The 121896-nt window shown below is 37.1% G+C and overlaps 2 protein-coding genes and 1 non-coding gene across 24 annotated transcripts; 1 reads left to right on the plus strand and 2 right to left on the minus strand.

The window, feature by feature from the left end:
- Nucleotides 1–13027: 13027 nt before the first annotated feature.
- Nucleotides 13028–26091, minus strand: cenpt (centromere protein T). The gene is made up of 13 exons (XM_065243891.2): nt 25822–26091; nt 25417–25516; nt 22661–22799; nt 22187–22274; nt 21961–22103; nt 21258–21348; nt 17702–17850; nt 17040–17627; nt 14661–15563; nt 13820–13913; nt 13603–13749; nt 13396–13500; nt 13028–13310 (listed from the first exon to the last, which is right to left on the minus strand). Exons 1-13 carry the CDS (start codon nt 25908–25910, stop codon nt 13181–13183), a joined length of 2766 nt encoding a protein of 921 aa, XP_065099963.1. The 5' UTR covers nt 25911–26091; the 3' UTR covers nt 13028–13180.
- A 504-nt stretch (nt 26092–26595) lies between these two features.
- LOC135721857 (U6atac minor spliceosomal RNA) lies at nt 26596–26723 on the plus strand. The gene has a single exon (XR_010521611.1). It is a non-coding gene; the product is annotated as a U6atac minor spliceosomal RNA (small nuclear RNA).
- Nucleotides 26724–29139: 2416 nt separating this feature from the next.
- On the minus strand, nt 29140–121324 carry fnbp1b (formin binding protein 1b). Of its 22 annotated transcripts, XM_065243875.2 has the most exons (19): nt 109168–109330; nt 81841–81956; nt 74951–75001; nt 74250–74397; nt 64936–64998; nt 63763–63867; nt 56266–56394; nt 55924–56070; nt 53105–53296; nt 49718–49909; nt 44620–44706; nt 41082–41096; nt 40805–40840; nt 37446–37555; nt 36326–36458; nt 36104–36231; nt 35825–35973; nt 35553–35711; nt 29140–31375 (listed from the first exon to the last, which is right to left on the minus strand). In XM_065243875.2, the coding sequence occupies exons 1-19, from the start codon at nt 109213–109215 to the stop codon at nt 31368–31370; spliced, it is 2016 nt and encodes a 671-aa protein (XP_065099947.1). In that variant the 5' UTR covers nt 109216–109330; the 3' UTR covers nt 29140–31367. The 22 variants fall into 22 exon arrangements, with proteins under 22 accessions (XP_065099947.1, XP_065099946.2, XP_073668698.1 ...); XM_065243874.2 differs by lacking the exons at nt 29140–31375; nt 109168–109330 and adding an exon at nt 121068–121324 and having other exon boundaries at nt 35182–35711; XM_073812597.1 differs by lacking the exon at nt 29140–31375 and having other exon boundaries at nt 35182–35711; nt 109168–109336.
- Nucleotides 121325–121896: the final 572 nt, after the last annotated feature.

The following is a 121896-nucleotide window of genomic DNA, read 5'->3' on the forward strand; positions in this document are numbered from 1 at the left end:
ACATTAAAAGATGAACATGAGACAAAACTACAGAATCTGTCACATTATTATTTTTTAATGGTCACTGAGCTGTTTCTGATTGTTTACACATGAAAAGCATAAAATGTGTAGGATCAGTTTGATTTACTTATGTGCATTTGTGTACAACACACATAAGTCAGCATGTAATGCTGTTGTTCTTTGTTGTTGAAGCATGTGTTTAAACATAAACAAAGGTTAATAAAATCTGACATTCTAAACTTCTGACATACTGATATTTATCTTACCAATTTCTGGTCCCCACAGCAAACAGAAAAATCTTGTCTTTACAGTTCTGATACTTATGGAGGGCACTGTATTGTGTGTGTGTGTGTGTGTGTGTGTGTGTGTGTGTGTGTGTGTGTGTTTGCGCGTGAATATCTAGATTTATTTTTTCATGAGTAACTAGTAACTCGCTACTTGAGTATTATTTTCATTGCATACTTTTTACTTCTACTTGAGTAATTATTTATTTAGTTACTTGTATTTTTACTTGAGTAAAGATTTTGGCTACCCTTTCCACCTCTGTTAAAATCCTCTTGAATCTAGGCAGAGTTTGCCTCGTTTAAGCCTAAATAATCAGACAGATAGCAGCTAGCTATCATAGCTTGCAGACAAGCAGCCTAGGCTACAATTTTTTTGGTAGGCATAAGGCAAACATGTTTGCTGATTTTAATAAAGACCCTGTTATTCTCAGTCCTTCATATAGGCAGTGAGTTTAAAAATTTTTTTAGGAGGGGGGGTGCCCTTTATTTAGGTCAGAGCAACTGCCCCTAAAAATTCCTGTGCACGTCCCTGTGTAAATGCATATATTTAATGTTATATCATGTTGCGGTAATGATAATTTTTGATAATCTAAAAAATGTAAATCATTTTAGAAGAAATATGTTTTAAATCCTTTAAAAATAATGGTTACAGTAAGTTCAGACCTTAATCTTATATGTGTAAAAAAATTGGCTTCAAGGACGTTTTAAAAATTGATACTGGACACTGGATTTCGTGAGAATAACCCACGTGTCTGTGCATTATGTGAACGTACGTGCATCACGCGTCATGTCAAAATACGTGCATCGCGCATCATTTCAAAATACGTGCCTGCTACAAACGCTTCATGGTTTATGATAAAAAAAAAATGCTTACGTTTGCTAGATACTCAGCTAATCTCAGTGATTATCTTGTGAGACATCATGAACCCTTTCGACGTGTATGCAGCAGGCACATTTTTTGAAATGACACACGATGCACATAGGTTCCCATGACTCACTAAACACATATTTTGCTTTTTTGCCTCCTCAGAAGAGGAGGAGCGGCCTCCAATGTTAACATGCAATCTAACTTTCAAATTTTGTTTGAAAATGCTGTTGGAAAAAATGAATGGATATTAAATATTTATTTAAAGTGATTCAAATAAATTGGTTTAGCTTTATCATTAAAAATAAATATTTGATCACAGAAAGATCACGCTTCCAATCAGAAACCGCATCAGAATCAAGAGTAGGCTATTGCTCTCCCAGCTGTGTACAACATTTTGTTTTGACTTCCTTTGTGGCACCCCAAGGAAGTCAAAACAAACTCCACCGTAATTTACACCCTGGTTCTGTCCAATGGCCCACCCTCCTAAGCCCACCATTCCTCTGTCGATTTCTCCCTCCGCAATGGTGATGCAGAAATGCCAAGATCGTTCAAACTCTCCCCCTTCATGCTCTGAAACTTGAGCGCTTCCAGATGCGAGCTGGAACACAGGGGTGATGATGTCATCATGGGCTCTGCTTCCTGCACGTCTCTCCATCCAAAACTGAGATGCAAGAGAGGTGAGGGTGCTGAGAAACACACACATCGGCCAAAAAGTAAAGAGATGGAGGGGAACATTTGCCTTGTGAGTAAGGAGAGAAAGCACAATGAGTAGACAAAGTGATGGATGGTTTTTGAAAATAATGTAAGAGCGTGAAGACATGTTCTCTCCCACGCTCTCGTTCGCATTACGTTTAAAGATAGTGCTCACCTAAAACATGCTATAAATAAAGAATTGCCTGCCATTCCACTCAATCCCTGTTCAGACATTATTTATATAGCAAATAACTTTTTGGCAATATACTCTTAAAGCTTTCTAAAGAACATTAAGCATTAGGATTTAAAACAGATAAGATTTATGAAGGCAACTTTTAAACACGTGTGCATGTTCTCTCTTTAACCCATGAAAGTGTGTCATGTCTATATTTCTTTCATATATTCAAACATTATCCCTGTTTCACACAAACACAGTATATCACTTTCTTTCTCGTTCACTTCAAACCACCACTTGCACCTGGACATCCCAAAGGCATTCCCTTTCCTCAGTCCAGATGTGTTCGTGTGTGATGGGTCTGCAGCATTTATAGGCTACGCTGATAGGGGTGGGAAGTGTTTGGACTGTTACTCAGCAACACGTGTGTAAATAAATGATGTGCATGAATGGCGTGCACTTCTGGAGAAAAGTGTGCAGAGTATGCCACATTTAATTATAGGTCAATATATTAAATTAACTTTAAAATCGTACACTGTTGGTCAAAATACCCAGCTGTCACTGGGCAGTACCTTTTTTATAAGGTCCTATTTACTATTAGTTAGAGATATGTAGACATTATGTACCAATTTGGGGTGTTTTTAGTCCCAAACTAAAATGCATGTTTAAGCTGCCATAAATTAAAAACATCTTCATGTCTTAAGATGCACACCAGTAATGTTTTTTGAAAGGTTTGTTTGTAAAAACTACTTAAATGTCCTAATATAACTAAGGCCTAGTCCTGGATTAAATTAAAATCCCCCTTTAGGTCCAAAGCTGTACTTTTTGATACCGTCCCAGTGACAGCTGGGGTATATACACCCACCTAAAGGATTATAAGGAACACCATACTAATATTTTGTTTGACCCCCTTTCGCATTCATATCTGCCTTAATTCCACGTGGCATTGATTCAACAAGGTGCTGAAAGCATTCTTTAGAAATGTTGGCCCATATTGATAGGATAGCATCTTGCAGTTGATGGAGATTTGTGGGATGCACACCCAGGGCACGAAGCTCCCATTCCATCACATCCCAAAGATGCTCTATTGGGTTGAGATCTGGTGACTGTGGGGGCCATTTTATACAGTAAACTCATTGTCATGTTTAAGAAACCAAGTTTTGCGACATTTTGCATTATCCTGCTGGAAGTAGCCATCAGAGGATGGGTACATGGTGGTCATAAAGGGATGGACATGGTCAGAAACAATGCTCAGGTAGGCCGTGGCATTTAAACGATGCCCAATTGGCACTAAGGGGCCTAAAGTGTGCAAAGAAAACATCCCCCACACCATTACACCACCACAACCAGCCTGCACAGTGGTAACAAGGTATGATGGCTCCATGTTCTCATTCTGTTTATGCCAAATTTTGCCTCTACCATCTCAATGTCTCAACAGAAATCGAGACTCATCAGACCAGGCAACATTTTTCCAGTCTTTAACTGTCCAATTTTGGTGAGCTCATGCAAATTGTAGCCTCTTTTTCCTATTTGTAGTGGAGATAAACGGTACCTGGTGGGGTCTTCTGCTGTTGTGGCCCATCCGCCTCATGGTTGTGCGTGTTGTGGCTTCACAAATGCTTTGCTGCATAACTCGGTTGTAACAAGTGGTTATTTCAGTCAAAGTTGTTCTTCTATCAGCTTGAATCAGTCGGCCCATTCTCCTCTGACCTCTAGAATCAACAAGGCATTTTCGCCCACAGGATTGCCGCATACTGGATGTTTTTCCCTTTTCACACCATTCTTTGTAAACCCTAGAAATGGTTGTGTGTGAAAATCCCAGTAACTGAGCAGATTGTAAAATACTCAGACCGGCCCGTCCGGCACCAAAACTATGAAATGCTCAAAATTGCTTAAATCACCTTTCTTTCCCTTTCTGACATTCAGTTTGTAGTTCAGGAGATTGTCTTGACCAGGACCACACCCCTAAATGCATTGAAGCAACTGCCATGTGATTGGTTGATTTGATAATTGCATTAATGAGAAATTGAACAGGTGTTCCTAATAATCCTTTAGGTGAGTGTATTTGGAGCATTTTCTGACAGTGTAGGATAAGGGTCTCATGTGCCACCCTAAACTTAATTGACAAAATTATAACAAAAATAGGTAAAAATAAAACATACCACGACTATAATTAAAACAGTACCAAGGCTTTTCCATGAAAACAAACAATGTGTTTAAAAATACAATATTATGGAAACTACCATGGTAAAAACGTATCTTGAAAAGTATCTTGAAATATTATAATGAATGAGAGTCAACAAACTATACTTTTGTCACCTTTTTTTGTAAAGGTAATAATAACTGCGGCTATATGTGACTCTGAGCCACAAAACCAGCCATAAGGGTCAATTTTGAAATTGATATTTATACATCATCAAACCAAAATAAATACAAATTCCATTTATGTATGGTTTGTTAGGAGATTACAAAATTTGGCCGAGATACAACTACTTGAAAATCTGAAAGTGCAAAAAATTGCCTTTAAAGGGACACTCCACTTTTTTGAAAATAGGCAAATTTTTGCAGTGATAGGCTGCAGCCATGTTACGGCAGCAAAGTCATTGATATTACACCACAATGAGAAGATAGTTCCTAGACATATCGGCCTAGAAAATCACAACTTTTAATTTTCCGTCGGTCTTAGTACACGATGTAACTACAGAAGAGTCAAGTTTTAAACAGGAAAAATATCCAAACTCTTTGGTTATTTTTGAGCGCGATTTTAATGGTCTAATCAGATTCAATGATTTATGCTAAGCTATGCTAAAAGTGGTAACGCCCGACCCAGAGATCGGCTAAATGGATTCCAAAACGGTAAAAATCAAATGTTTAACTCTAGGGGAGCTGGAAAATGAGCCTAATTTTTTAAAGTGGAGTGTCCCTTTAAAGTTGCCCAAATGAAGTCCTTAGCAACACATATTACTAATAATAAATTCATTTTTGATACATAACTTACAAAATATCTTATTGCCACATATTTACCCTGGTACTTTTGACCTGTTTTGTGGCTCAGGGTCACAAATTGAAAAATACATTTAGTATTTTATAATAAAAACACAAAATACAAGCAGTGTCTAAGTAACCAGTCATGTTTGGCATTCTTTACGATTAAATCACTTCTATTGGTATAATAATGGCAATTAAGTATGATGTAAAGCCATGTGTTTTTTTGAAGCATCACTCCTCAGCTCTTTCCATCTCTGTTAGGCTGTCATACTTAACAGCTTTATAAAACAAGACTCTTGTTTTTAAAGCAAATGTTATTTCAAGAGAACACTCGGAGACCCGAGTCATTTTTTAGTAAGGCATCTGGACCATTACACCCAAAGACATTACTCTGTATTTATTATAGCCGACGGAGGAAAGATTGACAGCTCGGTAGAAAAGTGACCCATCATTCAAGTCCAGAGTCAGAACAAACCGCCAACACTAATAATCACGAAACAATTTCCAGTATATTGCCATGTATCTCTCTACTTTTTGATGATTCTGGGCGATTACTCAATATTTCTCAGCTGGCAGTCTTACTGTAGTTAAAAGTAGCCTGAAGGAGTTGTTGTATGAGAGTGGGGGGCATGCATTTCGATTGTGCAACAAAAATGTATAAAGAAAACTCTGTGAAAACCTTTTAAGGTCTTACCCAATTTGGCTTGGTTTAGTTTCACTGTATTCATTCTGTATTCCAGCAAGAATTTCCAAAGAAGGGTTTTGTGGGCCTCAATAGATTAATAACATCTGCAATCATACATGCATACAATACACGGGACGCTTATGACCGCTATATGAAGAATTCACCGAACCAGGGTCAATTCATTATTGACGTATAAACATACAGGCCTCATTGTTACTCATACTAAGGGTTTAAACAAACTCGAACTCTAAACATGAAACTTTGGCATAACTCATCCAAGCACTGTTTATGCAAAAAGTTTGCATATATTATTGACTTTACATTTTCACCCAGTAAGCAATAAAATAGGTGAAATACAGGGAGCACATAATAGTAGAGCATCAACAAGTTTATCTATTTCAGCAAAAATACCAAAATCTTTTTTCTGATTTACATGGCATGCAATACATTTACACATAAGCTTTAACAATGCTTATAATAATCATTTAAACAGTTGTGCATGATGTGTATTTGGTGAGGTTGGGTGGTTTGGTTTGTATTCACTGTGCCAGGATAAACATCAGTGAAAAATTTCCCACCATGATGGACCAATTAAACAAACCATCAACTAATCAAAGTGAATTAAATCAATGAAAAATTACTGTTGAAGTAAACAAAGAAACGTTCAAACAGGAATTAGGACTCTTTCAGTGGTTAAACACATGTTTGGCACATGTACACACAAACGGACAAAGAGACTAAAATACAAACCTAGAACATAGTTAACATTGAAGAAAAACATTATACAGGTGATGATCAAAAATGTGTGGAAAATGACCAAAGGTTGCAAATGGCACTTGCTTTGTATTTCGTATTCTAATGGCAAAAGACATTTTTGCATTTTATGTGTGGTCTCCAAGTGACAAAAACCCCCACAAATAGATGGATGGAAGGATAAACAACTCAACATGTGTAGCCTTTAATAAAACCTATACAATTATTTTAATCTGATGACAGTCCTAATAAAACAAAGTTTTTGTTTTATTTTAACTTAACAAATTAAGTTAAATAATTTCAACTTGTTTATAATTTATGTCAACTGCTAGTCAAATCTTAAAATAGTTCAATTGACATCCATTTGATTAAACTTGCATGCAGCATATTGTTTACAGAATGGTTGGAAACTATTGACATTTGATACTAAACATGCATGCAGTTCTTAAAATAACTACATGAGAAATCTATTTAGGTGATGGGTGGAATTAATTAATAGTAAAAGAGAGGAAAAAATAATGAAAAAATAAATAAAATGAACATATAAACAAAGAAAGAAAGAAATGGGGCAAGAAACGGAATACAAGATGTGAAAAAAGAGAAAGAGATGGAGAGGAAATTAAACAGATGGGAAAAGTCCACGTGTACATTCAGGACAAGTCTTCAAACAGGAAACAGTATATCTTTCGAGGGAAGGGGGGCATGGAGAGAGTACATTGAGAAAAAGGGGGAAAAAATCTTAATTTTCCATCCATCAACCATTTTTCTGAAAGGAAGGAGGGAAAGGAAGAGAGAGAGAGAGAGAGAGAGAGGGGGAGAATAGGAGAGGATGTGGTCACCGGTTGGAACTTCTGGAGATGGTTTGTCTGACTCCTGGAAGACAAGATGAGTTGCAGCGGTCACACACACACGCACACAAGACCTAGTGATGACTTAAACTTCTTAAAGATAAACCTGATGATGAAAAGTTTGGAGAACGTTCTGGAACTCCATGTGCCTGATGTCAGAATGTTCCCGAACGGCACCTGTGAGAGGGATCTGGACCGTGGTTCTTTATGAGAGAAACACTACCAAGTCCACTTGGTAATAAGAGACCACATTTTGCTCTGGTAAATGTAATTTGCACCCTCACCTACTCCAAAAATGATTGTTTTTGTGGTTTGTAAAGCAGATGTTGGGTTTTTAAATGTCATGTTACATTCTGCCAGAAAAGCGGTCTGTGTGCAATCAAATTCTTATTAAAAATGGCATTAGCTAACAATGCAGGTGGTTATTATAACTAGCCAGACTTTTAAATTGTTTAAACAATATGTGAATAGCTTGCCCATGCAGAAGTCACTGCCATATGATTGGGAACATTTTGAAGATAGTTTACTGGAAAATTAAATTTCTGTCAACATTTATTAACCCTCAAGTTGTTACAAATTTTTTCATTTGAAAAATGTTAATTAATAACCAAACAGGTCTGAGGCACCAATGTCCTCCATTGTGTTATTTTCTCCTACTATGGAAGTCAATGGTGCCCCAGATCTGCTTGCTTAATCGATGTTCAACAGATCAAAGACCTTTTTACAGCTTTGAGTAAATGATGACAGAATTTACATTTTAAAGTAAATGATCCCTTTAAATGCAAGTATTGTTAATCATAACAGTAATGCTTGGCTTAGCAATGACCTGTAATGAAACGCTCATCAGGATATTTTGCGTAACGTCATCCAGAAAGCAAGACGAGTCACTGCGACCTTTAAAAACCTCACCTCTCTTTCTGGTTTTAACATTTACTTCTGGTTTAATCCACAGATGTTGAACGTTTTGTTCTGACTACATACACTAATGTTTGGCCGGGAAAAATCTCTATTTCTCTCACCGAGTTCCCTCAGTGATGAAACCTGTTTGGGTCCGCTGGGTCCAAGTTCTGGCAAGAACGAAGACGAAAAGCACCAAGAAGATGGAAACTTCATCTACAGCCTAAACCGTGGAAAACATTCACACAACCCGGCACAAACAGCAACATGAAAACATCCGCATGGTGGCCAACAACAAGACCCTGTAACTACTGAAACCGCTTCAACCGACATCAAGAATTATGACAGATAGCCGGATGATATGCTTGCAGATGATAAACACTCACTTAAACTATTTTTAATCCATTAAAACTTTGCTAAAAACAAAGCTCAGGGTTCCCTCAACTTAGTTAACTTCAAATTCAAGGATTTTTCAGGTCCAATACCCTCAAATTCAAGGACTAAATGTTACATCGTGTTACCTTTAAAGATACATTGTAACAGTTCCTTTTCTAGGGAACTTGCGCTGCGTCACTGCGGTGACACTTTGGGGACGCCTCCAGGGGTAAGTGCGTCTGAATGTGTATATCAAATTCAACCAATGGTGATGCTTAACGATAGAGACAGGGTGACTCGGGAGCCAGAAAATATATCGCTATCTGAAATATTGCCAAAGACAGCGTTACAGGGACGCAGTAAGTATGGCAAGGGAGACGCAGCGTCTCGTTCCCTCTCAGGGAACAACAGTTACATACATAACCGGAGACGTTTTCATGTGTCAAACACAACTATGCAAAAAAGCATTTTGGTATGAATCAACATTCACATACAGAAGATTTAAGCATTTAAAGCGAACAGTTTAGCACGTGTGCTTAACAAGTCTAGAATTTTTATGATATTATCCTACACTACAAAGGGAAAATTATGGATTTTTTTTCCAGAAAACTTCTTTCAATGACCTGTATCCATGTATGTATATTTTCAAAAACCTCCCAGGGCCTTGAATTTTTATCCCCAGATTCACAAACTTTCAAGGATTTCAAGGATCATCTGTAGGAACCCTGAAAGCTGGTGATGGCCTAAGACATTTGCACAATACCGCAAGAAAGGACAAAACACTTTCGAATTGTGGCTACTTAAGTAAAATCACCAGATCTTTATCTCAGTAAACTTTATATTATCAGACACTCCTGGCTGTAGAAGAAATGAATTATGGGTAACTTCTACAATCCCTTTGGTAACTGTAAACTACTGCTGTTGCGTCATGCTGTCCGAGCCAAAAACAACACACATCCAAATCAAACAAAGAAAACTTGTGCTCTTTCTTTTAGTAAACATGCAAACATACTTTATTATTCTCTGGTTTTCACTTTTACAATCTCTCTTTCACTTAACACCATGTTGTCCATTACTTAAAATCTCATTTTAAGCATCAAGTCGAGTTATTTTGCACACGCGTGTTCGCTCTCACATTGTTGATCGCTTCTCATCGAGTGAGTCACACTACATGACGTGAAGCTTTCTGGCTGCCGGGACGCCGTGTGACCCAAGTTGTGGTTTTGTGAGGGAGACGCAAAACAGATTGGCTTGTCAGGGGGGCTGGTTTTTGAGCGATGTTTGGTTTAAGTGCTCGGCTGTAATGAAACTCAATGTGATAAATGAAGTTAGCTGGTCCCAGTGCGTTGCTGACTCACGTGCTGAAGAATGCGTATGGGTCAATGCAAGCAAGCAGAAGAAGAGGAAGTCAGGGCCCCAGAGGGCCACAGGGACCCAACCACTCTAGATGGACCTGAAGCATCTGTATTCACCAAACAATGAGAACGGTTCGAATGTGAATTGGATCCAGGATTTATACACTAGTCAACATTTGAAGTGGATCAAAACCTTTCCTAAAAGTTGTCTTAAAACCAATACCCAGTACCCGTTCTTGTCTTAGGACAACTTTGATGAATGTTTTTGATCCACTTCAAATGTTGACTACTATATTTAAATCCAGCCTGGTAAAGCGTTTCAAAAAGCAAGAGGTATCAAGCGTCCGTCTGGGGCCACTGATCTCAAAAACAGACGTAGCCTTGTAAAAAAAACGCACGTGTATGTCTGGTTTGCCCATTAGCAAAGTGGAAAAAAGTTGTGGGGAGACAAAACCCAACCTTTATGTCCCCCATTTTCGAAAACAAATATTAAACTCTATAAATCAATGCAAAAATACATTGCTGATTGAGTCACTATTAGTTTTGCTCACAGTCAGGATTAGGAATTTGAACAAACCCTGAACTCTAAAGTATTAAACATTGGTATGAAATTAGCCATTTGTGCAACAGATGTGATTCATTGCTCAAAACGTTCAGCTTGTTGAAAGGCAAGCATTACTTTTACAAGCAAGCTTTTGTCTGGTAGATAATAAGACACATTTTCCTCTTTCAAAGCTAGTACATCACAGAATGGGGGTGGAGTCTTATTTGACTTATTTGCAACCTACCAGAACACCTTAGCAACGGCATAACATTATCAGTATATAATTAGCACTATATACATTATTTCTGGTGTATAACCCAGTAACTATAATTGATAAACTGGCCCTGCACGGAGCATCACTGCCATCTAGTGTTCATAGCACATTAACACACTTTTTATTTATGGTCTCTAATGTGTTTAGCTAGGGCCACAACAATCTCATTTAGATTTTCAAAATGTGAGAGACTAGAAATATGATGAAAAATAATCTACGATTTAACACGTTTGTTCCTATAGTGTGTTAAGTGTCGCTATGTGGTCATGACAGCACACCACGGCACGCAACATCAGATTAACTTTATAAACATTGCAAGAACACATTTAAATCTCACGGAGATCTCACGATGTCTCACACAGCCAAACATGGCGAACAACAGCATAAAGAAATGGCATTGATACAACAGATTGCTTTTTTATCTCTGATGTCCATCTCACTTTGGACTGTGCCCGCTGCGCCATGACTGTAGTTGTATTGGTTTCGTCTTTCACCAGCTCGCTTTCTGATTGGGTATCATTTCGTTCCCACGTGACAATCCCGTGTGTGTTATTCCTTGGGGTTCCCCCCACACAACAGGATCGTTACGATTTGCGATCGGAGCGGCCCCAACGTGTTTCCAAGCAGATTCAGATGCTCTTAACACATCACGCACCAGAGGAAAATCGGTTCAACCACGAAGATGATCGGGACTTGGTCGTAATGCTGGGTACACACCAAAATATTTTTACATCAAATGTGATAGACCACAAACATGAGGATATAAAATCCTAGGTTTAAATGCTCCTATAGTGTGTGGTGTGCCATGATGTGTCAAAGACAGCACACCACACACAAACAGACTTTCAAGAGTCTCGACTGTGAACACAGGAAGTCTCCCAAAATCTTGCGAGACTTCAGATTAAGCATGGCGGACGATATGCAGGAAAAAATTTCAATGATAGTGTTTGGAATGATTTTTACTGAGCCCCTAGAGTTCAGACTGCATGACTTTAGCCCTGATTTTGACTCGCCGACAGGTTTTGAGAAATCGCAGACAAATGCCCGAAATCACAGGCAAATCGATGCTCGTGCACACGAGTGACAATCATGCAGTGTGAATTATCAAAAAGCGATCTGAGAGAATCGACGACACCCGTGAGATATTTGGCATGCTAAATATCTGGACCGGTCGGCGATTCAAAATCATGCCGTGTGAAATATGTTTTGACTGAAAATAACATTGGCGATGACCTACAGCCAATGAGAGAGCACATACAGGGCAACTGGAAGTTCGGGGAGGAGTTATGAAGGTACAGCCCATAATATCAGCAAGCATGGATTTGGTTAAGAAAAGGGCTTCTTTTCTTTCATCTTTGCTACAAATGAGCGCATGCAGTGTGTATTGCAAGCTTCTTGCGAGCTAACACTTTTTAATAATAATAATAATAATAATAATAATAATAATAATAATAATAATAATAATAATAATAATAATAATACACAGTGTCACGTGAGAACTCCGGTCTCACACGCGCAACCTCGCGTTGCTTCCTTGTCACTTCTCGCGTGCGTTTGGATGTGAGGCGTAGTTTGCGGACCGGGACAAAGTTGTCGGCGATTCTTCCTATGTTAAAGTCATGCCGTGTGAAAACCGCTGTCGCCGATCCGTTGTGCAGTGTGAAAACAGCAGTGACATAACGCTACCCCAGATAATCATGCAGTATGAAAAGATCTGTGACCCGACTACTTTGAAAATCGTGCAGTCTGAACTCGGAATAAGGTGACATTGGAGTAAAAAAATCAAAAGTTTAGTTTCATGTGCCCATACGAAACTATCGCGTGCGCACCTGAAACTATCGCATGAGCACGTGAAACTTTCGCGTGAGGACGTAAAACTTTAGCTATATCAGCCTGATTACCTTTTGGTGTGTACCCAGCATAAGGTGGAAAAAAATCGGCCTAAATTCAGCCAGATTATCATCTTTAAATTTGTACTGGGCTTTAATAAAAACAAACAAAAATTTTTTTTACTGGTATCGACAATGTATTTACCTGTATCGTCAATTACCGTAATATAAAATAATATTAAACCATAATTATTAATACTGTGTCAATACCACACACACTCATTCTGTCTCCCAACTTTCGTTTTTTTTGGAGTACAATTCCTTGACAAATACATACAAAAATGTATTTGACAGAATTATTTCCAACGTTTAAATAGCAAAATTGATCTTTTGGCCACGATAACCGTGTAGTGAAAGCCGTAGCGTGTAAAAATAGAAATTTATTGCAAAAGGCAAAAATTAAATGCATCAAGAATTTATTTTTTTAACAGCAGCAATATATTACAAAAATCATCCTTATCTAGAACACAAGACATTTACATTGACAAATAAGAATATATTTAGAAGAATAGATATGCAAAGCTTTATTGGATTAACTTCACATTTGCATGTTCACCTCTTTGGATTTGGGACGACTTTGTTTCCACTGGTCGCCACAGGAATGAGAAGTTTGCGATACTCCAGTGGAAGATATTTCTCTATTAATATATTGACAGGCATGCTGTCAGTCACAAAGCCTTGCCTGAGAAAAAAAAACACAGACCAACACTGCAGCGGAACACTAAGACAGGTGAACGATTCATTAATCTTTATCAGAGTCGTCTTACCTTCTCATAAGGAGCTCAAAATCTTCAATCTCAATTGTTTTACGTTTGGCGTGAGTAGCATAGACTTCCAGATCATCTGCGAGCCGTTTAAAGTATTTCTTGAGACTAAAACAGACAAAAAAATAATCTCAGGGGTTAGTTCAAAATTTTTTGAGTGAACTACTAAGTGAAACTTGAATTGAATATGTCACACAGGTGGTATATTACATTTCATTAATGGCAGGGTAGACGTTACTGGCAACCTTTGTTTTGGCAAAGTGTCTGAAGACGCTCATGACGTAACTCTTGGGCAGAACATCGGAGCCGGTCTGGCGCTTCTGTCTGGGCCGACGTTTGGTAACCTGAGGTGCGGGACTGCGAATAAAGAGCTTTGCATTACACAAAGCACTGGAAATGGAGAAGTGGAATGATGTCTGTTAATTACCCAGAATTCAATTCTTTAAGGACTGTGGCTTGAGCACTAGCATTTGTGATCACTCTCTTTTGTTTCACAAAAGCGGGAGTTTTCATAGACAGCTCTGAAACGAACAAACAAACACTTCATGCAAAAGCAGATCTGATTTGTGAACAAACATTTAGAAACATTAAGTTCAGACAGCAAAATCATTTTAAACAAAATCTGAGATAATTTCTGGGTGGATTGTTTTAGGAATATGTGTAATACAGCTTTTAAAGGACGATAATATTAAAGGACAAGTCTATTACAAAAAGTCTGAGCACCGGACCACAGCGATCAAAACTAAGAAAAAGGTGAAAAATGGTCATGAAAATTTTGTAGTAATAAAAAATAATATAGTATTTAAAGGAAAACACCACCGTTTTTCAATATTTTACTATGTTCTTACCTCAACTAAGATTAATTAATACATACCCATCTTTTTTCAATGTATGCACTTTTAATCCTTGTACAGCGCTTGTGAACGTGTTAGCATTTAGCCTAGCCCCATTCATTCCTATGGCTCCAAACAAAAGTTGTATTTTGTGCCACCATACTTACTCATGTAACTACTCATGTAACGGTCTTTAAATAGGGAAAACATGGAAGTGTTTGGTGGCTTCTAAATTCATCCCTGTTTGGAGCCATAGGAATGAATGTGGCTAGGCTAAATGCTAACACATTCACGAGGCGCTGTACAAAGATTAAGTGCACGCACTGAAAAAAGATAGGTATGTATTAATTCACCTAAGTTGAGGTAAGAACATAGTAAAATATAAAAAAAACAGTGGTGTTTTCCTTTAAAGTCACATGTGGACTGCACAGACACCTGCACTGCGTGCATCATCATCGTCGTCATCTTCCTGTTCACTCGGAGCAGGTGAATGCGGTTCAGGGCTCTGACTGACTGGCTCAGAATCCATCATGTCCTCATCCTCTGATTGGCTCTCCTCCTCTTGGAAATCATCACCTTCAATATCTGGCAGATCTCTTCCGGTCAGGCTGGTCTCATGCCGTGATCCTTGCTCAGATGTGGTGGCTTCTGGCAAATCTTTTCCGCTAAGGCTAGTCTCATGCCGTGATCCCTGCTCAGATGTGGTGGCTTCTGGCAAATCTTTTCCGCTAAGGCTAGTCTCATGCCGTGATCCCTGCTCAGATGTGGTGGCTTCTGGAAAATCTTTTCCGCTAAGGCTAGTCTCATGCCGTGATCCCTGCTCTGATGTGGTAGCTTCTGGCAAATCTTTTCCGGTCAGGCTAGTCTCATGCCGTGATCCTTGCTCAGATGTGGTAGCTTCTGGCAAATCTTTTCCGGTCAGGCTAGTCTCATGCCGTGATCCTTGCTCAGATGTGGTAGCTTCTGGCAAATCTTTTCCGGTCAGGCTAGTCTCATGCCGTGATCCTTGCTCAGATGTGGTGGCTTCTGGCAAATCTTTTCCGGTCAGGCTAGTCTCATACCGTGATCCTTGCTCAGATGTGGTAGCTTCTGGCAAATCTTTTCCGGTCAGGCTAGTCTCATGCCGTGATCCTTGCTCAGATGTGATGGCTTCTGCCCCTTCAACATCTGGCATATCTTCTCCATGCAGACTAGCATCACGTTGCTGTGACCTTTGCTCACTGGTGACCTCTGTCGTGAGGTTAAGTAGAGGGGACAAATGGCTGCCTTGTGGTTCAATCTCTTCATCAGGAACATCCTGAAAGTTCTCTCCTGTCCTGTTAACAAACTCCAGATAATCTGAAACACATTCAAGTCCTTTAAATCATTAAAGTTCCACACCACATGACCAATAGTTTCTAATGACTTTCAACTGGTTGTGATTATAATGTTATTTTCCATATTAGAATACACAGCTATCGATTAATTTTCCTTCACATTTTCAGGGTTTCCACACCTAAGTTAACAAATTCAAGGACCATTCAAAGACTTTCCAGGTCCAATACCCTCAAATACAAGGACTTAGGCCAGGGGCGGCGTTTGCGTATGGCAGGGTATGGCAGTTGCCATACCCTAGCAGTCAGACAAAACACCAGAAATCAACAGGCTATAATGAAGCTCATTAAAAATAATATTAAATATTTTCAGTAGAACATATCTGAACATTGGTACATCACTAATATGGATAATTTACGCGTGTGCTCGACTTCATGCTATAATACAGGAACCGACATGTGGATGACATCAACGTGCCGCGAGAGCGGTTTGAAAGCAAACTCTTCCCATGATTTCTCACCTCACCCTCGCGGTACTTTGATGTCATCAGCCTGTCGTTCTTGCAGCGCAGCTTGAATTGTGCAGGAGGTTTCATGATGACCGCTGTTGTTATAATCTTTATTTTCGCAAGTAAACTCCTTTTTTTGTTTTAACATTCAAACAGACTCCCGGTTCTCCCCCACACTCGCGCAATGCATATTGCATACATTATTCCAGAAGTAATATGATTTGTTCTCTGTGGATAAATAAACATGTTCTTACACTGGGAAATTGTAGCCCAGTCGAAGTGTATTAATTATTTGCGCACGTTTTTGAATACGGCGACTTGTGGAATAAAAACTGCACGACGACAAAAGGTAAGACTTGTTTTTGCATTTAGCCCTGTTTTACTAAGAGTTTTATTTAGTGTTTTAGTCTTTGGTTAGCTGGCTGGGTTAACTACGTGTGCTCTATCACATCATTAAAAGTCTTTATTGTGTTTTTATAAGTGTTTATTGGCGGCTGTTATGACAAGATTTGTGAAGGGATGTTACAGTATGTTTTGATATTATCTTGTTTTAGTTTATCTGTTGCTGGAGTTGCACTTAGTTAAGAATGACAACATTTGAAAAGCATTTTAAACAACCAGGATTTCTATTTTTGTTTTTCATTTGTATTGCTTCCGTATTGTTGTCAGTAAGTGTACATCCGTGCAATTATAATATGATTTTATACAGGTTGGTGGAGTATGTACACATATGGATATAATGGTTTCATAGATTCGTTATTTAAATGGCCTTCTTGTACGAAGAATTTTTGCCATACCCTAGGTTTTCTTGAAACGCCGCCACTGACTTAGGCCCAATCCCAATTCTCTGTCTTACCTCTTCCCCGAATCTATTTATGTATAATTTCAAAAACTTTCCAAGGCCTTGAATTTCCCCCCTCCATATTCAAAAACTCACAAAGGATTTTAAGTACTCGTGGGAACCCTGCATTTTTAATGTTTGCAAAACAAACCTTTTTCTCTGGGGTTCAGTCCAGCCCCGAAACTCTTTGTGACTCTCTGTCCTGCTGGAATTCTAAGGACCCCACCTCCACCCTCTGATCGGTGAGCTCGGCGTGTTTTTCGCTCCAAACCCGGTGATGTATCCATGTCTTCCTCAGTCTCTGGCTCGTGTGTTTCTGCATCTTGAAATTCAGGTGTAGACTCCGTCATCGCCTGTGTCGGAGCAAGCATGATCTCATCTTCAGGACTCAAAGACACATCACCTGCTGCTTCTTCTTGGGATGAAGGCAGCATCTCGTCCTCATCCTGTAATGCCGATTCCACCTCATGGTCTTGGTATTCTTGGATAATGGATTCTGGAACATCATGAATTTCATCAACATAACTCAGTTTGTTTTCTTGGTATTCTTCGGTCTCTAGGTCATTGCTCTCAGCATCTCTCTCTGGTTCGGCATCTTGTACCGCCGTGTCATCTTTCTTCAGCTCAACAGTAGATCCGGAAGGCTGGGCGTAAAGTTCTGTGACGTCATTTAGGCCAAGCGTGAACTTCTGCCATGAAGAATCTTCGAGAGTTTTTCCATCCTGAAACTGAGAATGATCTAAAGAAACGATAAAGAGTCAGATATGGGGAGACTATGATGAATAATGCGTAACTCAGAGTCTGTGTGCAAACCTTGGTCAGGTGCCTGCTCTAGACATCTCTGGACGGCCTCATCAAACGAATCGACAGAAGGCAGCTTCCGATTGGACACTTTCCGCTGGAGCCCCGCCCTCTCAGTGCGCTTATCCACAAAGGGGGTTTTTAGAGTCAGGTTCAGACCACTGTTAGAAAATAAAACAAAAAACACATTTCAAACATTTTTAAATAGGGGTGTAACGATTAACCGTGCAAATGTGCCAGGGGGCGCTCCCATGCAGAAACTCTCTTTGTGCCACAGAAGAAGTAGCATTACGAATGCTATTCCAGGAAATGTCTACAGGAATATTTATATCACTGTTCTTCCAATTGTTTCAGGTATTTTCATGATAATAAAGAATATTTTAAATGATTTTGTTTAAAGAGGGTTGCTTTTTTAAATGCACGTTATAAATGACGCCGACTCGTTATGATTTTAGATTGATAAGGACTTCCTACTGACCAAATGCCGTAGTACACACACACAAGCTGTGCGTGAAACAAAGAATCGCAACCTTGCGATTCAGAATCGATTTCAGACAGGCATTTTTAATGGGACACACGGTTGAATCGTTACATCCCTATTTTTAAATGTAAAACATAAACTATATTATAACCATTTTAAACTACATATACATTTTCGCTATATATACACCCTACTGTAGTTTATCATCTGCTCCTGTATAGCACTTTAGCACAGTGGTGTAGTCTACGTGATATACGCCGTATACCCACTAGAAATTGTCAAGGATTTCCGTATACCCACTAAAAATAGCGCGAGGATGCGTAACAGCATGGTTTTGTGAAATATTTAAGTTTAGTCATAATATAGATGTGAAGCATTGACCATTAGCATGCTACACTTGCTACTTTAACGGGTTGAAATACATATTAGGCTATATACTTCATGCCGAACTGCGCGATCCGATCGGCGTACGAATTTCTATGAAATCAGATTACTATAGTGACGCGAAAGTAACTGGGGAGCAGACTGGCGAGTGACAGCAAAGTACCGCGAGAGAGACTCCAGTTATCACATGGAGAAATCTGCTTTGACTCGCTCTCGCGGTACTTTGACATCACCAAGAAGTCTGCTTAGCGCCAAATGAAGTCGAACCTGCAGTGTAGCTGCTCACGCGACACTGAAAACAAACAGTCCAGAGAAGTGAACGAGTGCTGCAACAAAAAATCTATAGAGTTTACAACGCACATGTGAGTAAACAACATTTAAATCATCAGTCCAGTTTATTACTTTATCTGGAGGTAAGGCTCCAAATGCAATAAAATAAGCCCGTGATTATATCCTGATGGTTTTTAGCTGCCTTCAGTTCCTCTGCATGTTTGCTTGTGCTTCACAGTGTTAAACTTCTCTTCTCTGTGTTCATTTATATATCTACGTTCAAGATGTATATGATCTTAAACTTCTGTTTGGTTTGGGTGTCTAATATTAGGCTACATGATGGTCTTGTAATAATAATTAAGTATAAGCCTATTTTCATTTTTAGACAATGCTTATATTATATGCAAAAATAAGCTTTTATATCAATGACTATGCAAATTAGAGTTAATTCATGGTCATCTTTAATGTGTATTAATTAAAAACATTTACACCATTAAATGACACATGGTAATGTTATCAATAGTTGTCAGATAATAGCTATTGAAAGAATTGAATATTTTTTTCTCCTTTAATGCATGTGTTAGCCACAGATTGAAGATTTATTTAATTTTAATTAACAGTTAAATAACTTTTGTCCCGGAGTTAGATGTTGATTAACACTAAACCAGTCTAAAAAGCAGTCCAGTTTCCCCTGCTGTAAACCCATTGGCTCTAAAGTCTTTTTTTTCTTAAAAAAAAAGAGAACACATTCAGTTTATGTGTTTATGAGTACACTTTCAGAATGCACATGAATATCTATACTGTATGCATCTGTGAGTGTGGTGCTGCTTATGAGGTGTCACGCTAGGACGAGTAAGCATAAGGGTGAGAGGGAAAAATCACAGTATACTCACTACAAAAATCTAGACTACACCACTGCTTTAGCATCTGTTTTTACAGTGTTTTTACTTTTATAAAAATATCTTTATTTTAGGCCGTTTATATAGCCTTTGATGATAGTAATGGCGCTTTTCCATTGCATAGTACCCCACGGTTTAGTTTAGTTTGGGTCGGGTCAGCTCACCTCACTTTGGCGTGGTTAGCTTTTCCATCGAGTTTAGTATCACTTCGGAGTGGGAGGGATTATAGGCGTGTCGTTATATTTACGCTGCCTACTGCTGTGACATCATACACGTGAGAGCGTTGTTGTACATTCCCATACATTCATTTATTTCTCAGTCTGCCACAAAATTAAAATTGGCCACCACAAATTGATGTTTTCACATCGCGTTTATAACTACCTCTGTCTCACATGACAGTTTCTGTTCAAACACCCGACCCGTGGCGTCAGTCGACGGCGCTCCGCTGAGCCTCATTCAAGTTGCATATAAGCATATATAATGCGGACGTGCACGTCGCGAATGTGCCGCCACAAACTGTAAGTCTGGAAAAAACTGTTATGGTGTCCCGGATTCTCAACCTGTGGATGTTTTTCATCGCTAAAAGGGTGTTTGGAAACTTATAGCAGAACACAGATAACAACATGTTTGCTTGAGACAGCGCAAGCTAGCAGTAAGCTAAAGCTAATATTTACATTATAGCGATGACGTGACGATTCTCTCAGACCAATCAGTGATCTACAGTGTTTTCGCGTCACGTTTGGTATCAGCTCGGGTCGCTTGGAACCCCAACCGAGGTGGTACGAAAAAAAGTATCGGGTACTACGTACTGCACCCAATGGAAAAGCTCCCAAAAGTAAACTGACCCGACCCAAACTAAACTAAACCGTGGGGTACTATGCAATGGAAAAGCGCCATTACTCACAATGGGGGGATAATTTTTGTCCCCATCAGCGATAAAAAAAAAAAAACAATTCGGCAGAGGCATGGCTATAAAGACTGATAAATGTTTATTGTGTAATGAACTGCAAGCCGCTTTGGATAAAAGCATTTTAAAGAAAATAGAGAACAGTCACAGCATCGTCCTAAAACTATGGACTCTTCCTTAAACATTCCTGCAAATTTTACCCCAAAACCTTTAAAGTTTAAATTAAATTGAAATGAAAACTGTCATTTGTTGAATGTTCCCTTATAATCTTAAAATCGCCTCCTCTCCTCTAAACAATTTCTCTTTACTTCCGGTCATTTGGTATTGCAGGTGGACGGGGTCCGGAAAAATTTTGCAGGATAAGCAAATAGCAACATGACCAAACTTCAAACGATCCAATCAGTTCTCGATGGACAAATTCAAGTCCAGTACTACCTTTTTATTTCAGAAGCCGTTTGACTGGGATGTACGTCACCACGGGTAAAATAAGACAATCACGAATTAAATTTCATTGTGACTTTGACTTAAGGATCATGTCCATGTTATTTATCTAAATACTGCATAAATACCGATAGCATGTCTTATCAGTTTTACAATCATAACCAATAACCACCGAGCAGCATTTACCTCTTTGAACCAGCCGATGAATCCAAATCATGAGACACATTGGGTTTCTCCCGAAAGACAGATTTATCAGAAGCCTCCTCCACAGATTTATCTGAAAAATTATGAGACAATAATTAGATGACTTCGATTTCAGGCTGTTTTTTATGGCACTCACTTGAGATCAGTGATTCACCACACTGATTCAGACTCAGGTTCACGACTAGCTTTACTGATAAAGTCACACTTTATATTTAACTACAAAATAATGCATTTCTTATTGTTGCTTGTCTTTGCAGAAACGTCCAGGGTGCAGTTCAAGGGACACAGATACAACTTAACGTATATACAAGCTGAAGTGTTTGCAATGAAAGTGATTCCACATATAAGGGAAAGGCAACTGAAGTATGAAAACTGCCATATGGTTGCTAGAGCCTTTCAAAATAACAAAAAAGCGGACTGCAAAATGGCTCACAGCAAGAAGGTCCCTGGTTTGAGCCTTGGCTGGGTTGGGAGGTATTTCTATGTGCATGTTTTTCATGTGTTAGCGCAAGTTAATCCAGGTACTCCCACAGTCCAAAGACATGCAGGTTAGGTAAATTGGAGATGCCAAATAGATCAACTTTGTATAAATAACTGAATGAATATAGCCATAGACTCTAGAATGGCGTCAATAATAAATAAATAAACAAAAGCAACAGAACTACAGGTGTGAATGGATCAGAACCTGGCAGCTGGTCCAGCTCTCTCTCAAACGCAGAAACACTGAAGACACGCTGGGGTTTTCTGCGACTCAGTTTTCTCACCACATGCGTCAGGGGTTCGGTGTGTAGGGTCAGATCAGAGAGCTCCGCCCCAGACAGACCTTCACTAAGAAAACACACAAAAGAGTCAGTACATCTCCAAAGGTAGGTGAATAAACCAATCACACGACTAATGAAGCTGGTACAAACGTTCTCTCTCCAGCACTGGAGACACTGGACTCTGGATTTGCCTCCTGTGGCGCAGGCTGACCCGACATCAGCAAAGACTCCTCAGGGCCTAAAAAAGACAACTCATTTATTTCCAAAGAGCATTTGCAAAGTAACTTAACAGAAAATCATATTGTGTAGCATCTTAATTATCTTGAGTTTCTGTGAAGCAGATCAGATCAATTGAATTTATGTCAAAGTGTCCTTTATTATCTTTCTTGAAAAGTGAAGTGTGCACATAACAACAAGAGTGCATCTTAAACTGAGACTACAGGTGTGTTATAGTTCACGCGATGCTAAGCAGACCAAATTGCTGCTTGCAGTTTATGGAAAAGTTAAAGATGGAGCAGTCAAAGCGGACACCTAGTGCTTGCCGTAGTGCCGTGTTAGTTTCCTTTCTCTTTAATTGCAAATGAAGTGAATCAGATGGTGAATTTGTCAAAAAAGTCTGCTCACCCATATGAATGATTCCCCTAAGCAGACCCCGAGTCGTGATGTCATCATCGAATAGAGAGGGCGTGGCAGCGGCCGGAGGATTTGTCTTCCCACCCATTGACCTCTGTCGTTTAGGTGGAGGGAGGGGTGACTTGGCATTCTGAAACAGATCAAAAAAAAGTTAAATACTTGGAAAACTTTAATCTACAAAAGTAGACAAACTTTAACTCTCATTCATCTCTCTCCTCTGACCACTCCACCCTGCTGCAAACCAAACAGGCTAATCCATAGATAATCATGTAATAAAACCATCATGCATGAAAATTTTAAAAAACGTCAGAATTCCCAAAAAGATTTATCCACAGAGTATTCCCTTAATAGTGAACATATTTTTAATAAAGTTTGAGAGATGATGTTGGAGTTGAGTGACCGTGGTGTAGTTCACTTAGGCTACGTTCATACTGCAGGGCTTAATGCTCAATTCCGATTTTTTGAAAAAATAAGATTTTTTTGCAAGGCCGTTCACATTTCCAATAAAATGCGACCTTTTGTGATCTCCTGTGTGAACGTGAAATGACCCAGAAGTGACCCGCATGCGCATAAGAGTACTCCACGGTTAAGGACGTCACTTGTAAGCTAACGTTAAACATGGATGTCAACAACGGTGTGGTCAACAGTGGAGCTCTTTTTGCAATATTAAAGTTATTTTCCCAACGGAGCCAGCACAATTACAATCTTCTGTTTTTTTATGTAAAATGTAAGGTAACATTTGTTTAATTATTCCTCATATCATTTTAAAGCCACGATCTACAGAACATCACACAAAAAACATTTTGATAACTACACCTAAAAAAAATAAAGGAGATCCTGCCTTGGAAACTCCGGCTACAATTCAGTGTTTTTATATAATTTGGAGATTTAGCGCGTCAAAGCAGTCATGACAAAAAAAACGACAAATGAGAAATGACAAATAATTTGTGTTTGTTACTGTAAATGATAAAAACTAAGCTTTATATACAATTCATTAAACGTTAATTTATAACAAGAAAAACACTGAAATTAATGATTTTATAGACACTTCGCGTTATTATTTAGCATAGAAATACCTGCTTCCTTGCTTTGACTTTGATCATCTCTGTATTCACTTTAGATACAGAAAGACCTGATGATATTATTTATTTCAGGAATCTCTTTGCTATCATTTGAAAGTGAACACACGAAGACAGTCGTGTTAGGCATAAATATAGGTTTGGTGCAGATATTTTCCGTTTCAGCACCGAAATTTAAAGAAACGGCTTACCTGTTTTGTAGTTTAACTTTTGACAAAATAACCAGTTTGTTTTAAATACATTTTAAAAACTTATACCCGTCGAAAAACATCCGTTTTTTAATGTTTAGTTTGATGAACTCCTAAATATGAGACGAAGAGCACCTAGCACGTTCGGCTAAATTGCATGCGCAAGCATGGCCAGCACGCAATAGCGCAACATCGATACAACGAAAAGCAATCCAAAATTTACAGACTTAAATTAGATCAGAATTTACGTTTATTATAAATACAATTTTTTTTATAAAATAAGGTTAGAAGTAACAAAGTGCAGAACAAATGTGCAAAATGCCTCAAGTGCACGGAAACAAAACACAAGCCAAATAGATAAATCAGATAACCCAGAGTGATTTATAAATAAAATGAAGAAATTATTAAAAGAACGAAAGTATAGCCAGAATTGCCAGCTTTGTCTTTTAAATGTAGAAACAAAGAGGCAATGGTTTATAAACATACCTCTTATGGACGTGTCGACCGGTCACAGGGGTTGTTGGATTTATAAACGCATTTTAAAAATATTTATTGAAAGCTGCTTCACATATTATTCGCAGCATTATAATAATATGCTATATATTAATATATTTGGAGAACACTGTTATATGTGAAATCATATAACGTGTGCACCCATACGGCCAAAATTTAATGATGTGGAGCAGTGTTAGCAACGTCGCCCATGGTTGTTGTTTATCTTATCGTTCTTGCCTACTTCAATGCAGAATTATGACGTTTGTAGCGTATCAGTGACGTACGGGTCGGATCCATGTGGCCTGGCCGTTCAGACGAAGGTCGCATTTCAAAAGATCGGATACGTATCGGATTCAGGACCACATACCCAAGTGGCCTGGGTCACATTTGAAAAGATCGGATCTGTGTCGTTCAGACTGTCATGAAAAGATCAGATACAGGTCGCGTAGGGGCAAAAAAATCGGAATTGGGTCGTTTCAGACTGCAGTATGAACGTAGCCTTATAGCATAAGGTTACCTTTTTAGGTGTAGTAGGTGCATTTAGATTTTTAATATTCATGAACGTTGTGTAAATTTGTGAAGATTTATATTGATGGACAAACATATAATCATCCATAACCTTTTGTTGATCACAGAGCTTATTTTTTTAGCTTATTATGAAAAAATCCCATTGACTTTTTACTGAGAGAACCTATGTGAAGCTAACTTTCGGGTTGGCCTACAAAAATACATCCTTCCATTTACAATATTGACTTACCTAGTTGACATTAAGCTTTATGTAAAAGTTAGCAATTTAAAAGCAGAATTTATTCACATAATGAAGCCGTAAAATAACATTCAGGCCTAAAAACTAATTAAGATCTATCAACAGTATGACCCCACAAAATTGTGTCAGATAAGTGATGGAAAAACTAAATTTAGAAATCATTTATTCAAGATAACTTCAGATAATGTGTGAAAGTAGCATATAAAGAAGAAATGATACCTGATGAAGTTTTTTCTTGAGTTTGTGGCGCAAGGCGACTCCAGGGCTTTCCAGTCCAGGTGTGTTTATCAGTCGCACACTCCGGCGTGCACGGGTCGCACTAAAACACACAACACAAAACACCTAAAACAACCAGTTCTACATATATGAACAAGTAGACAGTAATACTTGCAAAGGCATTAACTCACTATAGATTATTTTGGAATAATTCACCAGTTTACATAAACAATAGTAGTAGGTCATGTCATTATGGATATGCAAATGCGGCATTTATATGATCTTCATTGTATTCAAAATACCTCGATTAACACTTTGCCCAACCTTGTTAAACACAATAAACCGTATAACATTGTGTAAAAGAGACCGTTAAATGAAGTTAAAATGATATTATGTAGATTGTTTCACCTTCTGGTAACTGGAGATTGAGGTAACGCTGTATGCAGGACTTTCTGCAACAAAACCCGAGGAGATAAATCCTCGTCCACCGAATCCATCTCTTCTTGTTTTTCTTCTAAACAAAATAACTATGAAAAATCTAACTTTACACCGCGGTTAATCTGAAGTAAACAACGTAGAAGACATCGACCAGCCGTACGTTTAGGAACCTCAATCGCAACTCCCGCCCGTTCGTTCTTCTTCTTCTTCTAGGGTTTTATGGCGATTGGCAAACCAACTTAAAAGGTGCATTCCCGCCACGCCCGTTCGTTCAAACAAATCTCGCGAGATTTATTATTGCGTGTCACAACAATGACGTACACGCGCAGTGCAGTGTAAATGCATTGGTTTGCTAACTTTTCTAATTTTACGGTTACAGATGATTTAATTTATTAGACCGTAATATTTTTGTATTTTATGCCCCCACATTGTTCTCAACAAAGGAATCATACAGGAAGAGTATGTGACGTGTATGCTAGTCGCCCCATGATTGGTCTAAACGCTTCCTATGCAAATGTACAAGCGTGTAAGTTAATGTATCTAACGATTTACAAAACCCGGCTCCAAGAAACATAAATACAGAAATATGAGCGTTCGATATGCTTTATAAGCACGTATACTGCTAGAAAATGCAATATATAATATAAAAAGCTGTTTGGTTGATACTGCATTAAATTGTCACCGTCGATGAATCTGGTAGGTATTCTCTGTCCCTTATATACTGTGATACCCACCTACAAACACGTGTTGTATGAAAGGAGAGAAGGTTAGCACTCCCCTTGACAAGGATGGAAGAGGTCCTAGTGGCCTTCAACACACATACGGTTAAGGCATTGCCACCTACTTCGTGGCATCTCTAACCAAGTTTTTTTTAATAGTTTATCTTACAGTAAACATGCCGAGAACTTAACCATTACAACAGCTCCAGCTTAATCCATTGGTTAAGCACTGCTTCACGAGGCTTCAAAACTTTTACGAATCTTTTGTTTCGAATCAATTGGTTCGGAGCGTGTTTCAAACTGGCAAAGTCACGTGATTTTAGCAAACGAGGCTTCATTACGTCATAACTGTTTCGAAAATCCGGTGGTTCACCACTAGGGGAAGTTGATCACAAATGACTAGTGTTTAATATGGTTTGGGGAACTCGGGTCCGTTTAATTATGGAAGTTCATAAAACATGCATCCTTCTGACTAATAACACTATCATTTTGTCTACTTTTTGTTTATAGACAGATTTATTGACAAAACTGTTTATCATTAAAAGGGGAGTTCGTTTTAATGATTTTTTGCCCTAAATAAAACACATTTTAATTATGTTTTAATTAAGTTAACCAATCTTTTAACATATTTTAATAAAAAACTATTATTTTTGTAAAATTTTTGGATAGATCTAGCTGCTTTTACACTATTTTGACCAGCAGGGGTCGTCAGCGTGTGTGGTGTTTCGAAGGCTTCAAAAACTGAATCAAATTTCGAAGCAATTGGTTCAATTGATTCGAAGCTTCGAAAAGCTTCGTTTCTCCCATCACTATAACCAGTTGCAATAAAAAATAAATACAGAAATAAATCAGTATCGCGATGTTAACAGGCATGTTTGTGTGCTCATTCTCTGTGGGAAGGCCAATTGTATGAGCCACACTTGATTGATGTCTTATGGACCAATATTTTTTTGAGAAAGGTGAGAAAAAGTGTACGTGACACGAACGCGTTATCAAGTCATCAAGTTATCATAAAATATGATAACAGTCAAAGTAATCGGAGGTTAAGGTATTAACTACTCAAGTTAAAATAATAATTCAATGAAGTGAACTGATCACAGCAAGGTACTGAGCATTTGTTGTAATTCCTTTCTTTTCTTCACGTTTACAATGCTATAAAATCAGCTGAAGTAGTACTTTTCAAGTATACATTTGATGAGGTAAGAAAAGAAAAATAATTTGACTTACAGAAATTGTTAGATTAATTAAATTAGAAACACTGCAAACATGACTTTCTTAATTGGTAATTTTTTTCTTGAATTCAGTACAAATATCAAAAAATTCTTAGATTACGATGCATTTTCAAGATAATAAATATAATATTTAGACCAAAAATATTAAATTTTAGTAAAACAAAAAATAAAAAATCTGCCAATGGGAAAAAAAATCTTGAAATAAGTTTACACTGCTATAGATTTATTTTCTTGGGTGATTTTCTCATCAAGAAAATTCATCTTGATATAAGAATTTTTAGATATTTGTAATGAAAACAAGAAAAAAAATACTTCGTAAGAAAGTCTTTTTTTTGCAGTGAACCCACAACAATTAAAAGACAAAAACTTTCAAAAAAGGTTTTGTCCCCATTTTTTTTATCATAGATAACAACAAATGAGATTTTAATGATATTTTGACCATTGAACTAAAAAATCTGGTCAATTTATTTTGCCGCAGCCACAGTCTGTAAGTTTCTCCTAGCATTGCATGTGCGCGAATCTATTAAACATGGTAAGGAGCTTCACATTTCCGGCTGATGGTATTCAGGCCAATCACAACGTACAGATTAGCTGGCCAATCAGGGACACAGCGCTTTATATTCTGTGAATGATACTGTAGCAAAATACATGGATGTTGACAACTCTTGCTCATTCTGTGAAATAAATATTTTTCCCTTGTGACAAAAATCAAAATGTTTTTACCAAGCACCTTGATACTTCAAAATCCTTTCAGTTAATTGTTACTGCAGTATGAAGGCACATGTAATATTCCAATTAATTACATAGTAAATTTTTTTATTTTATATGGATTTTTTGGATTCATAAACAAAAAATCTCTAACTCGCAGCCTACCTTTCCACATTTCCTAATTAAAGTTGAAACATTTATCAAATCCCTCAGGTTGGTTAAAACAAGATAATTAAATTTTTTTTTAAATGTTATGATTTTTTGTAATACCACTGATGCATAATGTTTTCCTCTGCATATGTTTATTTAATTTCGTTTTTTTGTATTTATTTATTTTTCTTTTCTCTCCCTTTATTTTATTTGTGAAACTTTACATGGATACTGTACATGCTTCTGTATGTGTAGAGGTTCTATCTGTTCATTCTTTAAAATGTTTGATGCATTAATAATAAAAAGAAACGGCCCTTATTTCCACTAACACTTAAACATTTTCAGATTTTTATTAAGACATGTACTTATATACCAACAAAATAAATGATGTCCTATCTTTGTGTGAATATTTCAATGTAGGCAAAAGCCTCATACATGCATTCCCACAAAGACACAATAATACACAGACACAATAATGATTTGATTTTCCCATCTATTTTTAATTGGCACAGTTAACACATACAAAGTATTCAGTGCTCAAAAACACAAGCATAACAAACAAACAAAAAAGTGCAAAACAAACAGTTGGCAGATCCCATCAAAAAAAGGTTATTTAATTTAGCAAAGCAGAAAAAAGAAGCTGGGACACTTTTATTCATCAAAATTTAAAAATAGACTCTTACCATGGTTTGGTAGTTCACTCTTATTTATAGACATGTACTTATAGATATACACATATATTTATAATTCTCTTATTTGGGAATGGTGTTTTGTAGGCCAAAAGAGCGAATGCGGGACAGGGCAACTGATTTCATGTCATAGAGGCCGAGATATCTTCTCTTACAGAAACAACAGTTTGTATTTTTGCCATAAAGTGACTGAAAACGGCATGTAACCATGGGCTCAAAAAGTGGAAATGCTCGCAATCATTGTGTGATCTCAAATAGAAACTTGTGTTTGGAAGACAAGTCTTATTATTTATTTTTCATAACTTTCTCTTTACTTACACTTCTTCGTATTTACAGTTTCATTAATGGCGAGTCAGTCAGTTATGTTACCCAAATAATTATTTTATGTTGAGGCTGTGCAATTCATTCAACATAAAATAACTAAATCGAAAATAAAAGCTTTCAGCATTATATGTGAAATGTGTATTTTTAAAGCCTAACGGAATTGCAAAAGTAATGTTTTTCGCAACGATTTCCTCAACACTTAACTCTATTGTTTGGACAAACAGACCGCCGCGCCCAAAGTCGCACCGTATGTCGAACAGGACGGGATGCTCAAACAAACAGAGCGGTTTAAGATGTCATAATAGAGTCACATGCAGATGCTTTAGCTAGGTTAGAAAAGCATATTTCAGCACAAGAAAAGATCTTCCTCAACTTTAAATAGCAGTTTCGTGGCATGAGAATAATATTATTAGACTTAGTCATCCTAAAACCTCTCCTGAACCAACTTGGGTGTGACAATTAAACAAATATATATATAAGAAATATAAAAATGATTATGTGCCTCAAGAAGTGACGAGTAGTCATTGAAATAATACAAATCTCTTCATAGACATTACAGGAAAGAAAACTGTCAAACCATAGTAAGTACAATAAAAAAAAATGATTTAATTAAAAACCTCAAATTCAGGTTAAGATATGAAGGCCACGCACCCGCTGCACATCAATCGTCTGGTTAACCTGTACATTTGGCTCAGGATACATTAAAAACCATCATAAGATCCCAGGTAAATGAAACCTGATAAAACAATGATTCTCAACTGGGTACTCCACAGGGTAAAACCATGAACATCACGATAAATACATACCTATTTCAACAGGTCACCATATTCATGTATGTATCTATCATGTGTTAACAGAAAAAAGCCATTTCATCATCCAGCAAATGAAAACAGTGCTTGCTTGAGTTTGCCGAGCAGCGATTGGACGGATAAAGAAATCACTGGATGAAGGAAAATGTAAATCATGTCATGACGAAAGTAAAAGTGGAGTAAGAAATGATGAACGGTTAACAAACAAATAAGGTTTGAGTAAGTGCACTGGAAGGGCGGAGACAGAGGAGGTGCCAGGGCAAGCAGACATGCTGTTGGTCAGCGAAGCCCCGCCTTAAAGAGTATAAAGGGGTGTGGCCTGATAAAGGAGCAGACTTCCAGAATGAGTCAATTTTATGTATAGGATCATACATCCTTACAGGCATTTACAACCCAATTATAATTTGTTTCTTTATACTGTACTTCTCACCGAAGAAAAAACACTTGTTTTGGATGTGGTACTGAGGGTTTATTTCCTTTAACAGGCCACATTTAATGGTTCATTGTGGATTTTAGTTTGGGACAGATCAGGGACACACAAACAAGACAGATACAAACATACACACACACACGCGCGCGCACGAGCCGAAACAAATTTAGCACTGTTCAGCGAAGCTCAGCCGTAAAGCAAAATGATGCGCAGATCAAATTCACCTTATTATAAAATAACAAACAGGTAATAAATCTAATGTCATAATATTTCTCATTCCTCTGATTTGCTGTTCTTTTCTACAGCAGGAGATTTACAAACGCCTTTAGGCCGAGAGACCTTTATAATCTCTCTCTCTCTCTGTGTCACTCTAGGTTGGCCATGAAGTGTTGGCTGTAGTTTTCCCCACATGTGGTTGCTGTTTGCCCTGCACCACTGAGTCCTCCTTCCAAACTTTACGAATCTGCAGTCATACAAACAAATAAACATGAAAAACAAACAAAAAAACACATTAGACTCGGTGAAATGATGGATGCCTCCCATTTAAAACTTTAGACTTTTTACACTTTGTCAGTTTGTGGGTGGAACCCTTTGTAATTCATGAGACGAGGCTCCACCCACAAACAGTGATGTCATACTCAAGCATGTTTATCAGGGGTTAACATGTATTACTGATGCTTTTTTGCTTCTATATTTTATGATCAAATGCTTTCTGTTCATGCATTTGCTGAGGTATGACTAGGACTGTCAAACGATTAATCGCGATTAATCGCATACAAAATATAAGTTGCATAATATATTTGTGTGTATTGTGTGGAATTTATTATGTATATATAGTCTGTATTTATATATACAAAATAATTACACAGTGCACACACATTATACAAAAACAAACATTCATTTTGTATGCGATTAATCGCGATTAATCGTTTGACCGCACTACGTATGACATTTAAAATGTAGGATACTGGTGGGATACAAGAAGTCTACAACCAGTTAGGGTGAGAGATTTTACATTTTCGGCCATAATAAATGTTTTGTAATGGCATAAGTACACTGTTAGACAAAATATGTACCTCAGCTGTTACTGGGGCAGTAGCTACCCTTTAAAAAAAGGTCAGAAAATGTACCATTAGGTACCTTTGAGGTACTAATATAAATTTTTATGTGCAAAGGGTACCGCCCCAGGACCGCTAGGGTAAATATTTGGGTACATTTTCTTCTGACAGTGTAGGGCATGACTCTAAAATATAATTTGTGTTTTTGTGGTTGTTGTTGTTTTTAGGGTGATTTTGGTTAACTTTTTGTTGAGCCACACCCAAAGTTTGCATTACATCCTAATGCAAAAATGTCCAGATTTACAATTTCAAGTGTAAAAAGTCTCCACTAAACACACAGATATGACATTTGATGTACTGTATATGCTCACATAAAGATACACACAACAAAATGGACTGAATAATGAATAATATGAACACAAAGAAAATGTAATTTTTTTAAAAATATGTGGTTGATGTTTTATTTGTAGGAGTTATTTTATTATCTGTGTTGACTATACAACATAACAAATTTAAAGACCATGTGTGCAAACAACCCCCAACAAACTAAATTCAATGCTCCCATAGAAAATCTTTCATGTTATTTTCACTCATCCATATTTTCTGATCCATTTAGTCTCGAATTTAAAGGTGAAGTGAGCAATGTCATGCAATGTTTTTTTACTTTTCAAAATAAAAGTCCCATTTTACTGACTCAAAATCTTCATTCGGACCAAAACACACTCATGCAGTATTAAAACTCCAACCACCGCAACAGATCAAGCTAAAGTCAGCTCACATATAGCTTAGTAAGTCTTCGGTAAGGCAAACACATTATGTAGCATCTCCAAATGGAAGACAAAGGTTAAATTGGTCCGGTACACAGACCAAAACAATAAACACACACACACACAATGCCTACTGTCTCACCCTCAGGAAGATAAATCCTTCTCCAAGAAAAAAGCTCTGCCAGGAAACATCAAGAAAAGTTTCACATATCCTACCTACACTATTCATTTATTTATATAGTTTTATTGTGCTGCTATAAAATAATATGTCATAAAATCAAATAATCTGCAGATGGATGATTATAATCTCAATCTAAAGTATAGTTAAGTTTTTACGCGTTGGATGCATGCAATACCTCGCCTGGCCTACAGGGGTCCCTATAGAGCAGTTAAGTAGGTCTAAAGGGGTAAAACTTGCATCTTTGTACTCTGGTACAGTTTTATAAATGAGGGTACTTCCTGACCGCTTCGCACAATCTTTCATATATGGCCTCTATTGTAGATGTGGCTTGCATCGGCTACAGGGCTGTGATGGTTGTCATAACCACAGCACGCACTTCATGGTGATGCAGCACAAACTACAGGGTTCCCACACCTTAGTTAACTTCAAATTCCCAGTTCAATACCCTTAAATTCAAGGACTAAATGTGGGGACACATTTTAGTTGAGAGCAAGGTTACATTGTGTTACCTTTAAAGATACATTGTTACAGTTCCCTTTCGAGGGAACTCGCGCTGCGTCACTGCTGTGAAACTTTGGGGACGCCTCCAGGGGTAAGTGCCTCTGAATGTGTATATCAAATTCAACCAATGGTGAGGCTTAACGACAAAGGAGCCAGGAAGTATATCGCTATCTGAAATATTGCCAAAGACGGCATTACAGGGACGCAGGAAGTATGGCAAGGGAGACGCAGCGTCTCGTTCCCTTCTCAGGGAACAACAGTTACATACATAACCAGAGACGTAAAAAACTATGCAAAAAAGCATTTTGGTATGAAGCAACATTCACATACAGAAGATAAAAGCATTTAAAGTAAACAGTTTAGCACGTGTGCTTAAAAAGTCTAGAATTTTTATGATATTATCCTACACTACACAGGGAATAATATGGATTTTTTTTTCAGAAAATGTCTTGCATACAATAGATTCAAGCACTTTCAATGACCTGTATCTATGTATGTAAATTTTCAAAAACTTCCCAGGGCCTTGAATTTTTCCCCCCAGATTCACAAACTTTCAAGAATTTCAAGGACCTGTGGGAATATGAAAAATATAAAGTACCATCTCGCCCAGCAAGAACGGTCAGCAGACTTATTTACTTACTTATTTGCAAGGGGGGGCAACAGATATAAGTGAAAACCCGCTGGCTTTAGGGAGAAACAACGAGACAAGATCTCTCTTGGTCACTCAAGGTTGCAAAAAAGTATCAATCTGCACTACCAGTACACCATTAGAACGCGGCTGGAAACATTATAACTCCAAAATGGTTCCTCACTTGAACCGTGTGTCGTTTCACGGATTGAAGTGCTACAATAAACACGCACATAGGTGCAGATCCCGGGGGTGCTGTAGCACCCACCAAAATGGCCAACCACATATGCTCAAATGCTTCACATATTGTATCTAAAACCATGCGGAAAACTAACCGCGCCACGTCCTTCCATTTTAAAGCGCTTGGGCGCTCCAGAGCGTCTGCTGTTGCTAAGTAACCTAAGCATTGCTTCACATTGTGACGAGCAAAGGGAAATAAATTGGCGCTTATGAACATCGACTACCTTGCAAATCTACGCTCCCCAGGGCACAGTTGTTACCTTGTGGATAAACAATTTACTGCAAGAAAAATAAATTGTGCAACTGTGCGTACAAAGTACTATTCTGATAACAAAATCTATGTCATGTGCACTGTACACTGACCCTCGCATACAAATGTATATGCGTAATTAGGCTTAACACTGAATTTTAGGTAGCATGAACAATAAAGTGTGAGTTTTGTCCATGCTGAGCACCGGCCCTCTGCGGTTTTTCCGTGCTTAGCGCTGAAATTGAAAAATGTTCTACTTTGGGGGAAACGCTCAGCTCGTCAATGTCACCTCTCTGCCGTCCAATCACATTAGAGGAGGGGCAAGACAAATATTACAACAACCAACAGGGACATCGTTCAATGAGTTCCTTAAAAACTAAGCGCTCAGCTGAAAAAAGCTGGCAAGCGCCTACAGTCGGCGTCCACATGGCGTTTTTAACCGTGTTGAAATGCTTTGGTGTGTACGCCCCCTCAGTTCATTGTTTTCTAAAGCAGTGACATTTGACGGATAAAATAATGGAAGTTATACTTGTTTATACTTTGGCTCATTACTCTATTAACTAACTATTGAACAGACTTACGTCAATCATGTGTCTTTAGGTACTGTATACACATCATTGACTGTCAAAGCCAATTTTGCACAAAACACAAAACGGTCCCAAAAATTTGCAGATGCGTCTAACATGCATTGCTACACTATACAAGAAGATACTTTTGTGGTTATGCGAAGTGCCATTGAGCCATATTAAACTATGGTGGACTAATAGCTAAAATCATATTGTACAGTATTAGTACATATACAATCACATAGTCATTTTAATAAAGTGTTTCTTTAAAAAAGTCTACCAAAAACAGTCCAACTCTATCTAAAAAAGTCCCTTTCTTTTCTTTGAAGAGAGTCAGGATTATAAACGCACCCTAGACGTTCTTCATCAGTGTCTATACACAAATGCACACTGGGTTATACAGTCCTGTCAGGACCTGAAGCATTCAAATCAAATGTAGGTTATAGCACCTTTGGCGCTGGAGTCCAGAAAGACTTCGACGTAAGATGTGGGGACGTAACCCTCCTCTTCCTCATTTCTCCTAACACGCGTCCATCCGTCACCTTTATCTTCCTCTATAACGTACAGCAGCTCACCCTCTGTCACTGCGATGGTACCTTCATTGTGACCTATAGGACGACAAAATGACAAGAGAGGCAAAGGCAAATAAGTCAATCCCAGAATGCATTGCATCAAGAACATGCACCGGAGCCTATTTATCTGAGCTGTATATATGAAATACCTTCAAACGGATAAATGGCTTTGCAGGTGCCGATGGTCGGTAGCATGTCTTCATCTGCATCATCAAACTCGTCAAACTCCGGTGGTTCTGGTTGGACTTTATTCTGGACCTCAGAACTCTGTTCCTCTGTATAACTGCCATCCGGACTGCTCCATCACACACACGCACACACACACGTACAGAATAACTATAGCAACTGTATGACCACCAATCACATGAGAGTTATTTTATGTGTGTGTGTGTTTGTGTGTGTGTGTGTGTGTGTAATAGAGTGTGTACCTCTCTCGGTCCTGTGCACAGTTGTTGTTAGTGGGTGGTGTACTGTTTTGGGTCTCAAACAGGACACTCGTCCTCTTCGGAGGGTCACTCTTCACTGGCATCCTTCCTTCTACCTCCGCTAACCAGCCCTGAACATACACAAAAACACACACAGTCATCTCATCTATTCTAAACTCAAGTACTCACCGATGTCCTTATATTATTTCTATTCGCTACACGCACCTCAAACTTCTGAGCCTCCATCTGCAGTTTATCAATGTTGTTGGCGATCTCTGCTAACCGGGGATCTACGCTGTTAGGATCCCCCATCTGTGGGTTCTTCACATAAACCTCCTTCATTTTAGTCAAAGCATCTCTGTGGGGAACAAACATGTGACTCTTTAATAAATCCTATCAAATCCAAACAGATGTGTTCAGTGTCTTAATAAGAAATCAATCCACAAAAAGATCCTACTGGATAAATAATACATTTTTTATTCATTGTTTTTTTTTCAGAAATCTACTTGTAATCGTACTGAAATAATGTCATTTAAGCATCATGAAAAAACAATCCTATAAATATACACAGGGTTCCCACACCTTAGTTAACTTCCAATTCAAGGACCTTTCAAGGACTTTCCAGGTCCAATACTCTCAAACTCAAGGACTAAATGTGGGGACACATTTCAAGTGAGAGCAAGGTTACATCGTACTTCCTTTAAAGATACATTGTTACAGTTTCCTTTCAAGGGAACTCACGCTGCGTCACTGCGGTGACACTTTGGGGACGCCTCCAGGGTTAAGTGCGTCTGAATGTGTATATCAAATTCAACCAATGGTGAGGCTTAAAGACAAAGACAGGGTGACGTGAGAGCCAGGAAGTATATCACTATCTAAAATATTGTCAAATACGGCGTTACAGGGACGCAGGAAGTATGGCAAGAGAGACGCAGCGTCTCGTTCCCTTCTCAGGGAACAACAGTTACATACGTAACCCGAGACGTTTTCATGTGTCCAACACAAATATGCAAAAAAGCATTTGGGTATGAATCAACATTCGCATACAGAAGATTTAAGCATTTAAAGCTTATATTTTTAGCATGTGTGCTTAAAATATGGATTTTTTTTCCAGAAAACTTCTTGCATAAAATAGTTTCAAGCACTTTCAATGAGCTGTATCTACGTATGTATATTTTCAAAAACTTCCCAGGGCTTTAATTTTTTTTCCACGGATTCACAAACTTTCTAGGATTTCAAGGACCCGTGGGAACCCTGTATACTTGTTTTATCTTATTAGTATCCTTTATTGCACTATTATAATATATGATCCATATTTTTTGTATGCTTGTATATGTTAATGTACCTTTGATCCATCTCTTTCTGTATGTCTTTATTGATGTCGTCTATCTTAGCCTGAAGTTTCTTTCTTCTCTGTTCTGGAGGCAAATGACTAAAATCCTCAGGAGTTGAACCCTGAGAAAAAGAAAGAGAGAAAGAAATAGAGGGGAAAAAATAAGTATCTGTAAACTATCTAAAGTAAGCAGACATGATATTTATCTCATAACAGAATCATATACAGTATAGAGGGTTTAAATAATGCATGCACCTTTTATGTTTCATTCATTACTGCATACACTACTGTTCAATAGCATTAAAACACCTCACTAAATGTGTCTTGTGATCCTAATCTTATCTTATTTTTTTTTTTACTGACGGTATAAGCTTACAACGTTTGAAAGTACTTCTGTAGACAATAATATAATTTTTGCCAACATATTAATGTCTTTCTTAAAGGAACACGCCGACTTTTTGGGACTTTAGCTTATTCACGCTATCCCCCAGAGTTAGATAAGTTCATACATACCTTTTTTATCTCCTTGCGTGCCGTAACTCTGTCTGACGCACCCACTACTAGCCTAGCTTAGCACAAAGACTGGAAGTAAATGGCTCCAGCTAGCATACTGCTCCCAATAAGTGACAAAATAACTCTGACATTTTCTTATTTATATGTTGTGATTTGTATAGTCACACCGTGTACAAATAACAAGGTCATACTGTATAAGACACAGCCATTTTTTTACCGTATACATACTTGGAACTTTATTCTCAAAAGGCAAAGCACTGCTACTTGGGCGGAGTGATTAGCGCAACACTTGCGCAAACTCTCTGCTCCTCACCACGGGGCTTCTCAGGCGCTGCGAGCAAATCACTCCATATAAATCCCAACATATAAATAGGAAAATGTTGCCGTTATTTTGTCACTTATTGGAAGCAGTATGCTAGCTGGAGCCATTCACTTCCAGTCTTTGAGCTAAGCTAACGGTGGGTGCGTCAGACAGAGTAACGGCACGCATGGAGATAAAAAAGGTATGTATGGACTTATCTAACTCTGGGAGATACGGTGTATAAGCTAAAGTCCCAAAAAGTTATTTATCTATTTGAATTAATGACGGACTGAATAATGAAGAAAAAGCAGCCAATAAGAGCTCAGAATAGATGTTTATAAAGCATCTCAGGGTGAGACATCAAAAAGCATATTATATTTCTTTAAATGTGTTTAGTCCTTATATAATTACAGTAGTTACATGAAGTTATTGCATAGTTTTGATGTGTTTTGTCATTTAAAAAAAAGTGTTTGAAAACTTTTGACTGGTAGTTTACAGTATGTTTCAATCTAAAAAGCATTAACACTTAACATCTAACCCACTTCCTCTGTTTTTAATCTGGTTGCCTAGTTGACTTTGGAAATAAGCCAATCGCTTTTACAGCAAATGTGCAAAATTCTGTAGCTCATCAATTGCAAATTAATTAACTCATGTAAATCTCCATCATCAGAATAGAGGTCTAAACAACAACTATTATCTACTTCATTTTCTTATCAGACATTAGGTTAGGACTCTTATTGTGCTCCTCTATCTCTCTCTCTCATATCCCATATCCTGTCTCCATTAACTGTATTGATCCTCTGAACATTTAAGTACTGTCTTTTTCCACATTCATTCTTCCTGACAGCCAATATTTGCTGTGTTGTGTTGCCCGCTGCCACAAGGAGGTGCTAGTGAGCAATAAGTCTGCAGACCTTTACATCTACAACTTTCATTTAACTTTAAGCTTGAACTAAAGAGGTGGATGAAAAACCCTCCACCTGACCGCACAACACTGTCATGCAACATCAAACAAGCTGATTTGCTGAGCATGCATTTAAATTTGAATAAATTACACCGCAAATTAACTTAATGAAGTTGCACACAAACAAAATATATATATATTAACAGCAGTACACATGCACAACATACAGGCTACACTCGTATACTCACCTTCTTTAAAATAAAATTATAAAATGTTGTGAAATGCCATTTTTATTCGTGTATGATTTAACTATTAAACAAAAAGAAAATATCTGGAAAAAACAATGTTTAACCAAACTAATAATCAATTTAGATTAAAATGCACAAATCAATCTGGATCAAAATTTACCAAGCAATATAATTAATGTTCACAAAACACTAAGATTGGTTGGGGCCCAAACTTTGATTGAAATTGACTATGGACCAAAAAACCAGGGTAATTATTTTGAGATTGATATTTATCATCTGAAAGTTAAATAAATAAGCTTTCTATTGATGTATGGTTTGTTAAGAAATGACAATATTTGGCCAAGTGGATTTTGATGCAACCTCAAAATTAAAGATTTTTTTGTTTTATATACTAGTTTTTTTTCAATGCAATTAAATTAAAATGTGAAAAATAAACAAAAATGTACAGCATGACATTTACGTTGCATCAAAGGTTTCTTTTTATTTTGTTTTTGAAGTGTTTATCATTAAAGCCAATCACAAACGTGACCGATAATCACATCAATGTAATGTTTAAATGAGTTGTCGGTGTAAACGTTTATTTTTTTAAATTAATGTGTAAAATAGCAATTAAATTAACTTCAAAACGCTTCTTAGACTACTGTGTAGTCTATGAGAATATGACATATAAAAAGGTTTAAATGTACTTTATTAATGGACGTTAACAATAAAGATTACAATATGAAGTGTGCACACTGTGCTCCCTAAAAAAAAATTTATGCACGCCCCTGGATAGGTCTTTCAAAAAAAAAAAACAGAATATGAGGGTGCAAATCTAAATCTAAATATTGAGAAAGTTCTCTACATCCCAATTATTTTTGGCATAAAAGAAAAGTCGTTAATTTTGACCCATAAAATGCATTGTTGGCTATTGCTACAAATATACCCGTCCAACGTTTTGTGGTCCAAGGTTACAAATTTGGCACAATTATTAAATTTTTTATTATTACATTTTATAAATGATTTAAGACGCCATAAAATCAACTAGGGACAATTGGAAGTGGAAGTCAAAAATAACTTCAATTGGTAACACCTAAAAAATTGTAAACACCTTAAGTCAGAAAATTTAAGTTAAAATTGGTATTTATTTTTTAGGTGTTACCAATTGAAGTATTTTTTAAAGTTATTCCAACTTCAACTTTTTACAGTGTATGGACTAAACATGTAAACTTTTTAAGTTACACTTCAAGGTTGTTATCCTCACATCCTACAGATTTCTGTGTTCAGCTGAGTATAAAATCACATTTCAGCCCATGCTTTATATCTGGTAAAAAATCAAAATTAAGTTTGAAATGCATATGGACAAAATCAAGATAAAATGGTCATGGATGCACAAATAAAGACGAGGACGTAAGAGGGATTTCACCTCAATAAGGTTCCGCACGTGGGCATTGAGTGAGAGCTACACAGAGGAACATCAGACAGTCACCACAGCAATGAGACAAAACAAAAAACACACATCAACAAAAACATAACATGGTTACGTTCTTAAAATCACACAAAGGTCAAATGACAACAAAAACTTGAAATAACTCATAAGGGTTGAACACAAAAGTACGATGTTAAAGGGCCGTGTGTTACTACGACGACGAACATGCTACGGTCATGCCGCTATACGGGCATGCTACTGAATTCATGCTTACCAGCTTCAGAGACAGCTTCTCACGGACGGAAAGAGAGAAAGAGCGGCAGAAGAACAGAAACAAGAGAGAACAGAGACAGATCAGAAAGGCAACATCAGGACGCTTTATGCATTAACACATGCAGGTGTGTATGGATGTGCTGAAGCTCACTGCATTAACCTAGAAAATCAAATCACAGAGGTTTCAATCTTTCAGATGGTCTATGAGACGGATATCACATACAGAGCATTTGCTTTTATTCAGACACAGGGTTGGGTTTAGTTATATAATACATAATAAGAGATGGTTGTCACCTTTATTCCTTTCAATTACAGTATAATTTGGTTTTGAACTATAATAATGTTTTGGGTATACTGATATTTGTATACAATTAGAAAGGCACCGATATATCAGCCTATAGTCGGAATATAAAAACTAGAGCTGTCAAAAGATTAATCACGATTTATCACTTTCAAAATAAAAGTTGTGTTTGCAGAAAAAAATTGTGAGTGTATTGTGTGTAATTATTATGTATATATAAATACACACATACAGGTATAAATATTTTTATTTATTTATCTATATATTTTTTATTTATTAGATAAATTATATCTAAATAAATAAATTATATATATATATATATATATATATATATATATATATATATATATATATATATATATATATATATATATATATATATATATATATATATATATATATATATATATATATAATTATTATATAATCAATTAGTTAATATATATAATAAATGCTGAAGTATTGTTAGTTCATGTTAGCTAATGAATTAACTAATTGATAACAAATACAACCTTTTTGTAAAGTGTTACCGATATGTTTCTATTAGGGCTGTCAAAAGTTTAATAACGATTAATCGCATACAAAATAAAAGTTTGTTTTTGCATAATAGGCTATATGTGTGTGCACTGTGTGTAATTTTTTTGTATATAAAAATACACACACATGCATTTTGTATTTAAGAAACTTAAACTTAAACTAACGTGTGTATATATATATACACGTTAGTTTAAGTTTAAGTTTCTTAAATACAAAATGCATGTGTGTGTATTTTTATATACAAAAAATTACACACAGTGCACACACATATAGCCTATTATGCAAAAACAAACTTTTATTTTGTATGCGATTAATCGTTATTAAACTTTTGACAGCCCTAATAAAAACATATCGGTAACACTTTACAAAAAGGTTGTATTTGTTATCAATTAATTCATTAGCTAACATGAACTAACAATACTTCAGCATTTATTAATCTTACTTCACATTAATTTCAGTATTTACTAGTACATTTATATAATTAAGCGTTGTAACTGTTAACATTAGGTAATGCACCATAAACTAACATGAATAACTGAACGGACATTAACTAACATTAACAAAATTTAAAACTTGTTGTTCATTATCTGTTCATGTTGGTTAATGCATTTACTACATCCAACCTTATTGTGAAGTGTTACGTATCCTTTTGTCTTTTGTTGTGTTAACAGTCTACTGTTTTATATTATTTTTATTTTGTATCTATAAAGGTGTAATCTTTTTTTTTACAGTTTTTTTTATATTAACAGTGTTTGTTTTATATTATTTTGTTCTGTTTCTATATCAAATTTCCTTACTGTAAAGCGCTTTGAGAAAGTAACTTTTACAGGCGCTATATAAAATTAATTAATAACTATTATTTTTATTATTAATATTTCCCCTACTATCGGACATTGGTGTGTTGTTTAAAAACAGCCGATTATCGTGGCAGATTATATTAGCATTCAAAAAAGGCAAAAAACCCCACATCAGAAATGTGGGATTATTTTGAATTACGTCACAACGGCAACAGAATTGCAGCTCTGCACAAGGAATAAATTACACAATCCTTTGAAACAAAGAGTAAAAAGTAAAATTATCAGTATTTATGTGTATCATATCATTAGATGTCATTCTAAGTAATCAATGTCAGAAATTTTGTATCGGTGCATCCCTATATACAAAAAAAGCTACTTGACAGATGCTACTAAAATGTTCATTACTTGATATTCAAGTTCATATTAAATTGATACAAAAGAGACAAAGAGGCTGTTGGTGATGTGCACATCGCACACGCGTCATAACTTAACATCAAAAGCTAAAAAAGCACGACTGTCTCTTTAAATGTGATATTTCACCAGTGAGGTCTAAAAGCCATTGACCATCTGTCATTGTGATGCAGTGAACTTCAGCAGGTTTCACCAATGAACCAATCAACAGGAAGAATGTGACAGAAAGAGTCATGTGGATGACATCATCAGTATAAAGCAATAGTCAGCCAATAGAGAACAACAGCGATGAAACACAAGGACTGTTTGTGAGAGAAAAATAGTAGAGGAAATTAAAATAAGAGAAAGGGAAACAACATGAAAGGATCCTCAAAAGATTTGCTCGTTTCTGAGCCGGCCGAGACACCAGAGAGAATTCTGGGAAATCCTACCTGTGCCGAGATATCAGATCGATAAAGGTCAAGTTTGTGTTAAACTGTAGGGTAAAAAGTGCTTGAAAAAGCTTATCCGAGGCCAGTTATGGTTGTGTATTTTTTTTCAAATAAAAATATACAAAATGTAAGACATTAAAATATAAATGCAAAAAAGTTATTATTATCTTTCAAATAAAATGCATGTAACAGAGAATCAAACATGCTGAAAAAACGCATGTTTTTTGTTGTTAAGAAAAATAAATAAATAACAGCATATGGCATGAGAACAAACAAATAAGGGTAATTAATTTATAAAATGCAATTTTAAACAATTTCTTTAATGTGGTTGTGACTGGAACTTATATTTTACAAGACAACTTTCTGCTAGATGTAAACGGCTTCATTAAATTCTAGGGTGCTCAAACTATAAGATTAGAAACGGCAAGACATCGATGTTTCGACAGATGCACAAACTCACCAAAATTGGATTTACACTTATAAATGTGCCAACAGGACATATATTTACAGAGATAAAAACAGACTCGATTGTTTATGTAAATGTGATGTACATACACAGAAAACCATCCAGGATATAAAAGCAGCAAAATGACTTTTTGTTTGCAATGCCACCATAAGGGGTAAATTCTGAATGTATCTCTATATATGATAAAGTTTTACGAGCACACGATGGGCCAAAGATACATCTGTTTCGACTACTGATGCGCTCGTGACACTTTAAGAATTAACCCCTCCCACACAAGCTGATTTGCTGCAGGAGCACAGGGGCGGGGCCAAGCTGCTTGGACTGGGTAAGGGAGGTGGGCCAAAAGCCATATTAGCCAATGAGAGAGTCAGCAGATGATGACGTAACTGTTCAATTACAGATGGCTTTTGAAAAGTATTATCAGACGCTAACCTCATTCAAGAGATGAATTTAAAATAATACATTTACATAAACTTTAACTTCATTCAATGTTTATAATATTAACAATATTAAAAATATTTTATATCAGAAAGAAGCACTAAATGAGGTTACGTCTGTAGAAACGTATATACTCATTCCTTGTCTCACACACTTACAACATACTGCCTGGCCTCAAACGCATATGTAGGCCGGCCGAGAGTCCTCTTCATTATCTCTTTATTATAATATAGAGACTGGGCAGACTGCAGCAAAAAATACCCTAATTAACATTAACACACGCGCGCACACACACGCATAAAGGACAGACTTACAAACACACACACACAAATGTCACACAAACCCCACAAATCAACACCTGTACAAACATAAACAAACACCTTAAACCTTTACAAAACACACACACAAAAACATGACTTGTACACAACTACATATACAACAAAACATATATTCAGCATCACACAAACATCTCAAGAGATGACTATTAATTATTGACTAAATTATAAATAAATGTATGACAATCTCTAGTGTGTGCGTGCGTGTGCGATTCCTAACTATTTTCTAAGAACTTTAGCCAACAACAGAGAAACAGTGAACAAATTAACACTGCAACAATGTGTTTCTTAAAGACATAAAGTTTACATCATAATTCTTTACCAATAAAATACATCATAAATCATCAAAGACAAAACATTAATGATAAACAAGTATATAAAAGCCAGGGGCACAAACAAAGAGCATGAAAATGTTAAACATTTTAGCATATTAGTTTGGTCATACTAAATTGCTCTGAAATGCTCCCACCCTCCCTGCAAAAAATTACTTTCTTACTTAGTATTTTTGGCTTGTTTTCAGTAAAAATATCTAAAAATTACGAATTTCAAATGTATATTCTTCAATGCAAAAAATTATTTTCAAGAAAAAAAATTCTTAGTATTTTTAGTCTTGAAGATGCTTTTTCTTGATGAGCAAAACAACCCAAGAAAATAAGTCTAGTTTTTAGACCAAAAATATCAAATTTAAGTGATTTTGTGCATAAAACAAGCAAAAAAATCTGCCAATAGGGTAAGCACATTTTTCTTGGATTTTTCTTGAATTTAGTGTTTAAGAAAAATTTTCAAGATTTTTTGCTTACCCCATTGGCAGATTTTTTTGCTTGTTTTATGCACAAAATCACTTAAATGTGACATTTTTGGTTTAAAAAATAGACTTATTTTTCTTGGGTTATTTTGCTCATCAAGATAAATCATCTAAATTTAAGAACCTTTAGATATTTTTACTGAAAACAAGACAAAAATACTATGAAAATGTTTTCTTGAAAATAATTTTTTGCAGTGTTGATGAGCAAAATGACCTCGGAAAATAAAATTTTAGCGAATTTGTGCTTAAAACAAGCAAAAATATCTTCCAATGGAATGAAATTTTTTTTCTTGAATTAAGTGTTTACGAAAAAGTAAACTTACTTCAAGAAAATATTTCTTATTCCACATGCAGATTTTTTTTGCTTGTTTTAGGCACTAATTAACTTAAAGTTTATATTTTTTGTCTAAAAACTAGACTTATTTTCTTAGGTCATTTTGCTCATCAAGAAAATACATTTTAATTTAAGATTTTTTTGATATTTTTAATGAAAACAAGACAAAAATCCTAAGTAAGAAAGTCGTTTTTTGCAGTGTAGGCAGCCGGTTGTCATCGCAGAAATTTCACGATAACAACCAGCCGCCTGAACATTATATTGCTTATTACACTGCTATTTACCTCATAAGTAAGTCAGGAACATTAATTATTGATTTGATTTGCTCATTTTTAACGAATGCAGACCTTAAGTGAGGAAAAGCTGTTTATTAACGTTTTTAAAATGAGAAATTTCTATATTTGGTTAATTCAATTGTAAATATAATGTCATATATGTTATTAAAAGACATATTTTTGTGTAATATTAAACCTGTCAAGATTATTTGCATCACCTGGGTTATTACTTTTGATCGGTTGTTATGTGAACATAAAAAACCTGCGAATGTTGCCAACTGTGGCCAATCAGTATCAAGCATTCCAACGAGAAGTGCAATAAAGTAACATAGAGCTACTTTCTTTTCTGCAAATAAAGTCTAAAGGGCATTTTAAATGGTTTGTGGCAGTCGTAAGTTTATTTTAAACAGGAGAGATGCGTTAAGCATTTAAATGCGAGCGGTTTCACAGGTGGAGCGGAGGCGCCCAAAAATCCTCCTCATTCTGTGGACAAGGCTATTCCCGGCAGGTACCGCTGAAGATAAAAACTAGGAATGCAACGAATCCAGTTTTTTTGGGTTCGGCCGAATACCGAATCCACTGTTTAAGATTCGTCCGGATCCGAAACCGAATACCGAATCCTACTCGCATCCTTATTCCATTAACACGGTAAAACACATTAATGAAGTATTGTTCATTTTATTTGATTTTAACTGTAAAAAAATGATAGGCAACATTATGCCAGGTGACAATTACCATAAGCCCATGCATAATGAAAGCGATGCGGTGTGATGCGCTCGTTTTTTCCAGGTGCGTCCACAAAATGTGAACCGCCCCTAAGGCACACCGAAAAAAATTCTTATCTCCACGTCAGCACCCGATGTGTCTAATCAATGGCCACGTGACAGCGACCAGCGCAAGCCTGGGGTTCGGTGGAAAAAATCTAAGATTCGTCCGAACCCGAACCCCGTCAAAATGCCCAGTTTTCGATCCGAATCCTGGATTCGGTGCATCCCTAATAAAAACATTTGCACTAAATGTTGCAGAAACGCTTCCACTACACAAGAAAAGCAGTAGGTGTGTGGTGAAATTACAGTGTACCGTGTGAAATGCCTATAACACTTTAAATGACGTACATATCGCCCTACAAACACCTTGAAATTTCCCAGAATTACAAATTTAATCCCAGAAAGTTACATGTAAAAATGTAACGTAGCAAAAATATTATATAATTTTGTGAATAAAAATGTATGAAATACATATGAAATACATAATCATTGTCTCTCCGAAAACCCTTTTAAGAGGAACAAATGTGTGACCCTGTCTTTGAAACTCAGGTTAAAGTCTCATTTAGAGCATCAAAGTTTGATTTCACTCATTGATTTCAATGGGCTTACTTAGTCAATATAAAAGATATGAAGGTTATATGTGCTTTACATAGAAGGTTTTTATGTAGAAAACCATAAATCGCAAAATGGCAGGGTCACATATTGTCATTTTAATGTCTGAACTGTCAGCATGTTTAGAGACCGAACCCAACCTCACACTTCCTGTCTGATGAATGAGAAATGAAAAATCTCTTTTCTCAACATTGATCTATGCATCCGGCAAAAAATATCTGTGTTGACCACAGTTTGAGGAGACAAACAGCTCTTAGATTTACACGGGTACATGAGAAACAGAGCTCTGCTATTTTATCTGTTATGTTTTGTTTCTCTTATCTTTCGAGTCATTCAAAACTTTAAATCTGCGCTTGCACACACGGAAACACGTGGACGCCCTTCCTGAGGGTTAGGTGAATCTATTCTGACTTTTATCAAAAGGTCTGGTGCGCACGACTCAAAGATTGTTTCTGTATGTTTGTGTAAATTCGTTCTGATGTGCGTCTGTGCGTATAATCACACAAAACTAGACAAACCTTTATGTTTGAGCACCCGTTTTTATTTTAAGTTTAGAGCAGGAGTTTTGTCTGTGTTAGGGCCTGGGAGTCACGTCCCCTCACTGGCGCCTCTGTGTTTGTGTGTACAAATTTTTGAAAAGGTGAGAGTGAAACCATGGTAAACGCAAACAACTAAAGGTAGAAGAGAGAGAGAGAGAGACAGATAAACAGTGAGAGAGAAAGAGAAAGAGTGAGAGAGATAGTTTGATTAGCTGCATGAGGTAAAGGGAAAAAGGAGCCGAAGGATATAACACATTATGACCTAATTTCTTCCAGAATCTGAGTCACATTATGACATCATTGCTTCCAGAAACTGAGTCACGTTATGACATCATTGCTTCCAGAATCTGAGTCATGTTATGACATCATCGCTTTTATAACCTGATGCTGCCTTCAAGTCTTCTATGGAAGTCATTATAATTTACAGTGTGATGTCACCTCATAAACCACTGTAGCATAGCTTTATATCTTTCAACAGTACACAAAATGCTGGTAAACTAGCCAAAATTCTCAATTTGCACTTTCTTATAACCACTACCAATTTGTTTCTAAAAACCAACAACCTAAACTTCTGACAATTACATCATTGATGTAAATGAGCATTCATTAATGTGATTATATATTACGTTTTTTTTTTCATTATAAGCTTTCAGTTACATGTATGCCACTGTCTAACCCTTTTATATAAAAGAATATTTTTATCAGTATGTGTGCTCCCTGGGTTTGAACCCATGACCTTTTGCGCTGCTAACACAATGCTCTAGCACTGAGCTTTGTGGTAAATACAAAATGCAGTAAAGACATTTTGAGTAAATTAAGAGAAAACGCTTCACAGCCAATGACGAGTTTTTCCAGCAATCTGTATTTTATCTATTATGCACCAGGTGGCGCTCTTACACAACTTTTAAAACCTGTAAGCAACCCCTTAGGGCAAACAGTAAGAACTCCATGTATGTTTTGAGGATCTCTCTGAATCTGATCTCTATCAAAAGTCCTTCACAAAAATGCAATTATCCCAGCTTTTTGCTGAAAATTTGATTTTTTTTTTTTTTTAAACGCTGGCGGGGAAATAGTTAAAATATATATTTCACAAAAAAGATACAAATGCATACCTTGTTATGCACTGTAAGTCGCTTTGGAAAAAAGCGTCTGCCTCATGCATAAATGTAAATTTAATGTAAACATAGTGATACTAACTGTGAAAATCTCTCTGCAGGTTTGTCTCTATGTTAATCATTTCTACATAGCCTTAAATTTTTCCTGTTTTGACTGAATATGGTTATTTCTATAGCTAATTTGTCATCTTTATATATAAGTTATTATATTATAATTTTTACTTGAAGGCAGCTTTAGGCACATTATGACATCATCCCTTGCACAACCTGAGTGACATTATGACATCATTGATCATTGGGCTGTTTCAAATCTATAGAATGATTCCATAAACACCCAAAAATGGATCATTCAGCTCCTTTTTCTGGCACATGTTCATGTCTGATGACAGGGCAGGCGATGAGACAGGTAAAGAGCGGCGCGCGCACACACACATGTATGAAAGACACAAAAAGCGAGCATGCACTGATACTTACCCCTCGCCGGAGGCTCCTGAGGCAGTGCATTTTGGGCTTGGAGGTCATGAGGTCGTTGAATCGGTGGGACAGGGGCTCCTTGGACTGTTTGGGGGTCTGAGGAGTGGGGCAGGGGTCAGGGGTCACAGCAGAAGGTGAGGGAGGGTCAGGGGGGGCCTGGCGGGGTATGGGGGACGTTAACAGGGACATAAGCTATCGGTAAGACACGTGCCACAGAGCAGCGACCAGTGAGTGAGATTTAAAGAGAGAGCGAGAGAGTTTTAGAGCGAGAGAGAGAGAGGGTGAAGAAAGAAAGAAAGTGGGGACAATATTGACCAAGAAAGAGGTAAAAAAGGAGGGGGAACACAAAACAAGAGAAATAAGGACCGAAAAATGTTACAGAACTAAAACAACGAATTAATCAATTAATTAATTAATACAACAAAACATAATCAAATTAAAATGAAACAAAAAGTAAATGCGAACTGAAAGAAACGCTGCAGCTGTGGAGCTATTAAACCTGTGAGTGAGAGAGTTAGTGTGTTAAATTCGGTTTAGTATACTATACTGTATCAGGGGGTCACATGCAGGGGTTTAACTCACTGCAGAACCATTTAAAGGAACAGTTCACGCAAAAATGAAAATTCCGTCAATATTTATTTTCTCTTCACATCAAACCAGTATGACATCACAATGCAACACAAAGCAGAACTTTTACAATGTTTTCTACAAAATGAAAATGAATAGGGACTGGGGCTGTTGAGTTTTATAAATTGGTTCATGAAGCAATCAGGTTTTTAGAGTTATTAAAGGGACAGTTCATCCAAAAATTTACATTTGTCATCATTTACGCACCCTCACATTGTTCCAAACTTGTATAAATTATTTTGTGCAGCCAAACACAAATGAAGATATTTTGAAAAATGAACTATACACTGCAAAAAATGATTTTCAAGAAAAAAATTCTTAGTATTTTTGTCTTATTTTCAGTACAAATATCTAAAAATTCTTAAATTAAGATGCTTTTTCTTGATGAGCAAAATGACCCAAGAAAATAAGTCTAGTTTTAAGACCAAAAATATCAAATTTAAGTAATTTTGTGCATAAAACAAGCAAAAAAAAATCTGCCAATGGGGTGAAAACATTTTTATTGAATTAAGTTTTTAAGAAAAAAGTTGTGTGGTACTTATTTCGAGATTTTTTTCTCACACCATTTGCAGATTTTTTTGCTTGCTTTAAGCACAAATTAACTTAAATTGTATATTTTATTTAAATCTTTTTTAGATATTTCTACTGAAAACAAAACAAAAACACTAAGTAAGAAAGGCGTTTTTTGCAGTGCACATCCATAGTATTACTTTCTCCTACTATGGAAGTCAATGGTGCCTCTGATCTGCTTAGTTACAAACATTCTTAAAAATATCTTCCTTTGTGTTTATCAAAACAAAGTAATTTTAACAGGTTTATAACAACTTAAGAGTAAGTAAATGATAACAGAAATTAATTTCTGGGTGAACAATCCCTTTAAGAACAAAATTTGAATATATTTTCAGCCATTTTGACCGCCCTAATCTATGGTGCATGAAACAGGTCATACAGGTTTTGAAATGATAGTTATGAGAAAAATTATATTTTTGGGTGAACTATCCATTTAACAAATTCTCACAACATCCACACACACACTCACACATACACACACACACACACACACACACACACACACACACACACACACACACACACACACATCCTCTTAAAGGGACAGTTCACCCAAAAATGAAAATTCTGTCATGATTTACTCGCTCTCATGTTGTTATAAACCTGTATACATCTCTTTGTTCTGATAAACACAAATGAGATATTTTAAGTAATGTTTGTTAACTCAATTTATTGAGCCACATTTACTTCCATAACAGGAAAAAAAATACTATGGAAGTGAATGGGGCTCACAAACGGTTTGGTTACAAACATTCGTGTTCATCAAAACAAAGAAATTTAATGACGACAGCATTTTCATTTTGGGGTGAACTATCCCTTTAAAGTACAGAAATCTCCTTTTAGGTCAACCATTCAACCATGCTCTCTTTTTCTCACGTTTCTTATTAGCATGATTCCCAAAGAAATTCCCATAGAGAAATTAATGAATATGACAGAGCGAACACTTTTGTTCCCAGCAGACTACAAAACCTTGTTAAGCATCTATACAGAGATCCAAATGAAATCCCAATCTTTACACATTAGGCAAAATCTTGATAAAAGGATTAAATGAATAAAAAAATACTCTGATTTTAATACAATTATGTTTACAGTAATGTCGAAAGTTCACATGGCAAAGCAAACAAGAACCAGAATAAAAAAGCTGTTTTACCGCAAAAAATATATGATTTAGACAACACACAGCTCCTATTACACACATTTCTGTATATTGAAATAATATAAGCACTTTAACAAACTACAAGCTTCAGCTTTCAGATGAAAGTAGTTTCCCTGTAGTCCTTGGGATATGTTTGACATTGCACACTAAACATACTATTTCAGCAGTATGTATACTGTATGTTATTTTCAGTATGCATGGATGACCTATACTAAATTCAACAAAAAATACAGTCTACAAAGCACACTGTCTGCAATATCGTATCCCACAACGCCAGGCGTTCAAACCTCTTCTATCAACGTCATGACCCTAAGCGACATCAACAGCGATTTGGTAACGTAACATAATGAGTTCATGCGACAACAATGTAGCATACTACTAGCACATTTAAACTGGCAATACTACACTGTTTCCCAATCCCAACACACACACACACAAACACACCGACACACAACAATAAATGTATATATTATAACGTTAAAGCTTGTATCCCGGTCCTGCGAGGTTAGGTGGGGTGAAGGCGGAGCCATTGACACAAATGTCAAGGGTCAAAACAGCCACAAGATAACGATAAGAAAGAAGAAGACAAGGAAGGAGACTGTTGTTACCATGGGAACAGCAACGATGAGTGGTCGAAGTTTGGGATGAAAGTAAGGGATAAGATTGTGGGGTTACGGTTCTCTGCAATGTCAAAGGTCAAAGTTGAGGCCTCTGTGGGCCGTGCATTAGTACGTTATTACTCAAGTATAAAGGATGAAACGTTTGTTTATCGTGCAGGTGAAAGGGAAAGTGAAAGAAATCGATGGTGGCAAAGGAATAACAGCTTGTGCTAACAGAATAACACAGCTAACTACAAAAACACAAACAACCTACAGCACACACAAATGAAAATAAACTGCACAAAATATAAAAAGCTGTAAGCTGTCTCTTATGAATGATTTTTTGGTTTTAATAAAAAAAAATACTTTTAATTTGATTGGCATGTCGAAAAAACGTAGCTGAACGCAGCAGAATACGATGTTGGTGTGTGTTACCTTGTTTTTCTTGAAAGGCCAGAGAGTTTTAGTCTTGCCCTTGCTGGAGCGATCTACTTTGCTGTCCGAGCGTGAGTTAGTGAGGCTCGTCTCAGACACCGTTCTCTTCATCGCCTGACCGTAGTCTTCAAACTCCACGTCTCCTGGAGGCTCAAAGCCAGATTTATATGATTCTATCACCTGAGATGAGTCCTGCAAGTGTGAAGACAGAAGTACATACAGGTTTATCAAACAGAGATTTATTATTCTGAACAACATTGTTTCTGTCAATAATCCAAACTCGCTTTGTTTGTGTGACCAACATTTCCTATCACTATACACTAGGGGTGCGATGAGATCTCGTAAGATTAACTCATTCCCCTCAAGCTTTTTTTGAAAAGTTGCCCGCCAGCATTTTTTGTGATTTTCACAGAAGTTTCACAAAATGCCTTCCATATAAACATTCAAATATATCAAATGAAAGAACAGCCCTCTGCTTTCAAACAAACAAACAAAACGGGGGAAAAAACTTTCATCCTATCTATATTTTTTCTTTGCTTATAAACTCTTAAAAATTGGTATTTTCCTTAAAAAAATTTTTTTTAGTAAATTGCTGAAATAATTGCATTTTTTGTGAAGGAATTTTTTTAGAGATCAGATTCAGAATGATTATCAAAATATACAGAGTTTAAAATTATTAAATAATTTTTGCTTCAGTTTTTTAATAAATTGGGTAAGTGCGCCATCTAGTGGATTATCACGGTATGATGGATTAACATAAAAACTCATCAGGAACATGTTTTATGCAAATGTTTTCTCAATGGCAGTGAAAGAGTTAAAATGTCACAAGATTTCTCGTGGAGATGAAAGGCTGTCTCGTGATATCAGCATAAAGTTGAGTTTGTGGAAAAACTCAACTTTTACTCTTTCCCTGCCATTGACGAGTTATTCCGGCAATCCGTATTTCCGCTATTTTTCACCAGATGGTGCTCTTACCCAATTTATAAAACACGAAAGTATTTTCTTTAGGGCAAACAGTAAGAACTCCGTGTATGTTTTGATGATCGCTCAGAATTTCATCTCTATAAAAAAATAATTATCACAGCTTTTTGTTCACAATTCGGTATTTTCTAAGACACCTACTCATATTTGAGAGATAATAAAAAGAGAACAAATAAAGATAGGATGAAATGTTTGTTTGAAAGCAAAGGGTCTGTTTTTTCATTTGATATATTGTATGTTTATATTAGGGGTGTCAAAAGATTAATCTTTTGTTTGCAAAATATATGTGTGTGTGTACTGTGTGTATATATTATGTATATATAAATACACACATACATGTATGAATTTAAGAAAAAAATTATTTTGGTATATTTTAATTTATATTTATAATGTAAAATATATATAAATATAGACTACATGTAAGTGATTCTTAAATACAAACATTAATGTGTGTGTATTTATATATATATATATATATATATATATATATATATATATATATATATATATATATATATATATATATATATATATATATATATATATATATATATATATAAAATCATTTCACACAGTGCACACACATAAATTATGCAAAACACTTTTATTTTGTATGAGATTAATCGCAATTAATCTTTTGACAGCCCTAGTTTATATATTTAAAGAAAATATTTTCTGGAAGGCATTAAACTTTTGTGAAAATCATAAAAAATGCTGGCGGGAAAAGAGTGCATGTATTATATTTTGTTTTTTACTGCGTGTGCTTTTTTGGGGGTTCCAATAATGCTCATTTGAGAACTCGTATAAAGCCTGAGTTTACATGATTTAATGTCTTCATGTTCTTGCTCAAAAATGACAGTGGCTGTATTATTTTTATTTATTAAAATAAATATAAGTTCAAATATTGAAGATTTAAATGGATTTAAATGCAAAAGTAAGCATTTTCTCAATCTAAAATGAAAGCAAAAAAATAACAATCGCATGTCTGCAGGCGCCCTCTAGAGGCATTTGTTATAACACATAATGCTGGTTAAGATCAATAGATTATTAGTAGATTATAGTAGTTAAAACATTTCAAAATTATGTGATTTCATTTTCCCATTCACCGATGATTTCTTAAAAAGTGTAAAAATCTCATCTCGTTCTCATCATGAACCCAATCTCCTGCCCTGTCTTGTGGAGTGAGTGTCTCATCACACCCCTACTATACACAAATATACACATATGGTGTCTACCCTGACCAAAATTTTTTATTCCACCCTCCCCTTCCTGCATCGCTCTATTGCAGTTCTGAGATCAGGTGTCAGTTGCTTGCTCATAATCGAATCGTATCAAAGTGCAGAAACAGAAAGTGTTCCTGTGGTTTAAGTGTCTGAGGAGAGAGATTCTGGTAAACTGGTGATTTAAAGGAACAGTTCACCTGAATATGAAAATTGTTTCATTATTTACTAACCCTCATATCCAAGATTTTCACGACTTCCTTTGTTTAGTTGAACAGAAACAAATTATATTTTTTATTAAAATGCTACGAGATGACTAGCTGTCATATGATACTTTGTCCTGAAACATGCAAGAGTCAAATGAGATTTGAGTTACAGACGTATTCACTTGTTACGTCATGCACCACTTTCAATTTCAAATGCCATTGGGAAATAACCAAAAAATCTCACTAATATACACTCGTATCATAATGCAAAACTACCAAAAACACCCAATCCTAATTTTATTTTCCATAACAAAATTCAAGATGACCAAATCCTGACTAAACTTTGGATTTGGATCTTTTGAACTATGGATTTGGCCTGTATAGAAATATGGTGTGTGCCGGTGTTACTAACAGTCTTGGGTTCGATGGATTCGGCCGACTGTGTCATTCCATCCAGACATTTCCCGATGATGGGCAGAATCTGTCGGTCCACCTCCGCGTACGTTTTCAACGATTCGCCGATTCTCTCTATCCTCTTCTCCTCCATCAACTGGATCTTCTGCTCGCAATCCACACACAAGATCAGAGAGTTACACAATTGGTTTAAAAACTTACAGTGCACTTAACACAAAGGCTGTTTGAGAAGTTAGGTGCCTACTGAGAAAACTTATTTTGGCCTTAACTTCTACTTTATGTGAGGATAAAAGAAGGGAGCGAAAGAAAGAGAGAATACATGTGTGGTGTGTGTTTGCACCTGGAAAACACTGGGGATGATGGTGTAATAATGTTCGTTCTGTTCCTGGTTGAATCTTTGCAGGTACGAGGAATATTCATTCTTGCTGTCAGTAGCCATCTGGTGTCTCATCTGTGCTTGTTGACGTGCCTGAGAGAGAGAGAGAGAGAGAGAGAGAGAGAAAGAGAGAGAGAGAGATTAATATAAAATTCCTTCCTAAGACTATAAAGACACATACTGTCTTCTCTCATGCTCAAAATAACACACGATTATAGCAGTATGACTATAATTAAAGCTTTAATCAAATAACTGCGCTCTTAAAATCAATAACTTACCCAAAATACACACAACAATAATAAAAACACACAAGCCACACAAACAATGCACAATATGACTACTCGCTCACATACATGGCTAAAACCTCAGTACAACTTTGTCCTACATAAAGTACATGAACTTATAACAACACCATTTTAAGAGCATTTTTATATAAAATAATTATTGAACTCTGCCTCACAGAGACACTAAAGAGCTCGAGAAATCTCATGCCTGAAAATTTCACAGGAAAACTTTTTGTTTTCTGTTTAAAAACTGCAACGAAAAATATACAAATGCATTTGAGGAGGAAAGCGAGAAAGAGCGAGAGACATACAAAGAGTGCAGGGTTAGCATGTTAGCCACATCCTGATCTGATTCTAGGAACTCAAACCCATTAACCTGAGTGTTGTCATGGATATACAAACTTCATCATCAGACCAGCAACAGTTGAACTGTTTGTATGCAAAACATCCTGAGATGAAAACATTGTTTTCCCCTTAAAGGGACACTCCACTTTTTTCAAAAATAGTCCTCTTGGTAACTTTCAATAGCTGGGGACTATTTTCAGGAGCTGCGTAAAATCACTACACCTGCTGCACCCATGGTACGGCAGCAAATTCCTTGATTATTACGTCAGAATGAGAGTATAGTTCTAGAAAATCACAACTTTTAATTTAATATCGTTCTTAGTACACAATGTAAATACAGAAGAGTCAAGTTTTAAATGGGAAAAATATCAAAACTCTTTGGTCATTTTTGAGGGTGATGCTAATGGTCTAATCAGATTCAATGGATTATGCTAAGCTATGCTAAAAGTGTTACTGAATGGATGGATTGAATGGATTCCAAAAGATGAAACTCTAGATGAGCTGGAAAATGCCTATTTTCAAAAAAGGTGGCATGTCCCTTTATTGCATGGTCTCTCTGTACTGACAATGTGCTTAAAAATACAATATAACTGAGTGAGTGTGTGAGTATATTTTCAAATATAAAGATTATTAAAATCTAAGCTGTTCATACTACATTATAAATGTATGAATTTTGCAGACATTCACGCAAAGCAACTTACAAAAGAGAGTCGCTTTGAATGAAATTGGTGTACATGACAGCTACACGTCCAAAACAGACCACTTAGCAGGGGCGTAGCAAGCTTTTCAAACGTGTGGGGGATGGATATAGCATTTTAAATTTGATATAAACACACCAGAAACACGCTTATGTGCACCTGGGATGGAATTAAGCACCACCCATGACACAAACACATCCTATCTTCTCTCATAGACCTCTTTCTCAAACTGTAACATTCATTTTTCATTGCTCACCTGTGAAACTTTCTGTGCCTCTCTCTCTCTCTCTCTCTCTCTCTCTCTCTCTCTCTCTCTCTCTCTCTCTCTCTCTCTCTCTCTCTCTCTCTCTCTCTCTCTCTCTCTCTCTCTCTCTCTCTCTCTCTCTCTCTCTCTCTCTCTCTCTCTCTTTAAACTGATGCCTCCAGCAACCTCATCTCCTAAACAAGGGTGCAGTGATAAAGGAATAAGGCTGTGGTACTAGCAAACCTTAATGAAACTTAAAAAGTAATATACTAAATTAATCCAAAAATATATAATGGCTACTGTTGTTTAATGTCAACATTTATCAACGTCCAGCTTTCAACTTCACTAACAGGATTTCTCTTGAAAAAGGTGTCAATCTTCTCCTGCCTCTTTCTTTTCTGTATCTTATTTATACTGCGTGACAAAAAGATAATGGTAAGCTTGATAGTGACATACATGGGTCTGACAGGACTGTGACTGCTAAATTTTGCTACTTGTGCCCTGAAAAGCTTTTTCTCTGGTGGCCTAAATAATGTAACAATTTACCGTTTTTACATTAAAATAATATAGGCTACACTTTTCTTTCATTGTTTGCATACCTGTTGAAGAACTATGTCATCATTTCTCATTTTTTCTCCTCAACGAGTACAATCATACACAACAGGTAGTATTAACAAAGTATTCAGCTAATCAACAAACACTGCTCAAAATATCAAATCGATTGCACTAGCAATAAACTCATAAATACACTGCTAAACAATTGCAATCTATCCCTCATCCTCGTCAATTTAGCCAGCTGCTGAACAATAACCCAATTAGTATTAGTCCCAAATACATATCAAGCTTATTGAAAAACCTCAAAAGCATACATAGTATTTAAGTGTTTAATAAAGTTTTTTAAACACTCATTCAAAGTAGCCTACCTGAAAAATGGAGACGTAAATAAACAAAGTTCCCGCCTCCTCAGCGCGAGCTGACGGAGCTGACCGATCAATCTACCCACCAAGAGAGGCGGGACTTAAGGCAGAACAGCCAATCAGCAGCCGGTAATACTCAAAGCTGGCGTCATGTTTGAGAGGGGAGGGGGAGAAAGGCAGCGCAGCGCAGCAGACACAGAGCGGCCAGAGAAACGGAGTAGCGACTTTAATAAGGCGTTCTTGCAAAACTGCATAAAAAGTGTGGGTGTTGAACCCTCTCACCAGGAAAAGTGTGGGTGTTAAAACACCCACATCCCCCACGGGTGCGACGCCCCTGCCACTTAGTAACACACAAAACAAACCCAGATGCATCAAAACCACACAATACTAAATAAACCCACTGTCTGTGTTTGGTGGTATAGCGTACAATTTTACTGCACAGTCTATGCTGCATACTGCCTAACAAATACAATATGAAAAAGCATAAGAAATATTCACTTGAAAAAATATAAAAATATTAAAGCTTTGACGTAGGACGTAGCATATGTGAAAGCGCAGGCAAAAAAAACAACAACAACTCAAATTCCTCTTGTCTATTATCGAATTCCTTAGATATTTTCTTTTTAATTCCCATTTTAAAATTTTCCCATTTTTCCTACATCACATGCTGGAAAAGCACTTGGGCTTCAAATCAAAAGCACCATTTACTTCCAATATAAACCTTGGAACAGCCAGGATTTTCTAATATAACCCCGGTTGTGTTCATCTAAAAAAAAAAAAATCATATATACATCGAGGATAGCTTGAGGGTGAGTACATCATGAGGTAATATTAACTATCCCTTTAACTAACATTAACAAAAAATAGTAAATGCTGAAAAACTCTATTGCTCATTGTTAGTTCATGCTAGCTAAAGCATACAACTGTTAACAAAAAACAACCTTATTGTAAAGTTTTACCGAAATAATATTATTTAAATCCATGATTCTACAATATTCTAACCCTGCGTCCCAATTCGCCTACTATCCGTTCGAAATAATATTCAAAGTAATAATGAATAGGTCCTAAATTGTAGAATGTTAAAATAAGTATCTTTAACTATTTCGCCAATTAAGAAAAACGCTTTCCTGAAAATGACAAGTTTTTACGGCAATCCATATTTCCACTATTATCCACTAGGTGGCGCCCTTACCCAACTTATAAACACTTAAACATCTACTGATCCAAAAGCAGTAAATACTCTGTGTATGTTTTGTTCATCCCTTTGAATCTGATCTCTTACAAAAATTATCTCAGCTTTTTGCACAAAATTTGTATATTTGAAGAAACCTACCCATATTTAAAAAGGTAATAAAAGAGAAAAAATGAAGATAGGATGAAACGTTTTACACACGCTCAAATACATTGAATTATGATGATCTAACAGTTATATATGGGACAGCGCAACCAAAACGTTGACTGTTTATACATTAATATGTTCATGCCTGGAGCGATGTGACTGGTGGGTAGGGCTGTCACTTTTTATTCGATATTCGAATATGCATTCGAACATGACGTGAAATATCCGTATTCGAACTATAAATAAACCATCCGGTTTTTAAAATGCCATGTGTGGCGCATTTTTTACAGTAACACCTCGTAATAGGAAGGAGGCTGAGAGTGAGACCGACGACTGCAACTGTGCGCACAAAAGGGAATCAAATGGGATCAAAATGAACCTCATGTGCATGTCAAGATAGAATTATAGTTTGTATATAAAATGGCATATTGTTTATAGTGTTAAATATTATAGCAGAATAAAAAGCTTGTGTTAATACGTTCGCATTATAAAATTAGCATGAATGAAGATAATTTCATCATTTTTACAATGCAATGTAAACTTTATATTAAACAACAACAGCATTCGTCTTGTAAACGGATTTGAAATGATGATGTGTTGACTGTCGCGCGTCACATAGACGACAGAGTCAAGTGAGATCTGCTTAACTCATCTATAAGTTTAATTTCATCTCAAGTATCAAAGGGTTTGTGCTCTCTATCATTTAAAACGGTCAAGCAAACAGCACGCGCAGAGATAATGCACTTGTCAATGACGGCTCACAAACGCGCGGGTTATAGGCTGTATGTGTGCTTGTTGTCAATGAGATTACTTCTCACAAACACGCTCAAGCGCGGGATATGTGTGCTTGTCAATGACGGGCATTAAATCCGTCGAATTCCGCGGAGTTTTCTGCCAAAATCTGCGGGCGCGAATTCCGTTTGGGTCTGCCTATATACTCCTGCTGCTATTTAAGTTGTCACGTTATAGTTTGTAACTGTTCTGAATCGTTTTTTCTATATATATATAAGTTTGTTATTCATAAGTTGATAACCTGCTGTTTCAAACAATAAGTAAAAAAGTAAATCCAGACAGCCCTGTTTAAGACTGTCACTGTTAATAATTTTGTGATTGAATCTCCATTACGGTGGGGTTTTTTATGCGCACGGGGGGGGGGGGGGGGGTGTTAGATATTCGAATATATTCGGATACATTGCATGATATTCGAAATCCGTTCGATTTTTCTCAAAAGTGACAGCCCTACTGGTGGGGCTACAGCGCAGACAAACTTAAACAAGCCTGTGATTGGTCGGCCTTTCGGCAGGTGTGTCGTGTAGGCACGGCCATGGTTGGACAGAAAGCAACATTGTCCCGACACACAGACATACACAGAGACCTGCCACTGTGCACCTACCTTAAGATAACATCGCTTCAAGGCATGACAAAAAACATGTAAACAAAAGGAGTTAGATTTAAAATGCAAAATGTAAAGGTTAACATGAAGGCTAGAGAACCAAAGCACACAAGACTAAATAAACACACTGGTTATGTTCGATACGGTATACTAGCGTACACAAAAGGAGTTACCGATTTGAAATGCAAAATGTAAACCTGAACATAAAGACTAGACTTCCAAAACACACAAGACTAAATAAACACACTGGCTATGTTTGGTACAGTATACTAGTGTACTATAACATATCCTGCATACTGCCTACTAAGTATAAAGTATTGTGACAAGTATGCTTAATGTTTAATAGCAGCATGCTACAACTGCATTGACTGTTGCAGTGCAATGCATTGTGGGATTGTGTTTTTCAACACACTATTGCATATTGAAAACACAAATAAAACAGACCACCTGTATTTTCAAGGACATAGAAAATATACTGTGCAGTTTACATATTGCATACTTATAGTACATCTGAACGTCCGATGACAAACTGACCCAGCACAGCTGCTGAACCATCATTGACCCTGAACATCTGGATATAAATCAAGAGAAGTGTCCTGAACGTTTGCCTGTGTTGTTCATCTGACTTATTAAACACTTTAAGTGTCACGCAGCCATGATAACACTCACAAATACTACCTGACTTCCTCACTTCCTTAGCTTTCCTTAGCTGACCTTTCTCTCAAGATTCCTACAATGGCAAACTTTTTAATTCTTTCTAAATTCTATCTAAATACTTTGGAAATTTCTGTGTTTTAGAGGTTATCACAAAGACATCTGCTGAGCACACGCTCTGTGGTAATAAGGAAAGATTGAAATGAGTGATGTTTTAAAGGACGTGGGCAATGAGAGCGACTGCTACGGCAGCAGTGATACAGTGAGTGATGTGTTCTGGAAGAATCAAAGTGAAATACAGACACATCTGATCTGTCACTACAGTTATCAATCTCTCTTTGTGTTTATATAAACCGACTCAAAATAAATAATGGTAAAGTGAGATGATTACACAAGTCACATCACCGTCATATCATCATATACACTACATGTTCAAACAGCCAACACATCAACCCATCTGACAATCAACTTTAAATATCATGAAGCAATGCCATTGACAATAACATCAGAAACACTAAAATATAAAATAGAGCATATTTCATAAAACACACATTCATGCATGCTCTCTCACTCACTTGCTCTCTCGCTCACTCACACACGTGGACACAAAAGCACTCAATCTCACTCACTCACTCACTCACTCACTGACTCACACACTCACTGACTCACTTACTCACTGACTGACTGACTGACTCACTCACTTATTCACTCACTCACTCACTCACTCACTCACTCACTCACTCACTCAATCACTCACTCACTTACACACTCACTCACACACTCACTCACTCACTCACTCACTCACTCACTCACTCACTCACTCACTCACTCACTCACTGACTGACTGACTGACTGACTGACTCACTGACTGACTCACTCACTCACTCACTCACTGACTCACTCACTCACTCACTCACTCACTCACTCACTCACTCAATCACTCACTGACTGACTCACACACTCACACACTCACATGCTCACACGCTCGCTCGCTCGCTCACTCACTCACTCACTCACTCACTCACTGACTCACTCACTCACACACTCACTCACTCACTGACTCACACACTCACTGAATCACACACTCACTCACTCACTCACATACTCACTCACTTACTCACTCACTCACTTACACACTCACTCACTGACTGACTCACACACTGACTCACTCACTCACTCACATACTCACTCACTTACTCACTCAATCACTCACTCACTTACACACTCACTCACTGACTGACTCACACACTGACTCACTCACTCACTCACTCACTTACACACTCACTCACTTACACACTCACTCTCACGTGCACACACACACAATTACTCACTCACTCACTCACTCACTCACTCACTGACTCACTGACTGACTGACTCACTCACTGACTGACTGACTCACACACTGACTCACTCACTCACTCACTCAGTCACTGACTGACTCACTCACTCACTCACTCACTCACTCACTGACTGACTCACACACTCACTGACTCACACACACACACACACTCACTCACTGACTGACTGACTGACACACTCACACACACACATACACATAAACATACACATACACAAACCCACTCTTACCTTCTCCACATCTGCTTTTGTCACATTGATATCTGCGTCCAACTTCTCAAAATACTGCTGAGCTCGGTCGGCCTCTTTACACTCCCGCTCAAACTTCCTCTTGCACTGCACACAAACACATTAACACTTAAACACCGACAATGTCACTGGTACACTCACACACATCTTTAAGACTATAAAAGTAAGGATGTATCCCAAAATCAAGCATTGTGACTAACAGCTCACATATAACAGTTTATTAGCGAGGACATTTTGCGCCCCACAAACATATCAAGTGCCCTCACACACAGGCATTTTGCAATACAAATACATGTTCATTATAAGATTCACTCAAATTCGCCCTTCATCTCTTTCATGCATTCGTGTTTAAAGGGACAATCAACATTTGTGTCCCCTATAACCACCCGCTTACACACACACAATGAGATCATTCTTACACACTGACATACACAGTTCTCCTTCTCTTCCTCATACTGTACACACACAGACACTCAACAAATATCAATACTTAAAACAAAACCACAATCCATATAAAACACAGAAACACACACCTAAGAAAGGAATGCAATGCTATATCCTGTCTGTAAAAAAAGGTACCATTTTTTTTATTACAGTCCCATGGTAATACCATGGTATTCTCAAAAGTGCTCTGAAGACCATGTAAATACCATAGTATTTAAAGGGATAGTTCACACAAACTTTTCTGATGAACACAAAAAAAGATATTTTGATAAATGATGGTAAGCACACAGCTGATTGTAACCATTGACTTCCATAGTAGGAAAACAAATATTATTGAAGTATTGTGATAAATGATGAATGAAAATATTTTGATATATGATGGTAAGCACACAGTTGATGGTACCCATTGAATTACAATGTATTTGTTTTTCCTACTATTGAAGTCAGTGGTTACAATCAGCTGTGTGCTTACCATCATTTATCAAAATATCTTAGTTTGTGTTCATCAGAAAAAAATAATTCATACAGGTTTAGCACAACATGAAGATGTGAAAAAGATTTTTGGGTGAACTATCCCTTTAACTATGATAATCATGCAGTATATAATAAACTAACATAGTTTATCATCTGATAGCATCACTGTATATTTTTGCGAAAGATTAATTTATGATAAATGTGAATTATTGATCGGTCATTGATTATATAACTTACAGCCTCCAACTGCTTCCAACTGGATTCAATTTGTTGCTGTGCTTTCCGCCCATCATGGAAATACTGTGAGAGAAAAACAGATGGAGATTATAAAAGAGATCAAGTTTTAAAATGCACAAGTTTTCTCTGACTTATTATTAGTGGCTATCATCTTATGAAATCTGCGCACAATGTTTGACCTCTTTAATAATTTCTTGTAAAACTGAATCTCAAAAATGGAGGTATCTTCAACAGATATATTTCGTTTTTATGACTTTACAAAATTCAATAATTGACTAATCTTAAAAGAAAAAATGTGCTGTCAAGTAGCCATATTGTGAAGTTGTGTGTGTGTTTCTCTAAAAGGCTTCTCTTGGCTCAACAACCCCAGAGAAAGTGTTTAGTTGGCCAACACTCAAAATATCCCCACACACACAGACCACACAATGGGCCTTGTGTGTCCTATAGATAAAGTCCTGGTCTGAGACCAGCAGCTATAGATGCTCAGAATCCAATATTATTAGTAGTCTAATAAACATGTCACTGCAAAAAGAAGATAGGGGGCGGGACTATACAGTTGTCCAACCAATAGCAGATGAGGAGTCTTTGCAGTTCACTGTGGTGCCACTAGTGGTGCAAAAAATAAGTTTTGTAAATGTAATGATTATACAGATCAATCTTGGCTCTTTCAGTCAACAGCTAAACCGTTCAGAAACAGTGTACCAGGATCAGAATAATGTCCTGAACGGACTGAATGAGTGGCAGTGAGAAAATGAATGAAAGAATGAAATACTCTTTAGTATTCACAACCGAGCTTACAGACTGAATTATAAAGAATGCAGGCATGAGCCGTGTGAACAAAACTCTACAGTGCACAAAGCATTATGGGTAAAAAACGGTCACCAAGTAGAAAAGAAGTCTGGTTGTGTCTAGCATAACGATAAAGTGTCTTGTAGCATGCATACACAAACGCAAACATACACACACTTTCTCTCTCCTGAACAAACACATAAAGACATCAGAAACTCTCATAACTAAATCTGTGCACAGACAGTTTTATTTCTTGATTTGTTATGGTGTGTTTATTTCATTTCCTACTATGGCACAGCCTGACAACATGCGCTCGCTTATACAGATTAAAAACCTTGGCACAGGGATAGCTGGAAAAGTGTCAATTATTCTGCTTGCTGCAACCAATTTGAACTTACAAACTAAAAACTAAACTTCTAAAATCAGTGTGTAGTCCGTTTTATTCAGTTAGAGGAAGTCAACCTGGTATCACAGAGGAAGTTGACTTCAACTTTCTTCTAACCGTCTGTTTTAAAAGACCATAAAGCTCGATGGAAAGCCAACTAATGGGAGACTCACACCAGCAACTCTCGGAATACAAGCCGACTTTCTAACCACTAGGCTCCTTGATAAGAGGATTTATTAGTGATAATACTGACAGTCAAAGATTATTTGAAGAACTTTTATTTCCACGAGTATGAAATAATGGACAACGGGTTACCACGGTTACCACGAGTTACCACACCATAAGATATGATCAATATTTATATTTTATATTATCAGGAATAAAGAAAAAAGTATTTTATTTACTGTATTTATTCTCTTCTCTTTTTAATTATTTTATTAATTCTTTTCAATTTCTTTCTTTGGCCACCACACATATATTTAGGCTTATTTGTTAAAATTAAATAAATCTGTTATTTAAGTTCTTTCTTCTTCTTCTTTATTTATTCTTTACACCATTAAACTGGTTTATCCATACACAAATTAATCCACACAAGTTAACCCATTTGTATACTTGGCGTAGTGATATGGAGCTGAAATGCAGTTAGGAGATGTGGAACTACTTCATAGGTGTGCATTGACTGAAAAATAAAGCACACGAAACCCTAATGGTGCATTCACAACAGCCACAGTAGAGGCGACAAAAACGTGCTACTCGCATGTAGCTGGACGCTTGAATATTTGAGTTTACTCGCTTCATTCGCACGTGAAATTCTAATCATTCGAGACATTCACACGGAAATTCGAGTCATAGGAGGGGCTTCTGCGACTTCGCCTATGACTCCGCTCGTTTCCAGTAATCACAATACTATTACAGCAAGGTCCTGACTGGTTAACTTGGCGCGAAAATCTGCCGAAGTTCAGATTTTTTAACTTGCACATTTCCCGCGGCAACACTCAATGCGCGCAGAACGCGCCATCTGCACAGCGCCATACGAGCCATTCACGCCGCAGGATGTCTAATCACGTCTTTGCATTGACTTAACATGTAAATCACTCGCACTTACTGCCTCTACCGCATCTGGTGTGAACCCTGCATTATAGTGTTTGCACACCAAGCATCGCGTATCTCGCTCATGATTAAGCCCAATTTATAGTTATGCGTAGGTTCTACGCCATAGCTATCCGTAGCCTGTGCGTAGCCTGATGCGCACCTAGCAAAATTTTTAACAGCGCGTCAGTTCTACGCGGACCGCAAGTCGCTGTTTATTTACATTCATCATTGCTGGTCTTCTCAAATCATACACAACAAGTTGCTGTTTCTTCTTCGTTTGTGGGTAAACTTGCCAAGCTTCTTCTTCTTTGACAGTCGCGCTGCTACTGTGGTTACACGTGCGGATACTGCCTACCAGCGGTCTGCGCGCGTGTTTGCACGTCAACGTGGACGACGACGCAAAAGTATAAATGAAAACCGACGCGGAACCTTTGCCGTCGCAGCTACGCCGTAGGACCTACGCACGACTATAACGAGTCCTTTACTCGCGGGAATTAACTTTGTGTCATACAAATTTTTCACTCAAAAATTTGAGACATTTGAGGTAAATAATGCAAACCTTTGAATTGGCTTTTGGTGTGTACGCTCCATTAGCACATTTCTCAACCAATTAGAATAAAGCATTTAACAGCCCCGTGGTATAGACACTTTCATTGGACGCAGGAACTTAACTTACGGTCTCTGGAACAAATACCTTGTCAAAAATAACAAATGTTTTTGTTTCCTAAAGACGAGGGGACGGTAATCATGGATCACTGATATGTGAAGGGAGGTTTGGCAGCAGATGCCAAAGTAGTTAACATTGTATACAATGTTATATAACACATAAATTATATAAAACACATTTTACACAGCAACGTTAGCTCAGTGTAGCTTTTGATACGCTCCTGTCTTTGTTTTACTCTTAGGATCATGACAGGCTCATGTTTTGTGTGGTAGCACATGGCCTTTGTTTTGGCTGTGTACTTCCTTGTCTCATCTTCTGACTCCGCCCCCTCGTCTCTTCTTGTTTATCACCATGTTATTGTTTAATTTATGTCACCTGTTCCCCTCTTGATTTGCTCCCTTATTTAATTCCCTTGTGTTTGCTGTCTTGTGTTCGTTCGATTTGTAAAATACCTGCGTCTGGTTAGTCTAGTGATCCTGTTGTGAAGTATTTGTTAAGGTTATTGTTTTATTCTGAGTCAGTTCCTTGTTGTGTGTTTCTAGTTTAATGTCTGTTTTTTGTTTCAGTTTGAATAAAAGTCTGTTGTGTTATAGTAAGCCTGCATTGGGTTTTGTCTCTCTTCACTGGAGAATCCTGACACGCTTTACCTATTATTTGAAATAAGATAATCTACTTGTTATTTATTTTGCTTGTTATAGGAAATAAACTACTCTAAAACAAAGCCGTTTGTTTGTTGTTACCGTTAAAACCAACTATAAACAGAAGAAAGCAAATAAGCAACGGATTCGATCTGAACAATAAAAAAAACTATACTGAAATTGTACCTCGTCCTACTGTTAAATGTAGGGAAATGAAATTAAACAATAAAACGATAAACTCATAGCAATGCAAAACAAAACAAAAAGTATATGTATTATGAAATAAAAATGATCTGTATTTTTGGGGAAATTAAACTATATGTAAGGGATAATGTAGAGGTCGCTTCGCTTCGCGTCGGGTCCTGATCACACTGTCGGGGCTTATTTCCCAATAACTACTGGCTGCCTCTACATTATCCCGCTTATTACACGGCTACTTGCCACATAAGAAAAAAAACTGGACATGAATATGAATTTGAAACATTTTATTGGCATATTTGTTTTAAATTAACATTTTTATCCTTCCGCGAAACTTTGCACAGATGCATAAAATGATCGTAATACCTTATTAAGATCCTCTGCTTCATACTTGTCTGTCTCCATTTTTTTCTCTTTAACCAGTCTTTGAGAATTTTAATGCCCATTCTGTATTTTTTTGTGTGTTGGCTTAGGTGTCATGCTCTATTTTGTCAAGTTCAGTCTCAGTAAGCTGTCTGTGTCTTGTCGTGGTTGTCGAGTGTTTGTCACAAGATGGCGCCAAACAGACAGTAATCTTTATTGATCTTTATTGGCGCGGAGCGATTTTACTCGTGCAAGTAGTCCGGCTATGCGTTATTATTTTGGAGCGGTTATTATTTGAAAAGAACGAACCTGCAAATGTCTCAACTGACCAATCAGAATCAAGCATTCCAGAGAGCCATGTAATAAATTTTTTTATCATCTAAAGTGGCATTTTCACACAATAAAATGTGTGAAAAGAGAAACACACACACAGCATGTAGCTGTTTGGCTAATGTGACTGTTGGCACAGTAAAAGAGATGAAAGACCAGAAAGAAAATTAAGAGAGAGCTGAAAAGAACCAGCGAGAGTGTGATGAAGAGACAGAAAAACAATGTAAACATCTTGATAACTTTTAATAAAATAATCTTAAGCATTAAATTAAAAAAAAGTCACAGTCCCACCATCATGCTACCAACCCACCCCTTTCCTGCGTGTTACACACAATCTCACAAAGTACCAACATTATTATCATTGTTACAATCTCTGTGCTACATTATTTCAAATTGAAATATTTGTAGTTTCACAATTACAGCATTTATGCTGGAGTCCTACAGACACCCTGACAAACTCACGAGTGATATAAACAGATGAGATGCACAAATATTTGGCTGTAATAAAAACACTGACAGAGGAAGTAGCTAGTTGAGTAATTGCTGGTTACATTTGAAAAGCTCAGAAATCAGATAATATATTAAACGTATGCTCTCGTCACTTATTATACATCAAATACTTTCACTTCAAAGCCACTTAATCCCAACAACAGGCCATTTTTTGACACTCCACTTTTTTGAAAATAGTTTTATTTTTACCTTTTTGGAATCCATTCAGCTGATCTTCACGTCTGGTGGTACCACTTTTAGCATAGCTTAGCACAATCCATTGAATCTGATTAGACCATTAGCATCATGCTAAAATATAACCAATTTAAAACTTGACTCTTGTGTAGTTACATTGTGTATTAAAGCAACACTAAAGAGTTATTGCTCTTTGCTCCCCCTACAGGTTAGATGCGTAATTGTTCATTAGCACTGTCGTAAATACTGGAGCATAGCTGGCTCTGATTGGATTGTAGGTCTGCCGTAAAGCAAGTTTTTGTAGTTTTCACTCGAAGTACAGGACCACTACACGATGGTTGGAAACTTCTTTAGTGCGGTTTTGGCCGATAGAGGGCTGCAAAGCGAATGTGAAAGTGCCGTTCACCCTGTTTCGAGTGGATGAACGACTGAAACTTTTTTGGAAACGTTATTTTAAGGTAAAAAAACTTCTTTGGTGTTGCTTTAAGACCGATGAAAAATGTAAAGTTGGGAATTTCTAGGCCGATATGGCTAGGAACTATACTCTCATTCTGGCGTAATAATCAAGGACTTTGCTGCCGTAACATGGCTGTAGCAGGCGCAATGATATTACGCAGCGCCCGAAAAAAGTTCCCTTAATAATTCAATAGCAGGGGACTATTTTCGGGCATATCAGCCGTGTTATGGCAGCAAAGACCTTGAATATTATGCCGGAATGAGAGTATAGTTCCTAGCCATATCTGCCTAGAAAATCACAACTTTAAATTTTCTTAGTACACAATGTAACTACAGAAGAGTCAAGTTTTAAATAGGAAAATATCAAAACTTTGGTTATTTTTTTAGGCATGCTGCTAATGGTCTAATCAGATTCAATGGATTATGCTAAGCTATGCTAAAAGTGGTACCACCAGACCCGGAGATCAGCGGAATGGATTCCAAAACGGTAAAAATTAAATCTTTAACTCTAGTGGAGCTGGAAAATGGGCCTATTTTAAAAAAAAGTGCAGTGTCCCTTTAACAATCTGTTTGTACAGGATCTGATGATAAATATAGATGGCAACATCTTGCTAACATCCTTTAATTTAAATATATGAAGGGGTAGTGTTAAAGACCCGGATCAGACATCGGCTATTGGACATATGGAGGTACGGAAAAGTCTGAGGTCATTTTAGTCTTACATTTTTTCTTGATGTGCGTGTCTTTACCATTTAGATCTAAAAACCTGACCACCTGTCTGTATAAACTGCATTCCAAGAGAGAAATTCAGCTGTACACACACAGACACATCATTTTTAACACAGACTGACAGAAGCAGTGAAATTCAAAACAGATTGATACGAATTTTAATTGTATATTTCCAGAGAAAATATGAATTCAGGAAAGTAACACAGAAGGAAACAATAAAAGTACACGTTTTTATCCAAAGCAAAGCGACTTACATAGCATTCAACCTGTACGTTTTTTTAAATCAGCATTTGTGATAGCCGGGATCGAATCCATGACCTTTTCCTTACTAATGCAACGCTATGTTTCATTAATGATGTGAGAGGGAAACAGAAATAGGGCTTAGGTGAGGTCAATATGATCCAAATCTTAGCCTTAGATGAGTAAACTCCTACTTGACCATCTAATGCCTATCACACATCAGACGGTCTCAGTTTGTGGCTCTTGGCCAGATTAAGCTGTCAGAAATCAGGCTGGTTATTATAATGCAATGATTTGGGGGAAGGTTAATCCTTTCCTAGATAGTGGGTTCATTTGAATCAGTCTGGTGAAATGATTTAGCACATGTCAGGTTCATATTATGCAATAACATACCACCTTTAGAAAAAGAAGGTCTCTCTCTCTCTCTCTCTCTCTCTCTATCACACACACACACACACATACACACACATATTTGAAGGCACTGTAAGGGTTAAGCTGCTTCAACAATGGATTTGAGAGAGAATTACAATAGCAGACCATATGCTGTCTGGATTTAAAGAGGTACAAAACATTGGAGTGCATTGTATTATATAGCTAGAAATATCAGATTTTTCTTACAATTCAAACATATTTTTCTTTAAATACAACTTTTCGTCTTGCACTAGCTGTGTGATGCGCCAGCGCGACCTTATGTAATACATAATCACGTCGGAAAGGTCACGCGTTACATGTGAAATGCACACTTGTGGACCATTTTAAACAATAAACTGACACAAAGACATTAATTAGTATCATTGAATTATTGGATCATATAACTGTGGTATGTAACGTTACGTGTATCTAAGAGCAACCTCACAAGCACAATAGAAATATTACAAAGTTATTGATAAGAGCTTATCAGCCGCAGTTTATAATCTGATGCGCGCTTACTGTGTTGTATACGGTACTTTAGTCACGTCGAGTTTAAATTTTTGTTTCTACTTTACTGTACGTATTGTCATTTATGTGTATCATCTTTAGCACCCAGAATCTTTTGTAGCTCAAACATATATGTGTTCGGCTGCTATTTTCACACATTAATGTTTTTATAACATTTCCCCACATGTAATGATGGGGAATGAAGCCGTCCAATCATAGCAGTGGGTGTTTACGTCCAGGTCTTCAATGCGGCCCGCCCCTTCAAACGAAGCTTTTCTCCAGAGAGCCACTAATCCATGTTACAAAATAGCCTATTACTTATTGTTTTTGATGTTTTTGAATGTAAAAACCACGCGAAACATCATAAGTAGACCTCAGACAACAGTATAAAACAATAAAATCGACAAATTCACCGCCCCTTAAAATATCTGTTTTTTGGCTTGGTTTATTTTCTATATAAGCGCGTATGTATAGTCCAGTGCGACTTATATATGTTTTTCCTCTTTAAAACGCATTTTTGACTGATGCAACTGATGCGACTTATACTCCAAAGCAACTTATAGTCCGGAAAATAGGGTACGTAATATCTAAGGTCGCGCTGGTGCATCACACAGCTAGTGCAAAAGTACAAAAGTACTTTATTGTGTGAAAATGACGATCGTTTCACTAGAAAAGACCCTTATGTCTCGGTAAGGATCATTTAGAGCCCTTTGCACCTGCATTGAAACTTTAAACTGTTGAGGTCCAATAAAGTGGAGAAAAATCCTTGTGTAGTAAATGTACAGCACAACTAAACAACACAAACAAACCAATCAGAAATCAGCATAAGCATGCCTAAAATGGCAAACGTGCCTATGAAAGCGAAATAGAGGAGCAGAGAGAGATGGAGAGAGAGAGAAATTTATTAAAAGGAGAAAAGTTCTGGGAAAAAAGCCAATAAGACACAATGGAGCCCGATTCTGTGTGTGTGTGTTAATGCTGGGAAATAGCTGCTCTATAGGTTGATACGTAATGTAAAGCCTTCATCTTATTTGCTAAATGAAAGAGTGCCCATCTCATTCAGATGCCATCCGTGTGCCCTGTCTTTTAACACTAATAGCCGTGTGTTATATAAATTATATCATGTTCGTCTTGACCTCTCGACAGCTGAAAGCCACGCTGAGATATCTGGTTGTTATTATATAAAACAATTTCTCATCTGTGTGTGTCTGTAAATGGCATAATGTAAATGGCATGTAATACACAAACCAGACACTTTTAATTTAAACACACAACAACTTTTCTATTTATGGAAGAGAAAGAGAGAGCAAGCAAGAGACAAAAGAGTCAATAATTCTGAGAAGTTCGATTCTTTCTGTCATATTTCTATGAATGCCACCCTCTGTGTTTGTGTTTGCATGCTAACTTTTTGGCTTATTTATTTCTAAAACCTTTCATGTCTTGCACAAACAATGACGTGATTTTCGAGTTTAATAGGCTTAACATTCATTACTAAATATCAGTAAAAGTAATAGTGATGCCTGCCTGCCTGCCCTGCACCTCATCTGCCATTGATGAGTCAAACAGGAAGTCCCGCCCCAAACCTGCCAACTTTTCTCTGCTTTCGGTTTATACCACCTGGTCACCAAAACACACATGCACCCAAATACTAATATGCACCTTTAAGATACAATGGTGGCATCTTCTGTACCTTGATTGCTAAGAGTGTACTGTAGGAACTTGTGAATGTCTCTGCATATAAAACCGCGAACGTATTTTAATCAAACAATTTACACTCTTTACCCCTTTAAGAAGGTAAAAGTTTGACCCGAGTCGCCCAACTCACCGCTTTCCTCTCTGATTTGAGTTCCTGCGTGTATCGCGTCAGGTCAGCGATGATTTGTGATGTCATGTTCTCAGCGATGACCTCATGTTGGCCGGCATAATCGTTCATCTCATTCAGCGTCGAATGAAACGACCGACACCACGTGTACCTAAGACAGGAAGTGACATCATTAACATGAGAATTAAACTGGCTGTTGGTTTTATTTGTAGATCATTTGCCCTTAATGGCATTTGGGAGAGTTTTGTTGAACATTGTCGAACACAACAACAAACACAATAATTTATGTGTTGTTTAACAAGTACAATAAATAAATTTTTTGGTACTTAAATCATTTAAAGAGCAGCCCGATTCATAGATGTACTTTTTTTATTTGGCAGATCCTCAGCTCACATGGCCTTGCGCAATAGTAAAATGTCCATAAAATGCACACCCCCAAAAATCTTGCTGAAATAGTAGGTGATCTGGGAATTTTATGAATTTGGCAAACTACTCGCCTCGCCTACTAATTTCTCATGTCTTTACTCTACACACTGACAGCCATCATCTGCTGTCAATCTCTTTTATCCTGCAGTACAGCTAAAGAAACATACTGTAGAAATGGCGTACATGTGTACATTAATATAAGGGTCAGATAATGATATTGACTTTTGTCTTTATGTCATGCATTGCAAATCTGTAACAAACCAGACAATGAAACCTACTTATTTTCATCTTCATCTTTCTTCTTAGGCTGGTATTTCTTGGACAGATTCCTGTACACAAAGACAAAAAAGTTAAAAAGTTTAGTAATAGTCACAGAAAATAGACATGACAAAGTTATTGACAAATATGATTGCCTGTTGTAAACTCTTCCAATATAATTGCAATACCTGGACGACCTTATTTGACCAAACGTGCAGAACTATTGTTTGATTGACAGCCACCACAGAAATGTTTACTTAACGGTCAACCAGCCATTTTTATTTCTAATCCCTTGCTTTCACACCAGATGCGAATCAAGCGTTAAGCACGAGTGATTTACATGTTTAATCAATGCAAAGACCCGACAGATGTGAATGAGGTGGTGCGAATGGCATAATTTGCGCAATTGATGCGGCGAGAAAGGAGAATTTCGGGCGTTTGATTTGCGCAAATTGCGCAAGTTAGGAAAAATCTGAACTTTGTCGGATATTTTGACGTGTTAACCAATCAGGAGTTATCTCTAGTAGTAACGTAATTACGGCGTAGCGAGCAGAGGCAGAAATACGAAACAACAATGGAGGAAAAAATCATACTTGATGTATGTGGACACCCGAAGCTGTACGACACATCTCCGTACTTTTATAGAAACAGGAATTAAAAGGATTTTGCTTGGAAGAAAGTGAGTGAGGAGGTCGGACAATCTGGTAAGTTGTAAAAAATTTATATATATATATATATATATATATATATATTTGTTGTTGATTTCAGACATAGGCCTGCAATTTGTATTGTCTCTCTTAATGTATTTAATATGAAAGGTGTGGCTCAATGACATTGTGTGTGCTCTCAGTGCAGCGGGCATGGAAACTTTGATACAAAGGCCTATCTTTCTTTCTCTGTTGTTTTTCTCATCAGTCTCTCTCTCTCTCACGTTTTCTTTTCTCTCTGTATTCTATTATCACCATCTATAAATACAGTGTGTCTGCTTGCCATCAGTGCCTTCGGGCAGATGTGTGCTCGTGTTGTGTTTTATGCGTGTTAGCGTGTGTCGTATGTTTGTGGGATTATACAACATCATGCTTAAGGCTTGGAACATACAAAAATAAACACACACCTACAGCTAATAGATCTCTTAACATATTACTTTACTATAACTGCAAAATGTTGTATGTATATTGTGAACAGAAATGCATTATTTCTACACACATGTCACACACAGAAATATGCTGTATACAAGCAAGCACACTGCACATGTCTGTCTGACAATCTTTCCATCTCTCTATCCGTATATCCATGATCCATCTGTCTGTATATCTATTTGTCTATTACCTTTTTACCTGTCTGTCTATCCAAGTTTATCCGCCTGTTTGTCTGTCTGTCTTAATCTGTCTGTCTGTCTGCCTGCCTGTCTATCTGTCTTATTCTGTCTGTCTGAGTTTATCCGCCTGTTTGTCTGTCCGTCTTAATCTGTCTGTCTGTCTGTCTGCCTGTCTGTCTATCCGAGTTTATCCGCCTGTTTGTCTGTCTGTCTGTCTGTCTTAATCTCTCTGTCTGTCTGTCTGCCTGCCTGTCTGTCTTAATCTGTCTGTCTGAGTTTATCCGCCTGTTTGTCTGTCCGTCTTAATCTGCCTGTCTGTCTGTCTGTCTGTCTGTCTTTGTCTGTCTGCCTGCCTGCCTGCCTGTCTATCTGTCTTAATCTGTCTTTCTGAGTTTATCCGTCTGTTTGTCTGTCCGTCTTAATCTGTCTGTCTGTCTGCCTGTCTGTCTGAGTTTATCCGCCTGTCTGTCTGTCTTAATCTGTCTGTCCATCGTAATCTGTTTGTCTGTCTGCCTGTCTGTCTATCCGAGTGTATCCGCCTGTTTGTCTGTCTGTCTTAATCTCTCTGTCTGTCTGCCTGCCTGCCTGCCTGTCTGTCTGTCTTAATCTGTCTGTCTGAGTTTATCCGCCTGTTTGCCTGTCCGTCTTAATCTGCCTGTCTGTCTGTCTGTCTGTCTGTCTGTCTGTCTGTCTGTCTGCCTGCCTGCCTGCCTGTCTATCTGTCTTAATCTGTCTTTCTGAGTTTATCCGTCTGTTTGTCTGTCCGTCTTAATCTGTCTGTCTGTCTGCCTGTCTGAGTTTATCCGCCTGTCTGTCTGTCTGTCTGTCTTCATCTGTCTGTCTGAGTTTATCAGCTGTCTGTCTGTCTGTCTGTCTGTCTGTCTATATCTTGCTATCTAAGTTTATCCACCTGTCTGTCTACGTTGTTCCACTTGTCTGACTGTCTCGATCTGTCTGTCTGTCTATCTATATACTTACCTGTATGTCTATGTCTCAATCTGTCTGTCTGTTCAAGTTTATCTGCCTGTCTGTCTACGTTTTTCCACCTGTCTGCCTGTCTTGATCTGTCCGTCTGTCTATCTATATACTTACCTTTCTGTCTATGTCTCAATCTGTCTGTCAAAGTTAATCCGCTTGTCTGTCTGTCTGTCTGTCTGTCTGTCTGTCTGTCTGTCTTTCTATATACCTGTCTGTCTATTTCTCAGTCTGTCTGTTTAAGTTATTCCGCTTGTCAGTCAGTCTCCAATCATCTAAGTTTATCCGCCTGTCTGTCTACGTTTTTCCACTTGTCTGTCTGTCTTGATCTGTCTGTCTGTCTATCTTTATACTTACCTTTCTGTCTATGTCTCAATCTGTCTGTCAAAGCTAATCCGCTTGTCCGTCTGTCTGTCTCGATCTGTCTGTATGTCTGTCTGTCTATCTATATACCTGTCTGTCTATTTCTCAATCTGTCTGTTTAAGTTATTCCGCTTGTCAGTCAGTCTCGATCCATCTAAGTTTATCCGCCTGTCTGTCTACGTTTTTCCACCTGTCTGTCTGTCTTGATCTGTCTGTCTGTCTGTCTATATACTTACCTGTCTGTCTATGTCTCAATCTGTCTGTCAAAGTTAATCCGCTTGTCTGTCTGTCTATGTCTCAATCTGTCTGTCTAAATTAATCCTCTTGTCTGTCTGAATCTGTCTGCCTTTCTGTCTGTCTAACTTTCTCCACCTTTCTGTCTGCCTGTCTCAAACTTTCTGTCTATCTGTCTAAGGTTATCTGCCTGCCTGTCTGTCTTAATCTGTCTGTCTGTCTAAGTTTATCCACCTGTCTGTCTCGATCTGTCTAAGTTTAGCCACCTGTCTGCCTACATTTTTCCGTCTGTCTGTTTGCCTCCTGTCTGTCTGTCTGTAAACGTATCTGTCTGTCTAAGTTTATCCGCCTGTCTGTCTACGTTTTTCCACCTGTCTGTCTGTTTTGATCTGTCTGTCTGTCTGTCTATATACTTACCTTTCTGTCTTTGTCTCAATCTGTCTGTCAAAATTAATCCGCTTGTCTGTCTGTCTGTCTCGATCTGTCTGTATGTCTGTCTGTCTATCTATATACCTGTCTGTCTATTTCTCAATCTGTCTGTTTAAGTTATTCTGCTTGTCAGTCAGTCTCGATCCATCTAAGTTTATCCGCCTGTCTGTCTACGTTTTTCCACCTGTCTGTCTGTTTTGATCTGTCTGTCTGTCTGTCTGTCTATATACTTACCTGTCTGTCTATGTCTCAATCTGTCTGTCTCAATTAATCCTCTTGTCTGTCTGTCTGAATCTGTCTGCCTTTCTGTCTGTCTAACTTTCTCCACCTTTCTGTCTGCCTGTCTCAATCTTTCTGTCTATCTGTCTAAGGTTATCTGCCTGCCTGTCTGTCTTAATCTGTCTGTCTGTCTAAGTTTATCCACCTGTCTGTCTCAATCTGTCTAAGTTTAGCCACCTGTCTGCCTACATTTTTCCGTCTGTCTGTTTGCCTCCTGTCTGTCTGTCTGTAAACGTATCTGTCTGTCTAAGTTTATCTGCCTGTCTGTCTATGTGTCTATCTGTCAGATGTATATGTGTCTATTTGTCTATCTGTCTATTTGTCTGTCTGTCGTCCATCCATTCATCTATCGGTCTATCTACCTATCTGTCTGTCCATCTATGTGTCTATCTGTCAGATATCCACGTTTATCTCTGTCGGATGACGTCTTACCTATCTGTCTGAGTCTACCTGCATGTCTGTCTATGTGTCTATTTATTGGTCTGTATGTGCATCTATGTGTTGATCTGTCTATCTATCTGTCTATGTACATTTTTACCTGTCTGTCCTTCTGTTTGTGTCTATCTATCCTTTGCATTTCTACCCCCCAGTATTGTGTAACTACTTTTGCTTTTGCAACACTCATGTTTCCTAACTTGGGGATAAAAAATGTATTGGCACGAAAGTCTTTATCTTTATAAAGAAGAATATTTTTCACAAAAGCTTGACAAGACCTACCAGAATGTTACCAACTGTGTGTGCATGCATGTTTGTGCGAAATGTTATGTGCAAGTCTATTTAAAGTTTATTCCATACAGTCTGTTGTCCTTACAAAAACTACCATACTATTATCAGAAATACCATGGTAATACCACGTTTATGAACACACATTGATAATGGTTATACCATGGTGTTCTCTAAAGTTATTCCACACACAGACACGGATTGGATTGAGGTTATAAACACAATTCATCACATCCAGTAACCAGCCTGGTATGTGTGTGTGTCTGTGTGTATTGTTTGTGTGTATGCCTGTGTGTGTGTTAGACAGCTAAACCCCCGCTGTGTTTGGGAATTAAAGGGGTTTCCCGCTGCTATCTGGAGGGGGTTGATGATGTACAGTCTGTGTGTATTCTCCGTCAAATCCTATCCCTGGAATGGGGGCGGGGTCACAGCACGTGATTGGACAGCACAAATGTAGGTCACCAACAAGAAACACCATGCAGGCACCTTGTTACTACGGTAACCTGCATTTTCTTCCGAAACACACACACATGTACGCGTGCACACACACAGGGATACACACAAATGCTGCATCCTTCAGCTTTCAACACAGCTGCAAGATCACATTATTAGTCTCTCCCTGTGTGTGTGTGTGTGTGTGTGTGTGTGTGTGTGTGTGTGTGTGTGTGTGTGTGTGTGTGTGTGTGTGTGTGTGCTTTACTTTCACATAAACACATATGAGTATGAACGATTGCACCTGTCTTGATATACAGGGACATGAACACATGCTCTGCAAGGTTTTAAACTGGAATTTTGAAGGTGGGGAATCCAAAAATCTGTTGGTCGTCCTATCAACCGATAAAACATTACCTTTGACCTATTCCCTAAAAATGTTTTTCTCGATGTTGAGGTGTTCTCCAAATAAAAACTTTAAAAAAAGTTTTTTCTCACAAACCTATTTGCAAACATGGCAACTTTGTGGCTAGACTTAGTGACTTTTTACACCCCTTTAGTGACTATTTTACAAAAAAGCACCTAGCAACTTTTTGGATGAGCTGTAGCTTGAGATCTGTATGCATTTCGTGTGCCCTGTACTGCCCCGCGAGCGCGAGGTCTTGCTATCCCCAGGCATGCGGGCATCTCTCTCTGTGCCTGCTCTTTGTAGTGAGCTGGGCAGCAGACAGTTAGATGAGACTGTACGTAGCTAACATGTAAATGAGCTGTGTACTTGCAAAACAGCATTTCTAATCATTTATTTGGGTATTTTTTAAAGGGGACATATCATGAAAATCAGACTTTTTTCATGTTTAAGTGCTATACATTTAAGGGTCCCCAGTGCTTCTATCAACCTTAGAAAATGTAAAAAAGATCAACCCAGTAACTTAGTTTTGGTAAACCATTTTCTCAAGCATGTGAAAAAATAGGTAATTGAAAGTTGGCTCCCCTTGTGATGTCAGAAGGGGATAATACCGCCCCTTAATCTGCACTATCCAACCACGCCATGCCATTTAGAGCAGAGGTTGTCAAATGGGGGGTTATGACATTTTATAAAATACATTAATTTATCTTAAATTCTGTGTAATTAAACCTCAGAAAAAAGCAACAGCACTACATTGAATCATTTAATTTGTTTTGTTCAATTCAAATTCTAAGTTTGAGACTCCGTAATATCATGAATTTACTTTGGGGGGGCACAAAGGAATGCACAAGGGGGGTGCATGCCGAAAAAGATGAAGAACCACTGCTTTAAAGAAATAGTTCACCCCAAAATGAAAATTAGCCCAAATTTTACTAGGATTTCTTTTTTATTTGCCACTGCCGTAACCAAATGTAAATCGTTTTTTAAAGTTTCATTTAAAGTTTGGAGCTTTAAAAAAATGGGGCACTATTCAATGCCATTATACAGCTGAGAAGAACAATGACATTATTTAAAGGACAAGTTCAATATTTTACACTTAAAGCCCTGTTTTCAGATTGTTTATGATGAAATAGACGGTCTCGGGCCAGCATCATATGTCCAAATTTCAGTCAAAACCATTTTATTTTATCATAAACAATCTGAAAACAGGGCTTTAAGTGTAAAATACCGAACTTGTCCTTTAATATTTACATGTTTGGCTGAAAAGAAAAGCCACATACAGGACTCCAGACTAACTTTTTTCACTAGGAGCACAGTGGCCCCCAACTGAAAATTTTAGGGGCGCAACAAGAAAATTTAGGGGCACACACTGTAAATCAACATCCTAACCAAATATTCACATTTCTACTAATTTCCACTGTATTACTAATAAATACTTTAATGATAGATGCAGAAAGGAGCCCTGCATATACACCTTGGATGGCTTGAAGGTGTGTAAAATATGGGCTAATTTCATTTTAGGGTGATCTATTCCTTTAAATGACCGATTTTTGTGATTTTGGAGCTTTGTAATGTTGATCCCCTTTTAAGAAGATAACATGATGGCATTTTATTATAAAATTATTTGCTTGCATTCAACTGAAGAAAGGAAGTCATGTACATCTGGGAGTAGATTATGATAACTTTTATGATTTTCCAGTGAACTATTCCTTCAAGTCAAAAAAAATTACATAGCAGCATAAGGCGCTCACCTGATCTGTCTTGCATAGTTAAGCTCGATCTCTGATCTTTCCTTCACGAATTTGGTGTATTTTTCCACAAAGTCTATTCCCCACTGCGTATGCTTTTCTAGGTTATCAAACTGATCCTGTGAGAGAAAGAAAGAGAGAACATTTGATCATTAAAAAGCAAAAGTGTTTGACCACACGTTCACGGATAAGGAGACAAATATAATGGTGGTGATATTGCCGCTGTTCAGGGTCACCAACAAAGACATCAATCTACTGAGGTCAACAAGAGTTGGAAGCAAGATTTTGGACATATTTTGACGTAAAACTGAGCCTGAAAGGAATGGGGGTCTTTGTTCCCCCCATAAATGTCCAGCATTAAAAATCGTCTGTCATTTTGTAAAGATATAAGTGATTATACATACACAAAACATGAAAGTTAAAGTATGTTTAAAATAATAGTAGACAGGTTGCATATTTTCCATGAATGAGGAAATACCCAAAAGCTCAACTTATAGATGACCTTTTGTCAAACAATGGTGAATATTGAATAAAAAATGTAGTGCTGTGGTATTACAAAAGCACAGAGTAAAGTGCACCAGATCTAAAAACACAAACCAACACAAAAAGCTTGACTCTCAACCATCAACTTCACCACGTTTGAGATGTTCACAGTTTCCTTTCAAAAACCACAGGTGAACCTGATTCTATTAAAACCTGAAATCTGAGACAATCCTGCAGAATGACTCTAGTACATACTGTACTGTTCACCTATAGCTTACAGAAGTCTTATTAAATAAAATACATTCAACTTCCTGGAAAGTTTGTTGAAGCAATAGACGACAAGAGGCTGTGTGACAGGTAAAAGCTGTTTTTAGTGCCATGTCAAGCAAAAAGTGATAACAACGCCTAATAAACTACTACAGGTAAAAGATGGCAAATGCCATTTGCCTCAATTGTTAAGGCAATTGAACAACCCCTAAAAGATGTACAAGCACTGAGAAATAAAAAACAAAATATTATATGTTTAGATCTTATTATGAATGATTATTTATACACCAGTTTGGTCTGAATCGATAAAACACCTGGCTTGAATCTTTAGGTATTGACAAACAAAAATAATTTTTTTAATGTTCCTCTATTCCTCTTCTTCTTTTTACTTTTTCCCAAATTGCTCTGAAAGGTGCCGTAGAATGTAAAACTGTATTTAGCTAGGCATATATGAACAATAAGTTCTGTGCATGGTAATGACATATCGTGAGCCTCAAACAATATTGTTTCCTCCTTCTTATGTAACCTTGTGCATGCAAAAGATGGCTGAAAATAGGCCAATGTCAACATAACATAACATAAACCACAACGTTACTTTTGAGATGTATGCCCCCAAGTTGTGACAGCTGAGTTAGTGCTATATGCTAGTTAAAGTTATATGCTATGCTAACACAAACTTACACTGTAAAAAAAATCCGTAGAAATTGCAGCTGGGTTGCCGGTAATTTACCGTAGATTTACATTTATGTTTTTTACTGGCAATATTTTGTTCAAAGTTAAATGAAAATTAAACATTTACAAGTCTTTATCTATACAGAGTAAAACTAAAAAACAGCATCAAGCAAAACATTCTGGGAAACAAAATCTGGACCAAAAAACAGAAAAAGGTTGATGATGATTTCTGGTTCCCAGAATGCTTTGCATGAGGCTGTTATTGTATAGTTTTATTCTGTAAAGATAAAGACTTGTTAATATTTTAAATTTATTTAACTTTGAACAAACTCTTGCCAGTAAATAACATAAATGTAAATCTACGGTAAATTACCGGCAACCCAGCTGCAATAACATTGAAATTTCTACGGAATTTTTTTACAGTGTACCACTCAGAAATGTCCATTAACAATCTCCAAACAATTGATTATTCCTCAAAATCTGTATTTTTGTCTGATACAGGCTCAAACATAAGGTCTGTTTACACACACACAAAGCTACTGAAGGAGCTGCTCTGTGAAATAGCCAATCAGAGCAGAGTTCAACATTATTATTCATGACCCCTTCAAATAATTTAATAATAGACCATTTAACAATCTCCAAATAACTGACTATTCCTTAAAAATCTGTATTTTTGTCTGATACAGGCTCAAACATAAGGTCTGTTTACACACACACAGAGCTACTGAAGGACCTGCTCTGTGAAACAGCCAATCAGAGCAGAGCTCAACATTATTATTCATGACCCTTTCAAATAAGGTAATAATAGACCATTTCATTCTAAAGGCAAATCCTATGGTTGTAAATGGATATGTAAAAATGTTTTTGGATAATTTTTGCACGTAATAAAGCCATATACCTCCTATCTAGATATCAGAGAATAATTTTAAATATTATTTTAATGCATTCTTTGGCACATTTAAAATGTTGCAATATGTAAAATAACATGATCTGGTGCCACATGAGAATCTCAAAGGTTTTACAAATAACTTTATATTTACGAAAGCATTTGTGTTTTAAATAACACCAAAACCAAAATCCCTGATCTAAAGAATCCACAATGTAATATTTTATGATCTTTAAAGAACCATATAGCAACCCAATACAGCCACAATATCGTTCATAAGAAGTTCTTTACTGGAAGTGTCCAGACAAATACAAAAAGTAGCCTACATGAGAACATCGTGAAACACATTAAACAGAAACCATCACCAACTCATTGTCATGTCTTGAGTCACGTAGACATTTAAGATCACCTTGGTTTGACTGAAGCATCCCCCCATTTTGTCTTCAATCATCTCGACCTGAGGAATCCAGCCAGATCTTTCACTCACGCACTCGATATATCCACATAAACATTAGGCTACGTACACCTGAACACATCACATTCTCCATCCGATAGACACTGTTCCTGTTCAACGTGCTGTTACCTATCAGACAGGATGAGCGTACTGAAACTTGTGCATGTGTATGTGTGTGCGCGTGTGCACACAGGAAGTGGGTATTGATTTGTGTTACTGCACTATGTTACTATTTTTTAAATGTTATTGAAACCCATAAGAAAAAATCAAAGATGACAATTATCTCTCCTAGACATCGATGAAATGGAAACTGGAAAATTTCTCATGACAAATAAGACTGAAACATTTTGGAGTTTTAAAAGACATCTCAGCAATGTCACAAACTGAGCTCAGATTGGCAAAGTTTATCAATAAAGAGTCAATATTATTAAAGATTTCAACATGAACTCAAACATTTCCTATCAAATTTACCTAACCAGTATTTTTACCTGCCTTCCTATGCAATATTACACAACTATTTAACAACTGTCTTATTTGTTTCTAGTTTTATTTCACCTCTCAACGCAGCCTTTAACACATTTTGACCATAAAGAACCACACCGCTACACAAAGAGCTCAAGGTGCAAACTGTGATGTGATGAGAACCTGCATAGGCGGAAATCTTGGGGGGGGATAAGTCCACCCCATCTTCTAAAATATCATTAAAAACACGTGTTTTATAAATAATCTAAAGATTTATACTTTAAATAATTGTGTATGTAAAACAAAACAAATGCAAAGTTTAGAAACATTATGAGTCTCGCCTCCCTTGCCTCACAGTGGTTTGGTCCACTGACTGCTTTCTTCCTTTACCACATTTACTTCTAGATATTTAATATTAAAGGTGGGGTGCATGATCTCTGAAAGCCAATGTTGACATTTGAAATCACCTTCTTTTGATAGACCTGCCCCACACATACGCAACCCAGGCAATGATGACAGTAAGTTCACATGCCCCTTACTGCTGATTGGCTACAATTGTGTTTTGATACTCTGTCTAACTCCCTTTCCCCAAGTGTTTTTCAAAAATCATACACCCCGCATTTTACAAGATGCGTCACCTGTATTAATATGAATGGGGAGATCGCAAAGGTCAGTATGGCCGCTCTAGTCCCGTCTTCCAGAAAAAAGAGCCAATCACAACCGTTAAAGAATAACTTCCTCTTTGCACTTCAGCAGATTATGACCAAGGAGCAACCTTCCAATCACAATCATGAAGCAAACACAGTGACTTAAACTGCAATGCATATACTGGCCACTAGAGGCTCCAAAAGGGAGTCAATCCCAATTTAAGTCATGCCCAACTTAACAGCAGAAAATAATGTTTACAGCAGGGTACAAAAAGTGATTCTGGTCTATATTAGGGATGCACCGAATCCAGTTTTTTTGGGTTTGGCCGAATACCGAATCCACTGTTTAAGATTCAGCCGAATCTGAACCGAATACCGAATCCTACTCGCATCCTTATTCCATTAACACAGTAAAACACATTAATGAAGTAAACAACGTCCAAAGCAGTGTATTTTTCATTTTATTTGATTTTAACTGTAAAAAAAAGGATAGGCAACATTATGCCAGGATGACAAGTGGGAAAAACTATTTTGACAATTACCATAAGCCTAAGCATAATGAAAGCGATGCGGTGTGATGCGCTAGTTTTTTCCAGGTGCGTCCACGAAATGTGAACCGCCCCTAAGGCACACCGAAAAAAAATTTCTTATCTCCACGTCAGCACCCGATGTGTTTAATCAACGGCCACGTGACAGTGACCAGTGTAGCGCCAGCCTAGGGTTCGGTTTGGTGAAAAAAGAATCCAAACCCGAACCCTGTCAAAAAGCCCAGTATTTGGCCGAATCTGAATCCGAATCATGGATTCGGTGCATCCCTAGTCTATATAGCTAATTTTGCCCTTCATGACAACTGTAAGGGGGTGAATTTTTTTGTAACTCATCCGTTTAAATTATATTAAGCTTTGAATTTGTGCATAATTAATGGCGTGCCCACTTGAGTGACGGGTGAACTGCAACTGCTGTCACTAGGGTCGAGCTAGTTAAATCACAAAGTTAAATCCTGCGAGTAATCTAGAGCGAGGAACGCGATGCTTCGTGTGTGGTGTGTACGTCGCATAAGTATGCATATTAATTTATTTACCTGAAGTATTACGGTACATTCACATGGAGTGTAAGCGTTAACAATTCTCATTTACTTTCAATGGGTGACGTCATGCGTTGCCGAATAGAATTGGGGATCCGTCAACATCGCGTCACTGCCATTGCTCGCGGCAGATGTTGAACATTTCTAAACTTTTTAAGCGCCACCGCGTTCGTCAGCCAATTAGATCGCCTGGTTATGCAAATAACCTAGTGCGAGCCAGCCAATTATGTTTATGCAAGACCGAAGCATTTGTTTGGCGACTACTATGATTGGCTTTTGGCCACGCTTCAGACAAGCCTTCCGTAAAGCGTTCATGCTTTTGCCCCGTGTGAATGTACAGCTAATCTTCTTTATCTCTAAAAGTCTCTTTCATTAAAGATGCACACATGTAAAGTAGGTAGGTGGTGTTGTTTTGTGTTATTGTGTGTGTCTGTGTGGATCTGTGGGCAGATTTCCCTTTTGTTAAGGGGTCAAATTTTTTGAAAGCAGCTGAACGTAGGAGATACATTTCCACAGGGGAAATAGCTTCAGAGACTAAATTATATCTTGTTTTATATTTAAAAATACTTTAAAAAATTTTAACAGCAATTGCAACTCCACCTCCAGTATACAAAAAAAATGCGGGGCTATTTTCAACGCAGCGTTGGGACAAAAAGGGTCGAGCTCAGCCGTTGGTTTAAATTAACCCAGAAAATGTTTATATTTGACCCAACAATGGGTTAAAACGACGCAGGATAGGTTAAATTACAAACCAACATGCTCAAAGGTTCATCCCTTTTTGAGTATATTGTAAAACAAAATAGATTAACATAATATAAACAAAAAAATACTATATAAATAAAATCATCTAAATTTTAAAAAAAAATTCTTATTTAAGGATTTAAGGTAAATTTGCTGCATATTTCATAAAAAAATGCTGCATTGGGTCAAAAAGGGACAAACCCAAATGTTGGGTAAAACTAACTACATAAGAAAAGTTTATATTTGACTCCACAAAGGTTAAATTGCAACCCAATAGGTTGAGTTTGTCCCTTTTTGGCATTTTTAGCGTGTGGATATAAGCGACACAAGTCAAAGTCAAATTATATACCAATTACCCTCTGGTCCAGAATCAGTTTAGTCCATATTTCTTTAAATAACGGAGGTACCCCAACATCCATTGCTCCGCTAAAGCTTATGCAAAAGCAACCTCTCCTGGTCTGTCTGACAGTATTGGATGCACCAATAATCCAGCTTTTCCCTGTCTGATATTAAAGGTGGATTATAATCTAGAGATTTCTGCTCCAGTCCCCGCCCACAGCTTAAACCACACCCACTGTCACAAAGATATCATCCACATCTGGAGCAAATCTAATCATCTGTGCTCCAGATTTAACCTAGATCTGCTACTGATGATTTCCAATAGTGATTTATCATCAACAACACCCAGAGATCATCAGATATCTTTAGACGCACACAGTCACTCCCAGCAAACACATTTACATCAAAATATAAATGGAGCCATTAATGACGCTCTTATACAAATAAGAAATGCAACAACACAGGCAATTCACAGCGTTATGTAGCGTTCATCTCATCAGATGTTTTCCAGACACTCCATTGTGGTTTGGGGAAATGTATGATATTTTAAATGACTACAAATGTCCAGTTTGGTTATGTAAACACAGTACATTGAGAACAGACAGCAGAGGTGATTTTAGTAACCATATACATGTTGTAGTCTAACAGTGACAAGGTCTGCAATAATATCCTGCTGTGTACAGAGCTGGTGTGGATTAATGACGGTCACCGTAGGGTCACCCAAAACAGACACCCGACAGATAGCGGAGCACCTGCATCCGCTGTGCACTCGTGTGCTGGACACAAACGAGGGATCAGAGAGAAAGGAAAGGGTTCAGCGAGCACACTCGAGTGTAGGCGTCTGCGCTGCACACGTCTCAAATCAAAGAACTGCCAGATGATGACAGACCAAGTGGAAAAGAAGATGGAGAGAGTGACTCAGAGAGAAAGAGAGAGAGAGAGATAGTTCACCCAAAAATGAAAATACTGCTATCTTTTAAGCACACAGTTTACATAACCATTGACTTCAATAGTTTGTTTGTTGGAAGTCTATTGGTATCATCAATTGTGTGCTTACTATAATTTCTTAAAATATCTTTATTTTGTTTTATAACTCATACAGGTTTAGAACAACATAATGCAGCATGCACACCAAAGCGTTTTACGCCACCAGCTGGCGCATGTTTCCAATCCTGAGCGCTGAGAAGTGAAAACTGTTTAACTTTGGGTGAAATTCTCATTAATGTCACTTCTCACTCGGCCATCCAATCACATTGAAGGAGAGGTCGGACAAATATTACAACAACCAACCGGCGCATCATTCAACGACTGATAAACAAAGCAGAAGTATAGCGCTCAATTGAAAAATGCCAACAAGCGGGCACAGTCGGCGTCTGCCTGGCATTTTCATCAGCGTTTAAACGCTTTGGTGTACACACCCCTTTAGGATGATTAAGGGTGTTTTCACACCTAGTTCGTTTGAGCCCTCCAAATGCTCGCGGAGAAGTTCAGGGTGTATTTATGTGAACAAACCAACCCCCCTAAAAGGACCCAAAAGTGAACCAAACTCAGACCACGTCCGGTTTTGGGTTCTTTTGTGGTTCGATTTCTTTTTGAGATGTGAAATCAATAAGGTCCTGGTCCACTTCGTGTGTCGTTTGCAGATTGCTGCACAGAAATCTGGGGTCTGAGTTCTTATGAAGGGTCTGAGATCACTTAAGTTCTGAAGAGGACCTAAAAAAGGACTGGGTCCTCTTTTGAGTCCACTATATTGTGAACACCAAAAGGACTGAGGTAACATTCGGCTAGTTCCTTTTCTGGTTCACTTTAAGTGAACTGGGTTTGGTTCTTTTAAAATGAACTATATGTGAAAACACCCTAAATTAGGGCTGCAAATAACCATTATTTTTTATGGATTAATCGAGTGATTATTTTTTCAGATTAATCGAATAATCAGATTAAACCCTAAATATTTACTTAATTAGATTTTCACTTATTAAAGCTAAATAAGGCACTAAATTAGGGTACTTGCATGCATAAGTGTACTTTTAAAAGTCCAAAAGTCACTCACTACTGAGGTTTACTAATATAATCTTTTTGATTTTGATATTTTAAGCCTTAAAATAGGAATGCACCGAACATTCGGCCACCGGGTGTCCAAAAATGTGCTGTTTTGTGTATCCTTTAAAATGCAAATGAGTTGATCTCTGTACTTAATGGCAGTGTTGTGGTTGGATAGTGCAGATTGAGGGGCAGTATTCTCCCCCTACTTTTTATGAAAACCCAACAACAATTACAACAAAACAAATACAAACTCACTTTTATTAAAGTATGAAATGCAACCTTTATTAACCAGCGTTCTTTTGCACTTTTGCCAGATCCGCGTAAGAAACCAGCCCAATGGCCATTCAAAATTAGTCCAAAAGCATCCCAATGACTATTCACAGCCCAAATACCAACAACTAATGGACCAAATCCATCTCTAACCAGCAGAAACAAAAACAAAGAAGAAGCCCAAATCAGAACTCAGCCGAAAGGCAGGGGACCTGGCAACACAGGTCTGCTGGTTGCGTGGTGAAAAAAGAAATGCCAAATAAATGTGCAGCTTGCACTGTATGAAGACAAAGTGCAACAACAATTTAATAATTTTTAGGTGAACTATCTCTTTAAATAATATCCTGGCTCTTTACAGCTTTATAATGGCATTGGATAGTGCCCCATTTTAAAAGCTCCAAAAAGCACATCCATCCATCAAAAACTAAGCCATATGGTTATTAAATAACTTTCGAGGTGACGCAATAGGCTTTTGGATGGAAAATTTATATTTTAAACTTTATACTACGACCGTACACCTGTTCAAGAGATGTGAGGTCAGGCAGAAGCATGACAGTGAGTAAATAATGAAGCTTTTATTTTTAGAGGAGCTATCCCTTTTAAACACATGCAAATACACAAACTTGACATGCAGGCATTATGTCATCAGAGATGATGTCATCATTTACTCTGAATCAAGCATGAGGTCATGCTTAGCATTTGCAAACAATTTTCATAATTACTGTGTCAAGCTTAACAAAAGGGTAAAGCAATCGCACAGATGCTAACGCAACGCAAGCATGAGAAGAGCCGCACGGCATCTATTCCAGCGTCCAGAGACGCACGCACAGCTCCGCTCGGACTATAAATATCCACAGTGTGGTCTGATGGGACGCAGAGAGATCCTAGAGTTCAATCTTCTCCCATGATCTCATTACATCCAAAGATACTAAAGACTCGAGCTCTACTGCACTGACACCACCCGAATCTGCAATACTGCCTGTAAATACAGCAGATTATGACAAGCATCTGACAAGAATTATTGCCCACAAGCTTTAAGTATTAAACTTCTGTGTGTAACTCGCCCTGCACCATATGGGCTACAGACCTGAATGATTCTTTAAATCGAGCTGCTTGTTGAAGAGAGCTGTGCTGTTCCTTTAATAATCAAATAACAATGCATTTTACCAAGGCAGACGATAAAACAAGGGTAAAAAGATATATTTATGCAGATATCTAAAGACCAGAATAGCATAGAGTTTTGGGGTGTTCTTGTGACATCGACTAAACCACTTGGAAACCACAGAACACCATAGCAAACAAGTAGCAATGGGTCTGGAAACTACCTAAGATGATTTAGCATGGTGGTAAACCCCTCATACTTTACCTAGAAAATACCTAGTCTAGTTATTACTAGGACACAAAGATATGATTCTGAAAGCGTCTTGTACGGCTGTCACAACGATTAAATAATAATCTCATCGTGATTGTTTAACCTCATCGCAATGATTTCAGATCACCGCAATGATTGCACATCTCTCTAAAAAACACAAGGGGGAGCTGCAGCGCTTGTACAAATGATACAGAATCAGATTACTTTTAATGTGTGTTACGTGCATTAATAATTACTGCCAGGTAAACCTTGCAAAAGATTTAATTTAAATAATCACAACAATATGTGAAAATTATTTCATAAACAAAGAACAAATATTATTACAGTCAATTAATCGGCATAATCGTCAAAGCCCTAAAAAAAAGGCAATTAATCGTCATAATTTAGTAGAAAATTAACCACCAGGGAAATTTCATAACCGTGAAGCCCTAGCGTCTTGTATGGTTTAAAGGAGATCCCATTATGATTCACAGGGGTAGAAATTAATCTTCAACATTTTTCTTAAACATTAAATTCAAGAAAAATGTGCTTACCCCATTGGCAGATTTTTTTTTGCTTGTTTTATGCATAAAATCACTTAAATTAGAAATTTTTGACTTATTAAAAGCATCTTTATTAAAGAAATTTTAGGTATTTTTAATGAAAACAAGACAAAAATACTAATATACTAATATTAATACTTTATACTATTAATACTAATACTTTTTTCTTGAAAAAATTTTTTTGCAGTGCAAAATTACTGCACCAACCAAAGGTTTGGACAAATTACTATTTTTATTGTTTTTGAAAATAATATTAATAATCATATTCTAATATTAATGATTTCTGAAAGATTTTTAATGAGATTAATGAGCGTAAGTATCAGGATTCTTCAAAATTTCTTCAATAAATTCAACCATGTCTGCTTATGACCAAACAAAATGTTTATTTATCGTATTTTCTGGACTATAAGTAACACTTTTTTCATACTTTGGCGTGTCCTGGAACTTCTAGTCTGGTGTGACTTATACGTCAAAATGATTTCATATGAACCAAGAGAAACCATTACCGTCTAAAGCCACAAGAATCCGCTCTATGCTGCTCCTGTATTTGTGTGATTCAATGGATTCAGTGATGCAAAATGACTTCTGGACCTTTTTGAATTTGATTTGGCATGTCATGTTAATTTAGCCTATTTTACCTCCCAGGTTTGTTCTGTATACTATTGTGTATCTTATAACTGTTTATGTTACTTTAACATGTACCAATTTAGCCTGTTGTTCTGTGCTATTGTTTATTTGAAAAACTTGCCTTTACAGATTGTTCTTCGGCTTGGATTTTGTGAAATCATTTTCTAAATAAACGTGAGGTATAGTCCATTGGGACTTAAATATGCATTTTTGACTGATGTGACTTATACTCTGGAGCGACTTATAGTCCAGAAAATATGGTATGTTTGTAAATTCTATAGTTTATATACATTTCCAAAAAATTCCCAGAAATTCCCATTACGTTTCCAATTTGGAATATTTCCAAAAATCCCCAGATAAAGTTCCCATGGAAAGTTTCCGGAAACTTTTCCGCCTCTTTGCAACCCTATATCTGTGACCACAACAAGCAGAATATACTGGATCATGCTTGGAGAATGTGTAAACATTAATGTCTTATGTTTAACTGAACTGGAACCCTGGAAACATATGGAGCCTTATGTGTCTCAGATCTCAGATCAGCTGTCCTCCAGTGAAACACAGCCAATCATAACAAGGAATTTGTTTACATACAGAAATCTTAAAGCTACAGCAGTTGAAATACCGCTGGTGGTCCAAGAAACCTTTAATTTCATAACGTGAACAAACAATAGACTTGCAAAATGTAACAAAATGTAACTTGCAGATTATAACACACAATGCACACACATCAGCTTACCAACAATAGTCTCTACTGAAAAATCCAGCTAAGACCAGATATGCATATACTGGTCTTATCTGGATTTTTCAGTAGGGGTTGTGTGGTGTGTCTTAAATTGATTAAAGTATCTAAACAACACCAGTCATAAATAAGCAGGTCTTTTTATTGCTGTTTGTAAACTGTTTTCCCAGTCAAGCTCTGTGTGTAAACTGGACAAACATGTTTGCAAAGCACTGACTTATATCAATAATAGGACACAATTTTTCAAAGATGATTGCATACAATTACATTCAAAAGAAAATATGGGATTAAGCATAAAAAAGCAATGCCTGCCCTGTCTATATTGAGCTGCAGTTCCACTGCCAACCTCATGGGGCAGTAGAGAGGTGAGTATCAACACAAACAACTGTTACCATTACTGAACTGTCAATCAACACACAGATATGCACACATGCAGACATACACACATGGGCTAAAAGACTTCTTGTATGTTTACGTTAAAGTATTAAATACCACCTTAAAACCTCAAAATGCACATCAAAAAATACAAGTCACTTTTGTGATCAGATAAAGATTAAAGCACCGACCATCTTCAAAGTAGTTAAATTCCCCTCACATCTAAAGTGAATGATTCACACACAACTGACTGTAAATAAATGCAAGATGTAAAGCACAAAAGCATGTTGACCTGTCTATTTAAGTGCATAAAGTGATATGCATATCGCAATAGTTTGCAATAACTGCATAATTTTAATACTTCAAAAGTTACAGTCAGTGTTTAAGTTTGATGAGAGACTGGCGAGACAAAGAGAGTTATGCTTTCATTTCCCATTAAGAATGTGAAACAGGTATGTGGGTGGGTTATATAATTTAATACATTTTAAAGCATTATCATATCGCATTTCTCTTTAATATTGTGCAGCCCTACTGTAAAGCAAGTTTTACGGACCTAGCTAACTTAATTTTTCTCCAATTTTCCCCTCAGTAAAACAACAGAAAGGTTTAAGGTTGGTGGGAACTTATAGACAAAATACACATGACAATGATATTTCCTTTACCTTGAAAAATATTTGTTCAAACATTTGGCACTTATAGCAATTTAAGTCAAGTTGACAAGTTAAAATTGTTTAACTTAAAGGGACACTCCTCATACTCATAGGCTAATTTTTCAGCTCCTCAAGAGTTGAACATTTGAATTTTAACTTTTTGGAAACCATTCAGCTGATCTATGGGTCTGGAAGTACCATTTTTAGCATAGCTTAGCATAATCCATTGAATCTGATTAGACCATTAGCATTGCGCTACAAAAATATTTGTAGTTTTTTTGTAATTTGAGTTTCAATATTTTTCCTATTTAAGACTTGACTCTTCTGTAGTTACATTGTGTACTAAGACCGACAGAAAATGTAAAATTAGCAATTTTCTAGGCAGATATGGCTAGGAACTATACTCTCATTCTGGTGTAATAATCAAGGACTTTGCTGCCGTAACATGGCTGCAGCAGGCGTAGTGATATTACTTTTAATTTTCCATCGGTCTTAGTACATGATGTAACTACAGAAGAGTCAAGTTTTAAATAGGAAAAATATCCAAACGCTTTGGTTATTTTTAGCGCGATGCTAATGGTCTAATCAGATTCAATTGATTATGCTAAGCTATGCTAAAAGTGCTAGCGCCAGACACGGAGATCAGCTGTATGGATTCCAAAACAATAAAAATTAAATGTTTAACTCTAGGGGAGCTGAAAAATGAGCATATTTTCAAAAAAAGTGGAGTGTCCCCCTTTGCTACGTTAACAAAAATATATGTTCATATGATACCATTTCATACAGTGATGTCCATTCATAAAACCTCCAGATGTACTTGTCAGGATGAAATAATACTAAAATACACATTAAATGTGATAAAGCAGTGACGAATTTCTTCTATTTTAGCATTCTGTCTCTCAGGAAAGCTAAAATAACACTTAAATTCTTCTGACCTAAAAACAGCAGAGACAGGAAGTGGCTTTGAGAAGGTGCAGATGTGTATGTGTGTGTAATAATAGCATTACTGTGTAGTGACTGATGGCCTTATTAACACATGGACATAGTGTGAATATCCGTACGTTTGCATTATTGCTCACACAAACGTTCAGGATGTAACTCACTAAATATGAACCTGACTCGTGTTTAGGGTTGGGTATCGGTTGGGTTTTATTCGATACCAGTACCTACTCGGTATTTCTTTAACGGTTCCGGTTCTTATATCGGTAGAAAAAAAGGCACACACGTTGTCAAAAAACCAACTTTTATTTACTGGAACTTTTTTATAATAAATAAATAAATAAATATATATATATATATATATATACTTCACATGCAAAAGCCTCTAAATGCCATCTGAGATGTTCTTCTAAAATGAGCATTTTTATCAAGCTCATATATTTTGGATCAGTAATTTCATTTTAATGACAATTAATATGTAATTTTCATTGACATTAAAGTGAAATGAAAATCTCAGATGGCATTTTAGAGGCTTTTGCATCTGAAGTCTTCATATCGGAACACCAGGTGGCGGTAAAGAAAAGTCAGGAACCGAAATCAGGCACCGAATTTTTCATTCATATTCGGTCTGGTTACTACCGTTTACGTTAGAACCGGTTCCCTATTGGCACCGATTTTCGGTACCCAACCCTACTCGTGTTGTATGTTGAGGAAGTGTTTGGATGATGAAACGCGTAAGAAAAGAGAAGATAAGACTCAGATGAGATTCTTAGAGATGAGCACTTATGCATGGCCTATAAACCACAGCTTGGGAAGTCACACATTTTCTTTAAAAGTCCCAAAATGCACAAACACATTGTGCATTGTGTGCATTCAACATGTGTCGATGGGATTTTTTAATCATCATGAGATGTTTTGAAGTCACTCTCTTTATAGAAAATAAAACTGTCTCTTTCCCATTCAATGGCTTCTGTTCTTTGTCACTGGTGCTTGTAGGCAGTTTGCATTCAGAGAGAAATATTTGTGCGAGATGTCGTCCAGTGTGTGTGTGCGTCTGTGTGTGTGTGAAATGCCAATCCATTTGTCTTTCACACAGGGTCTTTGTGTTGCAGAAAAAGGCAGAACTGAACTACTGTGCTCTTTCAGTCATGATACACAGAGAGGTCTCTCAAACGCACACTTGGATAGTCGTATCACTAATATTTGCCTTTGTGACATGAAAAAGCCAAAGATAAACACACACCATAGTGCTCAGAAACACCCCATCGATTTAAAGAACCCAAGAGAACATCTCTGAAACGTTACCGCAATTGCTAACACCATAAATCTCACATTACTAGAAATCCCTCAACATCCGTTAACACACAATGCCATCAAACTGGTTCAAACTGCTTTATGCTTGGTGTTGGTCAAGTTGGTTGATCAGCAATGCGTAAAACATTCGGTGAGGCTTATTAACCACCTGCATGGCTTTTTTTGATAAAGCTGGTTGACCAAACTCTTCACTAACACTGAGAGAAAGAGAAGTTCATGAAGGTGATTTGCATATTTGCACACTTCCTGAAGTTTGACTAAGCGTGAGTTCTCAAAATAGGAAATGGAACGGTTTGGGGTGGAGTCAAGCCTGTCTGTCATATTTAACACCCATAACAGAAAGCTGGAATTTGAGTCGCTTGATAGAAATGATGACACATTTTTGGTCTTCCTGTGTTATCTAAGCCACACAAACTGAATGGTTGTTCAAAATCTAGAAAAAAATCACACTAATAACTATTCTCGGAGAACCACAATGAAATGTTTTAAAGGATTAGTCCATTTTCTTAAAAAATCCAGATAATTTACTCACCACCATGTCATCCAAAATGTGTATGTCTTTCTTTGTTCAGTCGAGAAGAAGTGATGTTTTTGAGGAAAACATTCCAGGATTTCTCTCATTTTAATGGACTTTAATGGACCCCAACACTTAACAGTTTTAATGCAGTTAAAAATTGCAGTTTCAAAGAACTCTAAACGATTTAAACAAGGCATAAGGGTCTTATCTAGCGAAACGATTGTCATTTTTGGCAAGAAATATAAAAAATATGCATTTTTAAACCACAACTTCTCGTCTTCCTACGGTCCTGTGACGCGCCAGCGCGACCTTCCGTAATTGCGTAAGCATGTCGAAAGGTCACGCGTTACATACATGAAATGCACATTTGCGGAAAATTGTAAACAATAAACTGACACAAAGACATTAATTAGTATCATTCCACAAACAAGGTTGTAGGAACGGTCCTCGTTCTCCACACTGGGGCGTAGTTTTGCATACGTCATCCGTGACTTGAAGTGATGACGTATTGTGTGAGGTCGCGCTGGCGCGTCACAGGACCGGAGGAAAACAATAAGTTGTGGTTTAAAAGTGCATATTTTTAATTTTTCTTGCCAAAAGTGACACTCGTTTCGCTAGATAAGACCCTTATGCCTCGTTTGGGATCGTTTAGAGTCCTTTGAAGCTGCAATTTTAAACTGCATTAAAACTGTTAAGTGTTGGGGTCCATTAAAGTCCATTAAAATGCGAAAAATCCTGGAATGTTTTCTTCAAAAAACACAATTTCTTCTCGACTGAATAGGAAAGACATCAACATTTTAGATGACATGGTGGTGAGTAAATTATCTGGATGTTTTTTTAAATGGACTAAAAATCCAGTTTACGACCTTAAAACCATCGGTCATGTTTTATCAATTTTAGCTTGTGGTCTTTTGAAGCTATCAAAAATTTTGTTATTTTACTTGAACCGATGATCAACTTGCATAAACCAAGTAGCACATCCAGTGCTCTGAGCGACATCACACAAAAGCAAACCAGAACAACCAGCCGAGGGATGCGGTCACTAACTATGACTACTTACATCGCTGACCATCTTCATGTGTAGCATCTTCTGCAAGTACTCCTGCAATGGGGTAAGATGAGGAGGTGAGGTGAGGTCCGGGTCCTCCATGATCCATCGCAATGAACACACCGATCGGCGTCGGTTCAAAAAATCATGAAGCTCATCGTGCATCATCATCAACGACCCTCACGCAAAAACAACCAAATTTCAACCTAAGGCTAAGAATGTGCCACTAAAAACTAAACTCAAAAGCATTGATTTCTGTTTCTAGTGAAAAATATATTCCTATTTCTCCGTTCAAGGAGAGAAAAAAGTTTCTACTGATCTGCTGCAGAATGTGAGTGATTACCCATCATGCACTGGGGGATTTTGTAATGCAATGAACTTTGTTTGTCTGTAACTGCTTATTAAGCAGATTACCAGCTATAATTCGACTCAAGGAAACAGACGCAATTGTTAACTAACAATTTATCCAGACGTAAACATATCACTTCAAAAACACAATCCGCATACACCCATCCTTCATTATATTTAAGCACATTGTTGCACGTCCAACTTTTTTTCTAGTGCCAAATTATTTTGATTTATTCAATTACATAATTTCTGACTTTACCTCCACAGACCTAAAAAAATTAGATTTTCACAAGTCATAAAACTCATAAATGAAATTTTGAGGCCATTAAGCGTTATTAAACCGATATGGTGGGGTATGATGTGGAAAACAGGATTCCCACACCTTAGTTAACTTCAAATTCAAGGACCTTTCAAGGACTTTCCAGGTCCAATACCCTCAAATTCAAAGACTAAATGTGGGGACACATTTCAAGTGAGAGCAAGGTTACATCGTGTTACTTTTAAAGATACATTGTTACAGTTCCCTTTTGCGGTGACACTTTGGGGACGCCTCCAAGGGTAAGTAATCAAATTCAACCAATGGTGAAGCTTAACGACAAAGACAGGGGGACACGGGAGCCATGAAGTATATCGATATCTGAAATATTGCCAAAGACGGCGTTACAGGGACGCACAAAGTATGGCAAGTAAGACGCAGCGTCTCAATCCCTTCTCAGGGAACAACAGTTACATACGTAACCCGAGACGTTTTCATGTGTCAAACACAACTATGCAAAAAAGCATTTTGGTATGAATCAACATTCACATACAGAAGATATAAGCATGTAAAGCAAACAGTTTAGCACGTGTGCTTAAAAAGTCTAGAATTTTTATGATATTATCCTACACTATACTGTACAGGTAATATATGGATTTTTTTCCTGAAAACGTCTTGCATAAAATAGATTCAAGCACTTTCAATGACCTGTATCCATGTATGTATATTTTCAAAAACTTCCCAGGGCCTTGAATTTTTCCCCCAGATTCACAAACTTTCAAGGACCCACGGGAACCCTGGGAAAAGCTTAAAATGTAAGTGTTGTAATATGGAAACAGGATGGTAATGGCACAGGCTGCACATACATACAGTACTGTGCTAAAGACTTTTTTTAGGTGTTTTTCTTCATGTGACAGAATAAACATGTTATGCATGGGTATGCATGCATGTGTGTGTGTGTGTGTGTGTGTTGTTGGATTTGCAGGGATACTATACTGGTATGTGTGGTATGCGTTCCAGTAAAACCTAATATGCATGCACACAATCTAAATATTCAGTCTGCCAATCTGAAGAGGTGAGAGTGAAATGCTAAATTTAGACCCATGCTCTCTCTTTTATACACATGCATGCACACAGTACTCAAATGAACCGCTTAGCAGAAGAAAGCGGGTGAACCCGTTTATCTCAGGTTATAAATCAATTGTAATGAGATTGAATACAATAAGAGATTAGCCGTGCATGCATCCCTTCAACCTAACTTAAAAACTGATACTTATCCAGACCGAACAGAACAAAAATGGATGACTGGGTCAGTATCAGCATATTAAAATCTGTCTTGCAGACACAAAGTCTATATACTTTTACATTACGTAAGACAAGAATTAAAGTAGGAAGAGAAAACTGTACCCTTAATCCTTTCTACCTACACCTCATACAACAAATACATCTGGAATTAATCAGTAAATAGCAAACATCTGGCAACCCTATTAACCATACACACATCACAGCTGTGACTGCGTATAGACTTACAACAAATCAACCATGCTAACCTTGCAATGCTGCCAAATACTACAGTTACCACCGCTATTGTTTTTTTTACTACTATCAAAATAGTTTATGGTTTTAAAGATGTCCTATGAGATCTCCAAAAATTTTTACTTCATGCTATTTAATTTTGTAAACCGTTATGGGTGATATAAATTTACCACAGTTTTATTGTTATAAATAGGCTACCATGGTAAATATTTTTAATGGGTGGTACATTTGTGTTTGTCCTGCGAATCGACGTCAAACTCTATGGCCTCTTGTCTTACAGAACGTTCTCTTAGTAAGATATTGAAATAAGCACTTGTTACTACTTCCTGTTTCTGACTCTTACTTCCTCTTCCCCAACGATACAAAGAGGATCTAAAAAAACACAATCTCTGCCTTGTGTCCTAGAGAGAAGAGAAAACACTTTTAGCCGCAAAACTAACTTTAAAATGTATCATTCATAATACGCCCACTGTAAAGGCCAACCTCAAACTAAAATAAATTAAACGAGAGCTAAAAGCATTTTCAAGAATCATGACATTAGCATACTAGTTTAACTTTGCTATGACATTTGCGCAGTATTCGCTGAAGTACTGTGTGGTATGATGCCATCTTTCAGCGTTACACACAAATACGTTTATTACTAAATTCGCTCAAATTTTGGTTTGGTCTGAGAAATGCCCCATCTGCTGTTGTTTCCATGGTAACAGATCGTTCTGTGATCAGACAGGGAGGACACAAGAAATGAAATCCTAGGTTTAGTGAAAAGGGAAGTTGTTCAGTTGACAACAAAGGATAAACATGGAAGTGAGAAAAATGCATAAGAAAGATGTAACAGTATGCAATACTTTTCAAAAATGATGGGTTCTGCATGTTTTCATCTTAGAAATAAAACCCAATGTTTGTGTCTACTGTTACATTTACTATTTTTAAATACAGCAGGCAGTATACAGTCTAAGTAAGTGTGGTAGTGTACAGTCTAAAATGTGTAGAGTACATTCTAAAGTGTGTACTGTGTAGTAAACATTTAGGGTTGTAGATTGTACATTTAAAAGTGTGAAGTGTACATTCACAAGTGTGTATTGAACATTCAGGGGTGTAGATTTTACATTAAAAAGTGTGCAGTGTACATTCTGAGGTGTGCAGTGTACATTTAGAAGTGTGTAGTGCACATTCAGTGTATATTTTGAACTTTGTAGTGTACATTCACAAGTGTGTAGTGACCATTCATGGTTTGTAGATTGTACATTAAAAAGTGTGCAGTGTACATTAAAAAGTGTGCAGTGTACATTCTGAGGTGTGCAGTGTACATTCAGAAGTGTGTAGTGCACATTCAGCGTATATTTTGAAGTGTGTAGTGTACATTTGAGAACTGTGCAGTTTATGTTCTGAAGTATGTAGTATACATTGTTAAGGGTGTAGTGTACGTTTAACAATGTGGAATCTGGAGTGTGCAGTGTACATTCTGAAGTGTGCAGTGTACAGTATTAAGTGATTAGTGCTGATTTTATAGTGTGCTGTGTACACTTTATAGTGTGCAGTATGAAGTGTGTAGTACACATTCTGAAGTGATTAGTGCCAATTCTATAGAGTGCAGTGTACATTTTGTAGTGTGCAATATGAAGTGTGTAGTGCACATTTTGAAGTGTGCAGTGTACAGTATTAAGTGATTAGTGCTGTTAGCATAGTGTGCCGTGTACATTTTGTAGTGTGCAGTATGAAGTGTGTAGTACACATTCTGAAGTGATTAGTGCCAATTCTATAGTGTCCAGCACACATTTTGTAGTGTGCAGAGTTTGGTATGAAGTGTGTAGTGCACATTCTGAAGTGTGCATTGTACAGTATTAAGTGATTAGTGCTGTTTTCATAGTGTGCCGTGTACATTTTGTAGTGTGCAGTGTGCAGTATGAAGTGTGCAGTACACATTCTGAAGTGATTAGTGGCAATTCTTTAGTGTGCAGTGTACACTTAGTAGTGTGCAGTGTACAGTATTAAGTGATTAGTGCTGATTTTATAGTGTGCCGTGTACATTTGATAGTGTGCAGTATGAAGTGTGCAGTACACATTGTGAAGTGATTAGTGCCAATTCTATAGTGTCCAGTGCACATTTTGTAGTGTGCAGTGTTCGGTATGAAGTGTGTAGTGCACATTCTGAAGTGTGCAGTGTACAGTATTAAGTGATTTGTGCTGATTTTATAGTGTGCCGTGTACATTTTGTAGTGTAAAGTGTGTAGTATGAAGTGTGCAGTACACATTCTGAAGTGATTAGTGCCAATTCTTTAATGTGCAGTGTACACTTTGTAGTGTGCAGTGTACAGTATTAAGTGATTAGTGCTGATTTTATAGTGTGCTGTGTACATTTTGTAGTGTAAAGTGTGCAGTGTACATTTTGTAGTGTAAAGTGTGCAGTACACATTCTGAAGTGATTAGTGCCAATTCTTTAGTGTGCAGTGTACACTTTGTAGTGTGCAGTGTACAGTATTAAGTGATTAGTGCTGATTTTATAGTGTGCCGTGTACATTTTATAGTATGCAGTGTACAGTATGCAGTGTGTAGTACACATTCTAAAGTGATTCGTGCCAATTCTATAGTGTGTAGTGCACATTTTGTAGTATGCAGTGTGCGGTATGAAGTGTGTAGTGCACATTCGAAGTGTGCCAAGTACAGTAGTGATTAGTGTTGTTTTCATAGTGTGCCGTGTACATTTTGTAGGGTGCAGTGTGCAGTATGACGTGTGTAGTGCACATTCTGAAGTGATTAGTGCCAATTCTATAGTGTGCAGTGTATGGTATCAAAATGTGCAGTGTACATTTTGTAGTGTGCAGTACTATGAAGTGTGTAGTGCACATTCTGAAGTGATTAGTGCCAATTCTATAGTGTGCAGTGTATGGTATGAAATGTGCAGTGTACATTTTATAGTGTGTAGTGCACATTCTGTAGTACGCAGTGTACAGTCTGAAGTGTGCATTGTACAGTCTAAAGTGTGTAGTGCAAATGAGAATCAGTCTGGGAGTTGAAGGTGAGTTCACAAGCATAGAGAGAAACCAAAACCTTTATCAGTTTACCAGAGATTCTGCTCACAAAGCTGCTATTCATACAAACTGTTCATGTGTTTCACAGACCTATCAAACTGAGTTAATGCAACACACTACAGATATCTAATCTTACAAAAAGAAAAGTTAAATCATTGGCAATGAAGTCAACTTTCAACAACAAGCCTACAAAGGCGGTGCAATGGTCTATAATAATAAAAACACCATGGTACTGTTGAGGGTGTTGATATCCAGATTCATATATTGTACTACACCAATTTGCATGCCATATCAAAGAACAACATGATACTATTGTGGCAAAACATGGTAGCATGGTACTGAAAACATAGTAATACTGTGTTGTGATTTGCATACATATGTCTGAAACTATTTTCATAATGATTATTGAACACCAGCATGATGTGAAATCTTGCTTTGAGTTACGGTCCTGTCTTGAATTAAAAAAGATTTCCTCATTTGACACAGCGATGCACATTTCTCATCTTTGCGATATATTAGGGGAAACGCTTGCACCGCACAGATATTTATTTAGCTGCCTGGGTGGTCGCTAGGCAACGACAGGGGAAGACGGAAGCGTTACACACGCTGCACACATAGGTGCATCTCACAATCTGATACAAATACACAAACAGCTTGCTTTGAACAACATATAAGTACCATGGTATTGTGATGGTATTTGATACACTATATGGCATTTAGAAGTCTTTGGTTACCATAAAAACCTTGGCTTAAAATCCAAATATTTGGATCGATCTCAATGCAAACTACAAAAATGACAACAATTTAACTAAAGAATGTCATGTATTTCACAGAAGAGAGGCTGAGATTTCATCTTCAGTCCAACAGACACCAAATAAGTGCTGAAAACAACAAGCAGAGAGTCCCAAAATAGAGTATGCGAGCTGCCGATGGGGGTATGCATACTTTTTCATTAAAGACTAAAATAACCTTTATAACCGAGTTTGTGTATTTCTCAGAGGAAAAGTAGCAATATTGTGTGCCCTCTCTAGTGATACACTCCAACCAATATATCTTTAATATAAAAAGCGTGATTGTGTATCGTAATACCAGGTGTAAACAGGGCCTAAGATGCATTTTGGTCGATCGGATCACAATTGGACGACACTAAGTGTAAATGGGTTGTGAAACGTTTTGAGCTTGTCAACTTTCAATCACATTCAGAGGTAGTCGAAAACTCATGTGGGTTATTCTCACGAAATTAGACTTATGAGGTGTCATGAAATATTTTGATACAATTTTCATTACCACAACGTGTCCATGACTGGATTTGGGTTCTTTGACATTAAAATATTCATAATTAAAAAAATCTAAAAAAATAAAAAGCTTCAGTGCATGTTATACTATAAACATTTACAGTAAAGAAACATGTGTGATCATTGGTAAATGTAGAGACAATAATAAGGAATTTAAATGTGTCCAAGACCAATTTTCTCATCCTCCGCAACAATTTTCAATCATTGTTTAAGCCCTCAAGGAACTAACATTTAAAAAAAAAATTTGGAAGGGACATAATTGACTGTGACACCAGGTAAGCAGTTCTTATTTTTTCTCTCCAGATAAAACTTGAAATTTTGTTTGTCATAGTACCTAGAAAGTTTTTTTGTTCTCATTACCGAAACATGAGTTTGTTATACTATAAACATTTACAGTAAAAAAACATGTGGTGTTTGGTGATCATTGGTAAATGTAGAGACAATAATAAGAAAAATAAATGTGTTCAAGACCAATTTTCTCATCCTCCGCAACAATTTTCAATCATTGTTTAAGCCCTCGAGGAACTAACTTTTTTTTTTAAATGTTGGAAGGGACATAATTGACTGTGACACCAGGTAAGCAGTTCTTATTTTTTCTCTCCAGATAAAAGTTGAAATTTTGTTTGTCATAGTACCTAGAAAACTTTTTTGTTCTCATTACCAAAACATGAGTTTGTAAATGCATATATTTAATGTAATATCATGTTGCGGTAATGATACTTTTTTATAATGATAATCTAAAAATTTTTAATTATTCTATAGGAAATATTTTTTAAATCCTCTAAAAATAAAGGTTATAATAAGTTCAGACCTTAATCTTACATGTGCAAAAAAAAATTGGCTTCAAGGGCTTTTTAAAAATTCTGATGCTGGACACCTTCTTAATCTGGATTTCGTGAGAATCACCCATTCGGATTGCTTTTGTGGTGTAGACGCTCATGTGGTCGAATGCATACTAGAGGTCCAAAGAAATGAAATCGCTCGCGACACTTCCTGTAATCACGTCACTACTAGAGCAAGCTCCTGATTGGTTAACGCGGCGTGAATATCCTCCAAAGTTTTCAAATTGTGCGTTTCCTGTGTCCTAATACCAGGTGTAAACAACAGCATGGATTTTTTCCCATGCACATATCTTTTTTTTGTAAAGCAGTATCACTGTGTGCCTATTTCAGACAAAAGTCATAATGACACATGCATTGATGTGTGTTTAGGAGTAAAATGCATATATTCTTTACAGGAGTCACACAGTCGAGGTCTCTTCTCTAATTTGAACACAAAATACAGACATTTAAAAGGTGCCCCTGTAAAGATCATTTCTGCAGGTAACCAGATATTATCCGCGCACTGAAACAAACACAGGGTATAAGAGGAAGTCAACAATTTATAAACTAGACACTGAAGTCGAGAAGACTAAAACAGAAAGATATATGAAACAAAACCGTGTTGACTGAACTGTTTAAGAGTGGATGGGATATTTCAAATCATGTTTAACAGCTGAAACATGAGATCAGATTTCATTTACACTTTAAAGAATAGCGCACCCAAAAATAAAAATTCTGTCACCTTTTACTCTCATGTCATACGTGAAGATATGCCATGACAGGTTTTACATTAACACGATGAACAAACAAGGTCTGACTTTGACTGTAAAAAGCTAAATCTTACACAAGGTCACACACATTGTCTTTCCCTGTGTCCAAAATTGCCTACTTCCATAAAATAAGTTAAAATGATCATGCATATTAAAAAATTCTTTCAGTATGCAAACATAATGTTAGAATACCTGGATGGTCTACTGCATCTGTCGAGATTTCTTAGTAGGAATCAGATGGACAATTTTCAATCCCATGATGCAACAAATATAAAAAAGTTATAAAACTGGAAGCTAGGCATCTCTTTTCAGGTGTAAGTAATAGGCTATACGTACCAAAAATGTTTCTTTGTGGTTAAATTGTAACAACACCTGAATAAATTATATTTGTGGGTGTTATTACGTTGAAAGGTTGACAAACAAAGGCATCACATGACAATGACACCATGACAATGGTGGAGTTAGTTTGTCATGAATGCATGCATACCGTTTTAAAAAAAGTAGATACTTCATCTAATTCACTAGTATGTATGTATGTACTGTCATAGTATGCGATATAGGAACCAAAGTCAAAGTATGTCTCAAATAATGTGACTTAAGGCTGAAGTATGGTCCACTTTTTACGTGAGAATCCGCGTGACATAATTTTTTTCATCTGAAGAGTGCACGTCCGCTTAAATTGTACGCATAGGTCACGCATGCACGTACAAGTGAATGTGACAAAAACGGTTTGGCAAGATGAGAAAAAAAAAAAAAATTTGTTTTAAACGCATGCATCAGGTTAATTTCAATGCACAAAGTTTATTTATGATAATTTTATGCCATAAAAAATTATATTTGCACCATTTTTATGAAAGTTAAGACTGAATGGACCTGAAAATGTCAAGTGGTGTAACCACCAATTGTGCCAAAGAATGAGAAATAATAAATATTTTATCCACTTTGATGGCATAATCATAAAAAACAATCATTTTAAAATATTTTATTAGTTATTTCTAAATGTAAATTTGTATGCGTTTTTGTAATGTTTGTCCTGACATATGCTAAAAACAGCTCAGTTTTCTAAATAATCTTTGATAAAATGATGTAAAAATGTATGTAACAAAATCATACTACACTTAAACTACATGAATATATTTTATTATATTAAGAGTATATATCATATTTTGGTATGAATAAATGTATATTTTAATTTAAAAAATACTAGTTACACAAACTGACACAGACTGGTTACACCACATTTAAATTTTTGTAATTATCTCCAAATATTTTTGCAAAATGAAATAAAACCAGAAATTTTAGACTTGGTCCTCAAAAAAAGAGAATGTATTCAAGTGAAATTTTAACTCTTTAACACTTAATTTAACCATACGGACACAAAATGTCACGTTATTGACCCATGTAGTATGTTTCTCAGGAAATGCATTGCATTTTGTCGCAATGCGAATATGTCCAACTGTGTACACATAAGAGTCAAATAAACTAAGTTTTGCAAGGCTGTGCGTTCAACCAAGCACGTATATACGCATACACGTAAAAAACAAACTATGCTCCAGGCTTTAGTTCAGGTGAACACTTTCCTGTGACCATTCGGCACTTCCGCCGCACCTTTGCATTGCACTATGGGTACATGTTTAATTATTACCCACTTTTGTCATTTCCTTCTGTTTCATCTGAATGAGCTTCTCTTTCAAAACACAAGCATACTGTACACTTCTCTCATCATTACGATACACCGACAGACACAGCAGGAAACATATTGGCTCCGGTTACAGGGTTGAAAATGACCCCAGCAGCAGATCAGTATGTGTGTGAGCACATTTGCTTGTCATACCAGAGGCCAGTAGCCTGGGTTGGGCTCTGGTCTGTGTATGTTTTTATGGAAAGGGAAGACTCGACCCAGTCTTACAGTCTATTTGCAGGTCGTATTTGAAATCGTTTCATCTTTCGGCTTGAGAAACAATCGCCTCGGCTCAGCGGCAACTAAACATCCAGATAATTCAAACGTCCACCATACGGGACAAATTTAACCTCCACATGCATCTGTACGTGCGTGTGTGTGTTATATTAGTTTAAAAGCTGCCTCACAAAACCACATGTGGACACAATTACGCAACTACACCATTAGACTAAATCTTTCTCACTATATCTCACTTTTATGCACCCAAAAGCAAAGATAATACAGATTATGTGTGCCTGCATGCATTGCTGGTTAATACGCTATCCAATTAAGAGCAATACCATAGATTTATATAATTTATAAAGACTAACAATACACTGAGAAAACTGTTTGCATGATTAAAATTAATAGAAAACTATATAAATTTTTATTTACGTGTTGCACGTGATGAAAACTGCTATATGCAATCTTTCTAAATATTACGACACTCGATTACAGTCATGGTTATGAAAAATGTGTTTATATTACGTTAAAATTTATTTAAAAACTAAACATTTTTATCAACCTGAAACTTTACATACCTTTTTAAAGTACTACATTTATTCAGTTTGCAAACCACTGCTATATCCATTTTGTGGTGTGCACATTTTGCAATATTTTTGCTGCTATCGCGATATATTTCGCTGCCTTTATAGATTAAAATTAGCTTACTTTAAACTATACACACACACACAAACACACTTTATCACATACACAAACATAAAATCCGAATCTCAATCTGGCAACAGATTTTGTCTCCTCTGCTTGCATTACCATAAAAGCACTGCAGGTTGATCAGAGACCGGTTGATCTGCCAAGTATTGATCTCAGTAGACAGTTTAATTAGATGTGGATGGGGTCTTACCCTCAACTGCTGGACCTTTAACATCGTCTCCCCTTTAAAAATGTCCATGACTCCCTGAAAACTTCCACCGTGGGTTGTTACCGGGTCGTTTAACGGTACTGTTACAGTAGCCACACCCGAGCCGAACAGCTGAGACCGTCCGATCAGTGTGTATAAATGTTTATTTGTGACTGTGAGAGTTGTGTGTGTGTGAATTTACCTTGCCTTATGCCAAAAATACTAAGCTCTGAATTCAGCCTGACAAATACGCACACACACGAACATCGACACACATAGAAGTGAAATTCATGAAGGTTATTGTAAAGGTTACAGTTTATGCCTCAAAATGGTTTTCATTGTTTTGTTTCCTGTTTCAGAGCAGAACAGAGATTAATGTTGTTCACATAAAGTAGTACAAGTTCACAAGTACCTGGATTCATTACTTTCACATGATCATGACTCATTTAAATTTACATTATATTATATTCGTGCGACTTACAAGGTATATGTGGTTTTTTCCATCAGTGTGTGTTCCCTGGGTTCGAACCCATGACCTTTTAAGATATTAATGCAATGATGTACCACTGAGATATACAGGAGCACAGTTGGGTGATTCTCACGAAATTAGACTTATGAGGTGTCATGAAACATTTTTGATAAAAAAAGGAAATGCAAAGTAAGAGTATCAAAATAAGAAGCATATAAAACATCTCTTCATGTACTATTCTGCACATGATTTCAAATCACATCATACAAACCAATTTGTTGTTTTTTTCACATTTAAGGGGAACATTTTCATTACCGCAATGTGTCCATGACTTTTAGGATGGAAAAATATTTATAATTAAAAAATCTAAAAAATAAAAAGCTTCAGTACATGTTATACTATAAACATTTACAGTAAAGAGACATGTGGTATTTGGTGATCATTGGTAAATGTAGAGACAATAATAAGGAATATAAATGTGTCCAAGACCAATTTTCTCATCCTCCGCAACAATTTTCAATCATTGTTTAAGCCCTCAAGGAACTAACTTTTTTTTTAAATTGTTGGAAGGGACATAATTGACTGTGACACTCAAGATGGCTACCAGGTAAGCAGTTCTTATTTTTTCTCTCCAGATAAGAGTTGAAATTTTGTTTGTCATAGTACCTAGACAACTTTTTAGTTCTCATTACCGAAACATGAGTTTGTAAATGCATATATTTAATGTAATATCATGTTGTGGTACTGATAATTTTTGATAATGATAATCTAAAAAAATTAAATAATTTTATAGGAAATATTTTTAAATCCCTTCAGACCTTAATCTTATATGTGCGAAAAAATGGCTTCAAGGGCTTTTTAAAAAATCTGATGCTGGACACTTTCTAAATCTGGATTTCGTGAAAATCACCCAGTCAGCTGTATAGCTTTGCTATTGAGGCCACATCTGATAAAAAAAATAAAAAAAATAAAAAGACCATGTCCACACGTACACAGGTATTTTCAAAGCCATACCTTTTATATGCAGTTTTGCCATTTGTCCAAATGCAGTATCAGGAAACTGAAATCGAGCTTTTATAAAAACTTCTGCCAGGGTGAACTCCCATTGTCGTGTAGCCGTTTTTGGTGTGTAGCCATTTTTGCCATGCTGAGAGAAAACACTGCAATGGCTTCTGATTGGCCAATATGGCATTGACGTCACTTTAACACGTGAACACGCAGGAAGACGCCCCTGCCCCGAAAGAATGATTGACAAAACATTGAACAAAATGGCTGGGTTTAAAAAGAAAACGGCAGTATAACAAACAATTATCAGCTTAAATTGAATTTAGTTGGCCTTAACAGCGACCCTAACAACTTGCCAAACAACCATTAGTCTGGGGACCTTGGCATAGCCAGACATCTCTTTTCCCGACATATATGTTTGTCCTGCCTAATATTACTAAACGATCGCTACAAATTCTTGTTGAATCTGTTTGCACAGTCGATCACACAACAACTTCCGCCATTTTTCACGCATTTTTCACGCTACATGCTAATGCTGTAGCTCAGACTTTTTGCCACTCAGTGGGCGTAACTACAGCCACTTTCGCCGAAGGTGACGTCACGTGCATACCGTCTATATCGAGATGTGTTGGTTTGGCATGCTCTTAACAGGGTTTTATACTGGGTTTTTGCATATTGGTGTGGACTAACACAGTCTCACCCCATGGCGTCAATATTTGACGACACTTGACCATGCGTCAATATGTTGACGCGGAGGGTATACCTTTCGCGTCATTTTTTGACGAACTGGGGACTTCAATACTATTACGTCCGTTGCATTCTCTTTCCTATTTTCTTACCATTTTCGCGTCGGTTTAGGGTTAGATTACGCAAAATTAAACAGTGTACGCGAAATTAAACAGTTGTCACCTGGCGTTGGGGTTAGAGTTAGGTTTGGGTAGGGATGTCATTATGTAAATCTAACCCTAAACCGACGCGAAAATGGTAAGAAAATAGGAAAGAGAATGCAACGGACTTAATAGTATTGAAGTCCCCAGTTCGTCAAAAAATGACGCGAAAGGTATACCCTCCGCGTCAACATATTGACGCATGGTCAAGTGTCGTCAAATATTGACGCCATGGGGTGAGACTGGGTTGTGTGGACACATATTTTTTTTTTCGAAGGACGGAAAACTTGTGTCCGTGTGCCAATGTGTGAAAATTGTTATGTCATATACTACCAGTTTGGCATGCATAATACAACGGTTTTATCATTTCCCGGATACGTGGGTGAACAGCGGTTTGACAAAGTTGTCATCATTATGTAAGAATTATCTATTTTTAGTACATTGTTGTTGTGTAAACATACATTAAATCTGATAAGAGAAGAAAAATTATTTATACTTAAAAATACGCTCCTGAAAAAAAATCCATAAGGAGACAATACGAAGTCAAAATGAGTAATATTTGCATATATTTGCATGATCATATATCTCATATATATTTCTGTCAATGAAGATCTTTTATCTGACTGCTTACATAATACAGGTTTACATGAGTATGTGGAATTGCCCTTGGCTTTTGAAATCGACATTTTTTGTAATTCATATTTTCGTTACACTGACATACAACAATTCACAAAAGCTGTTTGCACTCATCTGAATAAACTCCTGATTCCTGACCTTAAGCATCACGCTTTGACTGATCCGGCACATTTGTACTACGGACATTACTGACATTTACTGTCAACATTATCTGTGAAAAGAAAAACATCACTGATGGATCTGTTTGCAAAACATATTACAAACATAAGATCAACAAATGAAATGTAGAGATAACTCTCTGTGGATATCAGTGCATATCTACAGGAAGAGACTCAGTGTGGTCAGATGTGTGGCGGTTTATCACGTCTGACTCTGAAAATGTGCTGCATTTATGAAATACACTTCTCTGTGTGTTTCTCTCTCTGAAACAATCACATGTTTTTCCACACTTGTGAATAGATGTATTTGTGAGCCTCCACACACACACAAACTCTTTTCAAAGGCTTAAGTTTTCCTATTCAAAGGCTTTGTCTGAAATAGAAAGCATATTTAGTGGACTTGTATAAGGGATTTGTGTTAATATTGCATCATTAACCCTAAAAAATGCAACACACAAAATAAAAAATGCTTTATATAAAACTCATTAACTAATAAGTCTAAGAAAACTGTGTAGAGATGTGCTTACATGTATTATACAGGGTTAAAGCAAATAATGAACTCAAACTTTTTATTGTGCGCTGTGAAACAAGCTGCTTCCTTTTTTCTCACCTTTAACTTCATTTCTAATACGTAAAAAAACATCCAATTATTATACTATAAAGACAAATGAAGATTGGAGAAAAAAAAAAGATGGGTTCTCACTTCAAGTACTACAATAATATTTGAAGCCCCCCCAACTCACATTTTCTATACCAAGTAAAATATACCAGAGCTTGGGTTAAACTAGATAAATGTATATTTGTTACAAAAACACAATCACTACGAAATATATTTAATTTAGCTGTTTAACCTTCTTTTAGTTATTTTGTCTTATTTTGAGTCATCTTGGGGGTTTGTTGAGCCCCTAGTGGGTCCCGACCCCCCTGGTTGAGAAACACTAGACCATACAATGTAAGAAAAAGATGGACGACGCGGCATCGCTTCCTTCCATTGTAATGAAACGAAGCCAAAAATGTCCGACCATGGGCGCTGCCATATTACGTAAAAACGTCAATTTGGAGGAAATTGTCTGTGGAGCCAGAGGCGGAGCCGCGGTATCAAACTTCCGCCCAAACGCTCGCATGAAATTACAAGCTAAAATAAAACTTTTAAAAAATGAACAATTGAACATATATCAGTGTGCTAACAACTACCTTCAAGGACCAAAACCATCTTTCAGAAAATTTTATTGGAAGTTTTTGATTTAGAGCCGAGTACCATTCGTTTGCATGGAGAGGGCGGGGTTTATGACTTGTACTGCAGCCAGCCACCAGGGGGCGATCAAAGAGCCAGCGGCTTCACTTTTCAAGATTAAAGCCAGATTTATAGTCGTGCGTAAGATCTACGTAGTAGCCTGTGCGTAGCTCTGCGTAGCCTGACGTACACCTCGCAAAAATTTTAACAGCGCGTCAGATCTACGCGGACCGCAAGCGCTGTGATTGGTCCACCAGAACCCCTCCCGTCAGGTAAAAAAAACTGCGTCAAGTTGAGGAGTGATTTAACTCAAGCTGCATTAAAAGTCGTTGTTTATTTACTTCCATCATTGCTGGTCTTCTCAAATTATACACAACAAGTTGCTGTGGGTTAACTTGCTAAGCTTCTTCTTTGACGTTTGTGCTGCTACTGTGGTTACACGCGTGGTTACTGCCTACCAGCGGTCTGCGTGTGTGTTTGCACGTCGATGTGGACGACGACGCAAAAGTATAAAGGAAAACCGACGGGGAACCTATGCCGTCGCGGCATTCAATGAACCCTATATTATCCCGTGCACTATACAATGCTAAGGCTATGAGTCAAAGCGGGATGAATTATGATAATGTCAGTCTTGTCTACATCAACAAGCGCAGGAAGTAAACTGTTGCCTACAATCTGTGTGTTTTTGTAGTCCAAGAAAAGAGATTTACGTTGGAAACTATCCTTTACTTAGGGATTTGCACCTTTGGCATATCATTAACATGTAATAATACACACTTACACACCAAATGAAATGTAAAATCGTGAATCAGACAATAGTTGCTCTTTAACGGTTGATGAGTAGCTACTTCATCTGATTCAGTATAAGGTTTCGGATTCAGCCCCTGTATTGATTGTAATGACTGATGATGATGTCATCAATCGGTGCCCAAGAACTACAAATTGATGTTTACTGTGCCAAAAACTGTCATCATGTGTAATTAGGTTGGATTGTTTGGCATGCCTGAACAGTATGTCTTACACATACAAAAATCTACACACATACACGCAGGCACACACAGTTTGTAAGTTGTTAGTTTTCCTGTGTTGCAAACTTGACTCAGTCAGGGCCTCTTACCACATGACAAGAGAAAAAAGCTGAGGCAGAACTTCATACGTTCAATGCAATGGTATCGCTCATGACATGAGGATGTACGACCTCACTTCCTGTCATGCCATTTCCTTCCGCTAGCACGACAAGAGAGGAGTGCATGGCAAATCTGTGTCTGTGTGTCTTCTTGATTATCACCGGGGCGAAAGCAGATCACACAACAACATACGAATGTGGTCAGACGAATTATACACATCGAGAAATATGTACGAAGTGCCATGAGATTCACCTGTGGTTTACACCTGTGTGAACTTAAGGTGAACTGACTTCATACATCCAATAAAATTACATTATAACCAAATGCGTCCCTGGACATAAACCAGTCATAAGTCGCACGGGTATATTTATAGCCAAAGCTAACAATACGTATGGGTCAAAATTATCGCTTTTTAGTGCCAAAATCATTAGGATATTAAGTAAAGATCATGATATTTTGTACATTCCCTACCGTAAATATATAAAAAATGTATTTATCATTAGTAATATAAATTACTATAGACTTTATTTGGACAACTTTGCAATTTTTTGGCACCCTTAGATTCAAGATTTTCAAATAGTTGTATCTTGGCCAAACCATACATCAATGGAGACCTTATTTATTATTCAAATCTCAATTTCAAAAAATTCATCCCTATGACCGGTTTGTGGTCCAGGGTCACAAATGGTTAAATATAACTGCAAAAATGTCTCAGAAAAGTATTCATATGCAGATGACACCTGGTTTGATATATTGCTCTCTATTGCATTAACGTTCCTGTACTTGTGGCTCGAGTGTTTTGGAGGTCGCTGTATATCATGAAACATACAGCTCATGTCTTTGACACGTCTAACTACTCGCATGCTTTACAGTCCTAAATTAATCTCACATGACCTTATCCGTGATAATTCATTTGGTCTCAGCGTTCAGACGGGAATGAGAGCGGACAGTGTGTGTAATTAGTTACACACGGCAGGAGGAAAGATATGACATCATCGTTAAAACACGTCTGCACCAGCGCTCACCTTCCAGCTACACACACACACACTCGTCTTTACATCCAACATATCTATGTGTCCTTTAAACATGTCTGTCTTTCCTCACATGACAAACTCTTCCCCTTCATAGGATTTAAGCAGATGCTAATCATTATCCATACATTGAAGAGATTGCGGACCCACACAAGATATATCTTACACACATACACCCGGAGGACCCATGGGGATTATAAAGTAGGATGAAGATACAGTAGAACTGGTCTTCATTATAGAGCCACTGCAGCAGGGCACTCAAGGGCGAGTGAGAGAGAGAGAGAGAGAGAAAGAAACAAAGAATGTTAAGTTTAAATATGGCGGCATGTTGAAAATACCAACTCTCATTGGTTCTTGTGACTACTCATATGCATTTCATCACACGTCATGCAAGAACCAATGAGATTCAAGGTTATCTGCATATATATTAATCACTAAATTTGTCAAATAAGTGAGAACAACAAGCAAATGGTTTAGCTTCAGAAGTCATATATAGCGCTTTTCTAAAAACGGTAAAGAGCGGTAAGGTTTCAATTTAAGCTTGGTTCGGCATGCTATGATGGTAAACCGTTTTCGACGTGGACAATTCAGCATGGTTGTCTAATAAAATGTGCATGGATGGGGATGTCACCGGTCAGGATCGGTCACTTGGCAACAAGTTTCTCTATGCAGCTGGAAAAGCGCATTATTTGGACGAAAATAAACACGGATTACGCAAAAAATTGTAAAAAAAATAAAAAAACTGTTTGATATGGTGGTATACAAAAACTTGCAGTGTTGAGGGTCACAGGAACCAAAACAAAAACCCACTAAATAAACATACAATAGTGGGGTTTCCATTCAAATGTGAAGCAAATTTTTTTTCGAAAAAAAAATCGAAAAAAAAGAAATACCCAAAAAATGTGGTGCGGTGCAAATTAGGTGCGCTTCCATCAAGTTGTTCGAGCGAATAACCGTGTTATTGGTAACATAGTAACAAACAGTAAATAAATTAAAATAAATCATTTTTATTAAGTAAAGTAATTAAGTAATTATTAAGTAAAATAAATCATTTAATTATGATTGGGCAAGTTATAATTTACTAGCATTGCAGCTTGAAATTACTCAAATTAATGCTGCGCAACAAAGAAGAAATGCAAACTTTTTGATGCAGGCACTAGTAGGGCTGTCACAATGATTAAATAATCGTCTCATCGCAATTACTTGACCTCATCGCGATGATTTCAGATCACCGCAATGATTGCACATCTCTCTAAAAAACACAAGGGGGAGCTGCAGCACCTGAATACACAAGACAGTATCAGATGACGCTCCTTAACTGACAGTGTAACGCGATCTTTGCAAAGCCATTCAATACAGTGAAAAAAGACATCAGCCAAATTTCATAACTGTGACAGCCCTGGGCACAAGCAGCAAGGGCATTTGCGACGACATCGAGCCCCATGGTAAAGACAACCTTAGCGGAAACAGCTAGGTGGTCAGTCCCGTGGGTTTAATGGACGCAATGTCAGAATTTATTCTGCAAATGCATTTCCATCTCCCACTATTCGCATTTACTCACATAAGTCAAAAACCACCTGAAGCGAGCATAAAAACTTTTTCGCAAATGTAGAGATTTTTATTCGAAATATGACACGTTATATTGTTTCTTATGTGATACTTCATAATGAGCATAAAATCAGGGTGATGGAAACCCTCTAATTGTGGTGTATGGAGCAGTAAATGACACATATTTGTGTGTTCATGTGGTTGCTTCTGAACTAGTTTTGTCACGTCAACGTCGCATTCTAGCACGATAAACTAGACACGCAACACAAACCCACAAAAGCGAGGAATTACTCGAGAAATACACGATAAGAGCTGTCATACACATATTTAAAGGTGGGGTGCGTGATCTCTGAAAGCCAATGTTGACATTTGAAATCACCTAAACAAGCGCGCCCCTACCCAAATAGAATCTGGACCTTCTTTTGATAGACCCGCCCCACACATACGCAACCTAGGCAACGTTGTCGGGTAGTAAATACGCACCTTACTGCTGATTGGCTACAAGTGTGTTTTGATACTGGGGCCAAATCCCTTTTCAAGTGTTTTTCAAAAATCATGCACCCCGCCTTTAAATGATTATGAGACATTTCAGGATCCCGTTTTAGGAGCCAATTGCATTCCAGCTTTTGTAACTGGGTGGCCAATGGCATTACTGTTTTTGTACTGCCTTTTTTTACTGTTCTCCTGTCTGAATTGACTCCCTGCTGATCCTATGAGTCAACAGTAGTGAATCAGCAGGGCTGAACCTCTGAATCACTCAAAGGATTGAATGATCAGGACCAAATCAGCAGGGATGAATCATTTGATCTGATTCTCCCACAAAGAGCCTGTGTAGTTCAAACCCAGCGGGAGTCATTCTCACAGCCTGAAGCCAAATGAATAAAGACAAAAGAGTCAGAAAAAGAATGTGAAATGAAGAAAATGAGGAAGAGAAAATTTACCTGTAAATGATAAATGATAAAATCTCACGTGTGTAAAATAAAATAAGATAAAACCAGAAAAGAGAAAGTTCAGACAAAAGTAGTTGTATAAGTTTTTACCAACAATTAAATAACAGACTAGTCAAACAGATTCAGCGTTTACCAGGACACACAGGTTTGAATTTAAATTGGAAACTTGCACTACTACCGAGCACTGTGCACTGCATACTAGTTTTTAAATAGACAGCTGGTCAACCTATTTCCGGTTCATTCATACATTGGGTTTTTGTAGCTCATCTACCACCAAATGCATAAACATGCATCACTATTAAAATGCAAAATCAAGTTAATACGCATTGCATTGTGGGATATAATAATACAATCTCTGTTGTCTAATATGCAACTGATTACAATGTAGTAGACCTATATTATATCTCATGCACACTGTGCACAGTGTCCATACTATACAGTATATAGAGAAATTTATTACGCAATATTTATTTTGTAAGAGCCATGTTGTATTGTTGCAAAAACAAATTTTAACAATGTAAACAAACAAAAAATGAATATCATTATAAAAATTAAATATCACCGCTATCGTGCACAGTTGCGCAAACACGTATATCCCAACTAACATCCATTTGCCAGATACTATATTATCCGGACCGACCTAAAACTTTGACCATATGTTACTTTTTGAAGTATTAAAAGTATAAATGACCATAAATTATAGTATGCACATTTCGATATTTGTAATAGTTTTGGCATATTGCACAGCTCTACAATATACTGCAGAGATAAGTATGCTTATGCTAATATTAAAGTAAAGCCGTATGCTAATATATTATTCCAAACATAGCCACAGGCACAGTCACTTCACACATAAACAGTCCGATTTCCCTCTTTGTGAAGCATGAAGGACTAGCTTACGCATGCTGATTTTTAGTTTACAGGTCATCAAACATAACCTTTAACTAGAAATAGTTTGCCTTCACCTAAGGAAATACAGAAATAGTGAAAGAGAGGAGAAAAAGAAAGTTGGGGAGTCTGTGTGCGACATGTGCCACATGTTTATGTTTATATACATTTTTGTGTATGCCAGTTTGGGCATCCACAACATGGCAGACGGTAGCTTATGTTCGTGATGCATGATTTTGGACGTCTTTGTATCTTGGCTCTTGTGTGTTTGTGTGTGTGTGCGCGCTCTGTAGGTGTGAGTCATGCGCTAGTCAGATAATCAAACCACAGCCAGTATTTTTTTCAGCTTATAACGTTCTGACCACCGAAGTCGGAAATGCAAAGAACGAAGCTTTAGAAGAACACGCTGTGCTTGCAAGAATTCAAACTTTCGATTGATCTGAAGTTAAAATGTAGCTCGATCGGGTTCAATATAAGGATACAAATCATCCCCAAGTATGTAAAAATCTGATTTCCCGGTAACTGCGTGGGTCAACCGGGTCACTGAGCTACTGTCATGCAGTCTATAAAACCTGATCAATACAAACACACTGAGGATTCGGATAGCGATCGATCAGGTATTCAGCATCACCAGAAAGCTGGACTGTGAACAACTCTGTCCTGTCTTTATATTTATATTATTCAAGCCTAAACTAGCCTAAACTAAAAATGGTTGACCAGCACACATAAAAAGTCAAAGAAGGTGACTGTGGCAAGGAAAACCCCATACAATAAAAACTGGTACAGAGCTGTCACTGGGGCAGTACCTTTTAGAAACGGTTCAAAGTACAAAACATTTTGTACTATTTGTGCCCCTGAGGTACTAATATGAACACTTTAGATGCAAATTAAATGCCCCAGTGACAGCTAGCAACCATTTTTGGCCAATTTTTATTTAATTCCTACACAAAACATTATTTTTATTCCCGGTTGCATATATATAATGTGACATCTCAAGTCACAGTAGGCCATGGCATGCAACAGCTATCTCTTATCTCATGAAAATTTGCTACAAACGGTGCATTCTCGTGCGGATATTTGCATGGTGCCACACAACACACAAGATAGGGAGTGTGTCTGACATTTCTCTGATCACCAAAACCACTGTGGACTAAAAATACACTGAGGTACAAGCACGGTCACCGGAGGAACGTCAGGAGAGTTGAGATGCATAGAAAAAGTCTGATCGCAAGCAGCAGGTTGAAGGGAAAATCTCAGCCCTAGGGCCAAGATGGTTCATAGCCAACGGAGACAAAGCACAAACAAACCCTTTGCACATCTGAAACAATGTCACATCACGAATACGGTATTCACACTGTGACAACAATGTATATAGGCATAAGGCATACCTATAGTGTTATGTATACAGCACATTATATAGCTAAATGTTTATAGTGTATAATATAGCTTTAAGTGCTGAACTTGCTAATGCATGCAATGCACAAAAACTAAAAAAAAATCAGTTTTGCATAAACACCTATGGGATTGCACGCATTGTCAAAGTCAATACCTAAAGCAATTTTATATTAATATATAGCTATATTTTAGATACTGTACACGTGATAACTTAAGCAATATCAATATATAATCAGATATTAGATAATGCATACATCATATATAATATATAGACATATACTATATACTGTAACATCTAAACATATATTAAAATATGTAACGTTAGGTAGATATGGTATAAAGTAACGTTACACATGATACCTAAAGCTACTATTACATAAAGCTATACATTAGATACTATATACATGAATATATAGTTATAATGAATAACGTTACTGTATCCATTAATACCTAATGCTAATCATATAGACACCGTATACGTGATACCTAAAGCTATATTATGTATTGGCAAACCCAAAGAGGCTTTGCTTTACGCATACCGTGCACGCACGGGGCCGTTATCGTGTGAAACTCACCCATAGCTCGGTTCCCCAGCTCATGGTTCCCCGCGTTATCCGCGTAATAATCCACGACTCGTTCACACGGACGCGTTTAAACTCCAAACCACAGCAGCGGAACGGAGACTGACTCTCGGTTCGACTGACTGTATGTGTGTGTGTGTATGTTTGCGTGGGGGGTGGGTGTGTGTTCTCCCGGGGCTTTTGCGTACTGCTGCTCTCTCTCTCTCTCTCTCTCTCTCTCTCTCTCTCTCTCTCTCTCTCTCTCTCTCTCTCTCTGGTGATATATGTGTGTGTAAGAGTGAAACCGCCTAAAGAGCTGTCATTTACACGTGTATTTCCTCAAAATGGCTCGGACCGAGCCACAGAAACATGATGTTCAAACGAACACACACATATGCGCGCGCTTTCATACGCAGAGCTCGTGCACGCGCTTCATTGCCCCGGTGACAGCTGCACCCGGGAGCGCGCAGGCGCTGTATCTGGAAAATATTTCGTAAGTGATAATAATGCTCTCGCTGGGCAGATGGTGGGATGTTCACAACAATAAAAGAAGTTATTTAACAAAACATTTGCATTTCATTTTTATTAAAATAATGTATATGTAGATTTCAGGGATATTGGGACACTTTTACCAGCGGATGTCAAATTATTTACCTTTATTGATCCATAAATAAATAAATACTTTTACAGTGCCTCCCGTGGCACATACACTTAAATAAATTACCATTATGATGGTTTGGAGATCAATATGTAAGTTTAATATTATTATAAAGATGAATATATAATAAGTATTTATATGTATATTTAAAAAAAATTTAACTTTGTATTCAGGTTTATGGAGAAA

The sequence above is a fragment of the Paramisgurnus dabryanus genome, chromosome 18 (assembly GCF_030506205.2).
Source record: "Paramisgurnus dabryanus chromosome 18, PD_genome_1.1, whole genome shotgun sequence".
Classification (NCBI taxonomy): Eukaryota; Metazoa; Chordata; class Actinopteri; order Cypriniformes; family Cobitidae; genus Paramisgurnus; species Paramisgurnus dabryanus.

Bases quoted from the DNA above. Each gene is read 5' to 3' on its own strand.
- cenpt (XM_065243891.2), bottom strand. From the start codon at position 25,910: ATGGATTCGGTGGACGAGGATTTATCTCCTCGGGTTTTGTTGCAGAAA. The intron at 25,517-25,821 runs GTGAAACAATCT...TGTGTGTTTTAG, and splicing joins CAATCTCCAGTTACCAGAAG to TGCGACCCGTGCACGCCGGA. The intron at 22,800-25,416 runs GTATCATTTCTT...GATCTGTTTCAG, and splicing joins TCAAGAAAAAACTTCATCAG to AATGCCAAGTCACCCCTCCC.
- fnbp1b (XM_073812597.1), bottom strand. From the start codon at position 109,215: ATGGACATTTTTAAAGGGGAGACGATGTTAAAGGTCCAGCAGTTGAGG. The intron at 74,398-74,950 runs GTAGGTTTCATT...TTCCTGTCTTAG, and splicing joins AAAGATGAAGATGAAAATAA to GTACACGTGGTGTCGGTCGT. The intron at 35,712-35,824 runs GTATTTCATATA...GTCGTCCTATAG, and splicing joins AGCCATTTATCCGTTTGAAG to GTCACAATGAAGGTACCATC.